The sequence below is a fragment of the Bactrocera tryoni genome, chromosome 4 (genome assembly GCF_016617805.1).
Source record: "Bactrocera tryoni isolate S06 chromosome 4, CSIRO_BtryS06_freeze2, whole genome shotgun sequence".
Taxonomy (NCBI): domain Eukaryota; kingdom Metazoa; phylum Arthropoda; class Insecta; order Diptera; family Tephritidae; genus Bactrocera; species Bactrocera tryoni.
Genome location: NC_052502.1, coordinates 69,653,183 through 69,797,361, shown reverse-complemented (window position 1 = coordinate 69,797,361; position 144,179 = coordinate 69,653,183). Strand labels below are relative to the sequence as shown.

General features: G+C 33.5%; 1 protein-coding gene across 1 annotated transcript; it reads left to right on the top strand.

The window, feature by feature from the left end:
* The first annotated feature begins 77,127 nt into the window (after positions 1 to 77,127).
* LOC120773444 lies at positions 77,128 to 126,059 on the top strand. The gene is made up of 3 exons (XM_040102329.1): positions 77,128 to 78,011; positions 116,389 to 117,532; positions 125,980 to 126,059. Exons 2-3 carry the CDS (start codon positions 117,094 to 117,096, stop codon positions 126,057 to 126,059), a joined length of 519 nt encoding a protein of 172 aa, XP_039958263.1. The 5' UTR covers positions 77,128 to 78,011; positions 116,389 to 117,093.
* The last annotated feature ends 18,120 nt before the right edge of the window (positions 126,060 to 144,179 follow it).

Here is a 144,179-nt window from a genome sequence, read left to right as displayed (position 1 = left end):
GGAGCACTTGAACATGCGCAAGGTGTGCGCGAAGATGGTCACAAAAATGCTCACTGACGACCAGAAATTTCGGCGAGTGGAAGTGTGCCATGTGAAAGTGACCCCCAAGTTCTGAATAACATAATCACAGATGACGAGTCATGGATCTTTGAGTATGATCCCGAGACAAAGAGACATTTTGAAACGACAGAGGGGATCAAAGCAGCATGCACCTAAGCTCTCAAGGCTATTCCAAAGAATGCCTTCCGTGACGCCTTCAATGTTTGGAAATCGCGCTGGCAGCGTTGCATTGACGAAGAAGGAGCCTATTTTGAAAGTCTTTAAAGAATTCCGGACAAATCCTGTACAAATGAATTAGCAGTTAATGAAACGCTATATAAGTTTTTCCGAATGACGAAAAATTGTCCGAATCGAACCAAACCTGGTCAAGCACCTCTGTACTGAATATGTTGACCTAAGTGCCTTTAGATGAGTTTTTATCGAAAATATCGGTCAATGTGGAGACATATAACTGAAATTCGGATAGAATCCTTTCCTGATAATAGTATGTCTTAATGTCAAAAATCGGCTGAATTCAGTCAATACTTCCTTTAGTCCCATATACCTAAGATCGAATTTCGAATATCGGCCAATATGTGAGTTTTCTCAATAAAAATGAGATAGCGTGTCTTACAAAAGAGTGTATCATTATCTTAAAATATGTGAAATTGGGCGACAGCTTGACCTAGCCACCATATCAGAAATTTCGACCCAGCGACTGACCTTACTACATATGAATTGGTCATGGTATGTGAGGTACTTTAATGAAAACCAGTGAGCATTTTATTGGTATGTATTATTGGCAAAAATAGATAAACTCAAGTCGATACTATTCGCAACTCTCACTCAACTTTTTTTAAGATAGGTGCATTTTCAAATCGGACGAACGGGCTAAATTGTTACCTTTGTAAGGAAAATGATTATCTGTGGGAGCTGTGGGTTTGAATAATTCGTAGTTCAATATCATATACTTGCGGCATTAAATAATGGTATGATGTCCAATATAATACGTTCAGTTAATTTTGTTAAGATTCCTTATATCTTGGCCGATATATGTTTACCGCATAAATTCAAACAGAAGTTTGAAAACCTTATCTTGGGTATATGAGATATAGGGAGAGTATTGAACCGCTTTTATCTATGTTTTGCCATTGCCACAAATTATTAACAGAAAAAGATGGTCTTTGATATTTATTAAGGTACCTCACCATATACCATCAACAATATATGCGTGATAAAGTCAATCGGCAGTTTTAAAATCCTGACATTAGTTCTGAGGCAAGTTATCAACTGATTGTATCTATTTTAGCCACAAAGATATACGGTTATTAGAAAAATATGTTCGTTCATTTTAATTGAGAGAACTAACACACTGACCAATGGAATTTAGATTTTTGTTATATGCGAAATCGGTGGAGCCGGTCTCGAGCTATGGAGTTTTACCTAAATGTAGGCTGTGCCACACCAGTCAAATATTAATAGCTTCTAAAACGCACTCTCCTACGGTTTCGGGTTGTCTTTTTTCAGGGGCCTTCTATCAATTCCAGTTTCAAACTTCCTGACTATTGCAAGTCTTCCAAGCTGAGGTTGCAGCCATAGATTTACTGATCCGGAGTGCAGCCACCTTCGGAGAAGCAACCATCCGCTCAGATAGCAGAGCGGCGATACTTTCCTTGAACTCATTTACAGTGCGTTCAGGGTTGGTCGAGGAGTGTCTAAACTCGCCATCAATGGCATCGAGTGTGTTTTTGATAAGACTGGCGGAATCGAGGAAATTGCAAAACTGATGAGCTAGCAAGGAAAGGCACCCTAGAACCACTATCGGTAGAATGGGAGCGGATTGGTGTCCCCGTACCCTCTTACGGTCTGCTATTAAATTGCTGGGCTTCACGGAAGTTTGGTCAGCGCTGGGACACAATCGGTACACGCGCTGTCCCAAAAGCCTTTTGACCCAAGATCGATTGCAAAATATCTAGTGATCTCTTGGCTCAGAGTAAGGCTAGCCTCTCCATAGTTGTGAGGCTTTTAATGGGTCATTGCCCGATTGGCGTCCACGCAGCAAGGCTGGGAATCCAACCAGACACTACCTGCAGAAGCTGTATGAAAGAAGAATAGGTGGAAACATCTTAACATTTCCTTCTTGACTGTCGCGAGTTTGGTTTGGGATAACAAAACTTAAGCACTTGGGTGTGCATACCTTCGAACATCCGATCGAGTTGGCGGGAGTGGAAATTAAACGCTTGTGCAAGTTTGTTATAGTTCGAACACAGGAATTCTTCTTTTCTATGGCATCACAAAAGACTACATATAGTAGGCTACGTGCGATCTTTGACCTAACCTAATCTAGGAATCTATTGATAAACTTACCGCGCTTTAAATGGTTTTTAACAAAACCGTTATATCGCGATAAAATGAGTGCTCGTAATACAAGTAGAGTATAAACATAATTTCTCTATCTGTTAGAGTTTAAAGTTTATTTATTCAGAATATACAATGTCACATACTAAATTCTCTGAAGTCTTCATTGTAGACTGATTTCGCCGAATTCGTTTTTATTTTTATCCATTCTCAATGAAATACAATTTTATACTGGTCCTTTATAAACGATCTTTCCGCCTACTCTCACAATCACGTTTTCTCCTGTATTAGTTGGTTTTGATGTTGTCGTTGAAACCGAAGAAGTAGTGGTACTAGTGGTAGGACATGGTCTTCCAGGTTTTCCATTGTGTGGTTTGAGTGGTGGAAGGAAAATGAAGGCATTGGCAACTGATACCAAAACCACCAGGAGTAGTGTTAATCTTAGAGCCAACATTGTAGAATTGTTAAAGCCTTGACTTGAACTGATGTAGATAAGGTGGCTCTAAGTGTATTTATACCCAATTTCGCTTCAAGAAGTACTAATTTCATAGTTAAATATTTACAGTGCAAATTCGGTTAGAAAAGACATTGCATAATAACGCACCGTTCTTGGTTAAATAAAAGTTATTTCTTGCATCTGCGTACATATTTATTTTAATAAAAATTTGGGTTTCCAGAACTTATGCAATGAGTGGAATGCAGAATTATGCATACTCTCGAAACTTATTAGAACAGAGTACAATAGGTCTTATAGATATTGAAATGCTCAAGCCAAATCGTGGCGTTCGTCATTGATTGCTTCAGCAACGTAGCACATGCTCATATCGACAACTTAATAGCTATTAGAGTCGGACTGGGCATACTTTCTAGGTTAAGAATTATTTATGACCGCCAATTGGAAGCAAATCATTTCAGTTGGATATGTGTTGCCATACTACAAGTAATAGTATACTGTCCAACAAGTTTTTTTCTTGCGTGATCTGTCTGATCTCCACTATTAATTGGTTGCTTTTTGTCGCTTCGAACCTTAACGACTCTAACATTGGAATCGTGTATCGAACAAGTCTGTCAGTAATCGCATTATTCTATATGTACATATATCTGAAGACTACTTTGGCTTTCTTTGAGAAACTGCATCAATATATTCATATTTCAGTTCCAACCGACCTCAAGGCTGCCTTACAAGTTGCACTTCTATTTTTCTGCAATAAAATACATACATATTTATTTACCTGGCACATGTGGTACATAGGTTTTAATAAACTTATATAATCATCTATTTTTAGAGTTTGAATATATAAAACATATGTGTTTACCATTGTTTCATGGAATTGTTTGATATAAAGGGTGATCCTCGAAGGTTTCTTAAAGAAAAAACGCAGAAAGTTCAAATTTAATATGGTATGTTTATTATCATTCGAAAGAACATTATTTGGCAATTTCTTTTTGAAGATTATCTCTTTCAATGTTGGCCGCGGTTACGTCTCAGATCATCCATACATTGAGCCCGATTTTCGATGACTCGTTCGAGCATTTCGACTGGTAACTGGCAAATGACGCGCGTGTTGTTTTTCTTCAAGGCGAATCGAAGCGGGATTGTACGCATAGACTTTAGGCTTTACCAATCCCCACAGGGAAAAGTCTAACAGTGTGATATCACATGATCTTAGTGGCCTATCAGCTGGCTCAAAACGAAGCGTTCTCTCAATATATCCATTGATTGATGCGTTGTGCGTGAAGTGGCTTCAATCTCTGGCACCAAATAGTCAGTTATATGGCGCGATAATGAGCGCCATTGACGGTTATGTTCTTACAGGCATCATTTTTGGAAAAAATATGGAACAATGATTCCACCGGCTCACAAACCATACCAAACCGTACTTTTTTCTGGGTAAAATAGCAGCTCTTGAATCACTGTAGGTTTCGCTTCGTACCAAATGCGACAACCTCAGCGCTAAACAAAATTTGACTCAAAAACATTGGTTATGCTTGGATCTTCCTTTAAAATTGATGTGAGTAGAAGATGGTTTGTTTGAAAGCGTAACCACAGTTGCTTTATGAGCTGAAAAACAAGAGGTTTCTGAGTAGAGCGGAGAGACAATTAATATAACTTGTTTGAGGTTTGAGAGACAAGAATATTTTGTCGTTAAATAAGTGTTCTTAAATGTTTTGAGTTATGTTTCTTTGGCTTTGTTTTGAACGTAACCACATCTCTGTTAATCTATTAAGAAGTGGTTCAGTTGTAGGATATATCTTATAAGCACGGGTTTAGTCATAATTATAGATTTTATTGAATATAGTTTTGAGAAGCCAAAGAAGGATGCGAAACAAATTCGTTTCTCTTAAGGAACACTTTCCTCTGAGTTATATTGAATATAGTTTTGAGAAGCCAAAGAAGGGTGCGAAACAAATTCGTTTCTCTTAAGGAACACTTTTCTCGGAGTTTCTCATGAGCAAGTTCTAAATTTATTTATCTATGCTGTTTAGCACATAGAAGATATGTGTGATAAATTTGTGAGTCTAAAATGGACTGAGATCAAAGCTGGGCATATTTTGCTACTTAAAAACCCAACAATTTGGATACTTCCGACCAATATCGTACGATTAAGTATCGAGCTGTTACTTTCCATCTTTTCTAAAAATAAATAATCAGTCGAAATAATCTTAACCCGTTCAACTAACCATTTGCAATGAATAGAAAGTAGATGATATGCTACAAGCGAGACGGCGACAACAGCTGCCGGTTTGGCGCACCTGTTGAAAATAGGTCTAAGACGATTAGGCGTGTCAGAAAAACGAAAATATTTCACTTTACACACGCCAGTAGTAAAACTGCACACTGCAAATCATAACAAACGGTTTGGTATCCGTGCAAACTCATGCAACGTCGGTTGCCGCGACTTCCTTAAGCCAGTCAATACATTGGAAGCACGTTAAAGTTGCTTTTTATGGCTAGCCGGGAGAAAATATGCCTCTGCACACGCGGAAAAGGCGGAAAGTGAAGTTGTGCAACCACTGAAAATGGACAAAAGCAACTTGATGCTTGCTACTTACTATGAACACTAATGATACATAGTCAGACTGGCTGTGACTGCAGGCGTTGTCAATATAAAGTAATGCTTGTCAAGTGACCGCAACGAATGTTGATCGACAGACCGAGTACCTGTTCGTTTACTAGACACACTGGGTGAGATGCGGAAGATTCATGCTGCGCAGCAGTTAAGCGATCATTCATGCCAGGCCTATTGAATTTATGAATGACTGACGGCATCAATGATGATGGTGAGTTGCATTAGGAAGATGTGTTAAGCAGTAGGCTAAAACATACGAGGGCGGTACCATAATCACTTAACCTACAAAAAACGATTTTTTTTAAATAATTATGATTCATTTGATAACATAATCTCCTTTCAGCTTGTTTCAGCCGCGGTGTTGGCGGCGGTTTGAGCCAATTGTGCTGCAATTTTGCATTGATTAGTTGTCACAGTGCTGCGACCGCTTTACCATTACCATTACATATGTAGATCATATCATAATGAATCCCAGAAAACAGTAACTCTTACATTTCTGGCCGTTAGCACAGCTTTTCACTATCATGGAGCAGATTCGTCTCGTGAAGTTCAGTGTTTCTTGATCTATCGTAAAAATAGCCATTACTTGACTCAGCATCGGGTGTGTGCCAGTGGATCTAAGTTTCGTCGACAACCATGAATCGAGGCAACCGCTTCTTCGTTTCATGCTCTCACACAGCCTCTGCTGGAAAGTGGCCTCATGGTTGCGCTTATTGTTCGTAGAGAAAACAAGAAAAAACGTTAACTTCGGCTGCACCGAAGCTAATATACCTTCAAAGGTGCATTTCTTTTAGTAACTATGTGTTCAGTTTGTATGGAAGCTATATGCTATAGTAATCCGATCTGAACAATTTTTTCGGAGATTATATTATTACCTTAAGCAGTAATCCATGTTAAATTCCGATCGTTCAGTTTGTATGGTAGCTATATGCTATAGTTAACCGATCTGAACAATTTCTTCGGAGATTACATTGTTGCCTTAGAAAATAACCTGTACCAAATTTGGTGAAGATACATTGTCAAATGTGAAAGTTTTCCATACAAGAACTTGATTCCGATCGTTCAGTTTATATGGCAGCTATATGTTATGGTAGTCCGATATCGGCAGTTCCGACAAATGAGCAGTTTCTTGAAGAGAAAATGACGTTTGCAAAATTTCAAAAGGATATCTCAAAAACTGAGAGACTAGTTCGTATATATACAGACGGACGGACGGACGGACGGACAAACAGACAGACGGACATGGGTAAATCGACTCAGCTCAACATACTGATCATTTATATATATACTTTATAGGGTCTCCGACGCTTCTTTCTGGGTGTTACAAACATCGTGACAAACTTAATGTACCCTGTTCAGGGTATAAAAACGTCGATTCCGATCATTTTTAACGAACGCCATCGAAAGCAAAGTGTCGTTGTATACGGTATTCAAGCGCTTTTGGCTTTCGCTGCTTATTTATCGGTCCGCCCTAGCTTAACTACATATCGCTAATTTGTCGCTGGAAGTGAGTGAAGATATTTGAGCCACCCAAGTAAATAACACTTACATACCTACATATGTGCGCTGAGAAGCAAAGATCGTGGAGAATTAGTTAGACGCTGAGGCAAGACCGTGTAGAAAGGTAAAAAAAAGTAACAAATGAAAACCAATGCGCCAAACAGTAGTTTCAGATAAGGCAATAAAAAGAAAGATGTGCTTTAGAAAAGTGTTGCTCACTAGTCAGTAGTGCGTCTGCTGCACTCGGCATATTTGTAGGCTAGCAGTTGCTGTCTAAAACTGGGTTGACCAACAGTCGCTTTGACAATGCACAATTGTTGTTTTGCTTTGCGTACGAGTACAAACAGAAAGTGGTAAAACACCTTCAGTTGGCTCTGCGCTGATTGGTGCAAAAAAAAAAAAAAATGAACCAGGCTACCTAGCTTGGCTTACATACTACATTTTTATAATGGCTTTCTTGACTTTAGCAGCTACGCAATTTGAGCTTCGCAAAACAATTGTAAGCATCAGTGGCGTAGCTACAACTTCAGGCACCCGGGGCCAAGGATTTTCTGCCGCCCCGCTTTATCTACCTACCTACAAGTTTCATGAGGTGGTTCGAACAAAAGCGAATTTTTCTTCGATATTAAGTATATAAAATTAAGGAACTAGAAGCCACGCAAATTCTGAAGTCTCACAATACGGTTTTTGAGGAAGTTGCTGTAAATTTACAAGACATCTTATTAAAAGCCGTAGAAAAAAACCATTTTGGCCCAAAATCTTGTACACTTTTGACACAATTTGCAGGAATTTTTGGAGTTTTAAAAACAGCGAAGATCGTTTTGCTGCCCCCAAGACGTTGCGCCCGGGGCGACGGCCCCCTTTGGCCCCCTCTAGCTACGCCACTGGTAAGCATCATGCAAAAAGTCGCATATATACGCTTGATTCATCATACAAACTCTACTCTCAACACTTACATACATTGAACAAGTGAAACGGATGCTGTTAGCCGCTGTGGCGTTGCCATAGTTGCGGTGAAAATTGTAAATATTTTGCATTGCACGTTTAATAAAAGCTTGCTTTACCTTTTTTTTTACTTATTTGCAATAGTTTGCGCTGTATTTAACCGACGTTAAATTGCAAATTTCACGCTTCGTCTACTTTGCGCCGACTGTGACATAAGTCAATAATTTACGAGCTTCCAAATAGTTGCGCGAAGAAAAAAAAATCGCGTTTCAGCCAATTAATTTCTTAATTTGGCTAAAATTAATGAATGTACGCGTTGTTGACATTTGCTGTAATTAAAGCTGCGCCGCGGCCGACTCTGTCTATTATGTACGCATTCGCACTTTAGCAAAATCGTTGACGCGTTACATCTGTGCGAAGTATGTAGCTACATAATATCTATGCTACATATTTACAAATAACTATTGATATTATTTGTTGTAAAGCGCTGAGTTGCTTGTATAAAACGTAGTTTACGTAAAGCTTTAGGTTAAATGTCAAAAAAGTAACTGTAACAAACGGTTGTATAACATTAAACGCGCTTTGCCAAAAATGTAATTCAAATGCAGTTGATTGTCAAATAAACTAGTGACAGAAGTAAAGCCTTAATTTGTCTGCTTTAGTTTAGTCGATTGTTTATAATCTAAAAGTTGTATCGGCGCTGACGTAATTTTTCATGACTGTGGGCCTGAACTGACAATTGTCACACAAGGTTAAAGTAAAATAAAAAGAAAGAGAATTTTACTTCGGTTGCGCCGAAGCTATAGTACCCTACACAGAATATTCCACTTTGTCCGCGTTTATTGGGCCAACTAGGTCTTCTACAGCCATGCGTTCTCGTTGCGGTTGTATAGGCATGACGGCTTTTCGACTTTACTTTTCTTTTTGTAGTAGCTGTAGCTATATCCTTCTATATTCGTTCTATTGCGCTCTTGTTGTTTTCGCATGTTTTTGGCTGGGCCTCCTATATCGGCTAAACTGCTAAGTTGGGACGTTTGTTATACCATAAAAGCGTATCAACAGATCTTTATTTTAATTTTGGGCGTTCCGCTTGTATGACAGCTATACGTTATAGTGATCCAATATGTTCAGAAATTGTGGCGTTGCTGTGAGTAATAATACTCGCCAAATTTCGTGAAGATATCTCGTCAAATAAAAAAGTTTTCCACACAAGCACTTGACCTTGATCGTTCAGTTTGTACGACAGTTATATGCTATAGTTAACCGATCTAAAAAATTTCTTCTGATATTACATTATTTCTATGAGCAATAACTCATACTAAAATTTCGTGAAGATATATCGTCAAATGAGGAAGTTGCCCATGCAAGCATTTGTTTTCGATCATTCAGTTTGTATGGCAGCTATATGCTATAGTTAACCGATCTGAACAATTTCTTCGGAGATTACATTGTTGCCTTAGAAAATAATCTATGCCAAATTTCGTGAAGATATCTCGTCAAATAAAAAAGTTTTCCATACAAGCACTTGATCTTGAGCGCTCAGTTTGTACGACAGCTATATGCTACAGTGATCCGATATGGGCGATACTGACAAATGAGGTGCTTTTTGAGGAGAAAAGGACGTGTGTAAAATTTCAGCTCGATATCTCAAAAACTTAGACACTACTAGTTCGTAGCATCAACAGCTGGAACATAATATAAAGCTAAATAATCTAAAAGTGAAAAGAGCAAAATATCAGCATTAAAAATAAATATCCGAACGCAAAAAAAGTTAATGCAAACCACAAAAATGGTTAATAGTCTCTTACAAACCCGAAAACCTATGTATTGATGCCTGAGCTCTGGATGCTCTAAGACCCATAAGTCTTTGACCTAACTGAGGGATTAAGTGCCAAAGCTCATGAAAACACAATGGTTGGCTGATTTTAGTCCGTTATTTTTGACAATTACATGGAATTTACTACCCAACTGACTCTTTAGCTATGTGCTACGCTAATAAAGTTAATAACGGACTATATCTTTTAATATTCTAAACTCTGTGATATCTAAAAAACGTGATTGTGTCATAAGTGTTCCAAATATTGCGCATACCACCGACATAACCTCATTACAGTGACTGCTCATCAACGATATCCAATTTGTTGCGGTTCATTGGAGATCACTATGCGTAATTAAAAGTGAGCGCAACTATTCCACAGCAACTGCCATTGAACTCAGAACCGCACAGAGTTCCGAAAGAGGTTCGCTATAAACGAAGCAGCAGAAGAATATGAAAAAATCATGCGATGCCTCATTAATATTGTACCGGCAGACATTGACCTCATTGAACGCGGCTTACGAACACATATTTTGAACATGCTACCGCTGAGTAATGTGGCATGTAGGCCTCCACAAATCTCTACATATACATATTCATACCTCGATATATATAAGAGTACTTGGCAGAAATTGGCAGCACATTGGTGTGTAGGTGTTCGATGCTTAAGACTCAAATTGCGCGCGTTTAACTCGTATTCTAGATACGCTAATTATGCCGTACATACGAGGGTAGGTCAACAAATTGAACGCTTTATGGAAGTGCTCATATTAATATGGTGAGCTCTGTGCAAAAGATAGTGTTGTTGTTTCGAGCAGAACTGCCGAATTGACGGTCCTTAGCCGGATAAAGATACGGATCCGTTCCAGTTATGCAGACTCGATTGTGGGAACGCTGAGGCATGTAATAAACGTTTACAGTAAAACTGCGATAATAGTAACTTCATCTATGACATGATTTATTTAAAAAATTCAAAATTAGAATATAACTTTTAAGCCCTCAATTACCGCATAAGGGGACTTCAGTGTTTATGGTTGAATTTATATCCAAAATACCGCTGAAGCTCTAAATATACCTCATCTAAAAATGTCCGACAGGGTATTACCGGTTGGCAAGAGTTAATCAGCGTTGGATTTCGAGGCTGAAATTGAAACAGAACTAGCGCCGCGAATGTTGAGGTGTTGTTGTGTGTCGATCGTCCTTTCACGGGTCTTTTTCAAGATTTGGCGCTTGGTGAATATCTGGTCAGGCGTTGATTTTTCAGGCCTAAAGTCACACTGATTTGGTTCAAGTCGAGTTGAAAATCGTTCGTCTGTCTGTTGTGATTGCAGCTCCACGACGTCTAACCTTCATTGTGTTTGCTGACGTGCGTTTTTTGCTGCACAGAGGCGCGTGCGTGTCTTTGCTGTAACAAGTTAGTGGTCCGAGTCGATATTAGGACCTTAGTGCGTACGCGCGTCTCTAGAGACGTGTCTGTCATCTATCTCAACATAATCGATCTGATTGGTGGCTTTTCGATCCGGAGATAGCCAGGTTGTGTTTTGAATTTTCTTATGCTAGAGTCTAGTACTACAGATAGCCAATTTCGGGCTCCGGCGAAGTCGTTCAGCCTCAACGAATTTGGGGAAGTTTCATCGTGGATGTTGAGGCTGTGAGTTTTGTTTGCTCACGTTTTCTAATTTATAATGCTGTACATTCTTTCCCATATTACTACACTTTATAAGCTATTATAAAGCTCTCCATAAGCTACTATTAACTCTAAACTGGCCTAGAAACTTTTAAGCACACCCTCTTAAATAGAATAATTACGTGAAGCCATTGATTTAGTGTCTAACAAATTAAATGAAAATTGACAACAAGTAGCGCCTATGTAAATTAAAATAAATTTCAAAAATATTTTTCACGCTACGCTACAGCCAACTTGGTCGTTTGGACTCAAGGCAGTAGGCTGAAATTGTCAACTGACCAGTTGTTGCACAGCTGGTTTGACAGTCAAACATATGTTGCTTATGTCTACATGAGTACAACAGTTGTTGTTGCTGTTTTTTTGGTTGTGGAGAAAACGTGAAACTTCCACAAATAAATATGTATATATTTTTGTTAACTTACAAAACTTTACCTTCGTCAGGTTATCTCGCGCCGCTATGGCATGCATTTAATTTTCGGCATTTTTTCGTCGCTTTAGGTTAATGCCATCGATTTGTTTACTATTGTCAACCGCTGAGGCCCTTAGTAGAAAGCTTTGATACACAACTTCCACAATTTTTTTTTTTAGTTCTGCCTGTCTATGCTTTACCGCTATATTTACAGGTATATAACGTTATGTAGGTAAGTAGGTAGCTAAATATTTGTGTGTATGAGAAATTTCGCTTTTTCCAGCGTCATAACTCCCTGCTGCTTGCACTTTATCTTCGAGCGCTGCACGTCTTACACTCTAACTCGTGGCATTCGAAATCGGATTGGCTGCTTGTGACCGCGTTGCAAGCCCACATTCTCCACTAACGTTTCTTTAGCGCTCTCCACTTTTCATTGCTTGTTTTGTTTATCGTTTTGTATGCTTTTATACGCCTCATTTTGCTTACACTCCAATTATGCATACATACATATGTATGTATGTACTTTCATTTATTTTCGACGATTTGCAGTTGCGTTGATCTCCATTGGCCGAATTTGCAAATCACTCAAGTGTTCAATTTTGATTGTGATTCTCAACCAGTTGTTATGTTTTATTTTACGGCACAGCGTCTTTTTATTGTTTGTAGCTTTTATTTAGTGATTTCTGGTCTTCGTTTTGTTTTAAGGTGCGACTTTTGACCTAGTTTTACCGTTGTACGGACTTGTCTTGTTTTTAATCTTCTTTTATTACCATACCAATATGTCAATATGTATGTATCTTATGTGCCACTTTGCTGCTTCATCTGCTTTATGGTTGTGCGATAGTGCCACACTTAACACCGGTTATTGTAGTGGTTGCATACAGTGTTGCTTAGGTGTAATGCTTAGGCAAAAGCTAATGATTGAACAATGAAGATAGTTCAGTGGTTGCATTCGTAATGAGATAGGTACTCTGGAAAGACAGCAAAGAGAACTTTCTTTGTATAAGACCTTTCATATCATCAATATGTTAACAACAAAAATACCGTTGGAGTTCAAAAGTCGAATACAACTCCTCAAAAACTCAGTAAATTCGAAGCTTTGTAGAAGTTAATATAGTCGGGCGAAAGTTAGTTCCCTGAAGTCTTGCCTAAAAAGTCATAGTCAAAATATTTCGAAGGAATTTTATGGACTATTAACTAAACTGATATGTGTGTAGGATATAGAGCTTCTTCACTGGTATAGTTCTGAAGGTTATTGACCTAAAACTCCATATTTTTAAGAAAAGCAGTATATCCAGTAGCGTTTTTATTCAATTGGTATCTAAATTCCCACAACTGATTGTAGTACTTACATATTTCAACTGTACAGCTGTTTACAGCGAAGAGGCCGAAACCCATATGTCGTCTTCCTCGGACTCCGGCTCCTCTTTTTTGGCTTCTTTTCGGTAGCAATGCCAGCATCAGCAGAGGCAGCAGCAGCAGATTCTTGAAGCCATTGGCAATACTGTGTGGTGTCGAAGCAATAGTTGGGTAATCAATATGTAACGATACGGCTGCCGGATTGGTAACACCAGTTTGGAATTTCCACGCTGTTCGTTTCCTGAACTCTTGGCTGCAAGTAATTTCTAAAATATTTTAAAAGAATTGTTTTATATAGAGTCCTAAAACTCATTGCTGCTAATGTATAAAGTCTCTTTAATTTAAACACTATATATTTCCTAAAGATTTTTCACAATACCCGCACGTCATTGGATTGTTCTAACTGTGCCACTTTGGATTCAGAAAGCATCTAAACCCATTAGTCATTTGTAGTCGAAATTGAAATATGTCGTTCTCGCTATACAAATATTGTCTTTTCAGTCTAATTTTGTGGATCGCTTCGTTCCAACCATTATTGAACCATTTATGTTCTTGTAATATATTATAGGTATACTAGAGGACACGCCCACGTTTTGCTGTGCCTGATACATACATAGGTAGTACTACTAATACCATCTATATGATTTCTGTTAGTTAGATTATAAGTATTAGTTAAGGAGTAATCGCATTTTTGGTGAAGCAACAAAAATGAATCAAAAAGCATTTCGTGCGTTAAGAAATAATTGGTTTTTGGGGTAAAAATACTATTCAATTTGGGCTGTGCATCAGTGAAATCAATCGAGTCCAATCGATTGTCAGCCTGGTGGACTGCATATTAAGAAACGGTTTTCAAGCGTGGAAAGACAAAAAAATCGGTTAGCAAGGTTATGGCATCAGTCTTGTAATGCTTCGGAAAGATTTCTGTATATCGCAAATTTTAATAGACTTTTTTATCAACACTTCAGTTATGCCGCCATTTTTTTATGCCAGATCTTTTGCAAATTTAAATTGCTTGTCAAGATACTCTCTCCAATAGTTAGCAGGTATGAAAAAAATGTTAAAGCTACCTATAGATGTATTGAATCACCCAATTTATTACTTAAGAACGAACAACTCTGTCCATGTTTTGAAAATTTGCTACAGATGTCGCCTTTTACTTTGGCATCATTTTGTTTATTACACGTTTACGCCAATTTAAGGTTTGAATATTGGATACTGCGATGGCAGCGCAATCTATCGGTCAAACATTCCAAAATTAACAATTAATTACAAATGAAAAATTAAATTAAAAAAACATTTTCCAGTGGACTAAATTGTGAATCTAAACCATTCTCGAATCTTCTTAAACACACACAAAAAATTTCATTAAAATCGGTGCAGCCGTTTAGGAGCAGTTCAATTACAAACACACGGTCAGAAGATTTATATATATAAAGATTTCGTGAGAAGCGTTTACTGTCGTCTCACACTCGAGACAACACTGAAGAAACTATTTCGTGTCAAGTCATCCAAACCAAGTGTTTTTTTCAGTGGGAGGAAGCACCAGAAACCAGAGTACGGGACTTTAATCCGCTAAACCTAACCTACTCCCATCTCATGTCTTTCCTATGGTTAGGTGATCCTTAAAGTAGTATCTTCTTATGCCGTAGATCTCTGTTAAGACTGGTGCCTCAAAGTACATAAATATATTTAGTATTATGTCTGCAGCAGGCACTTAACAACAAATCCTGTGCTTTTTACATATGAGAATATACATACATATATTTAACTCGGTATTAGCTTTCCCTCACTCTACGGCTTCAAACATTTTTTTGTGCACATACATTTCTAATTTACGCCAATTTAACAACCATCTCGTAAAATTTCACTGGTTTCACTTGGTTTCTGATTTTGTCGACAACTTTAATAGTCAAATTAAAGATTCTTCCAACCGAGCTTTATTAAACGGTTGTCAGTGATTTAATTGCTTTGGAAATTAATTTGGGTTCATAAAAATATGTTCACTGCAGCAATCAAAAAGACGGCGAGGCGGTCGCTCATAGTCCATGAAATTTGCGCGCCACTTGTGTCACGCGCCTGCGCTGCCAACCCACACGGAGATGTGCCCGCACTCTCGCTGGCGCCATCAAAAGCACTCTCACTCGCCGCTAACTGCTTGAAGTTTTTGTCAAAAAAAAAATGGCCAGCCAGTGACAACAACAACGCAGCGTAAACGTTGCCTAAATAGCACACCAACAATAGCGGCTGCAGCAATAACATTGACAGCGTTGTCAGCAATGAAATGCACACACCCAAAAAATTTTATCGCATGCGATTTTTGTTGCTTACTTTTCATTTAATGTCATTTGCTTTCGCAATTTTTCCGCTCAATGCTCCGCTGACGCTTATAATAGCAGCAAGCATAATTCGTGCAAATTTTCGCTTTGACAAAAACAACTTCGCGCCTGCAGCGGCAATTATTGTCGCGCAAGTCTTCGTCTCAAGCACATCACCTTGAATATTCATTGTGGGGTTGTTCGTTGTTTAGTCGTAACGTGATTGCGGTAAGTGTTCGTTTTTGGCGTTGCAATGCATATAATGTGGAGTATGCGGTGAAGCATTTGTCTGGCAATGGCGTACGTATACTGAGTGCCCATAAAGCAACTAGTGTTTTCTGAATTATCTCGAGCAAATATTTAGAGTTTTATAGTTCATTTAGTAAAAGATTCCTTCCTAATTCTTAACCAATTCGGCTACCAAAGTAGTCCTTGCGTCCAAAGCCTGCTCTCTTGGTGAGTCTTCATACAAACCTACATATCTCCATAGAGATCCTACCACAGTAGTCCTTGCGTCCAAAGCCTGCTCTCTTGGTGAGTCTTCATCCAAACCTATGTCCATAGAGATCCTAGACTTCGTTAGAAAACAAGTGCTTTTCTTAAGGCCATTCGGGAGCCCAACTTTTAAGTTTCTGACTAATCGACGAACTAATTTCCGGTGATATAGTAATTAGCGATGCAGATAATCCTTATCAGGGTCTTATATAACACCACAGGTCACACAGAGTTATCAATATCAAAACCTGTACATATACGTACATGTATAATTAAGGTTTTGAACGCCGCGAGGTTTTGGGAGTTCAGCGAGTCTCTTTGAAAAGGCTTTCTAACGTCAGGTCCGGCCTAACAACTTTGAGTTTTTAATATGTATATACTTACATATGTATATACTAAAAGCTTTAGGTCTACCTAGGGGTATATTTAATTACGGTCGTTAACTCAGGAATAGAGTTCAAAGTACTTAGGTTAGACTTGGTTAGGGTAACCTAGATAAAAAGGCTGATTTTCGTGAGGCCACGAATAATTCCACCAGAAGGAGTTCTGGTATGGATGAAAAAGATCGACAAAGCGCTTAGAGCCTTCCATAGATTTAGTGAGGCGGCTAATTGCTATTCCAACCAATCAGCCAGCCAGCCGTAGAAATTATGGCAAAGAAAGTTGCTGCAGCCTTAGTCTGGCGAAAGTTAGACAGTGAAAGAGAATGTGTCTATATGTTTCCACCTCATTTTCCTCCTTGCAACTTTGGCAAGTTTTGTTCACCAAAATCTTTAATTTCAGCGCGTGAGTGCCAACGACACAGTGTCCACTTGCATAGGACACCAATCATTGTGGCGATGTGTACCTTGCTAAAAGTTAGTAGTTCAATAGAGCTCTAATGTTCCACTCTCAGCCAGAAAGCTCTCACAAGGCCACAAATGCTGATTGAGTTCCGAGTATTAGTTCGAAGTCATAGAACTAGGTTTTCTTCCAACCATCCATTGGTCCATCGATTAAAATGTGCAGTTATAAGTTAAAATATTTTATCACGACGGCACTAGGGTCATCACGCCTCTTCGGGGTTCGAACCACAACCTAAATCTATCAGCTGTGTAGAGGTGTCACTATAATAGTGATGCACAGCGTACCTAGAATAAATTGTCGCATCAGTGTTGTTGCTGTTCAGCAATTAAAGTCGCTGTGTGGGCGCAAAATGCACATGTGACCGTGAAAAAATGATTTTTAGCGACATATGTTTCAATTGTTATGTGGATTTGGATGTTAGCTTATTTGATTGCGCGAAAATTGGCAACAAAATTGTATGTGTAGCCTTATGCAGCAGAAAAAATTGCTAGAACTAATATTGAAGTTATAATTATTTGACTTTAAATGTACATAATTGACGACTGCTGTGTCAATGTGGGTCTTTCATCGCCTTGTGCTTTAAAAATTATGTTTATATAAATTGAAAGTATTGCTCTTGTGACCTATTGTAGTTTTTAGGATGTGAAGGGTGGTAATTTTAATATTATACGGTTATAGTTTTAATATGATTATTTTAATATCGGCGAGAGATTATATGGCAAGAATTATTTGGTACCGATTGGTAAGCTGAAATGAACACATATTGCATCTTTGTCAGGTTCGCGGCTCATATAAAACCTCTGCCAAACTCTGGGTCCGGCACTTGGCCGCTATAAGACTTCACACAGCATCGGCACAAGATCAGCTTTCATCGCATTTGTGTTTGAACCACAGCCACCACGATACTCCCCGAAGGAGAGAAGACTTTTACTTACGAAATATTTTTACAGTTTCTGACTGGCGATATATAGAACCGTCTTAACTTTGAAACCTATCAAACGTAAGAGAAGTAAATGGGTCTGATAGTGAATGAGGACAAGACGAAAATATCTCCTGTCATCAAACAAACAGTCGTGACACTCGCGACTTGGCTCCCATGTGACTGTTGACAAACATAACTTCTCAATCGTAGATAATTTCGTCTATCTTGGAACCAGCATTAACACCAACAACAAAGTCAGCCTCGAAATCCGACGCAGGCTAGCTCTTGCCCACAGCTGCTACTTAGTATTGAGTAGACATTTAAGAAGTAAAGTCCTCTCTCGATGCACAAAGACCAAACTCTATAATTCAGTCTTTATTCCCGTCCTGCTATATGGTGCAGAGGCATGGACGATGACATAATCTGATGGGACGACGTTGCGAGTTTTCGAGATAAAGGTTCTGCGGAAGATTTATAGTCCCTTGTCAATTGACAAAGGCGAATATCGTATTCGGTGAACTCGTACAGCTAAGAGTTATTCGACGACATTGAATTAGTTCAGTGAATTAAGAGACAGCAGCTACGTTTACGATTGGAACGATGAGCTGTACGAGATATACATACGACAACATTGACATAGTTCAGCGAATTAAAAGACAGCGGCTACGCTGGCTAGGTCATGTTGTCCGAATGGACGAAAACACTCCAACTCTGAAAGTATTCGACACAGTACCCGTCGGAGGAAGCATAGGAAGAGGAAGACCTCCACTCCGTTGGAAAGGCCCTGGCTACACTTTGAATCTCTAATTTGCGCTTAGAAGCGAGGAGAAAGAACGATGGGCTCAGCTATAACCATGTAAACGGTGTCTACGCCAATAAAGAAGAATTTCTGTTTTCGTCGACTTCTCAATTCGCTCAGCCCTACTATTAGCTTAATCGCTTGCTGTGTAGTTTTTTGACATTTAAAATGACTCACAATTAATTGTCCTCCATTTCTTGCGTAAGACTTAACGGATTTCCTTTGGCGGAAATGAGCGTCAACTCCAAGCCAAGCTCATAGTCAGCTGCACATAAATTTGCTCATCATAAACGCTCACAAATCACCAGTCGCAAAATTATGACAATGTGTCACATATAAAATTTATGCAATATTTTTTTTCATATTTTTGACAACAATAAACGCATAATGAATGCAAATGTAAAATAAAGCTCTAAAAGCAGGCATAACTTAAACAATACAGCAATCAAAGTAACATGCCGTGGGCTGCCGCCATTCTGTCAAGCTGCTGTCAACTGCTTGCGTCAAATTGTCAGCTGTTTGTCTTTTGCTGGCGTGGACCTACCGCATCAAAATGTGCCTACAAAATTAAGCTGTGTGGCCCAGCAGATAACTCAGCTTCAGGCATTGCAACACTGCGACAGATTGGTTGACTGTAAGTTATGCGACTGATTGTATGCGTGTGAGGCTGACTGACACACTGCGAGTTGAGCGAGTGCGTGTAAATAATAATGAATGCATCATGCGCGTGTTTAAGCTGCATTGCATCGTATTGGGGGCCCTTCCGTCTTTATGTGCCTTTGTTTGCAGCTTAGAGCCATCTTTAGTCAACTCTAGCTTTGTGCTACAACGATTGCTTTCAATTCTTTATAATTTTCTCTCTTCCTATTGCTATTTGTTTTTACTGTTATGTTATGCATTCGCATTGTCAGTTTCCTGTTAGTTTCTACTCTCTCGCATCGACGCATAAGTTATTGAATTAAATTAACATAATTGAATCGGAAATCAACAACCTCAAGCCAAGAGCCCAACTGGCGGTTGAACGTAATCCATTCGGTCGCATAGCGTTTGAGTTCATAATGGGCTTATAGAGTAAGAGATTTCTTTAAGTCAAGCTTGGTTAGACGCTTCGAAAATTGTTTCGTATGCAGCCGAAAATCTATTATGTATGTAGTTTAAACCTTGTAAACGTCTTAAGTTTATCGCCTTGAAGTTCCATTTATGCTTATCATTGTCATAAATTATTTATTAAGTGTTTTTTAAACGACTTGTATTTAAATTTCTTACTAATCCCACATTTTTTTCTTCTTTTCAGGTAAGTGTCTTAATTTACTTTCGGTTATTGGTGAAATTAACTCATGGTTTGGTAAGTGTTTTTATTCAGCTATAAAGAAGTGAGTTGAATTGTGTACTCACCTCGGATCATGTGTGGTTAACTTTTGAAGGTGAATTCTTTGTCATCCTTCCTCTTTAGCTCCAAAGGGTAATATGGGTGCTCTAGTTCAAGAAACAGCTCAAAGCTTAATGATGGAGGAGTACAAATAGGGACCACTTCATCACAAAGATCCAATGCAACAGTTTATCTAAGAGTTTAGAATTATAAAATCACTTACATATAAGTATGTATATATTTCCCAGCTTTCTTTTCTTCTGCTAAGAGTTTGCAGTTTTAAAATCGGTTTGACATACAAGTATTCCCAGCTTTCTTTTCTTCTTGGTTTGTTGTGTTACAGATATCCGAACTATAGAGTTCTCCACGTCTTAAACCTACTTCGAAATAACGGTTAAGACGCTTTTTCTGACAGATATAAATCTTAAATGACTTCTATCCTAAAACGTCTGAATCATGGTACAAACTCAATATAAAGGACGGCTTTGACTGCGCGGAAGCATTTTCGACAGCTCTTTAAACTTTTTGCTTTGTTACGAAAACCAGATCTTAGATCATATAGACAAGAAGTGACATTCCAAGGCGCTGTCGAAAATCTCATACGTTTCTTTGTAACATTTTACAATGATTTTCGACAATACCGAACAGATCGACAAAGTTTGGTTCTAAATAATCATCAGCAGGGCGTTTTGTAACCAGATTTGTTTCTTCTTGGAGTCCACTCTGTTGGGAGCTTTTATTAAGCTGTAGACAAACGAATGGAATTAAGTTTCCTTAGGAATCCGTATCAAAACCATTTGGAAAATTTAACGTATTTTGGTTGAATAAAGTCCGCTCTTCAAAAGGACAGTGTGGGAATATAAATAAAACATAAAGTGAAGAAATATTTTAAAATAAGACATATCTATAATTCGGCACAGAAAAGGGGAGCATATACCATATATTCAAGGAATTAAGCTTAAGGTCCTCCAAGCTCTACTTTTTCTAAAATTATAGTACTGAATTTGATGGAGAGAGAGCTGTGATCATGTCTTATATATCTTTAAAATGTTATCACTTAGAACTAATCGTAATCGGCTATAGGTATTACGAAGCTTTGGTCTAGCGATTACTGGAAGGATAACTAAACCATCGGATATACATTTATTACTTAATAACTTCAGAACTTCCGAAATCAGTTGCTTTGCGAAATTCTCACTTCCCAAATATTATTTGAAGAGAAAGCTGATTATTTGTAGACCTTCTTCTGGGTCAATAGTGATAGCTTAGCTCAACACAAGGTCGGTACAATTTATATTAGGAGTTGTAGTAAACTGTATAACGGTTGTTGTTGTAACGACGTCATCACCGTTAGGTCCAGGAAACGTGCTGTTTCGACGGGGTCGGACCAAAGGCAGAAGGTGTCATGTGTATAGGATTAGCAGGGCATGCAAAGAGGTGGTCATGCGGGGACTCATTGCTCATCACCGGTAGGCCCGGGAAACGTGCTGTTTCGACAGGGTCGGACCAAAAGGAGAAGGTGTAACATGTATAGGATTAGCAGGGCATGCAAAGAGGTGGCTAGTGTCGCGCGGGGACTAATTGCAAGTTGGACATATGTTTGATATGTCAGCGTCTATTCGGGATAAGTAGGAGTTTACCTTCTACATAATCCAGAATGAAGCTGCGCAAGGGCCAGTCTTGTTTCCTGCGGCAACTCGAGCTCTTCGTCTACAATGGGTGGTGGTTTGACTCCAATTACGCCATTCACTAGGTCGGTCGGAGAGTCGATGAAGGTATTAATGGTTCCACTGTGAATGGCGGTCAGTGCTTGTCTTCTTCTTCTTAATTGGCGTAGACACCGCGATTTACGCGATTATAGCCGAGTTAACAACAGCGCGCCAGTCGTTCCTTCTTTTCGCTACGTGGCGCCAATTGGATATTCCAAGCGAAATCAGGTCCTTCTCCTCTTCCTCTGCTTCCCCCGGCGGGTACTGCGTCGAATACTTTCAGAGCTGGAGTGTTTTCATCCATCCGGACAGTGCTTGTCTTAGTTGTCTTAGTTAAGGATTCTACGTTACTGAAATTGATCCGGATTTTATCCAGTCATGGGCTGTTACTTCGGAGATCTAACCACATTTAGACTTACTTAGTATAGTCTGGTTGAACCAGAGCAAAGAACTGCCTCCCTAGCACAGAAGACGCTGGTATGAGAGCAGCAAGTTTTTGTCCGTGCTTGTACTTTGTTTGTCCCCAAAAACTCATAACCCAATTCTTTGCGTGTTTCAGCCACTTTTATCACTGCTTGTCTCCTAGCAACGCAAATACTCACACTCACATTTGCCAAATTCTAACACGTAGTAATGTTGCTGTGCTAATTTTTCGTGCTTGTTGTTGTTGCTGCTATTAAACTTATTTACGCATTGTAAATAGTTTCCAAGCAGAGCACTGAAAAGTTGCGTGCCTGCGCTCGTCTAATGACAAATCGACAATTCGAGGAGTTGTGGAAGAGTCGTCACCACACATGCAATAACGCAATTTCATCAGCAACAACAGCAACAACATTATAATAAAGTTACAAACTATACCACGCCCATGCACTAAATAATGTGTTTTTATTGTTGTTGTTGTTGTACGTGATGATTTCATGCGAAAATTAAGTCAATAAGCGCCGTCGCGAGTGGTGTCAGTGGCGGTGCGTGCGCTTTTGTTAGCTGTCCTGTTTCCCACATATGTACATACATACATTTTTAATATGCCTTCAGTTGTTGTTGTATTTATTTCAATTTTCATGTCATTTGTCATTATTTATGTTGAACAATATTTTTTCGCTATTTTTGTTTTTGCTGCATTTGCGATATTTTTTGCTCGACAACGCTCTACCGACCCGTACCAGTTTCCGTTGCCTTGTCTCATAGCAGACTTTGTTTTTTTCTGGCGCTCAGTCGCGGTCTTGCGTCATTGGCTCGAGCATTCACTCAGTTCACTTAGTTGTCTCAAAGCCTATTGTTAATTGTAATGTTTGCAGTCGTAATAAATAAATTATGGCAACGACGGGTTCACACAGTTTGATGTCGCTGTTTGGTACATGAAGCCTTACAAAGTTACACAAAGCTTAGCTTGATGACCGCGTTGCGACTTGGAATTGTGTTAAAATGCAATTGAGAGCACAACATTTCGTGCAAAAAGCTAATAGTCCAGATATAATCTCAAAAAAGTTGGTTTCAGACTGCAATAAGTTCGCTTGGTCCTTTAGTAGAGTTTTTGTTGTGTTCTAAACTATCAGTCAGCGGAAAATAGCTTTTGAGTTTGAAAATATTCCTCTGAATGTGTAAGTCAAGGTCTGCTAAGAACTCGGTCGAAATAATATTCGTATTTATATACTTACATATATACTATACTTCGATATTATTTATTTGAGGCGGACCTCATAAGCTTTTCGTGGAGTCTCATGGTCACATCTTATCTCTAGCGTTAAAATTTTCAAACAGCTTCTAACCTAACTTTTTCACATCTTCTTCTTCTTCTTTATTGGAGTAGACACCGCTTACTTAATTATAGCTGAGTTTACAACAGCGCGCTAGTCGCTCTTCCTTTTCGGCGTTTGACGCCAATTAGAGATTCCAAGTTTACCTAGCTTCTTCTCCAGCTGGTCTTTCCAACAGAGTGGAGGTCTTCCCCCGGCGGGTCTCAGAGTGTTGAAGTGTTTTCATCCATTAGTACGATATGACCTAGTTAGCGTAGAGACAGTCTCTTAATTCCCTCAACTATGTATGTCAATGTCTGCGTATATCTCGTACAGCTCATCGTTACATAGACTGCGGTATTCGCCGTTGCCAATGCGCAGAGAACCACAAATCTTCCGCAATCTTCCGCAGAACCCTTCTCTCGAAAACTCATAACGCCTACTCGTCAGATGTTCTCATAGTCCAGCAGAACGGTGATGATGAGTGACTTATAGAATTTGGTCTTTGTTCGTTGAGTGAGTACTTTACTTCTTAATTGCCGGCGACTGCCTGTAGTTATTCCAAAAAATTCTAATTCGAACTTTAGAAGGTCCGAAAACTTCAAAAGCTTTTACATTTGGATTTGTAAAAAAAATAACAAAATACTCGTCGTTTCAGTTGTTGAAGAACAGAAACACCTAATAAAATGGTCTGAGGTGTTCTTCATATTGAATTAGTATATTCTTTTGACGATTTGTAATCTGAAAAGGATATAACTATTTGTGCTCAGTTTGATGATTTTTAATTAGACAACTTTTGAAACTCTTTAGTAAAAGCCGAGGTTTTGAACTTGTAAACTTGCGAATATTATTGAAATAGAACTGCGCTCTCCTGGCAGCCAAGAATGAATCAAGGATATTTTGAATACCTTGTTCTGATGTCGATCGTATTTCGTTGACGGCGTTCTTCGTCGACCGAAACAAATGGTAGTGGGAAGGAGTATGGTCTAGGTCATACTATAAAACGGGTAAGGCAAAATTTCTCAGCCGCTGTTTTCCTAAATAGTTTTTAGTTCCGGGTGTTTTTCGGCAATTGTTCGATACAGCTTGATGACTTGTTGTCGGTTTTATAAGCTCATAAATCAGTAAGCCTTTTTGATCATAATTCAGTAAGCCTTTCTGATCCCACCAAGTATAGCGCATTCCCGTGGCGTCGCCTTTACCGTTGATTTGGCTGGTTGGCTAGGTTCCAGATCTGATTTTTGCGGTTACGAGTGTCGTTATGAATTCATTTTTCATCATCAGTCACAATAGGATGCAAAACCGAGTTCTTTTTTGCAGCGTATAACATCTCTTGGATTTAATTCATATGTCACCAATTTCGTTGCTTTCGGATGAGAATAAAAAATTGATGGTCCTGATGGTTTGAGCTTCCTTGACAGATTACCGGAAAAAAACATGATCAAAGAATGAGGCGTAACTTTGTTGGAGGTTCTGTAATGGTCTGGGGTGTCGTTACGTATAATTATAAGTTGCTCCTGCTTCATGACTGCTTGGATGACTCCCGAAGGTTCCTCTTGCTTTTTTCTTTGTTCTTACTTATATGACATTGTACACTTTGATTAGACCCCGTTCACACTTCTGGTTAATTGTTTAATTTCGCCTGTCACTTTGCAGTCACATGCATTTCGTTTCACATTTGTTACACTCAGAATTTGAACAAAGTAAAATGTTTAAATGCAAATGTTTCACAATTAATTGGGTCACTTGTTGCTGTAAAGTAAAGCAGCAGCAATAAATTCATAATATTCAAGCGCGAAGAAAACACGAGAGGAAGCAACATATGCTTGACATTTGTGCTGTATTGTTAGGGCAGCCGCAAGCCATTTATCGGACAAGTTTTGCTTGTTAAAATGGAACACACAGGCACACATAAACACATACAAATGAAAGTAGGAAGATGCATACAGAAAAAATAAAAATTGAAAAATTCGGTAAAAATAAAAACTAAAAATTATGTTCAAAACTGCTAAGCAACCAAAAAAGAATTGCAGTAGCTCTTGCTACACGCTATATACAATTACTCTTGCTCCACTTGCAATTGTTGTTGCACGATTTTGTTCTTCTAACAAGAGCAGCAAGACCATTTCCATATATTTCACACCCACAAACTTTAAATTTGTGCGCTCTATGACTTCATTGCAGTTGCTGTTGTTGCTATTTATAAATATACAGTTTGGCGCCCACATGCAACCCATCCAGGAGGCGGCGAGCGCACGCACAGCAGTTGGCAGTAGGCAACAACTGTAATAGCTAATAAATTATAAGCTGAAAAGGGGAGAAAAAGAATTATTAAAATTGAAATTTTCAAAATATAAAAAAGATTTATTAAACACTAAAAAGAGGAGCGTGAAATAAATTCTGCGTTGAAAAAAATATAGAAAAAGTAGCGCTGCGACATTTGTTGCGGTGTTGCTTTATCAAAAGTGTCTTCATTAAGTCAGAAATGTGAAATAATCACTCTGAGATTTAGTTGTTTTACTTGAAGTTTAGTTGTTTAACTCTTTTTCGGAGCTGGACATTCTCTTTTTGATGTTGCCAAAACAATGGAACTCTCTTCTGCATACCAAGGGATGTTTCTCCGGTCTATTGCCGTTTAGACGTCAAGAAAACCTATACACAAGTAATATCTATGGATTTGATATTGGTGCTTCGGATCTCAGAGTCAATAAGCATTTCGATCTTTTAGATTTCTGGGCTTCACCAAATTTTCTGCAAAAAATTAAAAGTTTTCCATTGGTCTTTAAATAATCTACAAATTTGAGAAAATATCGACGAAACAAGAAGTTAGACTATAAATATCACCGGAACTTCTATCCCTATAGATCTAATGATTGTAGTGAGGATCTTGAATGCAGAGTCGGTTATTACCTAATTTAAAGCACCAAGCACTTAGAGCACCAGTCGATATTTAGAATAGTAAGACTTATGTACTCCCTCCTTCCCTATGCACGGAGTTCCTGTAGAGCACCAGTCGATCCTTGGTAGTAAGACTTACTTGTAAGTACTCCCTCCTACTCTATCCACGCAGTTCCTGTAACCTATACAGTAACCTGGGTTGGGCAATAGCAAGACTTATGTACTCCCTCCTTCACTATCCACGGAGTTCCTGTAGAGCACCAGTCGATCCTTAGTAGTAAGACTTACTTGTATGTACTCCCTCCTACTCTATCCACGCAGTTCCTGTAACCTATACAGTAACCTGGTTTAGTCAATAGTAAGACTTATGTACTCCCTTCTACCCTATCCACGGAGTTTCTGAAACCTCTACAGTAACCTGGCTTGGTTTTCAAGTGAATCTGGTCAATTTTAGTTTCTAGTAGAAATTTTGTTTGTCATATCACTGAGTTTAAAGTAATGGCTGGTTAATCAATGCAGAGGTTAGTGGGTCTATAGCGATGGCTGCAGAAAAAGCAGAATGTGAGGTTGTGTTTTAATTGAATCTGTGTCATTTTTTAAATTTTAGAAAAATATTTATCACGCATCTCTGGCGAAATACTCAGTCTTAATTGCAATCAACTGAGACGAAAGATTCCAGTCGCTAATTATCGCTCAGCTACGCAGACTATAGAGATAGAAAATACTTTCTTTACTATTTAGAGTTCAAAGACATCAATTAGCGATTAGTTTTTATGAGCAACTTTTATTTTCATCCTAATAAATGAAAGGCATTCATTGGATTTTAAGTGTGTGCGAAGAAATTGGCCGTCATCCATGACTAATGCCAACAAGCAATATCTGCTAAAGCGGTATAGCAAAACTACTAATAATAAATAAAATTTCCATGATGTGTCAAATGGTGAGGATGGATGACAAGCCGAATAAAAGACAGTACGCAGCGGGATGCTGGCAGTTGCATTGCACAAGCACTTTCATGAAAGGGAAAGTGAAGTTAGTTCAAAGATTATCCGCATGTATCGGAGTCATGTTAATGCAAATTCGTACGCAAGTGGGACTGTAGACAAAATTTCATAAATACTACTACTCTAAGCTAAAAGTAATCTGAGAGTATGTCTTGCGCAGTAAAGGCTCTGAGCTAATAACCATGTTTGTGATATTATTCGGAGATTTCTAACTTTTCCTTCAGCCATTTCCACTCCTACTACCCTACTTCCAAACAATAAAATCATTGTTCCGTTCTTCTCCTTCTAGTTAATGTAAATTCCATGATTGAAGCATAGAAAATAGTTAACCTCATCAACAACACTTAACGTCAAACCGATGAGGACTTTCTAACAGTTTCTCAAAAGCTTTTTGCATTCGATTTTATAATTATGTCATATTCCATCATCAGCGTGATCTACACTATTTTCAACTCGGTATTACTTATGTGGGGATCCTTGTTACTTAGGTTATTTGTAGATAAAAAGTCATAATATTAGACATTTACTCTAAAGGCGGCTCTTTATTCACCCCAGAGACTTGGACTGTCAATCTGTATAACCCTAGAGTGAACTGGAGAAGTCGGAGAGACGATAAATTGTGTTTTCTTTGGCTGTTTCTACGACAGTCGGGTCCAAATTAACTTAACGGACACGGTGCTATACAACATCCGGTGTGTTTAACGTGGGTACTTGCTGACGACAGCCTTACTCCACGGCGCACAAACAAAATAATGCGTTGATCAGCGCCCTGAGAATGCTAAGCGTTTTCAGTACCAATTGGCAGTGTGGCATGGACACACTAACCACCTTGGTAGGGCTCGAGGCCCATCTAAAACCTCTGCCGTACTTCGGGTCCGGCACCCGGTTGTAATGCAACTCCACATTCGACTGACAAAGTCAGTTCTTCCCGCGATTTGGGTTTTAACCACAACCACCACGAATCTCCACAAAGGGCCAAACCCAATGAGCAGACTGGAGTTATCTCCAGGGGCTACTACTCTCCGTGGTACCAGGTTAAAGTCTTTGGTATGACCTCGTAACCGAAGCTACGACCAGTTGAGCGTCCATACAGCCCTGGACTGGTGGCCAGGATCTTAGCCGCCTATTACGACAGGCATGCCTTACCGCGTGTATATTCGGTTTCCCCTCGAACCCGGAGGGGTCCCCCCGTACTCGCAGGGGGAACGGTGCTATACAATCAAAGGATTTAAATTACGTTGGTTACAAAGCCTGCAGTTCTAATAAGGAAGTTTCTGTTGTATTTCAAATAATTCTAAGCAATGCCGTCGAGTCGACTAAAGTCTACATACGGCCTTCTTTTAGAACTCGGTCGACTCGACGGTATTCCTCAGAATTTTTTGAAAAATTTCGTTACACCAACAACAAAAACTTCCTCATTAGGACGGAAGGCTTGTAGCTAAGGTAACTTGAAACCTTCGATTGTATAGCTCATTTAAAAAATGTGGGTTAAAAATAAATATTAGAAATCCAGGGACACCTAGCGGCGACTTACAATATAAATCAGAGTTCCATACAATTTTCGCCCGAAAAAGTGCGAGCCTAAATCCCCATATGTAGTAAAAATACCATTTGTCGTCATACAACAGCGTTCACGCTCACTTACATCTCCAAAATGTGTGCCAAAATTGTGCAAAACGTCGAAAAGTTTGCCTAAAAATAAGTACAATCCGTTGTAAGAAAAGCTGCTAAACAACTTTCTATAGAAAATTTTACTTTTTCCTGCAGCCAGCAACTGTCTAAGACGACTAAAGTGAAGCTGACAGCTAACAGCATGCAAACAGCTAAGCTAACCGGCTCGCCTAGTGAAGACAAAAAAGAAAATAGAGAAAAAACGCACAGGCTGCAAAAAACAAGGCAAAACACTTGCGATAAACGGCAAATAAATTCGAAAATAAATTGATTGGGTTTGTGTAAAATGCAAAAGCCGGTTTTACGCCAGCGAAGACAAGCCGAACTGTCGACCAGCGAGACTTCGAGTAAAAGTGACAAAATCAAATGCAAACAATTGCAAGGAATGGCTAAGTTCGGGTGTAACCGAACATTTCATATTCTTGCAACTTGCAGAAATTAAAGCCAGGAAAAGACCTTAAAGTGCAAGCCGTCAACCAGAGAATCGGAATCCAAGCAATTATATATACAATTGACCTGCTCTAACTCGAATCAACATAGTCCACAAAAAACTTAGACAGAATTCGAGTTTTGGAAGGAAATTTGTGTGAAATTTTACTTCTATTGCCAATTCAAGAGTTTGTTCGTTATGACAAAAGGTTTGTTAGGAAAACTTGTACATAGTGTGCGGGGTAGTGCTTTCAGCTGGTACTATAGATTCGCCGAAGCTGTTGCGCTTATCCGGCTTGGGCACAAACATATCAACGAGTTGCGCATTCCGGTGGTGCGCGGCTTGGCGGTTGGTGCAAATTTGTGTGGTCATGTTATCACTATGGTCTTTTTCAGATTACCCAATAACATCTTAGACATCATAGTTTGCCATCTACGATTATCTAATACATAATCGAGGCAATTTGACTGGCATTCCCAGTGATCTTACTTCTTTCCTAAATACCAAAGATGACAGGACGGTTTCAGACATAGAGATCCATTATAATCTGTATCGAAGTGATAATAGGCAACTCTTCTAAGGCCACATGACCAGAGTCAACATTTCAAGCACTCGCATTTGAAAAACTTCATGTTGATACTCGGCAAACCGCGTTCTGTTGGTAAATTACGACTAAACGCAGTGCCGATTATCTTTATTCGCCACACATGTACTCCAATTATCTTGATGATCCTGCAGACATAGTGACAATGCTCGGTGGCATATGCTTCCTCGAACGCTTGGAACGCACGAAAACCATGCGCACGATAAATGGCAACTCTGCTTCAAATGCGGTGCGACGATTGACCTCTACAGATCTAAGCAAAAAGTTCTTTAACCTCATAAAATGTAAACAAAGGGGTCATTGACCTCGACAGATGTAAACAAAAGGTTCATTGACCTCACAAAATGTAAGCAAAGAGGTCTTTGACCGTACAAAATGTAAACAGAAGGATCAATGTCCTAAAATGTAAAGAAAGGTTGTTGACTTGGCTAAATGTAAACAAAGATTGTTGACTTAGCTAAAAGTAAACAAAAGGGTCATTGACCTCGGCAAATGTAAACAATAGGTTCATTGACCTCATAAAATATAAACAAAGAGATTAATGAGCCCACAAAATATAACAAAGGGTTAGTGAATTGAGTTGTTATGAGAGTAGTTTTATGGAAATTTGTGATCTCGAGGATATGAATATTAAACCTATTAGAAGGGGAGCCATGCCCACTTTTTAAAAAAATTTAGCGCACAGGTGGCCCTTGCTACTGCAATCGTCTGTGCCAAATAATACCTCTATATCTTATTTTAGTGCTTAGTTGTGGCGCTTTATAGGGTTTCCTTTAATGACGTTTTGTGGACGTGGTCGTAGTATATATAAACCTATATCTATCTCGCTTAGTTTTAGGTGATACGTGCAACCGTTAAGTGAACAAAATCAGTATACTCTGTAGCAACATGTTGCTAAAGTATAAAAACAAATTGTTGCAACAACTTTTACATAAACCCGCTTCCAATTGCAACAATGTACCGTTACTTTATAAACACGAGTCTGTAGATACTTAAATTTATTGCCGGAATGATTGTCTTCAAATTTACTTTCGTTTGTAAATATCATGGCGTAAAAATGTCTGCTACGACACGTGTGTGACATAAGCTTGTTCACATGACAGCTGACAGTTAGCAGTTGAGTGTCGCATTAAACAGCCATTGAACACTTGTTAGTAGGTGTTGAGTAGATCTTCGAAAAAAAACAAAAAAGAGCGTGAAGCTTGAGCTGAACGCCATTACGTAAAAGTTTTGTAGAGATCCATATTAAAGCTGATTTTGAAAAACAGCTGGTTTAGTGGAGACACTGCTGGATACTCAGACTAAAATACGTAGACCAGGACTAAGTGAGCTGAGATAAATGCAGAAGTACCAGCTTTCAAGTAGGAATAGCTGATTACTGACTACAAAAGCTGAGACGAATACAAAAGCATTAGAAGTTGGATATAAACTCTAAGATATGTAAAAAGTAGGAAATAAAAATGTAACCTCTTAGCACTTTCCATATTCTTTCATATTAAAATATGAGCTTCAGTTTGAAGTCTTCAAAGGAGTCGTTCGTTTTAGCAAGATTACCTGCTAGAAATTCAAGAAGGCCTGATCTGCTGACTCAGTTGCCCTTAAGGATTTCCGACGAGTCAATCTCCGGACTTCCATATTCTTTCATATTAATATAAGAGCTACAGTTTGAAGTCTTCAAAGGAGTCGTTCATTTTAGCAAGACTACCTGTCAGAAATTCAAGAAGGCTTGGTCTGCTGACTCAGTTGCCCCCAAGGATTTCCGACGAGTCAAACTCCGGACTTCCATATTCTTTCATATTAAAATATGAGCTTCAGTTTGAAGTCTTCAAAGGAGTCGTTCATTTTAGCAAGACTATCTGTCGGAAATTCAAGAAGGCTTGGTCTGCTGACTCAGTTGCCTTAAGGATTTCCGACGAGTCAAACTCCGGACGGTAATCCGCCGGATTGTCGAGAATGTAGTTTAACATTAAACTCGACAGACTGACGTCAATCTCCAACCATCTCTCTTAAATTATTGCCCCTACGTCTTTTGAGGGTACCGAAAACCTGATATTTGGCTATGTTTTCCGTGCTTAGAGGCGATAATTTAAGAGAGCTGAGTACCAGGGGCCATGTTTTTGTTACCCTCCGGTTTTTTTCTGAGATTTTTTCTGTTTTTCGGTGTAGGGGAGGTACAGTGGGCTCTGGTTGGTATTATTGGTTGCTCTGCCGGTGGGCGGTTCCATATTTAAGTTTTGGTTACGTAAGCAAGTTATGTAAGATACTTTCTTTAGACAATTTTTTTACTTAAAATAAGTTCCCAACACTTGAGGTTAAACACTTGATTTGATTAATTTAAAAAAAGGCAACAAAATTCTCACATACAAACATATTTAAATTAAGTGTTTTGTCAAAAGCGACGAACAATTAACGGTTACTACATTTTTACAGCGGAGCGCTGACATACATACATACATAATATGTGTCTTAAAGTTGCCTGCATTGGCTCTCAGTCACATGTAATATTTAACAGTATCATTAGTCAGTTTAACCAATTTACTAATTTCCTCCAACATTAATGCAACGACATTTTAATTTTTTATTTTCTAAATTTCTGTTTTCCTACTCTTTTATTTCCTCTATTTGCTTCCCTCGCTTGTGAAACTAATGCTTAATGCTTAAGCTACTGTTAGTGGCTTCCGTTGCGACAAGATTTATTGTTTACATTTCCCAACCGTCGATAAAGTTGGCAATGTTGAAAATGTCATTAGCAGCAGCTGGTCTCTTAGCCGATTTATTTTACGGCAAACTGTTACAGCAACACACTTGAAACTTTTAAGTTTACTTGTGCAAGTTTGATAGTGTAGAACTTTTTTTACAGTTACTTAAATTTTTTTCAAGCATCTCCGCAACTTTGACCGCGCCTATAAAGTGAAATGTTTTGGTTACTAGTGAAAAACTTTGGGAAAGTTTTTTTTACTTTCGATTTAAATTAATTTAAGAGAGTTAAACTATGGTGGAATGTAATAAACTACAAGCATTTAAGCTGAAGAGCTGAAGCTCTGAGAACTAGCGCAGTTACTTACTCGCGCGCTGACCTGCAAAGTGTAATCCATTTCGAGGTTCCCTACTTTTTTTTTAAGAAAAAACACAGAAACTTCAAAATTAATGTGGAATGTTTATTATCATTCGAGAGAACATTCTTCGGTATTTATTTCTTGAAGATTATCTCTTTCATATGTTTTGCTTTTCAAATGGTCAATTGGTTGCTTTTCAAATGGACCACCCGTTGAGTCCAATTTTCGATGATTCGTTCGAGTGTTTCGACGGGTAACTGGCCAATAACACGCGTGATGTTTTGCTTCAAGGCCTGAATCGAAGCGGGATTGTCCGCATAGACTTTAGACTTTACCCATCCCCACAGGAAAAAGTCTAACAGCGTGATATCACATAATCTTGGTGGCCAGTCTACCGGCCCAAAACCTGAAATTATCTGATCACCGAAATGTTCTCTCAATAAATCCATTGATGGATGCGTTGTGTGGGAAGTGGCGCCGTCTTATTGAAACCGAATGTCGCGGAGATCCCGAGCTTCAATTTGCGGCATCAAATAGTCATTTATCATGGCGCAATAACGGTCGCCATTGATGTTTACGTACTCACTGGCAGCATTTTTGAAGAAATATGGACCGATGATTCCACCGGCCCACAAACCACACCAAGCTGTTTTTTTATTGAATAAAATGACGGCTGTTGAATCTTTTCAGGTTGCTCCTCGTCCCAAATGCGACAATTTTGCTTGTTTGCATACCTATTGAACCAGAAATGGTCCAACAAAAGTTGGCTCATAAACGTCGGATCTTCTTGCAACTTTTCAAGGGCATATAAGGCGATCGATGTCACTTGGGAAGATTGAGTGGCTTCAGTTCTTGTTCAAGCTATATTTTGTACGCTTTCAATTTAAGATCTCGACGTAAAATGCACCAAGTCCGTCCAAGTTGCTGTGAACGGCGCCGACTCTCCACGATCTTCGTGTACACACTCAGCTACATAACCATATTTTCTGTTCTGTGTGCTGGAAATATGGTCCATTCAGTCAAATATTATCCAATAATGAATGCTGTGTCTCAAGATGGTTGATGATGTTGCGAATATTATAAGTTGAGCGAAGCGCGCGAAAAATAGACCGAAGAAATATATATTTTATCGAATGAGAACTTCCATAAATTCTCCTCATCATAGCGCTTCTCAAACCTCCAAAGTAAGTATCTAGTTCATTATAAGTCATTATAAGTTTGACTGAACTAAACTTTTTCAGTTGTCCGACAGACGAGAAAATCTTCAAGCTCTTTTGACAAGCTTTTTCATGTTTTTTGCACTCGAAGGCAAAATGTTAAAAGGTGGCTGTTACTAAACATGTCTCCGATTATTGGAGAGAATCATCAAGCTCTCTAGCGGTCTCCAGATGGCTGTCCGAAGTTTTGAGAGATTTTTCCTAACAGAAATACACTCGGAAACTTAATAACGTATGTCTAAGGACGAATGTTGTTAAAAGTATTTCAATATATTAAGAATAAGTACAGTAGTGATTTCAACCTTCGATTTCTTATTGTTGGTCGATTACCAAAGTCAGCCAGCGAAGTAGAAAGTTGTCAAGACAAGTCGGTGGTGTCTAAAATTGAAGTTCATTGACTGATATTCCTCACAATCTAAGGTAGAAAACATTGGTCTTTGTTTTCCTGTGAATACTCTATGCTTTTAATCGGTATTTATGGTTGATTGGAAACCTTCTGCGGCCTTAAACATTAATTAATTTAACGTATAATTAGGAGTTCTTAGTCGGTCTCAGACTGAATCGGAGGTAATGGATAGGAAGCTGGTATGTTCGAAAATATTTTTCACTAACGTATTGTTCACTAACAGAGATCCTTAACCGGAAATTTTCGAAAGTTTTTTAAACCAACTTTCATTCGGGTTTCAGCTTATTTTCCAAGATAAATAAGTTTAAACCTCATTTTCTAATTAAGAACCACTAACTACAACCAACGTCACATCATTACATCATGCATTCGTCCACCCCTTCATTTTCAGTACAAAAAATGACTCCTCCATAAATATGGAAAACTGTGGAAACGTAACCATGATCCTGTTGCCGCTTGTATTATTCGAATACATTCGCCAAACATTTAAATTTATAAAAAAATAATAGTAATAATTTACGGCAGCTTTAAATGCTAATAGATTTCCTGCAGCAGGTAAAAGTGACTACTGACACTCAATTGTCTAAATCTATTTTTTCTACAACCAATATTTATTTACTTTTACACCCACAACTTCCAAAAAAGCCGCATTCTCAGCGTATCTATAAAAATCAATTTAAATATACAAACAATTGACGGTTAATCATAAAATTATGAATGCCAACAGTCGCGCATGCGCAATGAATCAGCAATGAGGGAAACAACATTACGAACCTTTTTTGTTTGAACCATAATATTTTAGAATATTACATACTTATGTGTACATCTACATATATGTATATATGTATACATTGTATATATTTCAATTTTTCGCTGCCGTCTTAGAGTTCAATGTATGTATGAGAGTGAGAGCGCGTTTGAGAGACCGGCTACTCCGATACTCAAAGTAAGAAAGTTTCAATATTTGTAAATATTAGAAGAATTTGGTCTGATTTGGAACTTTAAAATAAGAAAGCAACAGAATAAAACCGTTAGCAACAAGTGTGTTTAACGAACAACAACAACAACAACAGTACTTATAACTTACCCTGAGAAACAACTGTGGAAACTATTATAAGTATATTTTTATTTGTCAAATAACGACCAAGAACAAGCATGTATAAACATATTTCTAGGTATAAATTTGTATATGTATGTACTACATACATACATATGTACATATGTTTGAATATAAAAAGTCATTCATTTTTTGCGAATAATGATTCTCAAAGCCGGTAACCGGTTTAAGTTTAAGTAAATAAGTGCTTGTGTCTCTGTTAAGTACTGGGGCGTGCTTAAAATGTTTATAAAGCGATCTTACAAGGTGCTTAACGTAAAAACAACTACAATTCAGTCCCGAAATTCCGGGACTATGAAAATAGTAAATTCGGGATCCCGAAAATTTCATGTAAGTTTTTAATATAATCTTTTCAAATATTTATTTACATATAACACTAAATCCCGAAATTTCGGAACTTTGAAAATATAAATTTCGTGATGCCGAAAATATGGAGTGAAGTAGTATTAATTATAATAATTTGAAATTAACAACTAAAAATAGATGCCGAAATTTCGGGATTTTGAAAATATGTATTAACCTCGGGATTATAGTCATTTGAAATAGTTATTTACAACTAAACCCAAATCTCAAATTTTTGGGTTTATAAAAATATTAACTTCGGGATCCCGAAAACTTCAAATTAAAACTAAATCCCGAATATTCGAGATTATGAAAATATCAAATTCGTGCTCTCGAAAAATTAAAGTTAGTGGTTATTGCAATCATTTGAAATTTTTATTTGCCACTAAAACCGAATCCCGAAATTTCGGCATTATGAAAATATCAATTCGGGATCTTGAAAATTGTGAGTTATTTGTTATTGTAAGCGTTTGTGTGCTTTTCAATAAATTAAGTTCATTTACACAAATATTTTTTCGGAATCCCGAAATTTTTTTGTGCTCAACTCCATATTTTTTTACAATTTTTTTTTTACAAATGAAATCCTAATATTTAAATCAATAATATATGCTTGGCATGCATATAAAATCCGAATCCGTTATTCGTAGTCTCAAATACCAACGAACCGCGATTAGCGAACTCACCCTAATCCAATCCAATTGAATCCACAATAGTCCGTCAGCCAACTAATCATACAGCCAATTTGTCTTTGTGCCGGTTCATCAACATACTTACATTTCACTGCCTATTTATTGTACATATACTCAGTCTGGGCCTGTCATAATAGCGTATGAGTCAGTCAGTCAGTCAGCCTGTCATGTAAGTTAACCAGTTCGGCTGTCAGCTGGTGCGTGTTCAACAAATAAATGTACTCGCATTTGCTTTTGCGGTATTGACATTTGAGGCGGGTGTGAACAATATAACCAACACATTTGTTGACGTTGTTGTTGTTGTTGTTGTTAATTTTTTCGCCGTTTTTATGCGCGCCAATTGTCCGTAAATAATGTAAGCTGACCATAATTCCATTCGTTTTGTCGTTTCGCCGATTTCTATGGTTAATTGTTAAATTGTGTCATTGGTTAGAATTAGAACGTCGTTTCAAGATTGCGGTCAATCGATTGAAAGCAATTGAAAGAGTATTGTATAAAAACTTTTGCCGACAAAATTTCAGTTACGTATTATAGTATGATGGCTCTTTGTTGCGTCATACGCCTTCAAACTGGGTATCAAGTTTTCGAAATCTCAACAATCTATCGTGAAGTTTTTAATCTTAAAATATCCTTAAAGTGTTCTAAGCGCTCCAGAACTGCGTTCCTAAAATGCACACGTTTTTTTGAATTGTGTTCCATTTGGGATGACTTCACTTACGGCAGCCGTTCTTACTCTTTCTGACGAAAATTCTTCCAAACACCAAATCGACCTACATTTTGTGACTAACATAGGTACTTAGCCTCTTTGCTATATAAATTCTGAGTTCATCTCCAATTCTTTCTAGCGATACCACTGCCCTCATCGTTTTCTCGCACTTCGTTTCGTAATTTTGTCTTCTCTAGTTACCATCTATAGGTCTTCAATGGAACTCGTAACTAAACCTGAACTTCTATCTTTGGAGAAAAGATATGGCTCTAGCTAAAGCTTAAACCCGAAATATCGAGAACTTTTTCATTTGTGTTCCATTGGTTAATACGATCAAAAAAAGACCTTGAACTATTTTTTGGACTCATAAGATTTTCATTGTTTTGTACTTTCATTGAAACCATTATTTTCACTGCCGACTTGATAAGCATTTGGTTTTTATAGAGCCAATGGAGCCTTATCGAACTTACAGTGTTTCGAAAGTAACACTGTTCCTTGTTGCTGCAAAACAAAATATTTGTTGCAAATCTCACTGAAAGCGCTCCTAAATGGACAAATGGAAGGAATAGTCTAATTATTTACCGGTGAGAACAAAAGCTGCAACGTTATATCTGAATTTGCCCTTATTTTATTCCATCTTTCATTGCCTAAAGGGCCTTTAGGCTTAGCATTACCGTTTCTACTTTCCGCCGGTCCCATCTCGTCCCACCTAAAACCAAACTTCACGGGTCAATATTCGGATTAATTGACCCTATCCTCCTTACCTCTTTCGACCTTTCAATCGGTGTTTGTGAACAAAGACCTTAAAGACTTGGTTGTGAATTTATAGAGCTATGGGACTATGACTTAATTTTAATCTCTGAATCCCTGCTTGTTCTTGTCGTTTACTAAAGAAATATTTATCTCAAGGCATTAATTCTAATTGTCTGCAACAAATTGAAAGTGTTGAAAATGCGAGAAAAATTGAGATAAATATGTGTGCATTTCATTGTAGATAAAAGAACTGCAAATTGGCGGTACCGCTATGCTTTGTCTTGCAACCTTTTTTGTTGTATATTTACGGCAACTGTGAACAGATCATTGAATAAGCGAAATATATTTACTACACTTTAACTACTGGCTTGAGCCGCCCCAACTGGCACAACATAAACTAGAATAACATACAAACTGCAACAAAAACTTATAAAAAAGATGGCACAAGCAGCATAGATTCACACTGCCGACCGACTGGCATGTTAATTGTGCAATTGTTGTAATGAAGTATGCAAGAAAACAGAAATGAGAATCAAAACAAGAACAAATAATGAAAGAGTTGAAGTTGCCGCCGCAGCAGTTCACTGAAGATTGGCTTGTTGAATGGCTGAGCTGAATAAATGAATGAATGAATGGTGGTATAAATTAAAATTTATTGTACTGCTTATGCAGCGTACAAGTATGTACAGTAAAGACTCGAAAAACGGAACCAATTATGTCCGCTGTGTGTTCTTCCTATTCCTTGGTATTTTACTGTATTCGAAAGCTCTTTCCAGCTCAAAAGTCTGAGCGAGAGAGCAACCGACTTTAACCCTGATGACGGCGCTCCGTTTTTACCTGTTGTACATAGCACCGAAATCTCGGTTGATTGAACTTTTGGGATTATTTCGAAAGTTCGATTGCGACTCATTTGTCGGTGACAGTCAACAATTTTTATTAAGTTTGGCATAACGAGACTTCTCGGTTCAGGACTTCCCACCTAAATAATTTCAAACACGGTTTTTGCTTTATCAAAAACAAAAAATTCTGTAGACGGTTAAAATCGACGTAGCGCCTTGGTCCAATCACTAAGGTGATGGATTTTGAGAGTTTTGTCTCACGAAAGTGAGACTGTACGAAAGGAAGCGATGAGATTATTCCATTCTTGAGTTTATCGAGACATCTGATATTATTATTTGCTACATACATCGGATTGGTGATAACCACGCAATATACTATTAAAACCCCTGCCCCTATGTAACCTGTATGCAGAAACCTTCTGGAAGCACGCAGCTCAAAGGACCTTTGCATCTCGGATAATGAAGACTTACGACAACACAAGCTTTGACTGTTGACTCATTGAGCTCCTGTGAGGCCAAGCTATCTACAAATAACCCACAAGAGAAAAACAGAATTCCAAGCACTTCTCAGTATCTTGTTAATGAGACAAGAGAGTAGCTTTTCTCGGAAGCTCATCAGCTTGAAAGTTTCAAGTGATTCTTTTTCGGTTCTAACAAATTTGTACATGATGCTTTCGCGCACTTGATCTAAAACATATTCCAGTTCAGTTCTTCGCAACAAAATTTCTCATTGCCTTTGTTGTGGCTCTACCGTACAATGTAAATTCCATTACTCAATTGGCCCGCGCACTGAGTCTGACAGTGCTTACCCTGTTTGTTTCCATCTATGTACCATAGCATGTGCGAGAGTTTGTAAATGTCGGTGTGGTCGGCTCAATGGCTGCGTATGTGGGTGCGCGTTGTCTCTCAACTGCCAGTTGCAGTGATGACTCGATTTTTATTTTAAACTTTTTGTGTTTAATTTTGTTTTGTTTGCTCGCAAAAGAGTCAGTGGAGGTCGCATTCTTTCTTGTTAGTTTAGTTAAACTTTAACCCCTTCTGTGTCTGGTTTGACAGAGCTAGAGAGAAGAGTGGGGGTATGTTAAAAGCTTGTTTAATCGGGCAAAATAACCCAGCTACTTGACTCGATTGGCAATTATTTTACGGTCGACTGCATTGAACAACTCTATTTCACTTATATTAGAGTTGAGACTAAACATTTAATTGCATTCAATTGTGTTTTAATTAAGAATTAACCAACTGAATTGGCGCAATATCATGTGCGACTCGATAACAGTTAATTTGGAGGGTGAGTTTCTGATCAATTACATGGAAATACAATGACTAAAGAAACAAGACGAGTGTGGTCGAGCTAGAATTTCCTTACGAAAAGTTTGGTTAGCCGCGAAATAGCTGAGGAGAATGCCCTCAAGGTCCCACCACAGTTAAATTTATCTTTGCTAGTTTCTTGCCGATCTGGCCGGGGCACATTTCTCAAATCTAAGTGAGAAGTAAGTGGAATGAGATATTAGTGTCAGCTAGTCATTTATTCGAGCTTCTATTCCAATTTTTGGAAGGTTTATTGGTTTCTTCCTCAAATCTGAGAATCCCACAGCTTTAGGCCGCCTCTGCAACGAAATATACTTAGAAATTTCTAATATCCTGCAGAGGATAGAGAGACGTTTACTTGACGTTATCTCAGAACTGACTTTCCAGCTTCAATATAGGGGTAGTGCATATTTCCAAACCGGTATTATTGAGAACAAATATAACTATTATTGAATGCTCTCCCAAGCCTGAGAAGTGCAATCATACTCTTGAACACTTAGGACCTTTTTCTGAGAGCCTAGTTAGCCTTGAGCCTGCTTCTGCAAATTGCAGGTGTTCTGGAGTTTCCTGCCCCTTGTCACAGAATCCGTCTGTTTGCGCAAGAGACTATACCTATGTTCGACAAGTGCTTCCTGAGTCTGCAGTGCCCTCAATAGAGCGCGACAAGGAGGCGCAATTTGTCTCGGGGGAGGTTGATCATTTCATTAAACTTTATAAGGTTTTATCCTCCCAGAAGTAGCTTGGCATGGCGCATTTCTGCTGCCTGCTGAAAATGATGTTCTCACCCCAATCTCTCCTCCGTGTGGAGCATCTCCTTTATAGTGTGGGAACCCAAGCAATGCATGGTTCTGGCCCTATCAACCTGAATGCTACCGCAGGCCGGGCTAGTTCGTTGGCCAGCTCGTTACCGGCTATCCCTTTATGCCCCGGCATTCAGATCAGCGTTGCGATGGCGATTTATTATTACACACTGACTTATAGCAAAGACTTCTGCTTGAAAGATGCTCGGAAAACGTCCTATTGGTATGGATAGTTTGGTATGTGGTCCCGAAACGCCTGCTCCAATTCCTTCTGGTGTTTTCGAGCCGTCAGTGTATCATAGGATATTGCTGCTTGCTACCCCTTAGTAGTATGTTCCACTGCGCCTTACTGCGGAATAACTCTGAACTTTTTTATAAAGTTAACCCTCCTCTTAATGCCATCCTTTGGAAGAAAGGGTTAGAGAGTTACAAAAATTGCATTATCCAGTTGGTTCCGCTTTCTTTCTTTTGCCTAATTCACCTCTTACTCAGTTTTATTGCTTCCAAATACATGCCGTTTTATTCCCACTTCGTTTCGTTCCATTTCCATCGTATCATTCCATCTCACCATGTTCCAAATCATTTCATTCATTTGCCTCAATTAATTAGCTTCCATCCACAGAGTTTCGGGTTAAATTTTTTCACTTCGCGGTTTCGCTTACGGACTTCACGCCCACGCTATAGTCTCTCACAGTTTAGTGTTAGTGTAGTGCCAACCGCTGTGATTTACCGCAACCGCAATCAACGTCGTCACAACATTGCACACTTGACAGTATTCTGCAATATTTTTTTATATTATTTTTTGCCGCAAACGAGTTTCAAATGTCACAATTGCGGCGAAACAATAATGAAATCAAAAAAGTGTGAACACAACAGCAGCTCCGCAGTGCATCTCGGCGAGCTGTGCGCCACATAAGCTTACAACAAATACATGAGCAATTGTTTGATAACTCAATTGAAAGGTGTGAAAAGGTGCCTTGGAAGCCGCCGCTGTCACACACAGCGCTGCCGCCACAATAGCTGACATTTGCTAACTGTATTATCTCGCAAGTGCATGTGTGTTTCGGTCTCCTTTTTTCTTTTGATTTCTTTATTGTTTGGCATGAAATTGAGCTGCATTGGGAAAGCCATGCAACGTATATATTGCGGAAATCAAGTGGAAATAGAATAGTCGAGCGTGCGGAAAAAATCAGCAACGAAGAATTGGAGCATGCGATTTTTGCATACATATGAGGCAAGTTGAATAAGTAAATAAAAAAAATACTTGCAATGCATTTGTTTACCGTGAAGAGGTAATTTTACTTAGCTAACGGTACTTTGACTTCTTGGCCCGCAAGCAAATATTTGAGACTTCTTGCCATTGTTTTTGTTTTCATTAAAGTTATTACTTTTTTTGGAATGCTTAATAACTGCGTAAGAAATATATGTCAAAGTCCACCATATAACTCTGTCCCTATCATCTAGTACTCGTACTACGAGCTTTCCACCTCTTTCCCTCCTCTTTACCACCCAAAAATGTGTCAGCTTCTTCAAGTTCAGACTTCTGTTAACTGATTCACTATTTTGTTCATTGATCCACCCACTTTACGACATTTTTTTTATCGTAACAAATGTCCTCCATGTAACTCAGTCTCTACCACATACCACTACGAGCTTTCCACCTCTTCCCTGCCTCTTTACCACCCAAAAATGTGTCAGCTTCTTCAAGTTCATACTTCTGTTAACTGATTCACTATTTTGTTCATTGATCCACCCACTTTACGACATTTTTTTTTATCGTAACAAATGTCCTCTATGTAACTCAGTCTCTACCACATACCACTACGAGCTTTCCACCTCTTTCCCTCCTCTTTACCACCCAAAAATGTGTCAGGTTCTTCAAGTTCAGACTTCTGTTAACTGATTCACTATTCTGTTCATTGATCCACCCACCTTACGATATTTTTTTTTATTGTAACAAAGTCCTCCATGTAACTCAGTCTCTACCACATACTACTACGAGCTTCCCACCTCTTTGCTGCCTCTTTACTACGAAAAAATATGCCAGGTACTTCAAGTTCAGTTTCCCATTATTTGATTCACTATTTTGTTCATTGATCCGTACATACATGTATGAGACACCAGACTAGTGAGCTCTTTTTCTAAGAAGTTATCAAAAGTTTTAAGTCGCCTCGACCCTAGTTCCGGATTTCAAATAGAATAACCTATTTTACCTCGTTTTCTATATTGACAACAAATGTCTAGAAGAATTGTTGGTGTAAGCTTTCAAAGGAAGTTTCTGAAGAGAAATTTGTTGGCTTCCTAACTAGATAAAGTAGGCTATAAAAGCTTTTAACAGGTTTTTCAATAAGAACGCCACAAAAGTGGCTAAAAAACGGTTTGTGATAAAAATGAAATTCCTTTTTCATGTGAAAGTGCATTCGATGACTCGATTTCTTTTGAATGGTCACCACGGGCACGCTGCAGAAGTCCTGACGCTAAACCCAATTTTCGACGGTTTTCAAGCATAAATCTGCCGACATTGCTGCAATTTAGCGTTCGATATCGTAGGAAGTTCAACAATCGTCGCTGGCTTGTTGGCATGGACCATAGACTTATCCCCACAGAGAATAGTCTAAAGGCGTCAAGTCGCACGAACAAGGCGGCAATTGAGTGAGTCATTTCGTGAGATAACACGCTCACCAAACTTGGTTTTCAATAAATCGATTGTGACATTCGCTGTGGAGCTAGTGGTTCCGTCCTGTCAGAACCACATATTGTTCAAGTCCATATCATCCAATTCGGACCAAAAATAATCGGTTATTATGGAGCGGTAGCGGTAGCGATTCCCATTCACAGTAACGTGCCGGTCTTGGAGTACGTGTGGATTGTTACCTGACCAATAACGCATATTTTGCTTATTGCCGAAGCCATTCAGCCGGAAACTGAAGCGTATCAGCGGTGTGGCTGATCGCTGAAGATGATTTTTCGATGAAAATCCGGATCATTATCAAGTTGTTGCTCTGGGTCTTGTGTCAATTTGATCTTGTAAAGATGTAGGTCAAGATCGTTTCGCAAAATTCGCCACAACGACGTCACAGAGATGCCCAACGGCTGTGCACGACGTTTGAGAGACTGATTTGGATCTTCCTCAATTGAGGCGCTAGCGGTAGCAATATTCTCGACACTAGGGGCACTTCTTTGTCTCACTGGCACGGAAACATTCTGTGCTGTGCCTGTGGAATCAAATTTTTCCACTAGACGCTCAATTGTTAATATGACGTATCGCTCTTAAAGTTGAGCGATTTTCGGTAGAAAATTTTAATAATCGTTGTTGGATCGTATATATTTCCACCATGAAATGGCAAACCTTACTGAAGAGAAATGTCAAAAGAGCGGGGAAAAATATGGCGTCATTTGCTGTCCCCTATACTTTTGTAGCGTCGCAATTCAAAACTCCATTATAACAAGTTTTCTGACTTTTTATAGATATTAGAACTTTGCTCCTTGATCATCTTAAATCGAATCTTTCGGCTCCGGTTCACTGCATAGTATTGTGTCTTCTGTCCCTCAGATTATCTTTTACTATTTCCTAGGGAATATTTTGCTTGAAAAGCTTTTTAAAGTACAGTATCAAGCTTTTTTGAATTACAAAATCAAGCTTAAAGATCAAGCTTCTCCAATTTTCTAAGCTATCATCCTCTTTGACCTTTAATGCAATTGGACAGTGAATATTTTTCCTCTTTTTTAAACGACGATTAGCTACTCTAAGCAAGCTAAAAAACTATTTTATATGCTAATACATTTCATATACCATTTTTTATGACACCAATTTGTCGACAACCTACTCAGTACCGCTTACCCACGCCACTCTAGTGCGGATGATCCGACAAAGCAGTAGTGTTACCAGCAATTTACATAATAAACATAAATCTACATTTTTATCGAAAACATGTTGTATGTTGTTGTTTTATATATGTATGTATGTATATATAATGTTCACCGATAAAATTTTGTAAAAAAACTCATTAACGCTTATTTATGCCAATCACCTTGTACTTTGTACTCGCGTGATCAAAAAAAAAAATTATAAAAATAGCTAAGTTCGACAGCATCGACGTTTACCCAACCTTTGCGAGGAATTTCAAGTGCCACGAGCGTAGCAAAGTAGTTAACTGATAGTGGGAGTAATACTTTACCTGAAAACCTCATAACTGCAATCTCTGTGCCTACAACCTGAAGGATTCGGCTTTAATAGGAAGTTTAGGCTTCATTTCGGATGGATTAGAATGATGTATTACAGGAATAACACTATTCTGGGTATGGTACAATCATTAATCCTTCGAGATATGTTTGTAGAATGAAGTAAAGCCTGGACCTTCGACCTTATTTATTTTCAAAGGTTTAGGTTATGGCTTGATGGCAAGATAAGCGTAGTTAGTTCACAGACAGCAGCTTCCTACCGGTCTTGTGTCCAGATTTCCAGCTGAAGTTGTGTAACTAAGAGTGACATTTATATAGCTTAAGCCAGTCAGAGATAAGTCCTCACTTCATCTTCTACTACTTCCGACTACAAATTTATGGCAATGCGCTTTACTATTAAGCTCCATTCCAGCGCTACGGATACAAATTCAATAACGATTTCTTTCGTTCTATCAGTTATGTTTGATGTATCGATTACCAGTTTTGGTCTCTTCTTTTGAGACAGATTTGTTATTGAAGCGTCACAAAGGTAGCTCTGAAACTAGCTCGACAGTTTCTATAGTTGTTTGTATTAAAGCTATCAGCGCTTATACTAAAGTTCTAGTACTAAGCGCAAATAATGAGACCTAGTTCGGACTAAAGGACTGTCAGATGAACCGAGTTATGAAAGATATTGCAATATAAGCTACAGTTATGACTCTGACCACTTACTTAACTCCGTTCTCAAGTGAAAAAATTATCGCTGAGTGCAATTTTGGATGAATTAATTCTAAAAATTTTATTTCAGATCTTAAAAATGAAGCTGGTGGTGTTATTCTACTTCATCCTAACCTCTGTGGTTATAAAAAGTGGTAGACTTCCACTTCGAGCTATTACAAATAGTATATTTTCCGCGATAAAGCGAAGTCCAAAAACAAAAAACAATATTGCAACAATGTCGCTTCGTTGTGACCTTAAGCTCGCCGTGCACTTGGCCGGCGATGCTTTCGAACGTTCGTGATTTAAAGATTTATTCAACGAAATTTTTGATAAGTTACCGCCTCCGGTTATTCACCGCTTGCATGCTTCACATACTCGCTGACGTTCACGCAAACACACACATACCTAAAAATATATATCTACGTTATTTTGCAACTTCATATCGCCGTTATTTGTTTTTTCTTGTTGCGGAAAAGCGCTCATATTTCTGAATTTCAATGTCAGTGGAGTAGACTGAGCAGCGAGTTCAAGAAACTCAAGCGCGGACCAGTCGCAAAAGCTGATAATTGAAAGATTCTTGTTGGTGGCACGCTGACTTATATTCTGGTATGTGAATAAATATTTACTTACATTGAACAAGTGATTTATTATTTATTTTTCAATTTATGTAAAGTCGCAGCGTGTCTTCCCGATACTTGTTGAGTAATTTCTGATTAATTGCTACCGCAGAGACATTTGAGGTTAGGGTAGGTTATGTGGAATTCAGAATCAGAGTAAAACCATAAATCAAGAGCCTTGTTGAACTTGTGGGGATTGAGGAGTAGAATTGTTGCCATTTGGGTCAGTAGTTATAATATATTGGCAAAAGACAATGCGGACGGACCACAAGCTGGCGGACACTTGGAGTCTCCAAGTAGGCCTGAAGTGAAGCGGGATTATCCGCATAGACTGTAAACTTTACATATTTGTGGTATCACAAGATCTGGTGGCCAATCGACCGGCCCAAACACGAAATTATCTGATCATCGAAGTATTCTCTCAATAAATCCATTGAATCCACCAAATGTCGCCGAGATCAGGCATAAATTTTGACATGACCAATACGGCAATGTCGCTTATTTACATGCCCATCGAGCCTGAAATGGGCCTCATCGCTGAAGCTTTAGCTCGAAAACGTCGGTTCTTCTTGAAACGTTCTAAGACCCGAAGGCGAAGCCTTGCCGATAGGAAAGGTCGCGCGGCTTCAGTTCTATCACAAGCAGTATGTTGAACTCTTTCAATTTAGAATCTCGACGTAAAATGCTCCAAGTCGTTCCATACGTCAGTCCAAGTTGATGCGAACGGCCCGAATCTGTCAAGAAAAGGCTATTGACCAAATAGACCACACCATTAGTATCTCTTTAGACTTTGGTTGTTTGTTTTACAGTGTGGTTCTTTTGCAGTTGATCATTGAGTCATTATAGATGTGGTTAGTCCAAATAAACTAAATATAATATCCGTGGACTTATGAAGTTCGAATACACATTTGGTCCGGGAAGTCGAATTTTTGATTTTATAGGTTACAGTATGATGAATATTAGAAGGTTCAAGAGCCAGGCTTCGAAAGGTTGCAGTCTCAGCTCAAGCTCAGCAGAACTCGAAAAATTTTAGATATATTCGAAGTCTTAAAATGTTTCTTGTCTGACAGAAAGCTCGAAGATCTGATCTAGCTCATTAGGTTTTTAAGACTCAAAAACTCTCAAGAAGACTTAATGATAAATTCAGTATGTTGATTAAGTTTATCGCAAAGTTACTCTATGAAGATTATCTTATGATAGAAGCTTGTATTTTATGCGGTTCCCTTTAAATGGCTTTCGAAGCGTAAATATTGGAAATTCAAAAACTAATTTTAAATCACCACACCACTTAATATGTATTTACAGTTATCGACAAAGCGTGACGTTGACAGTATTAAAAAAAGACATACAACAACAACAATAGCAAAAATTCTAAATGTTCACATTCTAAATTATTTTTGTTACGGCTAAAATTAAATGAATTAAAACTAGAATACTTTCATTGAAGGAATGTCGCTGGCACACACACACGCACACATACACAATTGAGCACAACCTAAATATGTTATGCCATTTAGCGGCGCGAGGAAGAGGCGGAGACGCGCGCATGAAAGCGCATATTTAGCGATGCTGCAATTTGCCACAGAACAAACACATTATTTTCGAATTAAGTTTTTTGTACGCTTTTTTGAGGTCAATGAACGCGCGCGGCTGGCGTCGCCAGTGCTGGTGTGCGCGCCAGCAAATTGTGCAATTAGCGTAATTAAAGTGCAAGCAAGTGTGAGCGCGCGAACGCAGAGAAGAGTGGACCAGATTAGCAGTAGTGACAGTTAAGCAGAAGATTTTATTATGCAAATTAAAATATTCAATTAAAAACGAATTAATTTTCGGCGTGAAGTTGACCCATAACTCCAACTAGAATGGTACTTTGTGTAGTTAGTGTTAGTAGGTGGCAACACTGGCCCATATGGGATTGCACAGAAACGCTGAAAATTGAATTACAATAGAAGAAAGGCTTAGGGAGCTAGAACCGTGTCTTATAAAAGACTCAATTGGCAACGGATGCGTTTTAGCAGGCTAAAATCTGAAGAATAAGTACTCGGAATTTGAGGACTAGGAACAATGGATTTCTGCGGGTTTCGAACTAAATTATATATGTTGATGTGTTTTGGATGGTCGCAGCTCAAGGAACTTTTATCACGATCTATAATGGTTCTTCATTTTATATGATATCAATTGCTGATAAGTTCTCAATTTAAAGGAAATTGGCCAAACTCAATAAGAGTTTAATAAACCTTCAATAAGTCATCGTGGATTTCCAAAAATGGAAAGGCATAGCAATTAGATTATCCATACATAACTTCAGTTACCAGTTACCTATGTAGTAGCTGGAAGCTTGCTCAGCGCTGGAACACAATCGGTACATGCGCTGCCGCAAAAGCGTTTTGGTACAAGATGGATCGCAAGTCTTACAGTAACCTCTTTTTTCCTCAGTAAGACTAGCCTCTTACTACTTCTGGTGCTTTTTACTAGCCATCGCCATCTGCAGAAACTGTATGGCAGAAGATGAGGTGAAAACAACTCAACACTTCCCACTTGTCTGTCCCGCCTTTGGGAGATCAACACTGCAATCATCCCACCGAGTTGGCGGGAATGAAAGTTAAACGCATGTGCAAATTTGTATTGGCTACTAATGGTTTTGCTAATTTATAAGTTCGAACAGTTCTTTTTTCAATGGTCTCAAAACTACTATGGACTACATATAGTTCATGTGTGATCTTTTCAGCCATCTAACCGAACCTAATACCATGTTCAGACCGACACTTAATCACACGATTTCGGCTGTTGAATGGATTATCCCACTAATCTTAAAAATTTATAAAGATTTCGCCATACAAAAATGACAGTTCCAAACCACTTCATTGAAATGATTTGAAACTGATCCACGCTAAAACTCTCTGTGCGACTCTGATTTTGCGCAATCTACTTGTCAGCACTGGAAATCTGGTTACATTATCACAGCTGATTTAGACACTGCAAAGCGAAAAAAATGTAAACAAACAAAATTCTTTTAAAGCAATGAATCTAATTTCATCTGAAAATCGACTTAACAAATGAAAAAATGCATCCATTATTTCTATTATATGGAAAATATTAAAAAAAGCCGTCTTTTTATTTCAAAATACTATGTATACGACAATCTTTTCTTTTGATAAATATTAAGCGATGTGAATTCTTGAATGACAATAACAGCTGTTTTTTGATCTTTCTAACGGCAGTGAGAACACTGTTGGGTTGTGAAATGCTTAAATATAATCTAATCTTTTAAATTTTCGGTCTGAACATGGTATAACCTATATGGAGAAACAGAATATAAGTTGACTGACAGCAATTCTCTCAATAGCACACTTGGACAGAAGACTCATGAAGCATTGAACTTGGCACTACTCTCGCCAGGAAACTATGAAAGAAGAAACCTGAAGAGAAATCGTCTGACGAAGTAAACTTCGTATTTCAGTGATACTGTGAGGAGCTCAACATAATAAAGCCAACGGGTTATTGTTGCTCAGGCAATGAAAATCTGATAAAAATTTTAACGAGAAGAATCCAGTCGTACATACTACATATGTGAGAAATGCTAGTTTGGTCAGTTTTTCTTATTAAGTGTATAAGTTTGTTAGTTGCTGCTTTCTCGCCAAATAATTTAAAGGTATTTTTTCCTGCTTTACAAATCGGTTTGCTTTTGAAGTTGGTGAAAGGTAGAAGGATAGAGTTTTTCTGCGGTTGTTTTTGGAGTTTCGTTGAGGTCAAAACTCATATCTGAGTTAGAGTTTCAAAAAAAAAGTAGAATTGCAGTATCATCTATCACTTTGAAAACACAGTCGTGTTCTTTACTAGTTCGATAGATCCTACGCTACAGTCTATATAGTTAATACATGCCCAGCGGTTTTCGAAGCCTTATACATGTCATCAGTCCATACATAAGACTGTCATTGGTCTTATAGGCTATGTTTCCTGTATAGTTATGTCAATAATGGTTAGATCTTTTCCGTTTACATTCAGTATTCGTGGAGCCATAAAGGGTTTTTACTGAGTTAGAAGCATTAAAAAGTCAGCATATATTTTAAATTTGTTCCAGAAAAACTGGTTTTATGTTATTTGAGAGACTTGCGTGCTTATTTAAAAAATAATTATGACTACAGCTAACATAAACCATGTCACTTCCTAAATTAACCACAACATAACCTAAATTTTCACGCTTTACTTACTGTATAATTGAGTATATCAAGCTATTAAAGCTTCTACACTTCATATCATTTAAAAGGAAATCAAATTTCGTGTTCGCCCCAAGCTAATATATAAAATTTGCAATTATCATTATGGAAATTAGAAATTTTGAAGGTCAGAATGAAAGGCGACTCGAAACTCATAGAAAGAAAACTACAAAGGCTACGGATTTCGCATTTATTTGTTATTAAATATTTAGTTAATGATATGCTTTATTAGTTATTGTTTATATGCGTAAATGTATACATACATACATATATAAAAAATATAGATTTTTACATAAAGCAATTTAATAGCTTAATGCCTTATTAGGTATTGATGTCAAGCAAATTGAGCTGAATTGCCATAGTTTTGTTTTTTGGAGCGGAGATCAAAATCGAATTGATTATCATATACCTTAATATGTTTATTTTTTAGTTGATTTTTTGTTTGTTATTATTTTTTTAATATTAAATATTTACATACATATGTGCATAGATATATTTTTTTTATTTTTAATTTACTAATAATTTCTAAGGTTTTTTTTTTCAATCAAATTAAAAGTATGAAAAGTAAGTGCCAATTAAAAATTTTCGACGGCTTAAAATTATTTAATTATAAATGAACTATTGAAAAAAGTTATTACTTTTACTCGTACATTTATTATTCATATTTTTCTAACTTCGCGTGAAACTTTCAATTTTTTTTAATTATCCGGCAGAAAAAAACACTGGTTCTAAACATGGTCGTCAGTTCTAGTTGTCTAAGCGGTAGAATTCTGCCGAGTTGACAGTGGACTTGTCCAGATAAAAATCCAGGTCCGTTCCGGTAACGTAGACCTGAATGCCGTAGGAACTGTCGACGTTTCTAGTCTCCTAGTACGGTACCCAACGATTCGCCAATCAACGAAGAGAAACGATTATCTTTATATATATAAATCTTCTGACCGTGTGTTTGTAATTGAACTGCTCCTAAACGGCTGGACCGATTTTGATGAAATTTTTTGTGTGTGTTCAAGGAGATTCGAGAATGGTTTAGATTCACAATTTGGTCCACTGGAAAATGTTTTTTTAAAATTAATTTTACATTTGTAATTAATTGCTAATTTTGGAATGTTTGACCGATAGATTGCGCTACCATCGCAGTATCCAATATTCAAACCATAAATTGGCGTAAACGTGCAAAAAACAAAACGATGCTAAAGTAAAAGGCGACATCTGTAGACAAGTTTTCATAACGTGGACAGAGTTGGACAGAGGATATCTTGACAGGCAATTTTAAATTCCAAACTATCTGGCATAAAAAAATAGCGGCATATCCGAAGTGTTGATAAAAAGGTTTATTACAATTTGAGATATACAGAAATCTTTTTGAAGCATTGCAAGACTGATGTCATAGCCTTGCCAGCCGATTTTTTTGTCTTTCCACGCTTGAGAACCGTTTCTTAATATGCAGTCCACCAGGCTGACAATCGATTGGACTCGATTGATTTCACTGATGCACAGCCCAAATTCAATAGAATTTTTACCCCAAAAACCAATTCTTTCTTTACGCTCGAAATGCTTTTTGATTAATTTGTTTTTACAGTGAATACGTACAACATATCATAGCTGCCACAGAGAGAACTTGGCTTACAATAGACTTCAGTCTTGGGAATTACTTTTTCAGTTTCACTAAGTTTTTTCCATTAGGCATTTCCGCGAAGCCAGCTAAAATTCAGCAGAGAATATGGTGGATGTGCCATAATTGCAAAGTCTAATGTGTGCAATTTTACCAACTTTTTCCTTCAGTTGAGAAGTTGCTGAAACGTTGCAGTAACACTTTTTAATACACCATGTTTGAACTCGAAAATATTGACGCCATAGCTTTTAGAGATGATTAAAACGAACGCTTCGGTCTTTTTTCTTCGCTTACAAAATTTAGACACCTTAACTTTCGTAGCTGACTAAAAAGGATCGCTTCGGATCTGTCTCTTCGTGTGCAGTTTCTCTAATGACTGTCGTTTAAAGTTAAGTCCGAAGTGAATTGTAGAAGCATGTTTCATTCATTGCCACAAATCGATGAAAAAATTTTGGGGTTTATACAATTGCACAGTTCCAACATTGCCCAGAACAGTAGACGGACTACCTTCACATTCATTCTGTGAAAAAATGTTGACCTGGCGTACAGAAATCGATAGAAATCCAATTGTTTCATAATAAAAACCACTAAACGAAAAGACATTCTTCCATTTTTTGCGCAATTTCCAGTAATATCACTTACCATGATTCTTCGAATGGCATACAAAGCTTCGAGATCAAAAGCACAACAAATATTATTTCGATGTTAAGTATATCCACGGCTACTGGTTTTAAAATTAAAACGGGATTTGTGGTGATTTTAGGTCCGACTTAAGATCGACCTTCTCTCTCTTGATTAAAAGAACTAAATCCCTCGAAACTTTCTAAAATATATTTACTGGAAAGTACAGTTTCAGTGAAACCAGCTTTGATCAAACTTGTTAAGAGAAATTTGCGACATATGGTTCATTAACGAGCCTTCATAGATGGTGATTCAATTCGTTTACAGACACGGTAACACTTAGGAATTTTTTCTAATGCGCCGAATGGCGTAAAAGTAAAATGAACCGAATCCCAAACAGACCGATTTTGCATTTGCAGAAACATTTTATGATGATATGAAAGTAGAATTTAAACCAGTTGGATTGAAATGCGGTTTTAAAGATCTTTAAACTCTCTGTTTGTTCCAAAAGAGACTGTGGAAGTATTTCATTTTCCGAGAGAAAGTCTCATAAAATGAAGGAGTCATGGAAGTCGGTATGTTTGAAGTAAGAACATAAAGTTACTCAAAATAGCAGAAATGTTCTTAGAGCAGTGATTGCTTCATTTCATTTAATTCGTTGAATGTCCTAACCGAAATTACTAATATAGAGTTCGGATTATTCTCTAAGACAATGTTCTATTACTGCTAATAAACTGAAGTGAGGTTCCCTATATGCGAAATACGAGTAGAATGTGTATTCCAAAATTTTGATAAACAGTTTGTCACTACATATGAAATTGGTTAGACTAAGATTGAATGCTCAAGAAAACTAAATCTCCACCCATGAGAAGGAATTCCCATCTATGATGGCCACTTGCAGGCTATCCCTGGCTACAATGCAGAAATGCCTTACCGTTGCTGTGCTACTGTGTTCACCTTAACTCCGGCTGGGTTTTTTTGGGCAGAGTTTCTGGTATTTCTGTGATAGAGCGATTCCTTTTTTGTGAAGTGCTCTCTTGTTTGCTCTCTTCTAAAGGTTCTGATGGCTTCCTTTTCAGGTAGCTTTCATATTCCTCTACTATTGATTTGAGGCGCTTTGTTTCTGCCTCATCAACTGGGGTACCGGCTGCCTGGTCTTTGGCTATCTTCCCTAGTATGAAGACTGCGATCTGGTACCGGTTTTTCCTCAGCTGATTCTGGGCCTTCCTGCGCTTCTTTTTGTTTTCTGCTTTGTTGTTGTTGTTGTTGCGTTATTGTTTTCGTTCATTTTTGGTCCCACAAGTAAGCCGGAAAGGGTTGGCCACCGGTATGCGGAGAGAAGGCTTTTATACCTCCGACCTCGCCCGGGCATCGGAGGGGACCGTTCGCGATCAGCTATTTATTACCCACCGCTGACCATTCAGCCCTCGGCACGGGTACCTCGACACCTTGGCTTAGGGTGGTGTTGATGCGAGTATCCTCATACTTCCACAATAGGAGTTACCAGCAGTAGTCCTATGATCTAGCCAAATATACTGAAGTTACAACTTATTCTGCAATTATTGGTAAGTTGGCAACCCTAATTGTTGTAGTTCATTCACCATAAAATAATTATGTAATTTTATTGGCATCATTTTCAAAACATAAAACTAATAATAACCATATAAAAGTAATGCAAAATATACAATTGCACTGCAGTATGGGAAAAATTCGTGGTCCAGTGGACACAAAGTGCAATTTGTGGGGGGAGGACGATAACTTAAAGTAAGTAGGCTACTAAAAATGCCTTGTAAAATTCAGTGCACATGATTTTTGCACACGCAAACTTCGCGTAAACTTTATAAATTATTAAAAGCGATGCGAAAAATTAAAAAAAAATGTTGAAATGCAACTCTGTGTTTGCGGAAAATGCGTGCAGATTAAAACCAAATGCAAATGTGCGCGATATTTCAAATGCGTGCGCAATTTTTTTACGGCAAACGGTTTTTTATTTGCTATTGTCCAATGCGTGTGAAGCAACGGCAGCCACGGCGGACGCAAAGTCTCGGCTCGGCGGCAACAGCTTCCGCGCGTCACCAAGTGAGTAAATGTGTGGAAATTTACACAAGCAACGCTATCAAAATGTAATAACATATTTATTTTTATAAGCAAGTGCCTTTTTTAATTGCGTAATCAGCTGGTTTTAGCACAAACATATTTACATATGAATGTGTGTTGGCATGTAGTGCATAAATTTGCATTTGCAATGTGTAATTTAGAAAATATGCTTTTCATAACACTTGCAATTTATGCTGTGAGCGCGAAGGAAAATCACACGTAGATTAGCATTTCATTAAGGTATAAACATATACATATGTATATAGATAACTAAGTATATCTATATATACAAAACAAAGATTTATACTGCAGTTTTGTGGGTTTTCAGCGTTGCAGTGTGGTTGCGAAGCCGACGCGCTTATTACAGCGCCGCGCGGTTTGGAAAAATGCTAATATTTATTGTAGAAATTGCTCTAAATAATTTTTGTAATTATTATTGATGTTGTTGTTGTAAATTTATTGCAAATAATACAAGCAAAGTTGGCTGGAATGCAAGTATCTTCTCATATACCTTTATATCCTGAGTTTTTCTATTGCACAGACTGCGCTGTGGTGGTAAGGAGCAGATATAAATCCTTAGCAGTTTATGCCAAAGCGTTTGAGAGCCTTCTCTTCTTTTTTCTATATCTCTATGTCCACAAATAATTTATACTTACACCTTTGTTAGATATTTGTTCCAGTTAGAGTACTGCCTTTTATGAAAAGCGCCTGCATTTTATACATCAAATAAGTAGTTCCAGAAGCTCTTACCCGACTCCGAATAGTTAAAGTAAATTTTATGAATATTCCTTGTTTCAAAAAAAATATGCACAAAGATTTGATATAAACTTTCAGCGCTCAGATTTTGTCACTTCCGAGGATAGAACACACGACCTACCGAATAAAAATCACGAACTCAGCTTCGGCCGCCTTAACTTAGCGAACAAGAAACAGAGGAGAGTTTTATGTGATCACTGTCTTCCACATAACTGGTCGTTAGAGTCTTAAACTCTTAAACTTAAACTCTTACACTAGAACTTTAGTAACCGATTAATCGTACACTTCCTCGGCTGTGTAGGCTTTAAGTGTTTCCAGAAGCTTTTTCTCGATTTGGAATAGTTAAAGAATTCATAAGCAAATTCTCTATGTCAAAAAAAATTCAGAGACTTTTAAGATCGAAGATCTGCAGTCATTACAAAAAATCTTTATCAAGAGTTCAGCCTTGGCCTCTTCTGAGCATAGAATACATACATAACCTACTGAATAATGGTCACCAGCACGGCTACGGTCACTTTAACTCTACAACTGACAAGAAAAAGAGGAAAGTTCGATGCTACTTTGAAGACGTTGATCTTTTGCATTTTCGGTCTTCAAGATCGCTTAAACAGGAAGCTCACATTTAGTAACCAATGACACTGACTGCTCAGAAATCAGTCACAGTTTATTGCATCTTCATTTTGTTATTGACCAGAAGCTGAAGACCTATTCGAAGGAGTTCAAAGCTTGAGGACACATGAGCATGATCTAACAATTTCGTCAATGATCCCTGTTGCTCGACCACAAATTGTTCAATAGCAGAAGTAGTTTTGATATCGATCCGCTTTTCAGTGTTTTTACCAGCGATTATTAAGATAATATCCCAGTATCTTCCAACCTAACCGAAACATCCTGTATTGAAAATACAGATGTTTCTGAAATATAATCTTCAATTATGTATGTTAAGGTACTCCTTCCTCTGAGGTAAACAAGCTCTCAGCCTGTAATACTACAGGTTCAAAGTTTCAAACAAGAAAATTCTTCTTCCTACTCAGCATTCTCAGATCAATATCTCAATACCTCAACCTTCGTTAAGAAGATCGAAGTTATGTTTCTAATCCAATTTTAGACTATGTTCGACTTATCGAGTCAGCCTCATGAATACCAAAACATAAAACATTTAAACAATATAAAAACAAGACTGAGGAACGATTCCTTATTTATGAAGCGAGGGAGCTAAACTTGTTCCTATTCTTTTGTAAACTTTTTATTGATTTAGATCTCGTCATGACTTTGCACATTAGACAACGTCCGGTTAAAAGCCGTTATACATACATATGTACATACATACATAAGTACATGTTTTAGATATTTGATCGTATTTTGACAGCCACAAATGCTGAAATGCCAAAAAAATATAAACTCTTAAGATACAATTAAATAGATATGTAATTGCACCATAAAAAGTTAAAAATAAACAAGTAAGGAAGCGGCAAGTTCGGGGGCAAGCGAATATTTTATACTCTTGCTACTTGTATAGATCAGAGACCGGAAAGTACATAAGTATGTAAGTATGTATAGCTTATTAGTCATATGGCGTCTAGCGCAAGTTTTCACCCGAGTATTTTCATTCTAAGCACAAAAATGCAAGGTTGTTAAAAAACACGCTATTATGTACATACATATGTATGTATGTATGTATATGGTACTCTGTAGCAACATATTCCAAGAGTATAAAAACAAAGCATTCACTTCTTATTAGCAATTCCAGTTACATATAATCCCGGACAAACAACAAAGCAATGTAATTTCTTCGTTTTATGTTACTGCAAATCCGACGAGTGATCCTGTAATTTCGTTACAGCATGCACAACACTGCGGGAATGTTACATATTGGCGCATACAACAAAGCAGTTGTTGTCTCGTCATCACGAAGCAGGAGAGCCTGCAACTGAATGACCGACTGTCAATACAATTTCGTTCATGTTCGCTAACATTCTCTTTAATAGTCGTTTGTGGGTAAGTGCTCGTCGGTACGCGATCGCGATTAAAGTTTGTGAAAAAGTAATAAATTAATTATTTAGTGGAGTTTTTTGAGTATTATTTAAAGATTATTAGAATTTGTGCATGTCAAGTGATAAGGGTGTGTTAATTAATTGAAGTGAAAGTGTGCAAATGCAATTTAGCAGAGCAGTGCACAATGTGTTGGTTTGGCAAACATGTCTCAGCATGCTCGTGTGAAAAATATGCTTTTACTCGAAGATTCCCGACTGCGCGTTATGATAGCAGCAAATATAAAAATACATAAGTATGTACTTACATATGTATGTATGTACATACATAGTAGTAAATCTAAGTTTAGTGAGAAATATGTATATCAATATTCTTCATGTTTTTATTGTTCGACATAGCGTTTAAAATATCCGTACGTATGTGTGTATGTTTAATCGAAAGAATTTGAATATGTACAGGAGGCAATAAAAGGTAAGGGTGAACACATAGCATGTAAGTAAGTATGTAAGTATGTATGTACTTATGTGTGCACACCCATTTTATATAAAAACTGTTTATAGTCATATGATATATGTATGTACATACTTATATAAATATATAAATACATACATATGTACATAAACGTTTGTATAATTGTATGAACAAATGCATATAATTAACAAGTAAGGAAGCGCTATATTCGGGTGCAACCGGGCAACTTATACTCTTCCAACTTGCAGATGAACAAAACTATTATCGACAGCAAGAGTATAAAAATATGTATACATACATATGTATGTACATAGCTTGCGCTGGAGTTGTAGGCCTCCGCCTTGTTTCCATAATTTCTATGAATAAATATGAAAATAAAGCATTAAATCATCTTCTATAACGAAGGTTGAAAGTAAAAAAGGAATGAAGACGAGAAATACATACACACTTACATATGTATAAAGAATATAAGAATTCCAAACAACAAATTACTTACCAAACCAATGACCGCAACTAAGTGGGTTTGCCGCAGTCGGCTTGCTTTCCATTACCGCGGTTATTGCCATTTTACTGTACATAATTTTGTAAACGTAAGAGCGAAAGAAAGCAAAACAAGTGAAGACAATAAAAGATGGTCAGAAAGAGAGTTGGGCAAGAAGCCCATCACAAAGTCGGTTCGGTAATTGACTACCGTTCCCGGGTTCGAATACACATAAGTAACTGATTAGAAACCATTCTGGAAGTTTAGCAGAATGATAGCAGGTAGTGGCAAATTTAGAATATGTATCGAAGTTGAGAACTCTTTTCGCAAAGTGATCAGCCATTCTAGATACTAGTTGGTGATATTGAACATCGGGAACTTCACTGAATATGCGAAAGAGAGCTCCGATTCCCCGGTTTTATATTGGCAACTGAATTTTCGAGCAAAGTCCTGAGAAAGTTAGGCGGCGTTAAATAGTAATAACTGTTTAAAACTTTTCTTAACCTAAAAGTTATTATAAATTCTGTTAACAAATGATATAAAGTGAAAATTCTGTTAAACAAGCTTGTAAGATCCAGGCTGTCGGCCTAATAGGGATTTCCTGGACTGAGGAAAGCACCTTTGACCTTAAGCAGTTTAAGTAAAGAAGCTTCTCACGATCTAATTCGTCATTTTGCAAACAAGCCATAAAAAGGGGGATGCTGTTAAAAATGCATATGAACTCCGACCTTATGGATCAGAAGAAAGTCTTGAGAATCCACCATAACCATGTCGTTTGGGATATACATATGTAAGACAGATTGACAAAACTGTAAAGCTCTCATACTCGTCACTTATCACTGAGTTGGTAGATCAATGAGAGTTTCTTCGTTCACACACGGGCTAAAAAAGAACCCACTGATGCTGACAGCTCCTCATTCCAATAAGTCTAATTTTTTGAAGTTAACTAACTTCACGGTTTTTTCTTGAGGGAATCTGACGATAGTTTACCGTTAATATTAATGGTAAAGAAAAGTCTAAATAGGCGGGTAGAGGCAAAGACAAAGATGAGGATATGGATAAAGATGAAGATAAAGGAAGGAAAAGAGACAAAAATAAGGAGAAGAAGAATAGAGAGTTTGGGTTTTAGCTTGAAATAGAGATTGGGAATGAGATTGACATTTAGATAGAAATTAATATTAAGTTTGTGATTGAGATTCAAAGGTAGAGACTGACAATGAGGTAGAGCTTCAGATTTAGATAGAGATTTATATTTAGATTAAGATTGAGTGTGAGATAGAGCCAGATTGGGATTTAGAGCGTGAGATAAGTAGATATTTGTATTGTGATAAAAATAGAGAGATAGAAATTGGGATTGGGATTGAGTTTGGAATAAGGATAGATATTGTGATTTAGATTGACATTGAGATTAAGGTTTAGATTAATATTGAGATAGAGATGGAGATAGAGTTAGAGATACAGATAGAGATAGAGATAGAAATATGGATACAGATAGAGATTGAGTATGAGATTAAGCTTGAGTATGAGAAAAAGCCAGATTGAGATTGAAACTGTGATAGAGATTGAGTTTGATCTTGAAATTGAATGGGAGATTGATATTTGTATTGTGATTGGGATGTGGATCGTGATTGTGATCAAATTAAGATTGACATAAAGATTGGGGCTAGATCATGATCTAGTCTGTATAGTTGGCTGCCTCTTAGCACATTTTATACATTTAGTTATACATGCTGTATGTATATATAAATATGTATGCATGCAAGTTTCATAAAGTATCGGTAATATACAACACACATATACCATAAACATACACACATATGAGTATTCGTACAAATCTGAACATCCAAGCAGTTATAAAGAAGATTTTATGCAGAGTTTTAGCTGCTCAGCGGTTAAAACAAATTAGTTCTGCTTGCTACTCGCTTTACATAGAAAAACCCGCAAGCAAACAAAATCACACATACAAATACCACATATAAAATAAACAAAATTAGCGGACACTCATCCATAACTTGGCTACTTGCTGTCCGCATTTATGTACTCGTACATATGTACATATGTACATGTATGTATATTTGTATAATATGAAGTTACCTTTAAGTATGGTAACATTGTTGTTTTTGTTTAAGCTGTTAACTTAGCCGCGACTGCCGCTTTCGACCATAAAAAATGGACAAATTATTGTTAGTTACCCCATTACACACAGCGGTCACTGTGGCACGTACCAACGTAACTGTTTGTCTAAATAATGTATTCATAAAGTGTGTGTGTATGTGCGCTTGTATTTTTGTATGACATTTGTTCACTTCTGCTGAGCACAAAAAGTTTTAAAAAGTAATTTAAAGTAAAAAACATACATATGTACATACATACATAGTACATATGTAATAACTCTATTGAAATTTTTGTTGACGAATAATATTTTTGGCACCAAAATTAACTTGTAAAAAGTAATAACAATTAATGCGTTTGCAGCAAAATCGAAAAGAGGCCAACGACATTTGGCCAATCAGCGAAAATATATCGGAGTTCTAATTACAATACATTTTCAGATATTATAAGGAATATAAGTTGCAAGAAAATATTATTAATGAAGAAAATGCAACAAAAATAAAGCTAAAAAAATTAAATATGTACCAAAAGAAAAAAAAATATTTTGAATTTAATAAAAAAAATTAATTTTAAACAATATTAATATATAAATTATTTTTTTTTTATAAAAAACCATAAAAAACCATTTACACCACGATAATGCATCGTCGCATACTGCATTGATGCTTCATCAGCTGTTGGCAGAATATTCCACCAATATCGTACCTCAACCACAGTATTCAACTGATTTAGCTTCTGGCTACTCAGCAAACTACTTGAGGCCAAGGGGGTTAGCTTTGAGGGGGACGGCGTAGATTTTGAAGAATAAATTAAGAATTTTAAAATTATGAAAAAAGTCTTACTATTTTATATTATAGTCTTACTATTTGGCTTATACTTAGTAGTATAATATTTCATATATAAAAATGCTCAGTATGTATATGTATGTACATATACCGTATATGTATATACTTACATATGTACATACATATATATGTATATATGTGCGTGTTTTTGTTATAAATATTTTGGACTATGCTTCATTAATTACGCCAAATAGGCATAAAGTTTAGTGAACTCAAGCGAAACTTATGAAAATACGCATATGCACACATAGCTGTATATAAATTTTAATTTCCCCAGTCCAAAAACAAAAAAAATGTAAACACCACATTTATTTCCCTCCAGCATAAATCAAATTCGGTCAAATGCCGAAATTAAATTCGCGCCATAAAAGCTTAAAACGGCGCGCACAGACACATTTTACGTCAATAATTACACAACTGATGGATTTGATTGTGGTTCTAATATTTTTTGGTTTGCAATTTGGAGCGACTACAGCTGGTGCTGCAGCAGCGCGTCTCTGCAATGCCCAGTACGCTGACGGTTTGCCTTTATATCTCTTTTTGCCAGTGTTACTTTGAGTTGGTGTTGTTTTATTTTTGTTTTTGGCTTTCAAATGTAAACAGGAAATATTTTTCGCCGGCATTTGTAGGCAGTCTTCTGTCAAGCTGTGTATAGCGCGGGAAATATTAATAACTATAAAAAACTATAAAGTAAACGCCATAATGTGCTTATACATATATATGTATATACATACATATGTATGTACTATCATAAATAATAAAAACATTTAATTGAACATTTTAATTATCTGGAGATGAAACTGGTTTTCATTTAATTTCTTCCTGTTTGATGAAAATGTGTTATTTTAAAATGGTACTCACCTTACTTTCCAAATGAAATAATTAAAAAAATATTTTAAAATAATTTTTAAACAAATATTTAAATAATTATTAAAAAAAAACATTTTAGAAATATTTTTTTTTTTTATATTTTTGTTTCTCATTTATTTATTTGTATTTGTTTATTATTAAAAAAATTTAAATCTATAAATATTTTTAAAATGACATGTATGGTATTTTTTTTTATTAAAAAATACATGAATTTTATTATTTCAAATATTAAAAACATATAATGATTTAAAAAAAATATTTTCTGTATTAAAACAAAAAAAGTATTTTTATAAGGACTACTACTCTATTAACAATTTTTTTCGTCAAAAATTTATTTTCAAACAAAATTATTTTTTTGTTTTATTATTAAAAAAAATTTAAATGTATACATATTTTTTAAATTACATGCATATGTACATACGTATGTATGTATGGTAGTTTTTTTTATTTTTACTTTTTATTTTATTGTTTTTTTGTTTTATTATTAAAAAAAATTTAAATGTATAAATATTTTTTAAATTACATACATATGATATGTATACATATGTACATATGTACATACATATGTATGTATGGTAGTTTTTTTTTATTCTGTACTTTACCATTGCATGTACATACATACTTATATTTATATGTTTATTTGCTTTTTTCTCCTTCACTTTTCATTTTATACCACTTTATGCCAGCCTTCGTGGCTTGTGACTTTGCTTAGTTATCTATGATGCAAACCTTTTGTATGTAAAACATACCGCCAGATGGCGTAGGATAGAGTTGCCAGCGGTTTTAACAGAAAATTAAATTATTTTCGTTTATCTCTCAAAATGTGTTTTTCCTTTAATTTAATTGCATCTAAATATATTTAATTTAATTATAATTCACTTAATTTAATTAATTATTTTGCATTTGAATTCATTTTAGTTTGCTCTGATTAATTTATTGTGCATTCATTTTCTATTTAAATTTTACTTTACTTTTTTTCTGTTAAATTTAATTTATTTTTTATTCTCTTTTAATTGATTTTAATTTAATTTACCTTTTGATTGCATATGAAATTAATATATGTACATATATATTTTTCTAATGATAAATTATTTCATTTTTTTTTTTAAATATATAATAAATTATTTTATTTTTTTATAAAAATTACTTTATTTTGCTCATTTAATTTAATTACGCTTAATTTTCATTTGCTGAAAATTAAATTAAATTAAAAAAATTTTTAATCTATAAAATTAATTCATTTTAAAAATTTTTAATTTAAAATTTTTATTTAATTAATGTATTATAAAATTAATTTAATTACGCTTGATTTTAATTTACTAAAAATTAAATTAAATTTAAAAATTAATTAATTAAAAAAAATTTTAAATTTTAGATTTTATTTGACTTAATGTATTATAAAATTAATTTAATTAAGTAAACTAAGCTTAATTTTGTTATATTTTAATTTAAGCTGATTAAATTTACTTTTATTTTACCTCATTTTCATATATTTTAGTGATTTTTATTTGAAAATTTATTTCTTTGTTCTATATTTAATTTGATTTTATTTCAATACATTTTTTTGTTATAATAAAATTTATGTAATTTAATTTTATTATTATATTTTTTTATTTAAGGTTATTTTATTTATTTTACTTTTTTTTGTTTTACTTTCCTTAAATTATACTTAATTTTTTTTTATTTTTAATGAAGCTCAATTTTAATTTAAATATAAATTGCAAAATGCTTTTAAAAAAATCGCTTTTAATTTAAATAAAAAAAAATTGTTTAATTAATTATTAATTCAATTTATTTTACATTAATTTTTTAAATTTAATTTATTATTTTAATGCTTTTCTATCATATAACATTTTAAATAATGTAATTATTTTCACTCATATACCATATATTCTCTTTTCTCTCTCTCTTTCAGAATCCGAGGGCGAACTCACACGCAAACACAAAACGCTGCCATGGAGCCCACTCTACTGCGTACTGCAACAGGACGAGCAATCCTTCACAGCTTACTGCAGTGAGGAGATATCGGTAAATACAAAAACAAAAATAATAATTATTATTATATTAAAACTAACGAAAATAACTCATATACATACATACATATATATTTTGTAAATAAAAAAAAAATTATATTTAAAACAAACCTGGTAATATATATGTACTTATGCACATATATAAATATATAAAATATATATAAAACTTTTCTTCCATATATGTACATATGTATATTAGAAAAAAAAATTAATAATGATTTTATCAATTTTTTAATCAAAATTGCCGTTTTTTAAGAAATCTACTAATTAAAAGCTTATTAATATTATATTACTAATATTAACATATCGCTATTCTTCTTACTCTCTCCCTTTGCTGCGCTCTCATTGTACGCTTTCTACACAAATCTGTAATACCTTACTAAAAAACACACCACGCACTACATTTGAAATTCACCATTAACGGCTGTAAACACTTAAATCACAAAAAAAAAAACACTTACTAAAAATACACAAAACCAACACTAAAATTTCAAAAAAAAAAAAATTAAAAAATTACCCAAATAATGCTAACTCGTAGATCTTCCCGGCTACACCTAAAAAGGAGGTGGGTAACGTTTACATGTGTTGAGTAGTAATTTACTGTTAATCGATGCCTTGAAATGTTTACTTTTCTTTTTTTTTATATTTTTAATTAATTTCATAACTAAAAATACTAAATTTTTGTATAAATAAAATTAATTTATTGTTTTGTAATTTTTCTTTTATTCGCCAAAACAAAAAAAAAACAGAAAAAATAGCGAAGAAACACGTTTTCCTAATTTGCCAGCCATGACTGCAGTATCTACAAGCTTTTCACCTTTTCGTACTCTAAAAAGCTCAGTCATATGAAATAGTTTGGCTAATGTAAAGAGTGATCCATTTCGAGGCTCCCCACTTTTTTAAAGAAAAAACACAGAAACTTCAAATTTAATGGGAAATGTTTATTATCATTCGAAAGAGCACTCTTTGGCATTTAGTTTTTAAAGATTATCTCTTTACACCCACATCTGAGATGATCCATTCGTTGAGTCCAATGAGCCAGAAATGGGCTTCATCGCTGAACAAAATTTGTTGATTATTATTTATTCTAAATATTTGTTAAATGTCTTGTTTTGGTAGTTTACTTTGTGAGAGTCTCTTGCCATCATGACTTTTAATATTAACGTCTTTCTCTTTCCAAAAATGCAGCTAACGGACGTGCTCTTCAATGAATATCCACGCGTTCGGTTAGATCGTGTGCGGCGGCCCGCAAAATCTTTGTGGGACGGTCCGCCAACGTTACCTGAGGAACCGGAAGATTCCGACACATGTCCTATGGACATAGCGCTAAATACGACGCTCTACAGTGAATTAGGTAAGTGAAGAAAATTTTTAATATTTTTAATCTAGATATTTAAGGTTATAAAACGAAATCTTAGTCTAAAGATTTGGTCTAAATTCAATCTTCGCGGACAATGTATTCAAAAGTTCATTATTCGCTTTACTTGCTTAATTAGTAGAGGTCATACTAGGCTCCGTCAAATTGTTGTGAAGCGAACAAATAATTAGCATAGCTCGAGTAGCTTGATAAAAATCAATAGTGGGGAAAAAGGAAGAGTTTGTACCACTTGAATAAGATGTCTACAAGCTCTCTTTATACATAGGATTCAGCTTCTTAACTTAATGTGGTGCCGACTTTTATAGTTTTAACTTTAAACTTAACTTGTTGGCTTTCTTAATTTCGTAATTGTTTGTTAAAAATCAGCCTAAATGTAGACTTCTTATAAATGCTATAGCAAAACCCGGCTATTGCCTACATTTAGGCTTATCTTTAAAAATATATTAAAAATGTGTTGAAAATTAACAAAATTAAGTTAAAAAATAAATTGAAATTTTAATAGGAAAAAATATAGTAATAAATAAACAAAGAATAATTATCTAAAAAATTAAATAAATAGAAAGTAAATAAAAATAAATGTATATATAAATAATAATAATAAAATTTTTAATTAATTTTGTAATAAAAAAAATAATAACGCAAAGTCGATAAAATATATAGAACAAAACTAATTTAATGTAAAAAAATTTAATTTTTTCATCCATAAATTATAAAATGCTTATATAATACATATAAAATAATTTGCAAGATAATTAAATAACGATTTTGGTTTTCAAACTTTTTCTTTAAACCACCATAAATATTTAAAAAAAATTGTTTGGAAAAGTTTCCGGTTGATTTAATATATGGACATATACACATACATATGTACATATTTTTTTAAAATTAAAAATATTTTTTATTTTAATAAAATTTTTCCAAATTTTATTTTATTATTTATATTTTGTACTTTTTTATTAATTTTATTTTAAAAAAATTTTTATTAAAAGAAATTTTGTTTGATTTTTAAATTTTTTCTTTAAACATCATAGATATTTCGATTTTTTTTTTCATAGATATTTTAAATTTATTTTTAAACATCATGGCTATTTCAAAAGCTTTAATATACACCTTGCGCTCCCAATATCAGCCAGCTCAGCTGTTGTCTGTAAAACACCCGATCAAAACAGAAATGTCAATAAAATGTTGACAATGTCAACAACTTCACGCAAAAGCAGCAACAAACACAGCCGGCGCTTTCTCCCACACAAACACACATATTATTAGCTGTGTATTTGGCGTTTTGTAAGCGTGTTTCGGAGAGCGAATGAAGAGAAGTTACAAAGCATGAATTCTCCAGCGAGTGAGTGTTTCATTCCCAAGTAATTCCCTTCTCACTTTACACCCACATGCATACAGAAGTCAGCATAAAATGCATTAAAGGTGTTTAGTAATGTTGCAGCAACATGTTGCTGGCATTAAGTGTGTTGTTAAAATGTTGCTTGCATTTCTGTTTGCTTATAGTAGGGGGTTATTTATAATTTTTTCAATTTTTTTTATATTTTACTTAATTTTTTGTTTAGAATGTTACAATTTTCGTCGAAATATAAATATAAATATTTTTTAATTATTACAAATCTGATATTTACTTCAGGTTTTCTTATTTTTGTTTGGTGTTGAATTTTTAAGTCCTCAATTTTAAGTTTTTTTTCAAATTTTTATTATTTCATTATTTTTCTTTTCTAATTTTTTTATTTTTGTTTTTATTTTTTTTTTTTTTTTTATTTTGTTATTTTTTTTTTATTTTGTTATTTTTTTTTTATTTTGTTAATTATTTTTATTTTTTTTTATTTTTTATGCTTTTACCAATTCTTCCATTGTTTCTTTCTGCATTTTTGTATGCGCAATATTGTTTATTTACAATTTTCTCAATTGTTTGCCGCTGTTGTTGTTGCTTTTGCCGTCACGCATGCACGCGCATTCAGCACAATAACTACGCCATCGCCGCCGCAATACCGACGGTCCCACCGACCGATTCAATCCCACACAATGTCGCCTCTGAAAATCAGCGATTTGCCTGCGCAGTCGCTCAGCCGGCAAGCAGTCAACTGCCTTTGTGCCGAGTCGTCGATTGGCTGTCTCGATTGTCATTTAAAGTTGTTGTAGGTGTTGCATTTTTTGACGTATGCGTTCAGTTTGATTAACATTTCTGGTTTCTATTGTTGTCTATATTGTTTTATTGTTGCTGTCTTTTGTTTGATGTACTAAAACGGCTTTCGTAACTGATTTTTATTCTACAGCAGCGGATAATGCGCAAATATTGAGTATTTTCTTTGTTATGAAAATTAAAAAAAAAACAAAGGATTGCTCATCCTCATTAAAATGCCATGTGATCAGTTTACTAAAATTTTTAGAAATAAAAAAATAATAAAAAAATTGTAATTCCTTATATTTTAAAGCTGTTTTAATAATAAGTATTTTTAATATTTTTTTATTTTATTAAATACCTTTCTTGTGTTTTACATTTTTTTCGACGAACTTAAATGAAATTAAAAAATCTCAATGAAAAAATATATTTATTATATAAATTTTACAAATATTAAAAATGCAGCTTATCTTTCTCTTTTTGTCTAGTTTTTGTGTTTACTTCTATGCAAACTTTTCGAAAGTCTCACTAGTTGCTGTTTCCGCTTAATTTAACTGGAAATCACACAAGCTCGCTGCACTGTTCTAATTAAAAACGAATTACATACATACGTACGTACACACATACATATGTATGTATGTATGTATATTCATGAATAAATAAATAGAATGGCGATGATCACTCATACGCAACGGAGTGCATACAATATCATACATATTCAATTACATACCTACATACTCATACATATAATACATACATATGTATGTATGTAAATATTAAAAAAATCATGTCTGCGATCTCGTTGGCAGCAACAAGCACGCGAGGCACTACAGAAAATAAAATTTCAAATAAAAGAATTTAATTTTTTTTTACTAAAAGGAAAAAATTCATATATATTCAAATAAAAATTAAATTTTTCAGATTTTTTAATTAATAACAATAATTAAAAAAAGTCAAAAAAAAATTAAAAAATATGCAGAATATTAGTACAATATAAATATATAAATTAAATAATTAATGAAAATTAAATTAAAAAATTATAATTAAAAATAAAATTAAAAAATTTACAACTAAAAACAAAAATAAAAAAATTAAAAATTAAAAATTAAAATTAACTAAAAATTTAAAATTATTAAAATAAAAATTAAATTTTATAGAAAATTAATAACAATAATTAAAAAAAAAAATTTAAAAAAAATTAAAATTCCATGTATGAAGAATATTAGTAAACTATAAAATATATAAATTAAATAATTAAAGAAAAATTAATTAAAAAATTATAATTTAAAAAAATTTAAAAATTTCAGTTAAAAAAAATGAAAAAAATTAAAAATAAAATTAACAAAAAATTTAAATTTTACAGATTTTTAATAAACAAAAAAATACAAAACTTTCAAATTGAAAAAAAAAAAAATAAAATTAGATCTAATAAATTTTCTTTTCTAAATTTAAAACAAAAATTAAAAAAAAAAATCAAATACTAAAATTAAGAAATTTGTTAAAATTTTTAAAGAATATTACTGCAATATAAAAAATATAAATAAAATAATTAATGAAAAATTAAGTTAAAAAATTAGAATTAAAATTAATGCTACAAAATTTTAAAGTTAAAAACAAAAAGTATAAAAACATCGAAAAAATAATATTAACAAAAAATTTAAATTTGACAGATTTTTTGATAAAAAAAAGAATACAAAAAGTTTCAAAATAAGGAAATAAAAGAAAAATTAGTGCTAATAATTTTTTTATTTTCAATTTTAAAAACAATAATTAAAAAAATTACAAAAAACAAATTAAATTAACAAATTTGTTTAAATTTACATAAAAAATTAGCACAACATAAAAAATAAAAATAAAATCATTAATGAAAAGTAAATTTAATTTATTATAATTAAAAAATGATTAAAAATTTCAAAATTAAAAACAAAAAATTTGAATAAATTAAATTCAAAATTGACAAAAAATTTTAATCTTACAAATTTTTTAATAAAAAAATAAAAAGTTTCAAAATAAAGAAATAAAAAATTAAATTTAATAAATTAATTTTTTTTTAAATAATAATAAAAAAATTAAAATTTAATAAATTAATTTTTAATTTAAAACTTGAAAAAATAAAATAATTAAAGAAAATTAATTTAAAAATTATAATTAAAAATATGCTGAAAATTTTCGAAATTAAAACCAAAACGTTCACAAAATTCTAATAAATTAAAAAGAAAATTAACAAAAAAAATTTAAATTTATAGATTTTTTAATTAAAGGCCCAAAAATTTCAAAACAAACAAATTTAAATAAAATCTAATAAAAAATTAATATTTTAAACAATTTTGTTGCAAAGTATGTATGTATGTACATACAAAAGTTATGGAAACGAAATGTTGCATCGCAATGCACAGCAGCAACAACATGCACTGAATTCAGGTGATAATCGCAAACAGCTTTATACATATGTACATACATACATATATACATATTTATGTATATACATACATATATACATATGTATATACATACATATAATAAGCACAAAACACTTGACGAAATAATCGGCCGAATGAGCGCAGCTATCTTCGAACTCTCTGTTTTGAATGAATTTCATTGCCGCTGCGTTGCGGCCATAACGCACGCATACAAACACACAGCATACGAACGCTTTGGCAAATATGAAACGGCAACACTTTCACACGAACACACACTTTGGCCACACACAGCTTACAGAGAACAGTTCGGCCAATTGGGCGCTGAGAACAATTGTCGGGGAGCCGCTGCGTGCAACGGAGCCCAAGCAGTTCAGATTGAGTTTCCGGCGGTGCTGGCCGACATGACGGAACAAATTTCGTTGTAATTTTCACTGACAAAGCTACGCGTCTCCTAGCGGTGTCTTATTGTTTTGACTTACGCGTTTCTCTTTGTTGTTTTCTGTGCGTTGTAATGTGTTTGTTGTATTGCGGACACGGGCGAATGCGCATGCGAGTGAAGTCAAATAAACAAATAGCAGTAGGCGAACGCGGCAGGCAAAGTGCGCGTCCCTTACAAGCAGTCAACCTGCGTACATGACTGACAGTTAGACGGGTGAGCAGCGCGTACGTTGGCAAATTTGTGTTTAGCAAAGAGAAAATTTTATGACTTTTGCTTTATTTGTGCGTGCTGGCGTTCGTTGAAACAAATTTTGAAATTTTGAATTTTTGAAATTTCAAAAATCCGCTTTATATATTTTTTTGTTTGAGTGTGTGTGTGTATTTCTCAGTGAAAAGCGAATGACCGCATACGCGCGCTGCGTGTGAACCGAAACAGTCGTGCCTTTTGTGCAGAAATTTAAATTTTTATGAGCGCAAATTGTCTGCAGAATGAACGAAATTGTTTGGGAACAAAATAAAAGTGAATAAAAAACAGCAAAAACAAAAATAAATAAATAAAAGCAGGTATATACAGCTGTGTGAAAGCGCGAAAGTGGCGAACAATGCGACAATGGGCGGTGTTAAGCGGTTTTATGGGCGCTCAAATTTTCATTAGCGCTTGTGAGCAACAAAAACAACAAAACATTTACAAATATAATAAAATAAATCCAATGAAAATACGTTTTCTGAGCTAAGAACTGGTTGACTGATCGTGTGTTGATATTAAATTTATAGAAAAAGAGAATGAAATAAAAATAGCAAAAACAAAAGCTTTAATACCCCTCACAGTTCAATTTCTCATCGAAAAGCGTGTACAAATATATTCGCTTGGTTTGATCAGTTTGTCAAATAAAAAATTTTTTCATACAGAAAATAGTTTTGATCGGTCGGTTTGTATGACAGCTATGTGCTATAGTGATCCGATCTGCACAATATGGTTCGAATATTACAGCGTTGAGCCGAAAAATAATTCATGCCGACTTTCGTCAAATAAAAAAGTTTTTCATACAAGAAAATGGCTTTGATCGCACGGTTTGTATGGTAGCTGTATGCTATAGTGGTCCGCTATCGGCAGTTTCAACATATAAACAGCTTTTTAAAGAGAAAAAAACGTGCGCAAAAATTCAGCTCGATATCTTAAAAACCGGTGCTAGTTCGCTTATGTATAGACCGATGGACATGGCTAAATCGACTTAGCTCATCGTAAAGATCACTAAGCAAACTTAATATACCATGTTCAGGGTATAAAAATATGTGTCTGGAAACTTGTAGGTCTTCCGAAGGCAGTCAGCTCTAAAAAAAATCCAATGAACTGGCTTAATATCAACCAAAAAAACGCATTTTCAATAACTAAAATATTTTATACTTTTAAAAGATAACAACAAAAAATTCTTTTGAAACTCTCTGTAGTTCAAAAGCAGACGCCCCAACTCTCTAAAAAGCAGTCAGTGTACACCGACCTTTTCTTTACAAAACAGCTTAACTCGTTGCCTCTGCTCCCAACAGCTTCAATACCCTACATACGTAGTCTCTATATTAGAGAAAACTCTCCTTAGCGCTGCAGGTAACGTTCAAAATTCAAAAACAGCCAAAACTATAGCGTGCCAGGATCACAATATTTCCATAACGAGCCATTTATTCAAGCTAGAAGCTCTGCAGCCAAGTACGTTAAGTAATTTAGACTTCAAAATGTCCTCGTAATCCACTATCTATCATTAATGCTGGCTGTCTTTCTTAAGTTTTATGAGCTAACAGGAACCCAAATTGATGAAAACGTAATATATAATTATTCTTTAGATCTTGAGACCAAAGATCCCGAACCTCAAATTTATGATTTTTTTTTATAAAGAACGCTATAGTGTGGTGATCACAAAGAGCTCTAATTAATTCTAAGCAGTTTCGAAAGCGCTAATTCGCTAATCTTTCCGGTAGTTATGAGTGATGACTTCCAGTAATTTATTTTGCTCCCTAGTTCGTTTTTAACTGACTGTCTTAAGTGCTAAATGCAGTGTTAAGTGATTTGGGCCTCAGATCCGTAGCTTGACAAGGTGAAGTACCAGGGGTTTATATTCGATAGAAAGCTTTCATGGAGGTCAAACATTTAGTAAACAGTAAGTGAAGCATCCGTTGCCTTATATTACTGTACAGGAGCTAATGTGAAGAGGTTGGACCTCTGAACTAGAGGATTTTCCGAAATATCGATGTCAAGTAGTAGATCATCTCGTCGTGTTTTGAGTTATCGATCTGAAACTTGGTTTACGTGTTTTTTTCTCCAAGAAGCTGTTCATTTGTCGGATCCGCCGATATTGGGTTACAATAGCACATATTTTTTATAGGCCGTAAAGAGCGCTTTCGCCTTTCTATCGCGGACTTTTCCCTTGTCCCGGGACTGTTTTCCAAGATGAACCCATTGCAGATCAGCTTCTACTCTCCCTGCATCTATGGATTCTTACGATTTTTAGCGGTGGCAGAGCATCCGCGTTCACGTCTCTGTTTTTAGTGTGTTGTACATATTCCACGTACGAGGCAATTTGCTGTTAGTTTTCACCGCTAGCTATCATTTTTTCTACTCGGTTTTTCGTATTTAATAAACCAAATTTATTTTCTAGTGATCGCCGTACTTCTTTCCATCGTTGGTACTTACAAAAGTTGATTTGCATCGTCAAATGTTTCGTCTCCGTAAATATATGGCGGACTTTCTATTTTGCTGTGTTCAGAAATACCTATTATCGGAGAACATCTGTGTTAAGTAGTAGATCATCTCGTCGTGTTTTCTACTGTGCCCCGTCGCTATATCTTTGATTAGTTTGCCAGCCCATCTTTTTTTGGGCTCTCTTGCCAGCGCTCATGTGTTTGCTACCTCGTCTGTTGTTTTGTGGGCATGTCTATTTTTATGCCGTCTTTCTACTAACTACCTACCTAACTACCTACTCCTTGTAGGTTAGATCTGTTGGGATGACGTGGCTTATCAATAGCACTGCGGATTGAGATAGAGTACCGTATATCAAGGCGATGCTCAGAGCTGCCTTCCTCTACACCTTAGCAAGCACTTTTCGTCTATGTTTCAGGTTTAATGTTTCATGTTTAATGTATGTTTGATGTATTAATCTATTATATGTGCAGACTGTATTGTCTTCATGGGCAGTTTCCTTCTATTTGCAAGCGAACCTCCAGTATGTCCATAAGTCTTGAAAGGGTCATGGTTATATTGGCTTATCTTTTAGCATCATGCTGAATTTGAGCGCAGTATGTCAGTTCGTCATTCTAATACCTACATAGGTATTCACGTATTTCGTTTTTGCATAGTTTCTAAGTGAACTTAATATTCACCTTCTCCTAGTTGCCAGTATCAGCTCGGTTTTCCCACGGCTAGGCTAAGGCCGTGTGCGTCCAATCATGTCTGTGTTCGCAGCCAGTATTGTGTTAGTTTACATCTGACTATGTTCGCACTTGTACCCTATAGTTCGTTGTTAACTGTCTTTAAAACAGCTTCGTATCATTCTCATCAATTAGAGGAGAAGTTTGAATCGGATTTCTATTATATTGACCCTTTTCGCGGTACAGTATGCGTTTCTTCTACCTGTTGTTGTGCGAAGGGGACTATTAGACACTATGCATATAGTTTTCATACAAACTGACCGATCAATGTCAAGTCGTTGCATAGTAAACTCTTTCGTCTGACGAAGTATCTTCACGAAATTCGGTACAGGTTAATGTCCAAAGCAACCCTATAATATACGAAGAAATTTTCCAGAGCGAATCATTGCTTCATATGCCTACCAAACAAACTGTCCTATCAAGTTAAAGCTTTGTAAAGAAAACTTTTTTATTTAAAGAGATATTTTCTCGAAATTTTACATGTCTAAGGCAATAATGCAATTTCCGAAGAAATGGAACGATCAAAAGCAAGATTAAGATTATTTTATAGCCTTTATGTTATATACATATAATGCACATGTGAAGGGTATTACGGCGTTATTTGCTAGTTTATTTTTATTAAAAAATTTATGAAACTATTTTTTATTTAATTTTGTTTAATTATAGAAATTATAAAATTTAGATCGGAAGAGCACATTTTTTTAACTAAATTAATTAAAAAAAATTTTTGATATTTTTTTTATTAAAAATTTATGAAACTGTTATTTTATTTCATTTGTTTTTTAATTATAAAAATTAATAAATTTTTTTCGTGATTTTTTTTTAACTAAATTAATTTCAAAAAAAAATTGTTTGATAATTTTGTTTTATTAAAAAATTTATGAAACTATTTATTATTTAATTTTTTTATTATAAAATTATATATTTTTTTAATGATTTTTTTAACTAAATTAATTTAAAAAGAATTTGTTTGATAATTTTTTTATTAAAAAATTTATGAAACTATTTTTTATAATTTTTTTAATTATAAAAATTATAAAATTTTTTTCATGATTTTTTTTTTAACTAAATTAATTTCCAAAAAAAATTTTTTGATAATTTTTTTTTATTAAAAAATTTATGAAACTATTTTTTATTTAATTTTTTTAATTATAAAATTATAAAATTTTCGGAAGATTTTTTTAACTAAATTAACAAACAAAAAAATTTTGATAATTTTTTATTAAAAATGTATAAAAATATTTTTTATTTCATTTTTTTAATTATAAAAATTATAAAATTTTTTTTTTTTTAACTTTTTAACTAAATTAATTTCAAAAAAAAAATTATTTTTTTATTAAAAAAATGTATAAAAATATTGTTTTTCGCAAATTACTAAAATGTTTATGAACACTTAACCAAACAACATAATCAAAGTTAATATTTTTATACTCTCAAACAGTATATTGAATTACCGTTACTCAATTTTCTAGCATTTAACTATGCAAATATGCCATCTAGAGACCTATCATCATAAACGTTTTTTTTTCGATTATTTAAAATACTATAAAGGTATAAATTAAATTTCTTGAAGTGAAAAACGGCTTAAGTCAAAATAGTTGTTTTACAAAAATCTGCATTTATGCGTTTTATATGCTTTATTTAAATATTAAAATTTATGGAAATAGTAGAATTCTTTTGAGCGACCACGGAAATATTTGTGCCACCAACGGTGTGTCGTTTAAGGTGTCGCCTTCAACATGCTTGCTTTCAAGCCCTTATATGTGTGTTGGCTATATGTATATGTGTATGTTTGTGTGAGTGTATGCGTGTAGCAAGCAAAGTGAATGTAATGAGCGGAAATCAACTGCCTAAAAGCACATAAAAAAATTGCAAAAAAATCAAAAAAAAAAAATAAATAAAAAAACAAAAAAATAAATTTAAAATGTTTCACAAAATAAAACTAAAAAAAACTAAAAAAAATAAAAATGCAAAAAATAAAACGAAAAGCACATTACAACGGCCAGTGGCTAATTTGCTGTGGTCGTTGCGCTTTTTGTCGCGCAGCGTATGTGCGTGGCTTTGTACACAAATATACATATGTATGCACATATAAGTATATATGTATGCATGTAAGTGTGTATGTGCGCTAATGTAAGCGGAAATCGAGAATTTAAAACAAAAAACTGCAACAAAAAACGGCAACAATAATGAAAGCACACCAGAGGAAATATTAATGAGCACAGCCGTAACCAAAACAACAACAATAACACACACAGCTAAGGCGAACGCCAGCACGCAGAGCGAAAATTACGAAAAATAAAGCAACAAAATTAAGCAGAAATTCTTAAGCAAAACAATGCAAAGCATTTAACTGCATTTTTGTTGTTTTTGTTTTTATATTTTTTTAAGTTACAATTTAAACGTTTTTTTTCCTTCAACAACAACAGCACTAAATGACGAAAACAGCGCGCAAGAAGTGAGCTGAAGTGAAGTAAGCAAAAAAAAAAATTAAAAATAAAATAAAATAAAAATCAGTGGCAACTACGAAAAAAGTGTGAAAAAGTGTTAAACGGAAAAGCAGCAAAAGTGGCAAAAAAGTGTTTGTGCAAAAACAAAAAACAGACAGTTGGTTGTGTTGTGTTGTGGCAAGCGTCATTATAAGCAACCAACAACAACAACAGCAGCAGCAATCATAAATGTTGCATTTGCATGTCAACTGCGCTGCGCCGCTTTGACAGTTAATTTCGCGCTGTGTCGCAAAGAAGTTGCAGCAGCAGCAGCCGCGACAACAACAACAACAACATTATAATTCATATATATTGTTGTTGTTGTGCAACTTTTCACAAAGGTGTGTTGACACGCCCAAACTAACCGTTTACAGAAGCGTTGAGCGTCAAATAGCGGCCGCGCAGCTGCAACGCCTGCAACTTAATGCGAGCCTAGCGGTTTATTAGTGCTTACAACAACAAAAGCAACAACAATAATTAGTTTTTTGCTAGCACAGCAAACCAAAGTGCATATAACTATACTGTAATCCAGCTAGTGATCGCAACACTATCACAATAACAACAACTACAACAAGTAACTGCTCAATGCAACAACAAATGCGCCGACGCCGCCAGCAGCGCAACCTCAACTGTCATTAGTTGACGTTTTAATTGCGGCTTCGATTTGCATTTTTACTTAGCAATATCATAGTGTTAAACAACAACAACAAACGTTGTAAAAACCCATACTTTTGTACTCCAGCATTGTCTGGGCGCACACACGAAAGCGAAACGAAGTATTAAACAAAGAAAAGTGTAAAAATTATATGCTATATTGTTGTTGCAGTTGCCGCTAACTGCAATTCATCAGCCAAACACACACACACATCCGCATGTAGCCGCTCAGCTGTAGCGCTAAAAAGTGTTTTATCGCCTGCTTTTGTATTGGTAAGTGTGAGAATCGCATTATTTTATCTCATCTACTGCAAGCTGGCTAGCTCTGGCTTGGGAATCTGTACTCAAAGTTGACGTGTGAAATGACAAATTATTCTAATAGATTTATCGACGCGTTAGGCGAGTGTAACGTTTTTTTTACATTCTTTTTTATGCTAAAGTTTTTTGCGCTAAAATATGTCTAAGGGCTTGTGGGAAACAGACGATGGCTTAGTCATAGCAATAAACTAACAACGTAATTTTACAAAAACAACAATATTTACGGTAGACAACATTTTCAAAGCAGTTATTACATAAAAACCGTGCTATCTTAAAAATCGTTTATATGGCAGCTATATGTTATAGTTGACCGATTTCGATAATTTTCAGTGCTTACTCTTTGCTACTGTAAAGAAAATTTTACACAAAATTTCGTGCCGTTAGCTGCTTTATTTACGAAGTTAAAGCAAAAAATCTCATTTTCGAACAGTCGATTGTATGAGAAGTATGTATATGCTATGGTTATGCAAACTGCATGCTTTTTACTGTCGCATTTTTATACATACTAAGATATTGTTTCACAAAATTTCGGCCTATTAGCTACTTGATTTATGAAGTTATTACAAAAAATCTCATTTTTGAAAAATCGGTTGTATGGTAGCTATATGTTATAGTGCTCCGATTTTGCTGATTTTCGCTGTGCGCTTTTTATTTGCATAAACAAAGAATCTCACAAAATTTAACGAACTTAGCTGCTTCACTAAGAAAGCTATGATGAAATATCTAATTTTTGAACAATCGGTTGTATGGTAACTATAAGTTTTAGTGCTCCGATTTTGCTGATTTTCGCTGTGTGCTTTTTATTTGCATAAATAAAGAATTTCACAAAATTTGGTGATCTTAGCTACTTTATTGAGAAAGCTAGAGCAAAATATTTCATTTTTGAACTTGGGTTGTATGGAAGCTATATGTAATAGTGATCCGATTTTGTTGATATTTCCTGTGTGCTTTTTATTTGCATAAATAAGGAATCTCACAAAATTTGGAGAACTTAGCTACTTCATTGAGAGGGCTAGTATAAAATATCTAATTTTTGAACAATCGGTTGTATAGAAATTATGTGCTACAGTTGCCTAATCTTGATGATTTTCGCCACCCATTTTTCACTTATATAAAGAAAATATTTCACAAATTTGCATGCCACTAGATACTTCATTAACCAAATTATAACAAAAAATCTCATTTTTGAACGAACACTTTTATGGGAGGTGTATGAAATACTTGTCCAATTTTGATGATTTTCGCCACCCATTTTTCACTTATATAAAGAAAATATTTCACAAAGTTTGATGTCATTAGATAAATTATTTACGAAGTTATGGCAAAATAACTAATTTTTTAATTTTTTAGCAAACGGTTACAAGGACTCTATATATTATATATTGAAAAATTCTTAAACTTTTGGTGTAACTAGATCAGATCAAAAAATATCTACGTCCTAATGCTCTAATCGTTCACGAGCCTTATTCTCCATTTAAATTTGCTTCAATGTGACTCCCGACCAATTAACTTAAATGGAAACTCCTCCAAGCAACTAATAGCCGAAATGCAAAATTAAGTGCGCTTTAATGTTTCTGATAAGCGATTTCGACCGAAAGAATACAAATATTTTGCTTAAATCAACTGCATCATCATTAGCGCAAACATATAAACACTCACAGCATTCAGCGGCTCTTGACCTTCTCCGCTTTGTCGCTTCTTCCAGTCACTCATTACATCTTGATGGTTACTTTGTGCCGACACTTCATAGCTTTGTTTTTATTTTCACTTCTGTTTATTTGCCAACAATTAAAGGTATTAAATGGCAACAGTTTCTTCAAAGACAACAACAATAACAGCAGGGACACACAGCGCTGAAATGCCCATTAAACAAAGCTTTTATTTGCCTCCAACTGTGTTGACTCTGCAGCGCGCTGTTTAGAGCCAAATAGTCTGGTGTTGGGCAAAATGTATTGAACAAATGCTTTTAACTGTTTTCAGCAATGAGTAGCGGCATTTATCTTTGTTTTTGTTTGTTTGTTTTTTTTTTGTGCGTAATGGTATTTTCAGTTTTTGGTAAATTTAATGTAGTTAACTTATTTATTTTGATTTTTGTGAATGTTTTGGTGAATGTTTCTTTACCATGGTTGCCATGAAAAATTAACTCCCGGTCGCACTACCAAAAATTTATAAAAAAAAATAAAAGGTGTTGAAAATTACGTTTTTGTAAACAAAGCAGACCAGTTCAATTTTAATTAATTTATTTTTTTTTTGAATGTACATAAATGAAGTCCTTATATGAAAATCTTTTCTATTTGACCAGATATCTTCACGAAATATGGAACATATTATTATCAAAGCCAATGCTACAATTCTATTATATTATTATATTGTTCAGATCGGACTACTATAGCATATATCTGGCGCTCAAATTGATCGGTTAAAATCGAAATAAAGATCTTGTTTTAACTCTTTTATGCTCTAAGAGGTGCCTGTGAATGGTATTATAGTTTCGATACTACCAAAATTAACGTTTTTCTCTCTTTTAGTAAATTTATTTATTTTTATTTAATACTTTTGAATTTAATTATTATTTGTTTTTATTTGAAATTGTTTTAAATATTTCGTAATTTTTTTGTTAATTATTTTTTTTTTATTTTTTCATATTTTTTCATTAATTTTTTACAATTTGCGCTAGCTCTTTTGGTTGAAATATTGATATTTTATTTAATTTAAATTATTTTTCGTATTTATAATAAAATAAGCTATGTATATTATATTTCAATTGGATTTTTTTTATATATGAAAAATATCTTTAATTTACAAATATTTTTAATTTATAATTTTATTTATTTTATCGTTATTTTTAATACTTTATGTAATTCGTTTTTTTTTTATTTCATTAAAAACATGCTTTCTTTTACACAACAAAAAAAAATTAAAATAATAAAGAAAAATACAGCAAAAAAATATAAAAACAAAATAATAAAAAAATAACAGACAAAAATTTATTTTATTTTTTATATCTCTATCATACATTTTTTTATTATTATTGTAATATTTCTTTTATTTTTTTAGTATTTTATTAAATATTTATAAAACATTTTTTTATTGTATTTTTCCTAGATTTATTTAGTTATCTTTCATTTAATTTTTTTATGTTTTTTTAATTGTATTGAATTTTTGTGGTTTATTTCTTTATTTTACTTTTTAAATTTTTTTCTTCATTTTATTTTTTTTAAGTTTATTTTTATTGTTCAGGATTTATTTTTACTTCTTGATTTATTTTTATATTATTATTAGAAATTCATTTATTACTTTTGTTTGTTTTTGTTTAGCGACCATCCATCTTTTCGAGTCCGTTTTTGAGACAAATCTTAGTCTTTCCATCAGTTTCAGTTTTTGGATTTTTGTTTGTTTTTTTTTTGATGAATTCTTTCTGTTTACATATCTTTTAATTACATTTTTTTTAATTTTTCAATTTATTTTTTAATTTATATATTTTAAATTTTATTTTACATTTTTATTTAATTTTATTTGTCTTTAGTGTTGTAATATTTATATGTATACTTTCATTTTCATTTTATTTGTATTTATTTTTCTTGTTTATGTTTTTTTATTATTATTTTTTTATTTATTATTTTTTCATTTAAAATTTTTAAAATACGTTTGATTTTTAGAGAAATAAATTAATAAATTCAAAGTAATTGTGTTATTTTTTCATTTTTTATTTTGGATTTTTTTGAATTTTTTTCATTTTTAATTATTTTTTTTAACTTTTATTTTAATTTTTAATTTTTTACTTTTTTATGTTGTAATATTTATATTTTCACATTTCATATTTAAGTTTATTTTTATTGTTTTATGATTTTTTATTATTATTTTTATTTAAAATTTTAAATTACAATTATTTTAGAGAAATAAGTTAATAATTAAAAGTCATTTTTTTTTTTTCATATTCTATTTTGAATTTTTTTTTGGAATTTTTGAATTAATTTTTAATTATTTTTTTTTTTATTTTTATTTTACATTTTTATTTCATTTTATTTGTCTTTAGTGTTGTAATATTTATATTTACACTTTCATTTTCATTTTGTTTACGGTGATTTTAATTGTTTATGATATTTTATTATATTTTTTTCATTTAAAATTTTTAAACTACGTTTGATTTTTAGAGAAATAAATTAATAGTTAAAAAGTCATTGTGTTATTTTTTCATTTTTTTTTTGGATTTTTTTTTTGTTTTGAATTTTTCAATCAGTTTTTTTACTTTTATTTCACAATTTCTTAAATTTTTCACTTTTCTTTAATGTTGTAATATTTATGTTTTCACATTTAAGTTTATTTTTATTGCTTATGATTTTTTATTTTTATATTAATATTTTTAAATTATATTTATTTTTTTTTTATTATTGTTAGAAATTTATTTTTATTTTTTTGTTTTAATTTTTTTTGAATTTTTTATCTTTTAATTTAATTTTTTTATTTTTGAATTTTTTAATTAATTTTTAATTTAATTTTTTTTTATTTTATATCATTTTATTTTATTTTCTTTTAGTGTTATTGTAATATTTATATTTTCATTTTATTTTGTATTCAAGGAACATTCAATTGAACTCAATTCACAAGTTCAAATCATTAATAAATTAATGTAATACACAATATGAGCATTTCAACAATTGCATGCGCCAACTAAAAATATAAAAATAAAATCAACTGCATTCGTCAGCGTAAACTTACAATATTTCTCAGGCAGCACTCAAATGCAAGGCGCGTTTTGTTATGCATGCATTTAATTAAAATAAAAAAAAGAAAATTCACACTACAGCACAAAGGCATACAGAGGCATTTTTACATTCATACATATGTATGCGCATATCTATATTTATTATACATATGTACATATATGTATACTACATGTATGTACATATATGCATCTAAATGTGTTTGTTTGCTTGTATGTGCGTTTGCTTGCAATTCAGTTTTTAATTTTTTCATATCCAAATTAATTGTACGCTTTTCGCTGTTGGTTTTATTACTATTAAAATTGTTCTTGTTTTTTTTCAACAATTAATGTGTGTGTAAATTATTTTTTTCAATTTATGCAAATTAATTTCGGTCGAGCGTAAATTACAAACGGCGACGAATTGTGCCGGCAAACGCATTGCATTCAATATACTATAACTACAGCTGTGTATGTGTACTTGTGTGAGTGTGTGCGACTGTGTTTGAGTCAAAGCAATAAAACAAGTATCTGTTAAGCCTATTTACATAAGCACTTAGCTACAAACCATATATAATATATATGTGCATGTATATCGTACCTACAAAAACATTTACACACACACATACACATTCAAAAAGACTGATTCGTCAGTCGGCCTGAGCAGCAGCTCGTTCATAAAGCGTCCGATCGCCAGCAGTGCACGAGTTTTGTTTGTTGCTAATTCTCGCTATGACACTATTTTTTTCTAGTTTCTAGTTTACAATTTTGTTGTTGCTGTGCGCGTAGTTGTCTATTAATCAAAAAAGTATCGGCTTAGAAGTATTTCAAGGTTGTCATAAAAATAAATTAAAATTAAAATATGCTGTACAGCAATATTAAAAATAGCAACAAAATTTAAATTTAAATAGCCGCTATGTGCGGTAGTTGACTGCCAGCGGGAGGGGAGTTGGAAAATATTTTAAATGAAATCGCTTGCGGGTGCTCAAGCGAGTTTGAAATATATGGCACTTTGAGTATATTTAAAAAAAAATATTAGAAAATGATAAAATGCATACAAATTACAAACGTTGAAAATAAAAATATTAATTTCACATGTCGTAATCCCTGGCCTATCATTGTAAAATAATATTTTTGGCAAAATTTCTTTTTTTTTTGTTCGTCATAGTTCCTATCAGGGGTGATTTACGGATTATAGCGATCCGCCAACTTTTCGATACCATTTTTGTGGTATGATTTGTCTTTTGTTTCAGTTTCGGCGATCACCTTTTCATTTGACGAAAATTTCTTGTCAGCGAGCATTCTTTTGAGATCTGAGAACTGGAAATAATCGCTGTGGACCAAATCTGCAGAATGCGGTGGAAGCAATTTGAAGCCCAATTAATGGATTTTTTCCAACGTTTTTACCGACTAGTTACACCCTTCTTTCTTCTTCATAGTACTTTCTTTTTCGGCGATTTCGTGCTTTAAACGGTCCAATAACGTTAACAGTTGTTGTTCCTTTTCACGGTAGTCAATAAAATCTATTCCATGCGCATCCCAAAATACATATGTACGTCGTAACCTTGACAGCCGACTTAGGATCTTTCCGCGCTTTGAAGCGTGTTCCTCGTGTGCAGTCCACTCGGCTGATCCGCTCGCTTGGACTTCGGAGTGAAAAGCGGGAGCCATGAGCTTGAACATCGCCAAACACTGCTCCGAACCATCAAGTCGTCGTTGTTTTTGGTTAAAAATGTGCAGCAACTTTGCATAGAGCTTTCTCATACCCAAATATTCGTGTATGATATGATGTACACGTTTAGCTGAGACCCTTAGTGTGCCTGCTATGTCGAACAACTTCACTATACGGGTATCCAAAATTATTTTGTGGACTTTTTTGATGTTTTCGTTGGTAATAAGCCATATTGGGCATCCACTGCGTTCACCGTCTTCGGTGCTCATTTCATCACATCTAAACTCAGCATACCAATCCTTGATGGTTGATTTTCTTGGCGCAGTGCTCGAAAACTCGCAATCAAGCAAAATTTTTTCTTCTACTGTATTTTGACCCTTCAAAAATCAATATTTTATCAAGGCGTGGAATTCCTTTTAGGTATTTTCATCACTAAAACAAAAGTTGCTTCACTCAAAATGATATAATTCACCAAATAATGTTCGGACAGCTGTCATATATCATATGCACGCGCCTTTTGAAGGTTAGGTGTAACTCAGTAACATTTGGTTTCAATTTTAGTAGTCTAGCCATACATATGTAGATATACATGTATGTACCAGGACCTCAATTGATCTGTTATCATTTGAGGGTTCGGAAATTGACCCACGAATAAATAATTTAAGATTTCAGTTATTGTTCTGATTAGTCATCGAGATATTGCATAAAAATATATTATTGAACATTTAATTTTAAATAAATAAATTTTTAAAATTTACAAAATAAGTTTTTATTACACAAAATTATTGTTCACTCGTTTAAAACGCCGCTAAAAGTTCTAGTTTTCTTTTCGATATTATTTTTTATTTTCTGTTGACATTGAAATACGTATTCGCCTTCATATTGCTTAAATTTACATAAGATTATAATTTTTTGTTTTTTTTTTAATTTTTTGTTTTCTCACCTGCTATAATAATTTCCGCTATCAAATAACAGAACTACTTATGTTTGGAAAATGACCTTATACTGACTGCACTTAAGTGTAAAACATTTTGGGGTGCTTCAAGAATGAGCTCAGAAAATTTACATATTTTGACCGACATGCTTGGAAATGTATAAAAGTATGTTAATTTTGTGAAAATATGCCGTTAATCTAGTTAATATCGCTATTTCGTAAATATAAATCGCTTTTGTAACACCAAATTTGTAACTGTCAGATGGCGTGAAGGAAACAGCTGATATATCTGATACAGCTTGACGGACATACATACATACATACATATGTACATATATGTAGGTGCATAGATCATATATCGTCACCCAAAATACAAAATAAAGTAATAGCAAAAAAATCGCCTAAAAGTACTAAAATAAAAAAGTTCAAACAATTTAAAAATAATCTCACCATACAATTTTTCAATAAAACAAGCAGTAAAAACTTATTAAAAAAAACTCAAAATATTGTTGGATTATTTTGATTTTAAAGAATAAAATACTAAGCATGAAATCATAACGATTTTTAGCATTTAAAAATACTTTTTTAAATAATATTTATAACATTTAAATAATCTTTTTTTTTTAAACTGATTTTTATTTTTGCTTGTATGTATATATGTATATTTTTTAATTTTCCTCAATTTTATTTTAAAAAAATTATTGTATAAAAAATATGTTTAAAAAAAAAAGTAAAATAAAATAAAAAATATTTTTTAATTTTTTTAATTTTTTTAATTTTTTTAAATTTTTTTTAAATTTTTTTTTATTTTTAATTTTTTATTTTGTTTTAAAAAAATATCGCCTAAAAGTACTAAAATAAAAAAGTTCAAACAATTTAAAAATAATCTCACCATACAATTTTTCAATAAAACAAGCAGTAAAAACTTATTAAAAAAAACTCAAAATATTGTTGGATTATTTTAATTTTAAAGAATAAAATACTAAGCATGAAATCATAACGATTTTTAGCATTTAAAAATACTTTTTTTAATAATATTTATAACATTTAAATAATTTATTTTTATTTTTGTTTGTATGTATGTATGTATGTATATACATATATATTTTTATGTATGTATATATAAATTTTTTTAATTTTCCTTAATTTTATTTAAAAAAAATTATTGTAAAAAAACATGTTTTTTTATAAAAAATTAAAAATTAAAATTATTTTAAAATTATTTTTTTAATTTTCCTTAATTTTATTTAAAAATTATTGTATAAAAAATATTTTTTAATAAAAAAGTAAATTTTAAATATTAAATAAAAAAAATATTATATAATTTTTTTCTAAAATATTTTTTATTTTTAATTTTTATTTTTTTAAAAAAAAAATGTTGATAAAAAAATTAAAATATATTATTATATAATAAAAATATAAATAAAAAAATATTTTTTAAATAAAAATAAATAAAATAATGGGTACAAACAAAAAATTTAACTGAAATCTGGACAATACAGTTTTACGCTTAAATTTGTTCTTTAAAAATAATATCAAAAAATTTTAAAAAAATTAAAAAAAATATATTTTTGAATTGTATTTTCTATGGAATAAACTGTTAAGAATCAAATCTTATACGGTTTTACAAATTAAAAAAAATTTTTTTAAATAAAAAATCTTAGTAAATTTAAAAATAGTTAAAACAAAAAATGAAATTAAAAAAATAAAAATTATAAATTTATAAAGCTGAGACACACTACAATTCTACGACTTAAAAAAATGCTTTAAAAATAATTTATTTGAAAAAAACTCATACTTTTAATTCAACGTTTCATACCGCTGACGTGATTCCAGGCTTTCTTTTCAACTCACAGCGCCTTAGATAGTCATCATATGATATGTTTTTGCTGTTTTTGTTTTCATAGCATTTATATAATGACATGTTGACACGAATTCATGATACAAACACAAACAAATAAGAAATGGAGCAAATAAAATTGTACACACACATTAATGTATGAATGTACGCTGCCTGTAATTGGAAGACCTACAAACTAATAAAAAACAAAAATAAATAAATAAATACCACAACATTGAACAAAAGCAGCCACTGTAAGCCACTGTCACTGAGTAATGAAATTGCTGCGTAAGCAAATTTCGAAGCCACACGTTCATTTATAATGCACGTAAGGCCCGAAACCGATTCTCAAATGGTCTCAAGACCAGCATAGTGCCGGGCGGTAGGGGGTGAAGCGCTGCGGCCCCGCGCAATCAGCACAAATCAGCTGAAGCCGGCAAACCAGCCAACCAGCTGGCGTGTTGAGCGAGTCACTGAGTCAGCGTTGAATGTTTGGAATGTTTTTATTACTGGTGTTGTTGTTGTTGTTGTCGTTTCGTTTAAAGTATGTGTGCTAATTAAATTAAGACACAAGTATTTATGCCATTAAGTACGCGATAAAAAGTGTATTAAAAGTGTAAAAAAATCCAGCGGAAAGAAACTCAAGTTCAAAAAGAGGAGCACTATCTGCAAGGGGTGTTTGTAACTGAATCCTCGACAGCAAAATCGCTCTATATAAAACATGATATAGCAACGCCTGGGTCGTCGAGTTACCGTGATCTCTTCCCTATCAGTGTGGTAGATATAGAGAGGGGAAAATTATTGCGTCAAAAAATGCTGAGGAATAATTAAGAGCGAGCTCAGTAACAATTTTGGAAAGAAAGAGATAGAAAGTTAGACGATGATTAATATTTGAGAGAAAAAGAGAGGCCTAGAGTTTTATAAATTGTTGGCGGATATCGTCTAGCTATTCATGGCAGGATAAGACATCTGCACCAAACCTATAATGAGTATAAAGAGTACATTGAATCCGCCTAGCACTTTAAGTTCAGTCCTCCTCTATAAACTCAAAGCTCTGAAATTTTAGTTAAGATTTGAAAAATGCTTATGGCAACCGAAAAAAATCGAAAATCATATAAACAGTAGCAATATCTCAAGTGGTAAAGCTACTCCCACTATTTCAGTCCCTCTTTTTACTTAAATATTATTGTTTACTTGTCAAGCATAAGATTACAAGTGGTACCAAAACCCTCCACTTTTGAGTATAAGTATCTTTTGGATATTTCGGGATCATCCTATAAAGTTTATAGAGAACTCACCTAGTAGTTCTATAAGAATTCCATTCGTCACACTCTCTCCGGAATCATACTTAATTAAAGGACTTGTATCAACTTTTAAGATTGATTGTCTTCCGGAGGCGCAGTTGTTCCAAAATTTCCAAAGGTTCGGAAGTGTGTCTCCTTTAACTTGAGTCCTGAAAATAATAAAGTGGATCTAAGCTATCAGCAGTCGCTAAAGTGGTTCTCACTCTTCAAAACATATAGTACTCTAAAGATCAAAATTAAATTTAAATGACTTCACTTAGTCCGCTTAGTGATCAAACCCCATTTGGTTCCTCAAATGTATCACTTCAAACAATTAACGACTCTTCAGACACACGATTTTCTTCTATGAATCTGAAGAGGTAATTCCGAAAGCTCAGCGATCTTAACTATAACTGATATCGAAAACTGAGATAGAAAGCAAAACGCTTTCACTTCCAACATAATGAAGTGTGAACCCCTCTAATTATAGACAATTACGGAATTTCTTTGTTCCCAATAGGGACATCTAAGTGTTGTCGGTCACTTTAACTTTACTCACTGGAAATAGCATTATCTGTAACAATAATTTTCTCATCATGACTCCAAAAGGATCTTGAAAAGACCTTAAAAGAAGCCGGTGCCCGTTACAAGTCCGTTTTGTTCTCGTAGAACCGTTCATTTGTTGGACCTTAACAAGATGTACTTGACAAATGAGAGGAATAATTCGACCAAACATCTTGCATAAGCAATAAAGCCCCCATAGAAGTGTGTAACCGTCTTAAGAACTAAAGTTTGGTTAGGACCACAGGGCTTCACATCAAATTTAAGTGTGTATGCCCGCTAAGTCTTTTAAGCCTATATACCATATGTAGATTATAACAATTTAGGGTTAAAAGTGTATAAAAAGTATTTGTTTTTGTTGTATTATTGTCGGAGATTTAATTATTTTATAGCCAAAACAATATTCAAGGCATTCCCATGTGAGAATCCATTAAAAAGTTGAGCAAAAAGATCGCAGAAAAAGCGACTTAAGGAAAGGAAAATCACAATTCAGCGGAAATTGTGGTTTTTCACACAGAAAAAGAAGTAAAAACAAAAACAACGATGAAAACAAACAAACAACAACAAAGGACACTCAGCAAGCAAATTAAGTTGCAACAAAAGAGTTGCGGTCGAGCGCACTCGCTAGGCATCGGTATGAGTGCTGGAAAACAGTTTGACATGCAGACTGTCGGCAAGACCAACCAAACGCTGGACAGTTAGACCGAATGACTCGCAGAGCGACGGACAAAATTGCAGCGCTGCTGAGCAATGCAACGCTGCGTGGAGTGGGGAGGCAAGCGCACATAAATATGTGTATGTGTGTGTGTATGTAGTTATGTCGGTGAGAAAGCCCAAAGTTGGGCGCTCAACTCCACATGGTCAAATGGTCAAACGGCCAGTCGTTCGGACGCTGCATTATGCATGAAGCATGCAGCGTTGTTGCCTGCCCAGTTGGTTATATGGGCTTTATGGTTCGGCGGTGGGAATGACTAAACGGATAAAACAATTATTTTGCATTTTTTCTCTGTTTTTTGTTGTTTTATGATTTTATTGCTTTGCAATGCCAGCGCCAGGAAATCGATTTTAATTTAATTTACTATTTTCTCCTTTTTTGTGGTCTCTCTTTCGGGTGGCATTTTCTGTGTGATTGATTAGCGTCAATTGTCTAATTCAAAGGAAATATGTACTAAATATCTGTTTAACAGGCTAGTAGCAAGTTTTGCAATTTATTTGGGAATTTTTTTGTGAGAGAAAATTTTCTTATTTTACAAATTTGTTTTAAAAAATTTAATTTTCTTTAATTTCAAAAATGAAATGAATATATTTTTTTTGTTTTGGGAAATTTGTTTTTTTTTTTAATAAAAAGAAAAATAAAAAGATATTATTAAAATAATTATGAAAAATATAAAAACATATTTTTGGTAAAATCATTATTTCAAAAATTAAAATTAATTTCAATTAAACTTAAAAATTTCGGAAATTTTAAAATTTGCCTAAAGAAAGAATTATTAAAAAATTATAAAAATAAATAAAAAATATTATAAAAAAGAATTATGAAAAAAAAAAAAATTTTTTTTTGGAAATTATTATTTTAAAAAATTTAAATATTCTAAAATTTATTTTTGAAGAATAAAAATTATTTTTTAATAATATTAATTGTAATCGATATTGAAAATTATAAAAATTAAAAAAATAATCAAAAATAAAATTTAAAAACTTGGAAAATTTTAAAATTTGTATCATTCGAAATATTAAAATGAATTATGAAAAAAGACAAAAAATATTATAAAAAAGAATTATGAAAAAACAAAATTTTTTTTTTGGAAAATTATTATTTTAAAAAATTTAAATATTCTAAAATTTACTTTTTGAAAAAATAAAAATCATTTTTTAACAATATTAATTGTAATCGATAGTAAAAATTATAAAAATTAAAAAAATAATTAAGAACAAAATTTAAAAACTTGAGAAATTTTAAAATTTGTATCATTAGAAATATTAAAATGAATTATGAAAAAAGATAAAAAATATTATAAAAAAGAATTATGAAAAAACCCAATTTTTTTTTGGAAAATTATTATTTTAAAAAATTTAAATGTTCTAAAGTTTACTTTTTGAAAAAATAAAAATCATTTTTTAACAATATTAATTGTAACTGATAAGTAAAAATTATAAAAAAAATTTAAAAAAAATTTTAAAATTTGGAAAATTTAAAATTAATTATATTATAAAAAAGAATTATGAAAAAACCCAATTTTTTTTTGGAAAATTATTATTTTAAAAAATTTAAATGTTCTAAAATTTACTTTTTGAAAAAATAAAAATCATTTTTTAACAATATTAATTGTAATCGATAGTAAAAATTATAAAAATTAAAAAAATAATTAAGAACAAAATTTAAAAACTTGAGAAATTTTAAAATTTGCGTAATTAGAAATATTAAGAAGTATTATGATTTATCAAAAAAATATAAAACAATATTTTTTAAGAAAACTATTTTTTCTAATAAAGAAAAAATAATAAAATTTTGCAATTTTTTTAATCAAAACAATATTCTTAAACTTCTATTTATTGTTTTATTAATTTGAAAAAAAATATTTCAAAATTCAGAAATGTCGAATCTTTGCAATTTTAGTTAAATTTATTCACATATAATTAATTTTCTCTTATAATTTAGTTTTTATTTTTCGTTAAAATAAAATTGCCAAAAATTTTCTTAATTTTTTTCAATGAAAATATTAATTTTTTTATTAAAATTTTAAATTAAAATAATTAAATAAATTAAAATTTTTCTTAACCATCTAATTTTTTAATTATAAGCGAAGTATTTTAGAACTCAAAAAATCGGAAATATCGACTATTTTTCCATGCACCGATACACATGCAACACTAAACATTTTTAGCAATTTGTTTACATCCGGCTTATAAACAGAACGCCCGCGCGTACAACCACATTTTTCCTCACACCTACTAAATGGAAATTTTCCGACATACATACAAACATATTGCTTATTGCCGCTGACGAGCGTACACTCTGTATCATTTCTAAAAATAAAAATTTTCAAAAGTACATACGTAAATGAAATTCTTGTCAAGGGGAGGAAGAGGCGTGAGACAGCTGCTCTTGTGGAAATTTGTAAACAAAAAAATTGATATTGATTTGTAAATTTGTTTAACCTACGGTTAAAAAAAATTCCAACTTAGCATTAAATTTTATATGTACTGTCTTGATAGTGTTTCGGACATTGAAAAAAGTTTGTCTATAAATTCTTAGGACTTTGAACTTTCACATTGTGAAAAGAACTAAACTAAAGTGGCTTTTGTAAACAGAAATCCTTTTCACCAACTTAAAAATTTTCCATAAAATAAATAAAAGTTGAAAGAAAATTTTGTTTTTGTTAAGGTATTGATGGCGAAAGTGCTTAACTAAAGCTCTCGTGAGTTTTCGCATGTAGAAAAAAAGCTTTCACTTTCGTTTCATTATGTTAAAGGATAAAGCTTAAACTGTAAAAGTAATAGGTAAAAGCGCTTATAGCACTCATTGTGCTTTAAAGTGAGCAATGAGATTTTATTATTTGAATGAGCGTAACTTTTTAATGCTGACTAATCAGCGAGAAGTATTGCTCTTTTGCTAATAGCGCCAGAAATTCATTTTGTTTGAAAAATCTAACTAATTTGTACTTCTCAACCTGCTTATAAATTTTCATATTATCGATATTTGTAGTTTTTATGGCAATTTTCTTTCCATTCCCACAGTCTTTTTGAATTATTGCACAAGTTTGCCGCTCATGCGCCTTTACTTTCCTTAGTTTGCAGTGAAAGTAAATGAATTTGAATTTTTTCTTTGCAAATATTTAATCACTTGTTAAGGTCAACATTTTTCAGTGAGAGTAATTTGCAGACCATTCGTCTTTTTTCTGCTTTTCCTTTGTTAATTAAATTTTATTTTTTCTTGGGCGTCACCGCAAATTTAGCTCAAAAGGCGGTGGGCAGCTAAGCCACGCCGGTTTTATTATTTTATTACTCAATATAGTGCTATGGACAATATAATGGGTTAACCATTCAGATTTTGCAAACTATAGGGTAGTCGAAAATGTCTTTTCGTATTTCTAAACAAACTTCAATTTTTTTATATTTATTATTAAAAAACGTATTAATATACATACAGATATAGAAACATATGTATATGCTTATGTTTTTCACTGCAAATGTGAAAGAAATCACAAATTACTATATAATAAAAATCTTGTCACATAATTAAAATATATTTGACTTCATTCGAATAATGACCGCCCCAGAAATTTACTAAATTTAAATTAAAAAAAATAAAAGACTATATTCAAAGCTCTTTGATCATAGCTGTATTTATTTGAATTATCAAATATTTTTAAACTTTTTATATGATTTAATCTATATATTCATCAATTGACAGTTTCAATTTTTTAATTAAATTTTTATTACATTATATTAATTAATTATTTTAATTTTTTTAATTAAACATTTTATTTTTATAAAAAATAATAATTATTCAGCAAATAATATATTCTTTAAAATAAAAAATATAATTAATTATTAAGTAATTATTATAATTTAATTATATATTTTTAATTCAATTTTTTAATTAAATTTTTATTACATTATATTAATTAATTATTTTAATTTTTTTAATTAAACATTTTATTTTTATAAAAAATAATAATTATTCAGCAAATAATATATTCTTTAAAATAAAAAATATAATTAATTATTAAGTAATTATTATAATTTTTTAATTAAAAATTTTATTTTAATAAAAAATAATAATCATTCAGTAAAAAATATTTTCTTGACAATGAAAAATGTAATTAATTACATAATAAAAAAAATAAACTTAAAAAAAATTATTTCTATTTTCAATATTTAACGTTACGTGATTTGCAATTCTACTATTTATGATATTTTACAAAAAAAATTAATACTTATTAAAATTAATTAACAGGTTAAGTCTGTTACTTGAAAAAATTAACAAAAGGTATATAAAACTTTCTTAAAATTTTTTTTAATATTTATTTTCAATTATGCATATTTGAAGAATTAAAAAAATTTGTAAACTCCTGTAGAAAAAAATATTTGATGAAATAAAAAAAATTTGAAACTCCGGTAGAAAAAAATTATACCAAAACTATTCTACTATGCAATTTTGATTAAAAAACATGTCTTCTTATAAAAAAAAATGTATACATATGTACATATGCACATATTTTATTAAATTTGTGAATACATTTTTTTTTGGAAATTAAAGAAACAAATTTTCGAAAAAGTAAAGAAATTTCGAAAACTTAAAAAAAAATTACAAACAGAAATTTTGTTTTTTTTTATTTAATTATTTTTTAATTTTTGATTTATTTTATTAAAAAAGAATTTTCAACATTAAAAATTTGTTTTTTTTTTGTTTTTATATTCCAAAAGTTTTATCTTTTTGAACAAACATTTTGAAAAAATTTAAATTTTATTTGCTAAATTAAAAAAAACAACAAATTTAAATTTTTTTTAAATTTTAGTTTTTGTAACACAACATATAAAATTTCAAATTTTTAGAAAAGTTAAAAAATGTTTATGTTTAAATAAAAAAAAATTTGTTAAAATTAAAAAATTTGTTAAAATTTAATTTTTCATTTTCAAAAATGTTTGTGTTAAGTTATTTAATCATTGAATGAATTAAAAAAAAATTTTAAATTAAAAAAAAATTAATTTTTCATTTTCAAAAATGTTTGTGCTAAGTTATTTAATCATTGAGTAAATTAAAAAGAATTTTAAAATTTAAAAAAAATAATTTTTCATTTCCAAAAATGTTTGTCCTAAGTTATTTAATTATTGAATGAAGTAAAAAAAATTGTAAAATTTAAAAAAAATAAATTTTTCATTTTCAAAAATGTTTGTCTTAAGTTATTTAATCATTGAATGAATTAAAAGAAATTTTGATAAATTAAAAAAATTAATTTTTCATTTTCAAAAATGTTTGTCTTAAGTTATTTAATCATTGCATGAACTAAAAAACACTATGCGTTTTTTAATCAAAACCGTTATCGCACCGCTGCTCTTGACTTATTTATTAATTCACTGCAAATTTAATTGCGCATAAAATATGTAAGTTTATTCGACAACAACAGCAAACAACAAATAAACTTTCCCATGCTCACGGCTATTACTCAGCGCTGCCTGCCTTCAACACTTTCACGCATAGAAAAGCAGCGATAATAATATAATTGTATTAGCAATGTTTTACTTGCTAATGAAAAATGGAAATTTTCGCAAAAATACAAATAGAAAAGTGCAAAAAAGATCAAAACATAATGAAAAATGATCGTATTATGAAAATATGCGCTTTATCGCATACTCTTGCGGTTGTTGTTGCTTTCTTTTTTTTTTTTTAATAATTTTTGAGTTATTTTCATGTTAGCAAGTGCATTAAATGCATTTTTCTAATTACGCGCCAATGTTTCATATTTTATCTTTTTTATGTGTTTTTGCTATTTTTTTTATACAAGCCATGCATAAATTTCAAACTTACTCACGCATGAAGGTTTTCAATTGTTGTTGTTATTACTTAGATAATGAAGAAAACTGTTATGGTGGAAAAGACAAAAAGAAATAAAAAATAAAAAATATTTTAAATTAAAGAAAATCAAAATCTAAAATTTTAAAATTGAAAACAAAATATACTAATTTTGTAAAAACGTGGAAAACAATAAAATTTATAAAAAAATTATAAAAAAATAATGTATAATATGTATATAAAATTAAAAAAAAAATCATAAGATAAATTATAAATATTACATTTTTTCAATACGTAGATATGCATAAAACATAAAAAATTTGTAAAAAAAAAAATAATTTTATGTCACAATAATTTTTTAGTCACTTTAAATAAGTTCATTAATTATAGCGATTTACAATAATAATTTTTGTTCATTAATTTTATTTTTCAAATCTGTGGCAACTCTCAGACTGAAAATATGAAATTATAACTTATTAAGCTATTTCTTATATTCATGTCCATGTGGCAAGATTTCTATTAGAAATTTTTATAATTTTTTTTTTAAGAAATCTCAATAGTTGGCAACACTTTTTAACATTTTTTAAAGAAATTTTCCTATGTATATGTATCTAAGTATTGTATATAGTACATATGTACATATATGTATATATGTATGTGTATATAAACTCAACTGTCAACAATGCCAACATTTATATTTATCGGCTTTAAAACTTTCTATTTACTAACACTAAAGTTCTTGGCCATAATGTTGAAAGAAAAACTGGCACTAAGCATGCTATGTGCCTGTCGTCTCGACACAAGTGTGTTGTTTCTAGGCGTTAAAATGGAAAAAGTTAAAATGTTAGAAATAAAAAATATAATAATTAATATGCAATGCACGCACTGGCTGGCACATTTCGCACTAACGGTTATTAAAAGGGCGTGTTGTCAGCGCATGTAAGTTGTTTTAAATATTTATGTAAGTGCCTGTACATAAGTACATACATACATATTTACATACATACATACATATTTACATACTTGTATATACGTGTTAACTTAAAAAGGGCCAAGACTAGTTTGAGTAATACAACTTTTGGCTTGACATTGGCAATCTGGAATAAATAAACTCTCAAAATGTAGCTTTTCTATAGTATTATGCTGCTAAATTCTAAAAATTTTAACTTTTTTTTCCAAAGAAAAGTTTTAAAATTATTGAAATAGCTTTAAGGCTAAAAGTAAGAAATTTAGGGTTTCGGGATCCCGAAAACAATATTGAAATTTTGTTATACTGACCGCAGTTTCATATATCTTTAAGCTTTAAAGCTAAAAAGTAACAATTTCAAGATTTCGGAATACCGAAAAATATTATTAAAATTTCGGGATCCCGAAAAGAATACTGAAATTTTTTTATTCTGATCGCAGTTTCATAGATCTTTAAGCTTTAAGGCTAAAAAATAACAATTTTAAGATTTCAGAACCCCGAAAAAATTATTAAATTTTCGGGATCTCGAAAACAGTACTGAAATTTCGCTAGGCTGATCGCAGTTTTACAGATTTTTCGCAAAAAATATCACCCTGTTATCAATTCAACCAACTTAAAGTGCCCCACAAAACTGTTACGCGATTAGTGGCAGAACCAAAAATCGCGTAAAAAAAGGACTGAGTGTATTAGGCTGCTAAATTCTAAAAATTTTAACTTTTTTTTTTGCAAAAAAAAGTTTTAAAATTATTGAAAAAGCTTTAAGGCTAAAAATAAAAAATTTAAGATTTCGGGATCCCGAAAACAATACGAAAATTTTGTTATTCTGATCGCAGTTTCAAAGATCTTTAAGCTTTAAGGCTAAAAAATAACCATTTTAAAATTTCGGAATTCCGAAAAAAATTACTAAAATTTCGGGATCCCGAAAAAAGTACTGAAATTTCAATTTTGTTATTCTGATCGCAGTTTTATAGATTTTTTGGCTAATCCCAAAAACATAGTACCGAATTTCGGGATCCCGAAAAAATTTTGTGATATTATTTAGAGCAAATAATAAAACAATACAAAAACTCTTTAAAAAAATTTTAATGCTGAACTTGTGCTTAAAGTTTTCGGGATTCCAAAGCAGAAAACAAGCAACAAAAGCCACCCAAATCTCGAGTGCATAGGGTTCACAGCTCATTGTAGGCACTCCCTCAGCCTATCAATAACAATGTAATAGCTTCATTTCCAATACTAAATAAGCATATTTCCAACATCTACATACATATGTACATGGGTATGTATGTATGTGTGTACGAAGACAGTGCTGTAAGTTCTCCACTCCTCCGCCACTTACCAAATGCATTATTTACTATATGTACATATGTATGTATGTATGTACATATGTCTATGCATATGGTGTATAAACAAGAAATTTATTTTCGGCATAACATTTACACTTATCACACACATTAACAAATAAAAGCTGCATTTGAAAGTGTAAACTTTATTGCAACAACAACAACAACTCAACATGAAAACAAGTTTTAGTGATTATACAGTTATATACACACACGAGTGCGCTTGAACAGCAATTGTGGGCAATCAAAAATTTTTGGTTGAGGCTGTGCGATGCTGCTGCAGGCGGAAATTGAAAAATTATATACATACATACATGAAAATTTTTGTTTATCTCTCTAAATTGTTATGTGTGTTGTCTATTTCGAATGGCGCCCTTCATTTCTGATTATTTACATTTTACAGACGATTTATGATTATCATTATTATGTTTAATAGAAATAATTTTAATTAATTTGCTAAGCGCATTATCTGATATTTAGTTGGTAAATACATAAGTATGTATGTATGTATGTAAACGAAAAATTGAGAGCATGAAATTATTGACGATGCGTGGCATACCTACATATGTATGTATGTATTTGCTCGAGCCAGCAAGGTCGGTAAAATAGTTCGTCGGCTGCAGAGCTTTGTCCAGGAAATCAAAAATGCTATCGAAAATAAAATAGTCCTTTCGAAGAGCATCTAAAACCCAAAAATTAGACAACTAATATACCACACAGTCTTTGCTCGCTAATTAGGTCGGCTTGAAAATTTTTGTGTATTGATTAAATACCGGATCCTCACTGGGATCACCTTAAACTACCCTTCTAACATATTTTCCTATATATTTCTAAGTAACCACTTCTTCTACTACTTCAGCGAAGATATGTATAAATTCGGCTTTAAGTTCTTATTCCGTCAAGAAAAGTCTCCCTGAATAGGACCTAGTAGTCCAGACACTATTTAGGCCAGCCTAATAAGTTATATTTACTAACCGATTTGCCTTTTTCTCTTCCCATATACAATAGCTATTCCGCCAATAATTGACTTAAAGGGTGCTTTTCCCTTCTCCTTGTTTTGCCGGTAATGCTTGTGTGGTCGGAGTTTCCTTTGAGGCTGTCTTTTCTCTAGTTTTGTCTCTTTGTTTTGGGTTGACGGTGAATATAGGGGATCTAAGTATCCTACTGTCTCTTAAACAGGCGACCTCAAATTATGTTGCGGCGAGTTTGAATAAAATCGGAGTCTGGCTGAACAAATTGCTGATCTTTAAAAGGCTCAATAGATTATATAGAAACACAAGTTGCTTAAGTTGGGAACAAGAACCGTTAGTTTAATATATACTAATGATCACTCTACATTAACCAGTCAGTGTTAGAACCCATAGAGTTAACAATACAGCTGTTATAAATACAATCAAACGGAGCATTCTGCGACATCATTCAAGAATAGCGGAGAATTTTAGAACTTAGGTGATCCGCTTATCAAAATTGAGCCCAATAAATCACTCTTATCGAAACACTCTTTAAAAATACGTCCAACATATATGCATAATTACTATATTTAGTGACATATTTCGTCCGCTCCGCTGTACTTGCATAACTGCACACATATTTGACAAATCACCATCATTTTTGACAAGCGCTGTCATTTCGTGCGACTTGCAAACTCCATGCAACACAAAAGCGATGACATTTCAACGATTGTCCACAATATGCCAGCCGATAAATAGTACTCCAACTCAGACGGCATCATAAGCTCTACTCAATTGCGTTCATTCCTTCATTGTCTGCCATTTTCCCTTATGAGCATAGCCATAGTTACCGTTATTGTTGCAGCGCTATTGTGTACGAGCTGGTTATTGTCATATTAACTGACATTAATTATAATTATTAACAGCTATTGTGCGATGATGCATTATGATGATGCAAAGAAAGAAAATTTTCACATAACGAACGAATCTTGACTCGCCGCTGCTTTGTTGGAGCGCAACTAAAGTGGAGCTGCATGCTCTAGACAATTATTGCTGCTGATCTGCATTGTTGTCGGATGCCAGTTGTAGTACATTGTAAACTGGTGACACTTGAAAAATTATTATACCGTTGACAAATGCCGCGATGGGTGCCGCATTCAGCTGTGGGAAACAAGGCATAAAAAAATATTGAGCACAAAAAAAGACCAGTAATGCGAGCGCTCTAAATTATAGAAAACTATGAGGTTAGTAAATATTTAGGCGAAATGCGCGCTTCATAAGCGCCCAAGCAACTCTGCATGTTTGCCGTCAGTTATTAAGCGCAGCTGACTGACAGCATCACAGCTACACCTCAACACTGCTTGAGGCGGCTCAGCTGACGTTCTGACAGCTAATTGCATGTTTAACGGTATTTAAGGTGCATATAGCATTTGTGTTGGTAACTAACGGTATTTTTCAGCGTTGGTCAGCTGCAAAAGCATTCACAATTTGTAAACTAATAAGCGTTATGATGGTCTTCGGTGCTTTCATTAATGCCTCATCTAAGGTAACTCTGTTGATTAATTATTTTGCTGCTCATCTTAGTATTTTGCTTGTGGTTCAATGCTAATTAGTGTCAGAAATTTCAATTTAAAGAAGAAGTAATAATAATTAAACTAATTTGAAATACAAGGCGCGCCGTGTGCGGCATATAGGCTCCAAAATGTTGAGGAATGTTCAATGAAGATAAGAAGTTACAGCTTTCTCTCAAGTCTGGATGTTGGTAAAAACTGGGTGGGCTAAAGCAGTCAATATTTTTTTAATCTGTAAGGCATAAAACTTATTAAGAGATGTCTTAGCTTCCTCTACAAGCAGATGAAGATCAATTCAGATTTCACGCCCACGGGTAACACCGTTGCCAGCTCAATACCGTATAGTTGCAGTTCTGTGCTGTAATATATGTATGTAGTTCCAAGGTATAGTGAAACTTGAAACTGATCATTTCATAATGAAGGCAACTCACATATAGTATATTCGAAGCACTGAGAACGCCAGAGTCTATGAAGGCGCTGGATTCCTTTCTAGCAGTTTACAGCAGCGGATAATCGGTGAAAGAGGTCTCACTCATAATTTATGTACTTTTAGTACAAAGAGCCTTTGCTTTTCCACAAGATAATAAGCTCCTTTGAACCGACTATATTTAAAACAAACTGCTAGTTCGCTTCATACTTGAACACTCTTTGCTCCAACTGTTCAAAATGGTATGCATATCAGACAGTAGGATGTCACATCTAACCTTCCGGGTTTGAGGTATGCTGTTTCTGGAAGCTACTATAGTAAACAAAATTGCTCAGAGAGGACTCCCAGTGTTTGGCAGACTATAGTATACAAAGAGTCTCAGAGAAGACTCCGAAATTTTGAAACTTTTGATTGGTCGACCCTGAGACTCTCTTTTGTAAGTGTGGTATTTATGGACGTGGCTATAGTATACAAAGTTTTTTAGAGCGGCTTACAAAAGTTTAGGTTGTTTAGGTGGTTTTTAGATCCTGAGACTGTTTTTTTTGTGCTATTCTTAACCCACTCGACGAATTCTCAGAGAGGACTTCAATCGAACTCGCTAAGTCTAATGGCGTACCCAGAGAGATACCAATGACTCAAGTATGGGCATGTAGGCCAAAAGTTTCGTCGAAAAGTGTGCGTTAGTCATCGAATTTGGTTGCGAATCTTGTAGATTCAGATCCATTCTTTTGTTTCACTTCAATACGTTAACTCAATTGAAGCTCTCATCAATTTATTAGAGCTAACTCTAATACAAACTAATGACAGAATCTGTGCCGCACAGCTCTATAAGTTAGCACTAATCCGAGTTTGGACTGTTGGCTAGGAGTTCTCTCGGAAAGTGACGATAGTCATAGAAATGGGTTACAAAAGCCTGCTTCCCCACCGCGACTCTTCTCCCTTTTACTTCAACGCGACAGCTAATTTTATGCGCTCGAACCACTTAGAAAAATCCCTCTGCATCATAAAGCAGCTCCATTAGTCAATTGCATACGCTTTTACTAACTTTCTAGTTAAATTTTGCTCATCATTCGTATTTATGCATATTTTTTTTTATTTACATTTTCTTCTCGCCGCCTGACTATTTAGCAAGCTCTATTTAATTGGCTCGCTTTAGTTTTAATTAAAAGAAAAGTCCGCTTACTTTACCGATTGCCTTTGGTTTTTGCCGCTCTAAATAACAACGGCACTTTGTGGCACGATTCCGCACATTTTAGAACTGTTGAAAGCAATACTTAAGCTCTGAATGGGTTATTGCGTCATTAATCTTCATTTTTAATAACTTAATTGCATAGTTTAGCGTGCTAAGCTTCTCAGATCTTCTACAATAATTTTGGACATTATTATACTTACTTATACAATGTAAATTTTAATTGACTTTGAAAGAAGGCGGAGTCTTTCACACTCTTCATCTTTCTTTTTATTGGCGGTATAGCCGCATAGAGGCTGAGAGTGGCGTGCAACGAAGCGCTTTCGGTGTATTAGAAGTTAAATTTCAACATTACAGTTTTAAAGAATAGAGAAAGAGTTTTATTTTCTAACAGCGCTTCAGTCTACGCCCTCATTCTAAACGGTTGGTCTTGGGGTTGGTCCTTAATATATTACAGTAGATAAAATATAAATGCTGTTCTGCATATCACTTTCTTCCATATCTTTAAATTTTAGATCTTTTAGATTAGATCGGAGCCTTTTCTGAAACTAATATTTTAATAGCTTGCTTCCAAACAGAGCTCTCAACCTTTGAAGTCTAAAACTCTATATTGGTCTCCGATTAATCAATACGAAAATTATTCTAAGGAATAGAGCTAGGCAGAGTCTTCATATCAGAGCTCATAGACCTAATTTAAGAAGTACGAACTCAATTTTTATACAACCTTGGCTGAGTCTCTGATGACATCTGGTCTCATAAGAAAATTATGTATAAGTTTTAAAGTTGTAGACGGAGTTCCGACAAACCTTCAGATTGCAATCGTTTCTGTGTCTGAGAAAAAGTAAGCCTTGAGTCTGCCTTCTGTATAGTAAGAATGGATCTCTGTTTCAAAGCGCTTACTATAAACATTGTCTTAAAATTATTGTTTTTGTGGCTGTAAAAAATATAGTGGGGCTATGACTCGTCTCAGACTCAGTGGCTTATTTATAATTAATGTTTGTTTTTTATTGTCAAGTTGAAGAGAACTCATTCCAGCTCGAGCTACACTTTGAAAGAGATCGAAAGCATGTCTCATTCACACTTTATAGACCTTTATTCACATAAAAAAATGGTTGATGGTGGAGTAATTTGCGCTTGAAGTTATAGTAGTTCGCGTACGGTTCTTGAACGGATTGATGTGGTGTGTGTCTTAGCTATTAAATTCGTTTCTTACTGAGAGCATTCCTGATATTGGGATGCTACTGAATGTGTTTCAAACTAGCATAGTTATTTTAAGGACTTACAGAGATATTTGTAAACAATATACAGTTTGAAAGCCACAGCAATAAGTTTAGATCTAAAGCAGTGTTCATCCAACTATTTGAACTTGAAAGGTCAAACTAGTGACTTCAAGTAGCACCAAACCTATGAAACTGTAGAACGTAATACCTTAATTCTAGTTTGTAACAATAATTTGTGAAAACATTTACAACAACGCAGTGCTCTTCATAATATCGCTACAAATTCTGGAACGAAAGCAGGCAATTCGCAATGAAAGAGGAACAGCAAATAATTTAGGCATGAAATTACATACCTCGCAAAAGAATAAAGAAGAAAGTAAAAACAAAAAGAAAAAAACCTAACCAACAGACCAGCAGCGCCAATGGTAACCAGAAATGGCCGGGCGAAGCAACTGGCGTGGTGGAGCCACACGCTTTGGTTATGTGAAACGAACAAGCTTAACACTTGAGTGCCTTCATTTCGTTGCTTAAATAAATCAACAGGAAATTATAACAGCAAAAAGAACAAACAAAAAAAAAATTATAAAACACAACAACAGTTGAGCATATTTATCGGCAGCTAAACTCATCAGCATATCTAGCCGTCATGCCATGTGCTGGGCCATATTGCTGCTGATGATGTTGCTGATGTCTATGAAAAAGTTTCATTCAACATATGATAAACAATAACATTACGACGTGCATGAGAGTATGTGTCTATATGTACAAACAACAAAAACAACAATACATAAAAAGCCAACAAAAAAAGCTAAGGGCATCCGCGCGTACAAATGAATATTAGTAGTCTGTTGAACTGCTCTTTGTGCGCCACTCTCCCACTTTCCGCACCGCACCACATAACTGCGCGTGTTCCGCTGACAGACGTTGAACCAACGAAGCCAAGACTCATCATGGCAGTTCACTGGCGTCCAAAGCAAACTAAAAAGTGTCAGCAAACTGTGGCAAGTGTCATTTGGGTTCAAAAATATTATGCGGCGAAATCCGGTAGATCTGGCGAAAAAACTCGGTACTCTTACTAATGAGAGCAAAACCAAGTGCGAATGGTTGTAAACGAGTTTTTGACTGTAGAGTGATAATTTTCTTAGAAGAGAAAATATAGAGAATAGAAAAGATAAAGAAGAAGAGTAGGTTTCTTAAACGTCAAAATAGTACATGAGAGTTACAATGAGCGAGACAGTCCATAGGTCGCGGTAGTCCATTGATCTCAATATCAGCGATCTTCTGAAATTTCTGGTTCTATTGAAGTGCAATCCTTCGATAGTCATTTAAATCTGGCGTGTTTAGTACCGTTTAATACTATAGAATCTGCAGATGGTTCTTTATTTCTTCCGAAGACATGGTCGTAAACCATAAAAGAACTTAGAAAACCTCAAAAGCACGAATAACTCACTGGCCTTACTAGTTTTACGTAAATTCAATAAGTTTTTCGAAAAGCTTCGACTCTACCTCTCGGAAAAATCATATTTAATTGTCACCGGAGTTCCGATGTTCTGACAGTCATAAAATGAAATCGGCGATGGTACGATCGGATTTTGCTACTAAATCGTTAGGAACGGTTCATAGATAGGTATACATACTTACATATTTGGCAACGTTGTTATTGGTACCAGAAACTTTTTGATGATCCTCATGGCAGATGGATTGAACTGTTATTCCTCAAGTATAGATGTAGTATTGTACTTTTAGGTGAACTAAGCCTTAAAAAACCAGCTCAATCTCGAAGGAAGCATAGATAAATAGTAACACTAGTATCGGTTCTTCTTGAGCTTCATTCTTCAGAGCACTTTTGTTCCTAAATCTTAAAGTAATCTAAAAACTATGGTTTAAACGACATTATTCTGGTACTGGTTTGAGGAATCTTAAGCACATGAAGATTTTTGGGAAACATATCATTATGTAGAGCACTAAGGCTCCGCGGCAAAAGTGAAATCTGCGTTTCTGATTTGGAATGTTTTATCTATACGACATTATTCTGGTACTGGTTTGAGGAATCTTAAGCACATGAAGATTTTTGGGAAACATATCATTAGAGCTCTAAGGCTCCGCAGCAAAAGTGAAATCTGCGTTTCTGATTTGGAATGCTGAGTTCAAACTTTACAGAACACTGAAGGAACTATTGAGGACTGATCGAAGACGAGCCATGATTTTCTCGGTCCATCGAAGTTCTCTTACAGAAATAACGACTTTCGGTAGACAAAAAAAGACAGCAGAATAGAAACATGAATGACGTATGTAGGATGAAGTTTTACCAAAAGTGACGACTGAGGACGACTATTTACGAAGACTTCCCACACTCTTACGTGCCAGTTGAGAGCCCTGCGTTCGTTTAGTTATTGCCATTGTGCTTTCTTGCGACTTCAGTCATGGTATTTAGCTGCTCATGTTGCAAGCAAACCGGCAGCCATGCATTTAGCACTGGGTTGTGCTTCACACCATCCAATTTACTGCTGGTATGCATATGTTTGCATCATCATCGCTTTTAATTTTCATGTAGCTGTTGCTCCAATTGTTGCAGCAGCAACAGCAGCTATGATGACACAGCACGCTACTGGCAACAGTCTAATTTGAAGTTTCTTCTTTATTTCTATTTCATATTTTCTTCACCCACTTGTCAGGTTTGTTGTGTTTTCATTAGCTCAAATTGGGCGCTACTCATATGCATATAGTTATATATGCACTGTGGTTCATTGTGGCAACGCCGTGCTATGTAACTTCTTCATACATATGTACATATATACATAAGTATGTAGGTCTACGCAAACACTTTCTTCTCAACTCTGTCATTACGTGCACTGTCACCTCGTGTGCTCGCGAGCCCCTTGACACTTCAGGCCTTACGTGCTGCTTTTACATAAACACATGTACTTAGGTAAATACAAAGATAAAGTACCACATACATATGTACATATGTATGTACATACCCGTACATAACTACAAATGTCGGTACCCCCATATGACTGGGAGATCTACATATTTTCTCTGTAATCAGCTCGTTGATAATCGTAATGTTTGTCACTGCTTGCGCAAGTGTGAGTAGTTTCACAAAACAGGTTCAGTGACCTTAAAAATTTTATAGAAATTTCTAAAAGTAAATTTGGAAAACTTATCTGTAACTTTATACACCTAAATTGTGTTGAGTTAAGGTTAGGAGCACGATCTTAATAGCGCACTAAGGTTTTAAACTCATTCCATACACCTGAAGCTATGTAGCGCTCGAATTTTATATGGTATACCATACCCTACATAAGATCTAATCTGCCGCTTCGATTCAACAGATCTGTACGTTAGAACTCTCTCCTGAAGATCTTATCTGTCGCTTCGATTCTACAGTGATCTATACACTAGAACTCTCTTCTGAAGTTCGCAGCATTCCTAAAAGTTTCCTGAACCCACGGCATTACCTACCTGGCCCCTGTAACTCAAACCCAACTATATCATCTTTATCTATCCTCTATGACCATACCATACATAGGATCTAATCTGCCGCTTCGATTCTACAGTGATCTATACACTAGAACTCTCTTCTGAAGTTCGCAGCATTCCTAAAAGTTTCCTGAACCCACGGCATTACCTACCTGGCCCCTGTAACTCAAACCCAACTATATCATCTTTATCTATCCTCTATGACCATACCCTACATAGGATCTAATCTGCCGCTTCGATTCTACAGTGATCTATACACTAGAACTCTCTTCTGAAGTTCGCAGCATTCCTAAAAGTTTCGTGAACCCACGGCATTACCTACCTGGCCCCTGTAACTCAAACCCAACTATATCATCTTTATCTATCCTCTATGACCATAACCTACATAGGATCTAATCTGCCGCTTCGATTCTACAGTGATCTATACACTAGAACTCTCTTCTGAAGTTCGCAGCATTCCTAAAAGTTTCCTGAACCCACGGCATTACCTACCTGGCCCCTGTAACTCAAACCCAACTATATCATCTTTATCTATCCTCTATGACCGCTTCTACCTCTAACTTCCTCCTTCTTCTTGATTGGCGTAGACACCGGTTACGCGTTTATAGCCGAGTTTACAACATCGCGCCAGTCGTTCTTACTTATCGCGGTTTGGCGCTGCTTCACATAGTCTTTCCAACGGCGTGGAGGTCTTCTTTTACTCTGCTTTCTCCGGCGGGTACTGCGGCGAATATTTTCAAAACGTATTCGCCGTTGCCAGTGCTCAAAGGACCATAAATCTTCCGCAGAACCTTTCTCTCGAAAACTCGTAACGCCGACTTATCAGATGTTGTCATCATCCATGCCTTGGCACCATATAGCAGAGCGGGGATGATGAGTGACTTGTAGGGTTCGGTCTTTGTACATACATACGTCGAAAGAGGACTTTACTTCTCAGTTGCTACAGTTCCAAGTAGTAAGAGTTTATTCAACAGTTATTCTGCATTGGATTTTTACATATGTAAATGGTCAGCGTGACGAACTGCGCAGATATAGTCATACCCGTCTGAATATATACAAGTATATACGAACCAAGTACCCAAGGTTTTGAGATATCGTTCTGAAATTTTGCATACGTACTTTTCCCCTTAAGCAGCTGTTCATTTGTCGTTATCGCCCTTATCGGAGCACTATAACATATAAGTATGTATGTACATACATAGCTGTCATACAAACTCACCGTTCCAAATCAAGTTCTTGTATGGAAAACTTTTTTATTTGATATGGTATCTTTAATTTGGCATGGATTATGTTCCAAGGCAGCGCCATAATCTGGAGATGTATTGTTCAAATTAGGTTTTCAACGATGTTTCTTGTTTTATAACTGTACTTGTAAAAATTGTATACATTTTACAAAGTACTTGATACTAAAACTTCTCCAAGTAATTAACTACTATTTTAGTATCGCTAAAATGCTTAGCCGGCCAAAGCTTTTGTAAGCTTTCTAAAAGTTTGCGTAAGCTTTCTCGACTGTCAGCTCACGAAACAGTTACCTTTGCACCTTCTCTCGCACTCGTACGCACCTACTTCTAAGCAATCGTTTTTGCGCCTTCCGCTCAGCTACGGCCATTTATGCTAATTACCCAGCAAGTAGATCGTAAAGTGGGTGCACAAAGTTCATTTCGGTAAATACTAGCGCTGCTTCTTCGCCAACCGACAGCGACAAGATAATTTCATGTGCGTTACATGCAACCATTTGCAACTTTTTCGTGTACATACCGATCAACCCACTTGTCGGCGGTTACTGCCACTTACTAGGTTATGAGTATACAAATGTATACAATGTAGGTGCATGTACGCGCGCCCTCCGCACTCGGCTGTATGGACGCATGCTTGACTTAATGGCAATTTGCCTGTAATTTACTGCGCTTCCATGGAAAAGTGGCAAGCATTTAAGTGCTGCAAGTACGAATGTGGCAATAGTAGTTATTGTTTTTGTTATTTTTTGGTTTTTTATAGCAACTAACTGCCTTAGCAGACACGACGCAGCTACTTCACCTACATTTTTAGAACGCACGCACACTCGCATACATACATACATCCACAGCTATGTATAGCTGTTGCATGGTTGCATGTCAAGCGCTTTTGTGCGTGTAATTTACTGTTGAGGGTTTAAAGTTCGTTAGTCAACAATGTGGCAAGTTTTTTTTAGCGCAACAGACTTTTTAATGAAACTTTTTCTTTTATTTCTTTTTAAGTGAAATTTTGAAAACGCTTCAAAGTGTAGCTAGTATTGCACAAAATGTAAGTCATAAGCGCGTATGTGTCTACATAGTACATATATTTGGTATCCCATAACTCTCTGACAGATGTTACACCGCCCTATGGCGTCATGCAGCTGGCGTCAATTTTGGTTACGCTTCAGTGATTTTCAGGCAGCCGAAATGCCCATATGGAGCTTCTGTGGCAGCTCTGGTATTTTTACACTTAACAAGCCTACACATATACCATACATACATCCATACGCAGTGACTATGGCTACGCTTTCGTCTCGGCTTCAGCTTCATTCAATATATTGCCGGTAGAAAGAACAGTTGTTGTTGCATAAAAATAACTTTTGTATTTGTACGAACTTTTACTTGTACCTGACAGCTTTTTGGTCCATGCAGTTCTTCAATGTTTCAGTAAATTAACTCAGACCCATGTGTCTGTTGAATATTTCGTAGCTTCTTTCTCAACCTTGCAGTAATAATAGAATAGTAAGAATACGCGTTCGATTTTCGGGACCAGATGTGTTGATGAAGAACACTTTTTGGACTCGATTTAGTCACCAAAAAAAATAATAAGGCGACGCGAAACCAATCCAAGAACTAAGAAAGCCAGTCAAGAACCTATTAAGACTCTGAAAATTAGTAGAAGTAAAGGTCCTAGACTTTTAGTCTTGCAAAAGGTTCAGCGATCTTGATATTTTAATCTGTTAAACTTATACATTCAGAATGTAGACATCATTTCTGAAAAACAGGAACGTAGAAAGACTCCAAAAACCGGTAGAAACCACAGACACAGAATCTTAGGCTTACAAAAGATCCAAAGCTTCAAGGCTCTTGATATTGCAGTCTGTTAAACTTCATCATTCAGACTACACACATCATTACCGAAATGAACGTACTTATGAATAGTACAAAAACCACTAGAAACCCCAGACACAGAATTTTAGGCTTGCAAAAGCTCCAAAACTTTTTTTATTGTAGTCCGTTAAACTTTTATCCATTCAGACGAGATTCATCATTACCGAAAAATATCTATCTTTATAAGTAAATGTATATAAATCTTCTGACCGTGTGTTTGTAATTGAACTGCTCCTAAACGGCTGGACCGATTTTGATGAAATTTTTTGTGTGTGTTCTAGGAGATTCGAGAATGGTTTAGATTCAAAATTTGGTCCACTGGATGTGTTTTTTTAAATTAATTTTTCATTTGTAATTAATTGCCAATTTTGGAATGTTTGACCGATAGACTGCGCTACCATCGCAGTATCCAATATTCAAACCTTAAATGGACGTAAACGTGCAATAAACAAAACGGTGTCAAAGTAAAAGGCGACATCTGTAGACAAGTTTTCATAACGTGTACAGAATTGTTCGTTCTTAAGTAATAAATTGGGTGATTCAATACATCTATGGGTAGCTATAACATTTTTTTCTTGACAGGCAATTTAAAATTGCAAAAGATCTGGCATAAAAAATAGCGGCATAACTGAAGTGTTGATAAAAAGGTTTGAGATATACAGAAATCTTTTTGAAGCATTGCAAGACTGATGCCATAACCTTGCCAGCCGATGTTTTTGTCTTTCCACGCTTGAGAACCGTTTCGTAATATGCAGTCCACCAGGCTGTCAATCGATTGGACTCGATTGAGTTCACTGATGCACAGCCCAAATTCAATAGTATTTTACCCCAAAAACCAATTCTTTCTTAACGCACGAAATGCTTTATGATTCATTTTTGTTGCTGCACCAAAAATGCGATTATTCCTTGACTAATACTTATAATCTAACTAATAGAAATCATATAGATTGTAATAGTAGTACTGCCTATATATCAGCTACAGTAAAACGTGGGCGGGTCCTCTAGTAATTCCATAAAGAGTTGTTGCATGAGTCTTTCCATTTTATTATGGTCTCTTTTAGATCAACCTATACCACAAGATTTCCTGGTTGCTATGAGCTATGGAGAAGATTTTTTGAATGACTGTAAATATGTACATACTCACATATTTTTTGATACTTCTTGACCTATTCTTTTAAATATTCCCATGTCCAATTTAAGTGGAGTTCTTGAATGATTATAAAGAAGAACCTCTGCGTGTATTTTCTGTAATTTTGATTTGCCAAACCCACAGCCGGTGGGTTTCTTCACCTTCTTCTTTCATCTGTTATGAGTTTGTCAAAAAAAAAAGTGTTTCTTCGAGTACTTCTCTCTTTCTGAATTTCCAATGTTGATTACTGGCGGCTCCAGGCTTCATTTCGGACAGCATGTTTATCAATGTTTACTACTTCCTTTCTATATTGATATTTCCAACTAACTATCGGGAAATACGACTCACTGAACAATTTCGTCACAGCGCCATCTACGGCGTAAATTTTATGGCTAAAATTAATATTTACGCCAATTTTTGTATCCTTTTTCTCTTTTTGGTTATTTTTGGTCTGCTGCTGCTGTGACAAAGTCAGTAAATACTTTTATTTGCACGCTCATTGTTTGCAGCAAGTGAGTCGTAAAACGCGCACAATGTACGTCCGACTGCGTCAACCGCCAACTGCCGTGGTCTGAATCACTTATCACGGAAAAAGAAATAAAAATAAAATAAAATACCGAGCACAACTTCTATGCGCCACTACTCCGAATTCCAGCTTTTGTCTACTGCGCAGCAAAGCGCCAGCACACAAGTCACTACGCAGTTATTGCGTTAAAGTGGCAACTTGCTTGAAGCTCAGACGCCATTGCCACCATTGCGTGCTTTTATTAACTCGTCGTTAACGCTGGCTGTGTTGCAGTTCACGCGGACGCCGTGAAAATAGAGTGAGTGATGTATGGTCGCGCTCGGCGCGCATGATTTTCACTGACTGCATTTTTTCGCACATAATTTTTATTACAGCGCGTAAATGAGCACAAACTTTTTGAAGGGAAAATATGTACATAAGTATGTACGCAGTCTCAAAAAAACCAAATAATAAAAAATTTAAGTAAAGATATTTCTAAATATGTTTGTGGCATCAGCTTGTCGCCAATGAATCATTTTCTGCGTTCGACTTTGACTGTTGCAACAAACTTTCGTTAAGATCCATCTTGTGCAACGAAGTGACTTAGTATGGTACTGAAGTGAGTTTTTCTTCCAGAAAGTGTATGGGGGTAATTAAAATGCCCGCGTTGTTCTAACGGTCTTTGGTTATACACACTAATCCTTTGAAAATAGTGTAGCTTGTATACTAAAGCGCCCGATCTATGATAAAATAAAGGTGATTTTACGAGAAATCTCAACTAGTTTCTACTTTTATTTTTTTTGATGATTTTTTCATCATCATTCAGCGACTCTTAATGCCTTATTATGCTTCTATTAAGTTTTTACTAGCAAGATTCTCAATAAGTGCATCCATTTATGATTCAGTTGTGTTTCCTATTCAACTCCATATGATTTTTTTCTTTTTATTGCTTTTATTTAAATATTTTACTTATCCTTTGCACTAACAATTTCGTACTAAAGTCAGCAATTTTTTACCGCACAAAGTTTTATTAATTATGACGATTTTTTTTTATTTCTAACTTGCAATATGAATAACAAAATATTATAGAAGTAAAGGTGTATTAGAACGTAAACAAAATCGATAGTAATAAGGTAGTGTGTAGACAATCAATTTATGAATATCGTTTAGGCAAGGTGTAGACTGCCGAGTTAATTGTTTACAGCAATATAATTTACAATATTAGCTAATATCAAGTGCATTTCTTCAACATTATTAAATTAATATTTTAATTTTATATTTAAAAAAAATATTACTTTTTTCTTTAAAAAATCAATGTTTTGCTGCTAAGTGTATAAGTATGTCTTCACATTTAATTACATACCAACTTTGCTTTTAAACTTCCGCACTGTTTCCAATCACAGCTTCATCTTCACTGGCAAATTTTGTCCCATTGGTTTCAAGCTCACTATGTAGAGAACACATTATATATGCTGAGGTGTTGGTGCCCTTGTCTTCACACTTACCATGTTACCCAAGCATTTGCTTACAAATGAAATAAAAATACACAATTAGAAGAATCTTAATTTGCTTGTTAAACAAAAATTACTTACATACGATTCTACAATTTCACACTTGCTTGACTGCGCGTAAACACACTACTTCGCCTATCCTGGCACTTCACCACAAAGCGCTCTCGCATTCGTACAAAAAAAACTTTAATACTGCACTGTCACTGTTTAAGGTGCGATCACATGAAGAGATGGCTACACGACCATAGTTTTCCAATGATTTTTGAAATCTTGTATTAAGAAGTTCTCTTTTTTTCAATAAGTATTGATTCCACTATTCCCGATCATCAGAACTTTGTTCTCTTGCAGAATACTATCATAAAACTGTCAAGAAGTTCTTTTTTTAAGTAGTTTAAGTAGTAACACCTTTCAGCGAGGGAATACCAACTTCTCAGTTAGCTCCAGATTCCCATTGAAGCCCTCATCAGGCCCAGTACTTTTGATAATCAAAAAGTTTGCGATATTTACTTATTCCATTATTTCGGAAAAGCAGCAAATTCCTTTTTTTCCTTCGTTGTTTTCCACAACTAAGTGTCTTGTTTTGTCGTTTATTGTCGCATAGTGTGTTCACACCTTAATCATAATGGTACAAATTGCGCATAAATGCAGCTGAAAGTGGCAACAACTGAGGTGTAGTCACTTTTCGCTGCTGCTAGCGCTACTGTGGCGTGCCTAACAAACCAAAGTATTTTCGTACTTCTTGCTGAATTGCCAAAAAGACAAATTGAAGGCAGGAAAATGCCATGAACTTGAGTGAAGTGGCATGGAAAAATTGTGCACAGTGGCAAACATAAATGTTGTACCAATGTTTGTACCAATGTATGCGCATAAATACATATACATATGTACATATATTATATTATACTTATGCAGCGCTTGTGGAGGCCATTTTCAGATATTTATGCGCGTTGGGGTATTGAACTTGAAAAATTTAGTTGCGTTGCTTGATTATTTTTTATGACAGGGTTGCATGGCGAGTGTTGAACATTAGTTTGCGTTGTGAATGAACGAAAATTAGTTGTTTTAAAAAGAAGAATAATAATTTTTGCATAATGAAGTAAATTTGTGTTAATATTTTAAATAAATATTAAAATAAAAAAAAAATTAAAATTTAAAAAAATATTAAAAATTTTTTCAGAATTAAATTAATTTTTTAATGTTCTGAAAAATTAAAATTAAAATAAATTTTTTTGAAAAAAAATATTTATTTTCAACAATTTTTTTAATCATTCTGAAAATCTTCCGAAATAATTTTTTTTTAATTTTTTTTATTTTTTTTTAATAATCTAATGCTTTTTTTTGAAAATAAAATTATTTATTTATTTTTCAACAATTTTTTTTTAATTGTTCTGAATATTTTATTATTATTTTTATTTATTAAATTATTAAAAATAATATTTTTCTTCAAAATTAAAAAAAATAATTTTTTTTCAACAATTTTTTTTAATTATTCTGAAAAATTGTTTCCGATCTATTATTTTATTTTTAATTTTTTTTATTTTGTTTTAATAATCTAATGCTTTTTTTTGCAAAATAAAATTATTTATTTATTTTTCAACAATTTTTTTTTAATTGTTCTGAATATTTTATTATTATTTTTATTCATTAAATTATTAAAAATTATATTTTTCTTCAAAATTAAAAAAAATAATTTTTTTTCAACAATTTTTTTTAATTATTCTGAAAAATTGTTTATTATTACTTTATTTATATTTTTTTATATTTTTTTTTGTTAATTTAAATTTTTTTTTTTGGAAAATAAAATTATTTATTTATTTTTCAACAATTTTTTTTTAATTGTTCTGAATATTTTATTATTATTATTTTTATTTAAATTATTAAAATAATATTTTTCTTCAAAATTAAAAAAAATAATTTTTTTTCAACAATTTTTTTTAATCATTCTGAAAAATTGTTTATTATTACTTTATTTTATTTTTTTTATTTATTTTTTTTATTTTTTTTTAATTTAATTTTTTTTTATTGTTGGACGATTGTTATATAAAAACTCTTTCTTTTTCAACAAAAAATTTTTTCGCACTCAACTAATTTTATCATCCTCATATCGTCGCTTCTATTTTTATGCTTATGTCATTGTATTTTTGAGCACCCACATCAATTTTTTCTGCTTATATCCAAATATTTGTTTGTCTACATAAGCATATCCGCCTGGCTAAAGAGATCTTATAATATTTGTTTATGTCTTTGAGAGCAATTTCCGAATGCTCTAAATATACTATAAACATACTTACATACATATAAACATATCTACAGCAACGCACTAAATTTCTAGGCAAATTGAAATTTTGCTTATTTAGAAAATTTATAAATAAAGCACACAAAAATGTTGAATGCCATAATATGGTATCTAGAGGCAATAAAATTATATATTTGAACAACTTTACATATATTTTTATGTATGTATATTATGTACAGCATATAAGGTGCCTTTATATGGTTCAAATTATTATGAAAGTGCGAAAAAAGTTAATAAACATATTTTGCTCGTATAACTGTAAACAAATAAAGTCATTATGAAACTTGGTGAGCCGTTAATTGGGCTCTCAACATAACATAGTGACTTCACGATTGTCAACCGGCTTTTTTTACGGCGAAATTTGCTTATTTTCTATGCTTTCTATGCTAATCTACGCATTCCAGTTACATTAGCTTTCGCCAGTGGCTTCATTCGGCATAATTCTCACGAGCGGCTTTCCGCGCGCCAATTAGTTGTAAATTATTTATATGATATTTTCTTCATGGTTCTTCGCGCATGTGAATAACTGCTTGTCAACAAATTGCCTTTATTCTAGTTATACATTTTTTTCATTCGCTAATGCAGTGAATGTATAATTCTCTACAGGTTTATATAATATATTTAATACATATGTATGTATATCTTTTGAAGCCACCAAAAACTTCTGTGTAAAAATTCAGTGCTAATTGTTGGATTTATGGTCGTTATAATGGCGTGTCGTTGCCCAAAAGTTAGGAAAGAACCCGTTACTTGCGGAAATAATGATGCTAATGTGTGTTCTTTGCATAACTGAGGTTATCAGATGCTTAGGACACTCAAAGTGCTTCTGATCTCACATTAAATAACGAGAACTCCTCGGAGGATTGTGGTTTAGATCGAAATGCATAGAATATTATATAGAGACAAGTTCGAGGCAATATGTTTTGTAAAAAACTAGTTTCTTGACTAACATAACCTCACTGAATAAAAAAATTGGACTTCCAACGAATTTACAATATTTTTGTCGGCGTTTCAAAATTGTTGTTGCAATAAGTTTTGTCGTCCTTCAATCGCATCAACTTTGGGTTCAGATTCCAATTCTTCGAATATTTACTTTTATTTAAAATTTTGTATTTTTCTACTTTGCAGCAAATGATAAACAAAATGGTGTGAAAAAAAAGTCAGCTGATTGCTTAACAGTTATGATAAAAAACGCCAAATGCAACGGTACTAAATTTGAATAAATAACAGTTGTTCAAAAAAACGAATACTCGCTCAATATAACGGTACTAAACAAGGATACTCAACTTTTTACTCGAAAAAACGGTAAATAAAACGGTACTGAAGAAGGTTACTCGAATAAATGACGACGGTTACCCGAGTAGATGCTAGACAAAACGAGGGCTCGCAAAATATAACGGTAATAAACGAGTAGGTTACTCGAATAAATGCCGGATAAAATTAGTATTCGCTAATATAACGGTACTAACTAAAGCTACTCAATTCGTTAAAAGACAAAACGGTAAATATTACGTTAGTACACGCTAATATAACGTTACTAACGACAGTTACCCGAGTAGATGCTAGACAAAACTAGTGCTCGCAAAATATAACGGTAATTAACGAGTAGTCGCTAGTTATAACGAATGAAAGTAAATAAATAATTCAAAGTAAATTTATAATACGCGCGTAACGGAACCAAAAAATACAGCACTCATTAATCACAACGCTATAATATTTTTAAATAATATGCTGTTTAATTATTAAGCAAATTAAAAATTAATTTACCGCTTCTACAACAACTTTTAGTCAATATACCAAAAAAACACACAAAAAATAGCAAAAACAACCAAAATGAATTGCGTTGCAATACCACCACCGGAAGAGAAACAGCCACCGACACTGCAAATAATGCACAGCGAACTGATGTTGCCATCGCCGCACGCCCAACCGGATGTCAACAACTGCAGCAACAGCAGCGGCAACACATCAAAAACGCAATCCCTGCAGCGCACTACACACCTGTATTGTCGCTCGTTGGAGAAGGAACGCGGCGATCGGCGCACTTCGTCGCGCGGTTTAGCTTCGTGTCTGCGCGGCGAACGCGATGAATTCGTCGGTGATTACCGTGAGTTGCGTCCGCGTGCGCAACAAATCGATTTGCTGCCGACAGTTATGATTAGTCACGGTGGTGCGGGTTATGGCGGTGCGGATAATGTTGCTGGCGCTGCAACGTCTGCTGTTGGCAATAACGGCGCTATGGAGTCGCATAATACCGATGCGAGTGGCAGGTGTAAGTGTTTACATTGATAAGTATATTTAATTGCTGTGTAAGTGAGATGACAAATGTCACTTTGACAGCTGTCAAGTCAATTGGGACACTAAAAATGTAGAACGAAAGAGAGAAAGTAGTGAGTTATGGAAAAGTATGCTTTCAAACATCATAAATGAAGGTTAAGCTAGTGAAAATTATTTCAACTACGGTTTTTTTTTTAATTAAATGGCAACCCTTAAACATTTATAAATTAAGTAAGGTGCTGTTTCGAGCAATTTTTTTGTAAAATGTATTTTTCTATCATCTGGCAACTCTGTTCAAAATAACTGGATTACCCTATCATATTTAATAATAAAAATATTATGTGAACACTCTAGGCGAAATAGTTGAGAAATTACGCCTTTTTAGTTTGTATTTACAAAATCACCTGGCAACTCTGCTCAAATTAAATGATCTACCATATCATATTGAGTAATAAGAGTATTGTGTGGCCACTCTAGGGGAAATAGTTGAGAAATTACCTTTTTAGTTGAAATTTAAAAAAACTATCTGGCAACTATGCTCAAAATAAATGATTTACTCTCCCATAATTAATGATAAAAATATTGCCTGGCTACTCTAGTTGAAATAGTTAAAAAATTACACCAACTCTTCCTTTGAACTAATTAATTTTAATTATTTTTCTAAGTAATATGGCAACTCTATTTATAAAATTTGTGTAGTAGCTTTATCCATATCACCTTTGCAACATTTTTGTATTTAAATTCTTTTATGAAGATTTGCATTTTTTTTAAATTACTTGTAAATTCTTTCAATGTGGCAACTTTATAAACACATTTTTTACTGAATATTTCATGACACCGGCGTTCAACGTCCTAGTGTGTATCTTAATGATTTTTAGGAAACAAAAAGAACAGTGAAAACTGTTTGAGCATGATTTCACGCATACAAAACAGTTGACAGCATGACGAGCGACTGCGTCAGCGCGCTTATTCAAATTGCTTTTCCACATTTGGCGTGCAGCCGACAAAGCAAAAAGGCTATAAAAAGCCAAATTAATAATTTAGCAATGAGTTCATCGCGAATTAATAATTTTTAAGGGTTTTCGTGCGGCAACAAATGCAAATAGATACTTATACATACATACATATGTGTGTGTATGTAATTGTGTTTATATTCATATTTTTTAAACGACATGCTTTTATTTTTTTTTTGAAATTTAAGCATGCAACATATGCAAAACATTTGGGAAACATAAAATAATTTAAACTATGAAAGAAAATAGTAGCAAAATAATTTTTTTTACAACTTGAAATTATAATATCTCTTGGCTATAAAAATATAAAATCCCAATAACGTATCCTAAAAACAATAAAAGATACATATATAGAAAAAATATCAGCAGGACAAATTTTCTCGAAATTATTTTTTTTTATTTTAAAAATTTGAATTTATGAATTAAAAAAAAAAAGATACAGTGACTATAAAAATTGTATAAAATATTTACAAATAATATAATCAATAAAAAAAAAAATAAATCTGAAAATGCAAAAATTTTACAAGGAATATGGAATGCAAATAAATTAAAAAAAAAAATAAATAAAACTAATTTCTAAATTCAAAATTACAAATTAAAATTAAAAAATTATATTTTAGAAATTAAATTTTAAAGTTGTTAATTTAGAAATTAGTTTTATTTAATTATTTTTTTTTTTATTTAGAAATTGATTTTATTTATTTATTTTTTTATTTGGAAATTAATTTTATTAAATTTTTTAATTTATGCTCTTATTTGGTGTTGCCAATTTGAAATTTGGAAATTATATATTAATTAATGAATATTTGTTAATTTTTAAGTCAAAAATTAAAGAGAAAATTAATAAAATTTTTTAAAGTCAACATTTTGTTCTCAAAATTTTGTTTCCATATTTGTTAAGTATTTATTGAGTCAAAGTATTAATATTTTTTAAATCGAAAATAAATAAATTATTTAAATTAAAATTTTCGAAATTATTAACTTTAAAATAATTGCAATTTTCAAAAAAAAAAATTTATAAGTAAATAAAAAAAAAAAAATTATAATTTATATATACATAAATATAAATTAAAAAAAAATAAATTCAATTAATTTCTAAATTCAAAATTACAAATTAAAATTAAAAAATTGTATTTTAGTCAAATTAAATTTTAAATTTTGTTTCCATATTTAGAAGTTAATTTTATTTAGTCAAAGTATTTTTTTTTATTTGAAAATTAATTTTATTAAATTTTTTTAATTATTATGCTTTTATTTGTGTTGCAATTTGAAAATTAAAACTTTTGAAAATTTTATATATTTTAATGAATATTTGTTTTTAACGTGTGCTCTTCCAAAAATTAAAAAGGAAATTAATAAAATTTTTCAACATTTTTTGCTCAAATTTTTTTTTCTCAAAATTTGTTAAGTATTTAATTGAGTCAAAAAAAAAATATTTTTTAAATCGAAAATAAATAAATTTATTAAACTTAAATTTTTGAAATAATTAACTTAAAAATAATTGCAATTTTCAAAAAAAAAATAATAAATAAATAAAATAAAAAGTAAATAAATTTTTTTTTTAGTAAATTTGAAATATTATTCAACGATTCTTAACCAAATTTGAAAAGAAATATTAATAAAAAAAAACAAAATTAGGAAAAACTGTCAACTACCTGCAAAAGCTCGTATTCAAGTCAAAACATTATTTTCTCTCCTTAAACAGTATTCTTCTTAATTCTACTGAACAAATTTTACCCCAAAAACAGCCTCAGCTACTAATACAAGAGCTACTGATTTACATATATGCATATATAGACATGTATGCATTTTTCAATATTGGTCAATATTTTTGAAAATTTTGTAAATATTTATTACAATCACAGCCAATTATTCTGCGAACAAATATACTAAATTTCGTGCCATTATCTTCCGCATGAACTAAATTCTAATAGCATAGCAAATATTTACATACATACATACATGTACATATGTACATATAAACTGTGCACTTGTAATTCCCTCATATATGTATTTATTGGTATAATGAATACACAACCCCATTGGGCTGCCAAAAAATTTTGATGACCCAATTTTGCTGCAATTGCCAGCTGTACTTCGTTGTAGGCGGAAATAAACATGTTACTTGCTTTATATTTACATATTTATTTATATGTATGTATATAAACATCCATATCTACATATATACATACATATGTGAGGATCCTTGTAGGATATCTGTAAAGTTACCACACCTCTGGTTTCATCATAAGTACTTTTGTACGGTCTTGCCAGTTATTCGAATCGATACAACTTCTTCAGTTTCCGCCTTTAGTTATATAAATATAAGAGTTTTTTGATCCATGACTTACATAGAATTCCTAAAGAAAGTATTGTCTGAAATCTTACGGCATTTACTATAAAACCTGTTCTCTATTTGCCTTACCTTTTAGGCGTAGTAAGCAGAGATCTTGAAGTCTCTTTCGATCTTTGCTGGTTCAATTTTATCGATCGTCTCTATTTCTTCCTCATTGAGACTTCCCAACCACCGCAGTTAACATTCAAAGCCTTCATTTCTGAACCGCTATCTGCCAGACTCGCTTTTCTCTTCAAAATTGTTTTAAAATCAGTCTCAATTTCACCCCTCAACAGCTCGCTACTAGCTTGGCACCGTCACTCTTCAATGACACCAGACAATTTAAGTTAGTTGAAGCTTAAATTTAACTGAAACGAAAAGCGTAAATCACTCAAATCGCTCAACACTAATTACGACGTCGACAGTTTCCTCATTTCTATGTCAGCAACTGTGTTAACATTTGTTAATAAACAACAACAAAAGCATGTAATAAACAATTACCAATGAGCTGTTAAACAATTATGTGTTCACGAACTTTCCCAAATTGTGCGATGAGGTAATACAATTTTATTGTTTAGGTTGTGCATCAGTTTACAGTAAATAAAAACGAAGAAAGGGTTGCCAACGAATGGTACTTGGCACTAAATTAACTTTTTTCGGCAACCCAAAAGTCTCTCGATAGCTCTAATATACGTTAAATGTACTATCACCAAGCTTTTTTGGGAGCTTCTCTAAACCACATCTCTCGTGAAGACGAATCTCTCTGCTCGACTCTCGAATCTCTACATATACTCTGAAATATTATATTAAATATATTCTCTTGACAACTTTATTTAACCCTCCCTTACGAGTCTATTGATGAAATGAAAAGCTTTGATATAAGCAGGCGGTTTATAAAACTCCTTATAGAGTTCTGGTACCACACTTGCCTTTAGTATTCAGTCTGATTTCAATCGATGGGGCTTGACAGTTTAAGGAAGTAGTAAGATCTACTGCCAAAAGCTCCCTGTCGCTTTAGTGACTAACATTTCTGAAATGATATATGTATCTTGATATGAGTTAAAATATCGGTCTTAGCGGATATGGCGGCTTCATTTAGTCATCTCGATCACTGTTTTGGCATTCTGTTCCTTGCTATCTTCACCATGTAACTATCCAAGCTTTCATTAAGTACCGAAAATGGTTAAGGCCATCGACATAGACACATACTTATATTCCCTTTTAGTCTTAGAAGTTCTCTCATGTGACCATATTTAATAAAGTTCTCTGGTACTTACATATGCATATTTTCTTGCCAGCAAACGTACTTATATTTTGCGCTCGAACTTCTTTGATATCAGGCTTTTTGATCTAGTTCTATCAGTGACCCGTAGATTTGTGAAGCATTTCTTTAAGTTCGCATTATATCTAGGATTAATCCGGATATACTATTTTTATGGCTCTTGCACTTTCGGAAAGTTACGGAACATATTTTTTAAGGAATAATACAAGGTCTAATAGTGGTGGTGAGTTTTAAGTCCTATCAGTAATTAGAAAATGAGCTCTTGTTCATACATTCCAGTGGAAAGTACGAGTAGTATCTTCGCCCAAATACCTGCCCAACTAGTTGGTAGACTTAGCGCCTCCCACCATAAAAATCACTGGTTGTATAGGTATGTCTCGTCTCTGAAAAATTCTAGATACGATAGTTCAAGAATAATATGGAGGGAGTGAAACCGAAGCGGATCTTAACCAAATTGAGCTATGCAAGCTAAGCTTCCTAGCAAGTAGAATTATCTTGTTGTTTTATGGTAAGAGTCTTATCAAAAACATTAGTCTTCACTGTCCTCAAAGAATTAAAGATATCGTAGAGAATAGCAATGCACTCAAACTTCTAGAGATTTATCCTCGAAAGAATTTCGAAAATTTAGACTGATAATCTTCTAATCCGAATCGATTTTAAGTTTTTTCTCATCTCAGTAAACTTAGGATTTTTGTAAGAATAACACTTAGGATTATTTCGGTAGTTAAAAATCGGGTTTAAAGATTTATAACAGTTAAACCTCTACTGAGAAACGGATTTTGATTTCGTCTGCCTATAGGAGACTGAAAAATTTCGTAGGTGATAGTAGTACCGTCTTTTTTCTGGAATTAAAAATCAGGTTTAATGATTTTGCAGGCTTTAGAAACTTAGACAGTTAGTCTCCTCTGAAACGGAATAGAGTGTCGTCTGACCTCAAGATACTTATGGATCTCGTAAAGAGAGTCAGCCAATATTAGCGGAGGTAATTGTCGGATTTAAACGACTTATTAGCGAAAACCATTCGATAAATTGCACAGTTAGTCTTGGTAAAAAAGCTCACGAGCTTTCATTATCACAGTAGCTTTAACAAAGTACGAAAGCTTATAGCTTTGGAGGTTATTCGTTTGAAACCGAAGTTGATTGTTCTTGTTTTTTTTTTGATGTGGCTACCTTGCTGCGTCAGCGTTTCAACCGATGTTTATGGCTTTTCGAGGAAATTTTCCAGACATGCCACCACCATACAATAACAAAAGCAACACCTGCAGTCAACCGTTAAATTATCGTGTCTGCTTAGTCATGCTATTTCATTACTTTGCGTTTTCGAAGCTTTTTTCTCACTCGGCGCGTTTTTAACAAAACCATTTATTTTTAAGTTTTATTATCACCGTTGTTGTTTGTTGTTGCTTAGTTTTTCTTTAGACCACAAGGCATGGCCAGTGCGTCTTTTAATTATTCTGCCATATGCTCGCGATTTTCTTTTACATCGGTATTGCGAATGTGTTGTTTGGATTAAGGCCAACGCAGACTTCAAGTTTTGCAGTACGCGCAACATGTGTGTGGTTCATATTCATATATCGAATTATGTACATATGTATATGTACATAGATATCTGCAAGCACAGTGACCATGGTGCAGTATAAAAGTGATCAAAATTTTATAAGGAGAGTATAGAAAAGAACGTTAAGTGCCTTCAGTCTCACCACAATCAGGGTAAAGCTTCAGAAAAGGGGTCGCCATTTGGCGGACACCCAAAGTTAGAATCAAAAATTTTATAACGAAGATCTCAGAAAGCTCTGAGTTTGGATCAGCCGATTTTAGATCAGATTTCTATGGCCTACTTTAAGCGTTATTCCTTCATTACCATAATATATCTCACTTTATGAACCACTGTTACTCAATATTAGAAAGAAAAAACAAAAGACCATCCTTGGGCAGCTTAGGGATACATTCAGACATGATATTCACATAAACTCAACTTTTCGGCTTTCAATTAGCTCCTTAGTACCACATCCTAGGTTATGAATAGAAAATCCAACAAGATCTGCAAGAATAGACTGTAGAACGGAATCTTCGTAAGGAAGTGAATCGACGGTGGCCTCTCTCTGCGCTACCTATTACCCGAGTAAGAATAAAAATCGAGACTTTTACCGAGACTTTCTGGGACTTCTTTGTAAAGAGAGACCGTCTCATACCAAAGTCTTATTTATCTGGTATTTATTCAGCTGGTAACACTGTGCACTGTCTTTATACTTTGCCTCATTTGCTCGCCGCTTTCATATGCGCTTATATATTACCGTTATAAGTTGAAGATTTTATGAGCTTAATTTTTTTTCTTTCCCGGCCAACAGCTGGCACTCATCTGCCAATCAGCGACATTTGAAGTTTTAGTGTTGCTAGTAAACAATTAAATGTTGGCGGCCCACTGACCATTGTAAGCGCAATTGCAAGCGCTAACCTTTTACCGGGCTCCATGGCGTGCCTGTATGGTTTTCATTGAACGCGTGTGTGACCCGACTCTGAAGGGGGTTTTTGTGTTGCATGCGCCTGTTTGCTCTGTTTGAATGACACCAATAAACTTAATTGAAAATTTGTATGTTTACATGTCAGTTGTGCTTTGGGAACTCGCATGAATGGGAGAATGGTGAAACGTCTTAGCACGTCCAACAATTGATCAATATTTAAAATATTTATAGAATGCTGTTATTTAGATTATGTTACGACAACATGGACACATTTGCAACAACAAGTAGGATTTGAGAAAAAAAGAAAAGCCTTGCGACCTATGTTGTTGTAGCAGCAGAAAACAACCCTGAAGTAATTTGCAGGGATGCTTTCGAGTGGACAGTCTTTGGTCGAAATCTATGTCCGTTCCGGTTATGTAGACCCGACTGTATTCGGAATGTTTCTCCACACATTCATCCAAGCTTTCATACTTAATTATTGCAGTGCTCAGATAAAGCAGAGGCTTACGATTTCTAAGTTTCATCTTATTGCCCATATAAGTTTACCGCATGTTTGAAGTCCGTCCTCCTATAATAGACTCTATTCGAATACTTTCGGACTTTTTTGAAAGCTCTAGTCAGTATCAAATACACTCTTCTAATGTGGAAAGCTCCTCGACGTCCAGATGGCGTTCTAATATGAAAATTATTCGCATAAAACCGTCTTTATCGTGTGACAACTTGGAGTCAAAGATATAATCTGCCAAAGATTCACAGAAAACCGTTCTTTGACATCTTACAACTTGGAGTCAAAGATCATTCGAACTCTGAAATTTGATCTAATCGGACAAAGCTTCACATAAACACAATTGTTGTGTCTTATAACTTGGAGTCTAGACCTCCGAGAGTGGGTCTAAAACAAAAAGCTTCGCACAAAACTCACAAGACCTTTCGTGATGTCTTAAAACTTGGATCACGCCAAAGCTTTCACTAAAGTTTTCAATTCATACTTCATGACTTCCTAAACAGCGAATAGATGAGCGGTCTTATGCTGTTCTAGGAAACGTGTCAGCCTCTATTGTAGCAATTCAAATGAGTTGATTAGTCTCTAGCGCAGTGGAACCGCCAAGAGATCTCGAAATTTCAAAGTTCTGAAAGAGTGTCTACAGAAAACCATATACATAAACCGATATTGCACTAAATTCTTTGCAAATCTGGGTATTAACAAAAGTAGAATAGCCAAAATGAGCAATCAGATACCTGATCCAATGTTATACTATAACTTTTTAATTATTTACGTAATAAAAACAATATACTTACTATTTTATACATAAATACATAAATTGAATATTTTTTTTCTTCTCTTTTCAGGTGAGTACAAATCGAAAACCCTGCCACGCATCCATTTCGATACTTCCATTAATGATACGTCATTAAATGAAGGTAAATAATTAGTGTAAGAATTATTATGAAGAGCTCGTTAATAAGTTCATACTGCCGGAACCTACACCACTAGTCAGGCAGTCTACCTCGTCATATGGTTTATCATTAATAAAAGGCCGACAAATTTTAGAAACTCTGACTAAGAATTCATAAAACTAGACAGATAGAAGACGAAGTGGCGCATTTGGACCAAAAAGGAATCTTGAATAGTATTTAATCGACTTTTTGGAAACTGTTTCTACCAATCTATTCAACTATGATCTAAGTAATTTAAGTGTAAAGCGTAAAGGCTGTGTTCCGCTTTTAGGCTATGGCCTCGTATTTCCAGGTTTGGTCGCCGAAAGCACACTCTTGAACCCCATTTTTTTTATTTTCGTGTTGTGTAAAATAAATTGGAGAGTTTTTAGTTAAGCCTGCTTACTAAAATTATACATAAATGGATCGGTCGCAAAATTTTAAATCAAGTGCTTTTACTTCGAAAGCGTGTCCCCTAAAAATTGTTAAAGGTCAGCTACAATCGTACTTTAACTTTGTATAAACTCGAGCCTCATGCCTCTCTTCAAGAACAGTTTTTGCGTGATAAAGGGTAAAAAAAAATATGCCACAAGCCTGAAAAAACGACGAAACCAATATACATTTATTTGTTTGCTATTTCTTAGCAGTTTAATGGTGGAGTGTTGCTTCTAATGGCCAGTTTTTGGATCGATACTTCAGTTAAATGAAATTGTGAATGAAATCGGGTAGAGAAACTTACTTGAGACAGTAATGATGCTACATATACTGATAATAATATACCAAGCGCGGATTCAAAAATCTCTAACAGCCTAGTAAAGTGTACGAAGTGTGAATTTTCTGAAGTGACCCAGCCAATCTCCAGACCTTAATCCGCTTGAGTGCGCTACCATATCTAATTGGCTCGTCTGGTAGTTATGTATAAGTACATACAGGCGCGAATCCAGAGCAGGATTTTGGGGGAAACTACGTATGAAAATAACTTTGTGCTTGTAACTCAAAGTCCTTTTCTTCGCGGAGTGTCACTTGTGGTCGAAATAATGCTTAACTTTTAACTTTTGTAGGAGGGGAACTCTCCGCGGGTGTAATAGTTATTACTAACTTCTCTCTCTCTCTCTATCTCTATTTCTCTTTTTCTCTTTTTCTTTTACTCTTTCACCCTTTCTTCTTTTTCAATCACAATACGTATGCCATATAGTAATTAGCTATGTGCTCACAGTCTCATGCCACATTCTAAACATCACTTTTTTTTACAGTTATATGTCAAATTTGCGCTTTTGTAACACAATGGCTGACATTACATTATTTTAGGGTGCTCGTATGACAACACTCATTTCCAAATGAGTTTTAGGAAGCTCATATGTTTTGACATAAAATTTAGTGCGATAGTGCGCCATATGTTCTTGTTGTTGAAACTTGAAACGCGTGCGACTTTTTGCTGTTCGGTCTACTTCCTCGACGCTAAGCGGGGTCTCTTTAATGAGATAGAGCTAAAATTTGTAAATTAGCTAAAAATTATGTATAATAGTTAAGCTAAACGTTCACAAAGTGACGATCCATCTCTAAAATTTGCAAGATCTTAAAGAATCGGACCATGAAGTAGTTTCAATTCTCGTTATTCCTCTTGGCAAAAGCAAATCGAAAGTTGATACATTAAATGACGATCCATCTCTAAATAATCTGCCGGGTTTTCTAGCAAAAGCTGCTAGAGTTTTAGTAAAAGTATGTAAGTGTGTCAGCTTTTCCACCAGTAGTTTGTCTTAGAGCCAATCGGTCTCAGAACAAAAGAGATTTCTGTAAAAGTGTTGGAGAACACTGATTTATTGAGGCTACGTTTCTGGCAAAATTATTGTCATATTATCATCAGTTTCTAAGCGGCTGTTCAGATATCTGCTCTCAGCATTTCGACGCCTCGGATATTATTATCACTGAAATATGACTGTATATACAAGAATGTTAGGGTGGATCAAAAAAAATATATTTTTTTTCGTTTGGTACTCTGAAAAATAGGTTCCTAGACACCTCTAAGAAAGTCTCTCCAAGCATGGGTTCTTAAGTGTAACGGGAAGGTCCTTCTTCTTACAGTTTTCTATTTTTTCTTATTATCAGATAGAAAAATTTATATCTCGCTTCCAACTACTTGAAAAAATATCTTGTTCCTCAGATTTTGTAGGAAATTGAATGCTCAACAAAAAAGGTCTCCTACGATTTTTCGTAAACCCAACCGTTTAAAAGATATTAACGGTTGAATTTTGATTAGTTTTGGGAAAATCTTTTATTTCTTATGACTTTTATAACTCAATGGAAAAAAATCATTATGAATGATGCAACTCGTAGGTTTTTGGAGAGGCTTTCTTAGAGGTGTCTAGGAACCTATTTTTCAGAGTACCAAACCAAAAAAAAAATTTTTTTTCTAACCACCCTAATATTAACCCTAATATGTATATGTACATTTGTATGCTAAACTTCGTATATCTGAATGACCTCTCTGAGCTTCTGTGGAGGAATATGTATATGTATGTACATTCTATATATGCATACTTACATACATACATACATATATTCATGCTTGTAAACCTTCATCGCCACTTCATGTGAATTTTTATGACAATGAAATCGGAAACTGCCGTTTTTTTGTTGTTTTATTTTTTTTGTTTCATTGTTGTTGGTAATTTTTTATATTGTTGTTATTATTTTTTATCGTTGCTATTATTTTTCCAGCTTAATTTTCGCAACTTTGCATATTTCTATTTTTTTAGAGGAAGTCTGTGTTGTTGCTTTCGCACTTCAGCCAAAACAACAAAAAATATTAATTGTTGTTGTATTGTGAATGTTCTCAGATACTTCATAAACCAACACTCCGCTTCAATCACCTTCAAATTGCCGCAAATTATTTCTGCCTTCCGGTCATTTATGTAGACAATATACCTACACTTTGTAGACTATATCCTTATGTACATACATAAGTATGGATATAGATACTTACGTATACATATATGGTAGGTGAGACTTTTAATAAGGACTTATGCGTTGATATGTGAAATTGTTTCCAAGACGGGTTTCCAATAAGAGCATATGCTGCACCTGAAAAGAATAAATATAACCTTTTACTTTTGAGAAGCAGCTAGAAGTTAAAATATTTTTCTAATTTTTTCGTTATCAAATTGTTTCTAAAAATTTTTTTTTATATTTAATTCGTAGAAAAAAGATATAAAACTACTTTTCTAATTTTTGTTTCAAATTTAGTTAAAGTAATTTTTATATAATTTTCAGCCATTTCAAAATTTTATATAAGAATTTAAAGATCTATTTTTTTGTATGAGCTTCGAAATTTCCTTATAAACTACAATTTTAAACGTGGGAAACTACGAAAATTGATTGAGCTATTTTCCTAACTCAATTAGAACAAGAAAATCGTAAATAAAAAAATTGATTTCAATGAACAGAAATTAAGAGATTAAAGTGTAACTAATTTTAAAAATATTATTAATCAATAAAATAATAATAAAAAATTTTCAAATATAGAAGTATTATTTAGGATTTTCAAAAAGGTGCCTGCACTTAATAAATGAAAATAAAATGAGTAAATTTAAATAATCGCGGAGAAAAAGAAAATAAAATTCATAAAAATCTGCATCGAATTAAAACAGTTAATTGTTAATTTTTTTTATAAAAAAATTTTATTTTATTAAAAATATGTATTTAAATTTTTAATATAGTTGCAACAGTTATTTTGTTTAATAATTAAAAATGATTCTATTAAATTTATAGTAAAAAAAAATTTGCATGCAAAATTCATAAATAAAGACTTTTATAAAAAATTACAAAAAATATAATGTAAAAATATTTTTTATAAAACAATACATATAAATATGATGAATAAATTATTTCATTTTTTTCATACAAATATTTTTTGCAATTTTTAATAAAAATATTTATTTTTGATTTTTTATAAAAATATTTTTACTAAAAATTTAATGAAGTAAAATCGAAAATAATCTAATATTCAGGTTTCACCTAATTCATATAATATATTCATTTAATATATTTTTTTTAATGGAAAAATCACATAAACTGAAAAAGTGAAAAACTAAAAAATAATTATAATATTAAAGTTACTTAAAAATACCAAAAATTAAATTAATTAATTAATAAAAAATATAAATTTGAGAAACCGCTTAAATAATTTCGATAAAATAAATGTTTTTCAATTTTCAAAAATATTAAAATACAAAATTTAAAAAATGTCAATAAAATGGGAAAAATCAAAAAAAATTTAAAAAAATTTTAAAAAATTAAAAAATAAAAAATCGATATTAAAAAAAAATTTAAAAATTTAAAAAGAAAATTAATTAAAATAAATTAAAACATGAAAATTTTAAATAGGAATATACAAAATTTAAAAGAAAAAAAATAGTGATCTAAAGCAAACAATTTTAAATTAATTAATTAATAAAAAATATAAAACTGAAAAACTTGGTGTAAAGAATTTCATAAATAAAAATTTTCAACATAAAAAAAATTAATTAATTAATTGCAAAAATTTAGAATATAAAATTTTGACAATAAAATGTGAAAATATTCAAAAAAAATTAATTAAAAATAAATAATGAACATACAGATTTTAAATAGAAACATACAAAATTTAAAAGAAAAAAAATAGTGATCTAAAGAAAATAATTTAAATTAATTAATTAATAAAAAATATTAAAATTGAAAAACTTAGTGTAAAGAATTTCATTAATTAAAATTTTCATCATAAAAAAAATTAATTAATTAATTGCAAAAATTTAGAATATAAAATTTTGACAATAAAATGTGAAAATATTCAAAAAAAATTAATTAAAAATAAATATTAATTAAAAATAAATAACGAACATGAAAATTTCAAATAGGAATATACAAAATTTAAATATAAAAAAATAATAATCTAATAAAAGTTACATGAAATTTAGATTGAAAAAAAAAAATATTTCAAACAAATATATAAATAAACAAAAAATATAAGTACTTTTTTATCAAATGATCTTAAAGTTACTCAAAAATACCAATTAAGGTCAAATTAAATTAATTAATTAATAAAAAATATAAATTTGAAAAACTTAAATAATTTCATTAAATTTTTTTTTTCAAAAATAAAAATAAAATTAATTAAAAATATTAAATATAAAATTTGTCTATAAAATGTGAATAAATGTATATAAATAAACAAAAAATATATGTAAATACTTTTTTTTTCAAATGTTAATGATAAAGAAAAAAATATACACATCCATACATACATATGTATATAATTACAGCATGTGAAATAAAATTCTTTGATATAAATACTATTAACCAATAAAAAAAATTATTTAAATTTTAAAAACTATGGCAATGCAATTTGCGCCGTCTAACCCCACTTTAACTTGTAAAACTGCCAATAAAATAATTCTAAATTACTTATAACATAAACAAATAATACATCAATGAGACTGTATTCACGAAATATTCGTTCAGACATGCCTTAAAACACATTTTCAAATAATTACTTATTGGCGCCTAAAAGCATGCTACGTTTACTTGTGATCGATTAATAAAATCATTACTGCGTAGCACAGCCTGTGGGTATGCAACGAATATTATGACCAGACCATTTGTGTAGTCCATTTCTTCATAGGTACACAGGTATACACATTTGTATGGATATATACTTACATATGTATATACATAAGTATGTATGAATGTACATCGACACTTGTGTGTATATAATTTCTTTATTTTCACTAAAAGTAGGCAATGAATTTTTTCGTGTGTTATCACATGTTTGAGTGTGTGTGTGCATTTGTAAAAATTATTTTTAAATTACTGAAAATTAAATAAAAAATACATATGTAAATTAATAATTTTAATTTTTTTGTTGGAAAAATTAAAAAAAAAATTTTGAACATTTAAATAAACTTTTTTTACAATTTGAAGAAGATTCTATTATTTTTTCACACATCATAAATGTGTTGTATGTATCGTAATGCACCTATGTATATACACATATGTATATGTATATGTACATATGTATGTATGTACTATGTACATATGTACATATCTAACAGTCGGTCTATAAACTATGGATGCTTCTTAGTCTCAGCTAATTTGTTGCTTTACGAGGACATTTGTGCAACCAACGAAATTTAAGAAGCAACTAACAAAAATACAATAACAAAAATAACAATAACTAAATGTGCATATGATTGTATGCGCTTATGACGCCTCATAAAGCTGTCACTTAAATTATAAATCAATAATATAATTCAATGAAGTTATGAATTCAAGCGCAAAGGAGCTAACAGAAATCTCACATGCCTACAAACATACATACACACATATATGTACATATACATAAGTGTTTATAGTCATAGGTAGAAAACTATGTTTGTATGTGTGTACGCAATGTCACCCGTCTGTCAAGAGGGCGCAGAAGTGTTTTATTGCCACCTTTTCATTTGTTTTGTTACTTCTGCAACCTCTAGATGCCATCCCAAGGATTTCAGCTCCTTTGATAATGCAAAATGCCAACTGATTAACAACAATAACAATTGCATTTCTTTGCACAAAAGCTGCTGCAATGGCGCGGCAGTAATTCTCAAGTATATTCGGTATGTGTATGTGTGTGTGCACTTTTTTGCATGACATTCTTGTTCCGCTGCACTCGGCTCTTTGTTCCTTACTGTCTTGTTACTTATTTCACCCTCTTTGTGTGCATTTTCTTGTTTTTATCTTTGTATGCTGGATGATTTACGATTGTCAACGAATGCATTTTTAATTGTCTGGGTCGCAAATGTCCTGGTTCTCCTTAATATCGAGTTGCGAGTGCGAATGTATGTTTGTATGTATGTGTATTTGTTAATGGGAATGTATGAATCGATGTAATACGCATTGATATCACAATGTTAATTCAAATAAAATTATTTATTAAGGAAAAAATATTACTAAAAAAGATATCTAACGATAAAAGTATTAGTAATAAAATTTTTTTATAAATTTATGATACAAATTAAAAAATTTAAAATAATAAAATTTAATAAAAATAAATAAAAAAAATTTTAAATTTAAAAAAATAATAATTATAATACTTAAATAGAATATATATAATTAAAAAATTACAAAAAATAATTTAAAAAAAATTTTTAAATTTATATTAATTTATTATTATATTAATTTCATATATGTAATACATATGTATGTTAATTTAAAATTTTTAAATAAAATAATTTTTTTTTATTTTTAAATTTTAATTACAAATTTTTTAAAATTATTATTATTACATTTTAAAGTAAAATTTTTTTTTTTTTATATATTATATTAATTTTTATGTTTTTAATTTATTTAAATTGTAAAATAAAATTTGCATCATAAGTTCATGAAATTAATATAATAATAAATTAATATAAATTTACAATTTTTTGATTAAAAAAACGCAATACAAAAAATAAAAAAATAAAAAAGTCCGATATCGGCGGCGCGAACAAATGACCGGCTTCTTGTGGAGGAAAGGTCGTGTGCGAAATTTCTTATCGATACTTAAAAACGGAGGGAGTTGGGTGGTTGAAAAGTTACCGAAAACGGTCCATTATTAGGCCCATTATGTTTAAGAATCGAATTAAGTTTTATCCAGCAACTCCGTGAATTTGGTAAAATACCCGTTTCTTTTCCACTCCAGTCGCCCAAAGTTGCTTAAGTTAGCGCATTGAGTGCCGTGGAATATGTCCCCACTCCTCCGGCTGAAGGCTTTGCATACGTAAAAGTAATGTTCCAGGGTTTCATCATGCTCTGCATTTTACCGAATCTATTTTTCCAAATTATTAAAGGTGTGTTCTTAATAATAGGTGTCTTGTCATGATCCCTTCAACGTTACTAAGCTCCTTTTTACTTAGAAGTAGGAGCTTTTTGGTCTGTCCACCAACAACACCACTCCAAAGTAACTTTATGATGTGCCCTATGTTGCTTGTGTTCCAAGACCTGAGGTCCATTGCTTTAAACAAGCCTTGAAGGAGTTATATCCTTAGCTGCCGCCGAGCGGGCCAGCTCGTTTGCCTTTTCATTTCCTTCTATTCCTATAGGATCGGGTACCCAGATAATACTATTAGAGTTACCTACTGAGAGTTCAGTTATATTCTGTTTGTATAAACTAACGCAATGAGCCTTTGAAGTGGCGCTATGGATGGCCTTAATTACCGCTTGACTATCCACTAGAAGGTTTATAGACTTGCTGGTTAGAAAAGAAGCTAACTCGGCACCTTCTGTTATGCCCACAATTTCGGCTTGAAGGACTGAATTGTAGTCAGTAAGTTGGAAGCTACCTTCAGCGTAAGGATTACTACAGAAAAAGCCCGCTCCTGTTTCTATAACGTCCGTCAGTGAATATAGAGATTTCGCTGTTGGTCGATCACAGAACCATTGGTCCATTGACATCATACTCGAGATGACACCGGCTGGTCGTAAATGTTGCCTCAAACTTTACTTGTATATTTATTGGCTCGATGTCAAGAATAACCTCCAAAGCCTTAGTTTACGTAGTCTATATATGGCAACTCTGCATAAAAATGATTTCTAAAAAAATTTGCTTTCCAAATTGAGCTACCCCAATATCAGCCTCTCCGGCTACTTTCAAATTTCTTTGGTAATTTACCTTCAACAGCGAACAAAATCACTCGCATATGTTGCCAAAGTGTCCTTTTTCTCGGTCTGTGCGTGTGTGTATGTACGTGTGTGTTTATTGTGCTACCGACAGCCTGCCATATTATCGACAGCAGCCGCCAAAGCAACATATTAATTGCAGATGTGCGTGCCCATCACAACCAGTTGACTTTTCTCTGGCTTATCCGCAATTTTCTCAAGTACTTTCTCAGCGTTGTTATTGTTTTTGCTCAGCTAATGGCTGCATAAGGTATTCGGGGGGTAGCTGAAATCGACACGCAGGCAATGCAAGCAATTTGTGGTCACCACAAGAGATTGGCGCCAGAAGTGACAGACATTTGTTTGCCACGAAGTGTCATGCGGTTGTCAAAATATAAACTAATGCACATACATATGTAAATACATACATACATATGTATATATAAGAAAATACATACCTACATACATACATACATATGTATATGTATATGAGAAATGTATGAATTTCAGAACTTTGAAGAGAATGGCATTCCAAGCGTTAATTTTGTGGAAAAAATTTAAATTATTTATTATTTTATAGCAATCTATTTCGCGATCTCGAAAATTCGGAATTTTTTTATTCTTGCTCACATCATTCCGAGTTTCATAATTAATTTAATCTTACGCTCTGCTGTTCTAAAAACTGTAATTTAAATTTATCCGTAACAAGAAGATAATAATTTTTGAATTTTTATGAAATTATTTAATGCTAGAACTTTCTTAAGTACTTGAAAACGTTCTACTTAATAATAAATACTCTGTCAGAAATAATAAAGACGCTTGTTATTTAAAAATATAAGTTATAATAAAACTTTGTAAATTATTTTTCGATGTAGTCTCGAAAATACTCGGGATCCCGAAATTTAATAATTTAATATCATAAATTCGCTTATTATTTAAATACGTTTTTATAAACTTTTTCGGTGTAGTCCCGAAAATTTTTCGGGATCCCGAAATTTAATAATTTCAAGTCCCGAAACGTTAACGATAAAAGCTGATATTTTTATGCTACAAGCATCTAAGATCACTCTTTAATGTTAAAGGCTTTGTTTTTAGTGTTTTCTTTATTTCATGAACAAGTTGAGAAGTTATTAATTGCTTTCGTCATGTGAACGAAATTATTATAATACTCTGCTGATGATCTAAAAATTTGCGTACTGTTGTAATACTTGTATAATGAAATTAGCAAATTTATTATGTAACTTTTCAAGTAATTCAAGTTCTTAAAATGAACTGAGTGCAGTTCTCTCAAGAGTGAAATATGTATAAAGAACGCTTACAACTCTCTTTGAAATAGCGAAGACTATTTACATTTGCTTTGTGAAGTCTTAGCTATAGAAAAGGTTCTAAATAGCATCATTCGAAACTTCTGACAGGCTTTCCTACTTGCATATGGTTGAGAGACACATCTGAAAAAGATTTAACCTTCTTCTGATCCTCTCTCGTTGCACCACCTGCTGTTTCTATTTTTTCTTTGAAGTGGCTAACAATTAGCAAACGCCGCTTTCCACTAAAAACTTTTCCATGTAGGATGTGTGTCAATCAAACAATGCGGCAATTATACATACATACATGTACATATGTATGTACATACATATATCTACTTTGGAGATATGTATAACTGTATATCTACGTTGAAGAGTGTAAGCCAATTGAGCTGAAAAAATATTTAAAAATAAACTGTAAAACTTTAAAAGTAATCTACCATTTAGAGACGTATGAAATTTTCGATATTGCTTATTTTAAACCGGGATTACTTCGGGATTTGTTAAAAAACATTTTTTTGTATAAATTAGAAAATTTTTAACAAAAACGGTTGAGGAGAACGGAATTTTCGGGACTGATAATTTAATTTCGGGATTATTTCGGGATTTGTTAAAAATATTCTTTAAATAAATTAGAAAATATTTAACAGAAACGGACGAGGCGCACAGAATTTTCGGTATTTAAAATCTAAATTCGGGATTATTTCGGGATTTTTGAAACAAATGTAAGTTTTAATGCAAAGTATCTTATAAGTAATAGCTTTTTGCGATCGAAAAAATTTCGGAATTAAATACTTAGATTTCTACAATATTTTTTTGTTTTTAATTTTTAATTACTATTTTACTATACATACAAACATATATTTCATATACAATGAATTATTAATGCAGCTGCATTGTTGGAATTTATCCAACTATAAAAAAGCGAAAACAGCAACAACAACGCAAACAACCAGCCGGCAGTAACAAATAACAACATGAAAACTACCACCACCAGTCGACCAACCGACCAAGCAATTGACCAGCGAGCGAAGCAAACAAGTCACCATAGCGCTCCTGGGCTTCAGCGCGACAAAGCAGTCAAGCGTTTGGCTGATTGCCTCTTTAACCGACGTGTCACATCATATACATATGAACAAACAAAATATGCAACAAGCAATATACCACGCTGACGCATGTACTGTATGTCAGCCAAGTTTCGGTCTGCCGTGGACCCAGCTGGCCGAAAGCGAATGCATGGTTGCATAGTTGAAGTTGAATTATGTCGCCGAAACCGGAAGTTCGTGACTAGCATATTAGTTTGGCAAATTGTTGTTGTAAATAGTTTTGTTGCTGTTGTTGTTGTGGCATTGCCCCTATTTCTGATTACATGCCAGTTTGCTCTCTTGATGTTGTTGTTGTTGTTTTTTCTACTCAAGAGGTGTTGTTTATTGTCGCCTCCAAAAAAGCAACGAGTTGGCACTAACTATTTGCTATATCATTTTCGGAAGTTGGCTTATGGTCAATTTTTGTTGTTGTTGTAAACTATTGTGTTTTAGTCACGTGCTAAGTGCATATGCGAGTGTGTTTTGGGCATTGTCTGCATTTCCTGGTTTATTTTCGTTACTTATTGTAGTTATCTGTGAACTCTATGAAGTTCTTTATAAAAGAAATCACCAAAAATCGTGCGTTGAAAATTAGATAAAATTTTAATTTTGTAAAGAATTATGTCACTAAATGCACGATTTAAGAATTCGTGTAATGTCGTTACTTCGTTTGATTTAAAGCGGAAAAGAGTATGAGAATTATGACAGCATGTTTTCCAATCATTTTGGTTGATGAAAATTCCGAAGAAACCCGGAAAATTTTTTTCGATTAATGCCGTATTTTTGTAAATCATTATCTTGAAATTTTCGGGATTCATCATAACTTACAAAAATACTCAAAAACAAATAACTTACCACAGATTTAGCGAACAATCCCGAAAAAATTTCGTGAATACCAAAAATCCCTAGATAATGATTTACAAAATTGCTAAAAGAAATGTTTCTAAAGCTGAAAGAGAAGGTCAAATTTCTTTCAAAGATGTTAAATTGAAGCAAATCCCGAAAAAATACAGAATTACAAAAATACTAAAACAAATTACAAAAAAGTCTCGAAGAATCCCGATCTTTCAAACGGAGGTGGTTGCCAAAGTCTAAATTAGTCAAGGAGTGCATGATTTCATTAGCAATGGCTTTAAACATCAACCATATTAGACTTGTTTGGGTGCCTGGTCACAACACAAAATCGCCGGAAACTGTCAAGCTGATGAGCTTGCTGGCGAGGGTACCCTTTCGTCAATTTCATCCAATTGGAAACGTGACGGTTTTCAAATGTCTTTCTGTGTACTGGCGTTGGAACTTGGGCCTTGATGAATAACCTGATTCTTTTCCACCCCAGCTGCCCATTGCACCTTAAGTTGGAGTTTTCTCAACCGGCTGAAATCCTCTTTTGCCTAGAAGTAAGAGCTTTTTACATGCTTTCCAACGTCATCAGTGAGATATACATACGTATGTCACAATTTTCTCCTTGACTCGACATTTTCCTTAAAATTTATCTATGTTGCATTATACATTATGTCAATATGAAACAATTTCACCAAAGTTCGTTGAACTTATAGTGAGTCACGAATAGGTCACAGCTTTTAAGAGAGGATATAGAAAAGTACCATCTTAAGAAATTTCTTCAAAAAGAATTTCCAGAAAGAGTGCCTCACAGAGTTGGCATTTAGTATTTGACTATATTTCAGAAAGATAATGAGACAGTTGACATTTTTAACCTTCAAAACATCTATTAGTGCTGTCCATCTGGTACAATAAAGCAGGTCTACAGCTCATCTTTAGCGAGATGCTCATTTCGCAGCAGTTTATTTTTCGTGTGATTCAGATTAGAACGTCTTTAGTACCTTCTTTAACGCGCTTGATGGCAGAATTAATGACGTACTTATCAGTTCCAAAAGATACTGACCTGAATCTTACTTCAAGTTAGTCAATCAAGTCACTCTTTATAGAGCTTACAATTCTTTTATTATATACCATCTTCTTTATGTCAGTTGTGCAGCTTCTTACATACATACAGAGAGGTCTACCAATTTCCTTCATCTTAATAAAAAATTTCCTCTTAACTATCCTGTTTGTTAAGCAAATCACAGCTTCCTTGCGTACACCAGTTTATATCCTGTACACATACATATGTATGCACCTTGACATATGGCTGTAATGCTTCCCCTACCTTTAAAGTCGCTTTGCGCATCCGCTTTACCCTTTTCATTACACCGCTGCCAGCAATTCTTCCGCACTCAACGTAATTGTGGGAACTTTTCGGTATTTTACAAGACTTACCTTCTCAGTCAACTTACTTGTACTACTGCCCTGCAACGGGATATGTAAATATATCAATTCAACCACTCAACACCATTTATCCTTTGTGATTTTTTTTCATTTCGTTTCTTTTATTCTTTTCGCCGCCAAATTGCTGTTCATCAAATTTATTGCGCACCAATTTCTTCATATGGAAATAGATCAGCTGCCCTTCAGATATTTGTGGCTTTAAAGGGAAATAAAATTGTGGAATTTTTTGTATGTATTTTTTTCTTTGCGGGTTGCTACTCTATAAATAATTAGAAAATTATATGGTTATGTAAATTTTATATTGAAATTCATCCTTTTATTGGATTCGATTCAAATTCCGCTCCTTCACGCCTCAGTGCACAATATATTTTATGAGGTTATAAATCTATTTAAATAATAAGTAGGTTCTTTTTAACGGAACACTCAACTTTTCCTCTTGTAAGCATTTGCTGGAAACAATTTTTTTTAGAGCTGACATACTTCTTCTTTCTCATCCTCTTCTGTATTGGCGTAGACACCGCTTACATGGTTATAGTTGAGTTTACAACAGCATACCAGTCGTTCTTTCTTTTCGCTTTTTGGCGCCAATTGGAGATTCCAAGTGTAGCCAGATCTTTCTCCACCTGCGCTTTCCAACAGAGTGGAGGTCTTCCTCTGTTTTCCGCGGCAAGTATCCGACTCATAAGATGATGAGCCGGGAGGGGTTCATAAGTGACTTGAAGAATTTGGTATTTGTTCGTCGAAAGGCGGACGTATTTAGAAACAAAAATATAGGCATTACAAACTTTTACAGCTTCTCATTCGATCTAAGATTACATAAGAGGAAAAATAATTGCAAACCGGCGAACGATTACAGATGGAGAGCCAAGCTACGCATCCACAGAATCTGTGTACTTCTCAGTACCTTCTGAGTGAGTTTCTTACCGCATTGACCATTATATTCCACCAAGCTTCATCATTTGGAAGTCGTTGGAGGAAAATAAGAGCTAGATTGATAGAGCTCCAGGCATATTTAAGATCTCTGTCATGCTCTCTTTAGCTCTAACGGCCCAATGTATTCTCTCTAAAGAGTTTCCAATAAAGTCCAGTGCTGTATAAAAGCGTTTGAGGTTGCTGAAGTTGGAAGTCCTAATCGAGTCACGATTAAGATGAGCTCTTAATGAAAATAATTTCTGAAGATCCGTCTGGTATCATTGAAATATCGCAAGAGTATAGTTTTTAACCGATTCGGTTTGACTCGCAACTTATTTAAGAACACTGTGGTATTTATGGGCAGACTCATTATTGCAATGTGTAGGTCCATTACAATAATGAGCCTGATGTGTAGGTCCATTACAATAATGAGTCTGCCCATAAGTCGAGCTCGCATAGTGCAAATTCTCAGACATTGCTGCAGCAATTAGGTGTAGAATATAGAAGCACCAACCAGATCAGTAAAACTCGAGGTTTTTGTGAGATCTCTTTACATATGCATGTATGTAATTGTGTATCTCGATTATCCGATCTGCGGTTCGAGGCGTAGTAGTGGGGCTCCAGCTCCATGAGCAGTTTTATGTATTATTTGTTACAGAAATCGGACAATGAACTCATATACTTTACAACAATCAAATATGTAACGGTTTTTAATGTCATACACATACATGCATACATGCATACATTCATACATACAAATACAGGATTTCTAAAAGGATATAAATAAAGCGATTAGTTGCCGAAGCAGCAGGAAGTACTTACACAAAACAAAAAAAAAAAATAAAGAATACAAACAGAGCATAAAATTTGGAAGCAAAATGCTTACAAACGTGACGTGAAGGAAATAAATAAAAAAAATTCCGTAACAAGTAGTCAAACAAGAATTACAACTGGCTTATTTATTTAACAAAATCAAAAACAAACACCCTTAACACAGCAGTGAGATAGTAACCATGTAAAAAAAGAATAATAATCTTAAAAAAAAATTCCTGAAAATCTGCTACTCATATTTCATGACATTTTTCACGGATTTTCCTGCACCTTTTACTTTCACGGTTGCCTACTTACTTCCTCTCTCCGCTTATCTGATTGCCGCGACTGCACCGACTGACCAAAGTACACTTCTCAAATATAAAGTAGCTTGGTCATGCTCTTGCTTGTTGTTGTGCTTTTCTTATTTCAGTGTTATTTTGTGATAAAGGTGTAAAAATGTAAACAATTTACAATGTGTAGAAGAAGATAAAACACGAAAAATGGAAACGGCATGGAAAAAATCTCAAAAATGTCGTAGAGCCAAGGAGAAAAAACAAACATGCAAACCAAAAAAATATTTTACAGATAAATAATACATTCGCAGATCGTGAACTTTAACTAGATGTACATGTATGTATATGTATCTACATATATGTACATGTACATACTCGCACCAACTCGCCTTGAACTCTATACGCATGCGCGGTGATTTGTTGTGCATCGCCATGGGGTCGCTGGGTTGTTGTTGGTCACACGAGAACTGCGTTTTGTGGCGTAAACAATTTTGTAATATTTTTTAAGTTCAGAAATGGGTCAGATGAGCGCGGCAAGCGTGTAAAAAGTCGAAAGATTTTGAGCATATTATTAAATGTACATACATACATGTATATACATATAAATATTAAAAAAAATATTAAATTAAAAAAAATTTATATACATATATATATGTATAATATTTTATATTTTAATAAAGCAAAATATCGATAGCTCCAATAAAGCTTATTAAAACTTCATATTTCTGTAATTCCGAAAAGTTTTCGAAGTTTCCTTCCAAAAAGGAAGCAAAAAAATTTTCAGTTAAAGTTGTTGACCTCATAAGTTTAATTCAAACCCCGCAAAACTAATTCATATTTCAAATATTTTCTGTAAAACAATACAGCTTGATCTTCAGACCTTCAGCTCCTTAAAAATAAATAGTCCGTTCAAAAGAACCGATTGCTTACGACTACACATCTTAGAACTAAGAGTGATTGCACCTTCCGCCCAATCAGTTCCAGCTCTTGACAGAAACCAGACATATTGAAAACCGGTTCAGTTAAGGAATTCCAGCACTCTAGTTTCATATTTGCTTATAGCTCTAGCAGTTGAGGCCACCGACTCCGAATTTTGTTGGTAAGTTTTAATAATTTCGAATCGTTGTTGCAACGTATGTCTTTACATGATGAAAAGGCAAACCTTACTGAAGAGAAGAGAGAAAAATATGGCGTCTTTTGCTTCAAATTTGCGTACATTGGACGAGAAAAACTCTATAGAAATCCAAAATGGCTTAATAAGACCTCCTGATATCATTAACCAACAATACGCTCGCAATCCGATCCAACCTTTAATAAAACATCCATAATGTTCTCTAGACATTATTGCTGGAGTAACCGGTTAGTTTTGTGCTCGCTGAGGTTACTTAGCTAAAGCTAATACTTAAAAGATCAGTCCGAATGTCCAAAAAGGCGGCAAAGTTCATACTTCTGCCCAGATTTCTCCTCTATTTTGGCTCAGTATATGAAAACTTGAGTTAATTTCTTTCCAAATTCGAATTCGTGGGAGCTCCGGCTTCAGATCCTCATTGAACACTAATTAAAACTCACGGATGATCATTGCTACAACATAGTGAGTTTAAATTGTATGTAACTGTCTGGAGGTATATAAGCTTAGTTTGATCATGAAACGTAACAGAGTTTAGAGACACTCAAGCACAGGCTTGTACTTTGTAGCTAGGAATTATTTTAGAGATCTCGTGATCTCGAGTTCAATACAGTTGTCATGAAAACCTGCAGATCTATTAAAATATATGGACTAGCTAAGCAGATCCGACATGTTTTAAGTACTATGCTGAGTTTGGAAGAACCAAGCATGATCAATCACCTCTCCGATATCACTGGCGGCTTAGTTTTAGATTACAATCCGGTACTATTAAAAATCTAATAGTCAATCTCTGTTCAGCCTGCTGTCATGCAAACATTTCAGCGACCCATGAAATCCTTATTTTTCTACGGCTTAATTCATATACAAATCCCTTTAATTAGATCCTGTTTTGAAGCGTATATTTTCCATTCCGCTTTCTGCTGCTTCAATAATTTGTAATGCGTCATAAATTCACAACAAAGGCATATTAAAAAAAAAGAGCGGAAAAATTGAAAATTATCTATGCAAGCGACAAACAGTAGGAAATAATACGTGGTACTAGCAATAAGGACGCAGCAGGGGATCCTTGTAAAACAAACAAAACATATGGAGCGAGCGCTAAGAACTCTACAACGCGAGCACTTCAAAGAAAAGCAGGCAAAGTAACAGTAGAGTGCTATTGAAAGGTATTCGTGTTGTCTCTTGGCTTAGCTGATCGTCAGCGATCAAGTGATCCTGTCTGCTGCGCGCAGCGTTGTAATGCGATCGCCAATAAAAGTCTCGATATAAACAAGCTAAGGAAGGGTGTAAGTAAAGAAACAAAAACAGGAATTCTTGTATCGAATAAAGGAAAGGCAAGTAACAAAAACCAAGAATGTTGAAAACTTCGCGTTCGCCTGCGTTGGTGCTGCTGATCGTGGTGTTTTGACTGCTGGATAAAGAGTAGAACCTTGGCGTTTCATTTAGTGTATTTTTTTAGTATTTCAATTCTGCTCCACTATCATTATACATGTATGTACATATGTATGTATTATTTACATTTGTCTGTCGGCATGTATGGTACGCCCCGTCGGCAGCTGTTTCTTTAAAATTTCATTACACGCACGATCGGTTGCGGCGTAAATAACTTTTTGCCTCGAAGAATAAGTGTTGCGCAGTAAGTCAG

Excerpts from the sequence above, each read along its gene's own strand:
- LOC120773444 (XM_040102329.1), top strand. The coding sequence starts at position 117,094 with ATGAATTGCGTTGCAATACCACCACCGGAAGAGAAACAGCCACCGACA. Across the intron at positions 117,533-125,979 it reads TACCGATGCGAGTGGCAGGT|GTGAGTACAAATCGAAAACC; the intron begins GTAAGTGTTTAC and ends TTCTCTTTTCAG.